This window comes from Oryza brachyantha, chromosome 1 (assembly GCF_000231095.2).
Source record: "Oryza brachyantha chromosome 1, ObraRS2, whole genome shotgun sequence".
NCBI classification, from domain to species: domain Eukaryota; kingdom Viridiplantae; phylum Streptophyta; class Magnoliopsida; order Poales; family Poaceae; genus Oryza; species Oryza brachyantha.
This window is the reverse complement of record NC_023163.2, coordinates 30,687,963-30,808,108: the sequence shown is the minus strand read 5'-3', so window position 1 is coordinate 30,808,108 and position 120,146 is coordinate 30,687,963. Positions and strand designations below refer to the sequence as shown.

The 120,146-nt window shown below is 41.6% G+C and overlaps 18 protein-coding genes and 1 long non-coding RNA gene across 27 annotated transcripts; 11 read left to right on the top strand and 8 right to left on the bottom strand.

The window, feature by feature from the left end:
* Window positions 1–3,079: 3,079 nt before the first annotated feature.
* On the top strand, window positions 3,080–4,680 carry LOC102700665 (keratin, type I cytoskeletal 9-like). 2 transcript variants are annotated; one of them, XM_006645160.1, is made up of 2 exons: window positions 3,080–3,110; window positions 3,705–4,680. In XM_006645160.1, exon 2 carries the CDS (start codon window positions 3,707–3,709, stop codon window positions 4,337–4,339), a length of 633 nt encoding a protein of 210 aa, XP_006645223.1. In that variant the 5' UTR covers window positions 3,080–3,110; window positions 3,705–3,706; the 3' UTR covers window positions 4,340–4,680. The 2 variants fall into 2 exon arrangements, with proteins under 2 accessions (XP_006645223.1, XP_006645222.1); XM_006645159.1 differs by having other exon boundaries at window positions 3,086–3,110; window positions 3,677–4,680.
* A 1,702-nt stretch (window positions 4,681–6,382) lies between these two features.
* Window positions 6,383–7,932, top strand: LOC102707090 (glycine-rich cell wall structural protein 2-like). Its single transcript, XM_006646543.2, has 2 exons — window positions 6,383–6,542; window positions 6,654–7,932. Exon 2 carries the CDS (start codon window positions 6,712–6,714, stop codon window positions 7,552–7,554), a length of 843 nt encoding a protein of 280 aa, XP_006646606.2. The 5' UTR covers window positions 6,383–6,542; window positions 6,654–6,711; the 3' UTR covers window positions 7,555–7,932.
* Window positions 7,933–11,874: 3,942 nt separating this feature from the next.
* On the top strand, window positions 11,875–13,710 carry LOC102706811 (cold and drought-regulated protein CORA-like). 2 transcript variants are annotated; one of them, XM_040527304.1, is made up of 2 exons: window positions 11,875–12,028; window positions 12,274–13,710. In XM_040527304.1, the coding sequence occupies exon 2, from the start codon at window positions 12,339–12,341 to the stop codon at window positions 13,212–13,214; it is 876 nt and encodes a 291-aa protein (XP_040383238.1). In that variant the 5' UTR covers window positions 11,875–12,028; window positions 12,274–12,338; the 3' UTR covers window positions 13,215–13,710. The 2 variants fall into 2 exon arrangements, with proteins under 2 accessions (XP_040383238.1, XP_040383242.1); XM_040527308.1 differs by having other exon boundaries at window positions 12,016–12,068.
* A 2,886-nt stretch (window positions 13,711–16,596) lies between these two features.
* On the top strand, window positions 16,597–18,990 carry LOC102706531 (peptidyl-prolyl cis-trans isomerase FKBP15-1-like). The gene is made up of 6 exons (XM_006646541.2): window positions 16,597–16,714; window positions 16,846–16,895; window positions 17,528–17,590; window positions 18,130–18,220; window positions 18,380–18,484; window positions 18,670–18,990. Exons 1-6 carry the CDS (start codon window positions 16,642–16,644, stop codon window positions 18,750–18,752), a joined length of 465 nt encoding a protein of 154 aa, XP_006646604.1. The 5' UTR covers window positions 16,597–16,641; the 3' UTR covers window positions 18,753–18,990.
* A 20,433-nt stretch (window positions 18,991–39,423) lies between these two features.
* Window positions 39,424–42,570, top strand: LOC102700386 (transcription factor bHLH77). Of its 2 annotated transcripts, none has more exons than XM_015832566.2 (8): window positions 39,424–40,704; window positions 40,785–41,006; window positions 41,110–41,175; window positions 41,282–41,350; window positions 41,476–41,550; window positions 41,656–41,880; window positions 41,962–42,059; window positions 42,142–42,570. In XM_015832566.2, the coding sequence occupies exons 1-8, from the start codon at window positions 40,048–40,050 to the stop codon at window positions 42,182–42,184; spliced, it is 1,455 nt and encodes a 484-aa protein (XP_015688052.1). In that variant the 5' UTR covers window positions 39,424–40,047; the 3' UTR covers window positions 42,185–42,570. The 2 variants fall into 2 exon arrangements, with proteins under 2 accessions (XP_015688052.1, XP_006645221.1); XM_006645158.3 differs by having other exon boundaries at window positions 39,441–40,704; window positions 41,962–42,055.
* Window positions 42,571–49,133: 6,563 nt separating this feature from the next.
* LOC102706253 (probable UDP-N-acetylglucosamine--peptide N-acetylglucosaminyltransferase SEC) lies at window positions 49,134–58,532 on the top strand. Of its 2 annotated transcripts, XM_006646540.3 has the most exons (29): window positions 49,135–49,328; window positions 49,473–49,618; window positions 49,746–49,844; window positions 49,936–49,986; window positions 50,289–50,405; window positions 50,513–50,569; window positions 51,120–51,239; window positions 51,528–51,590; window positions 51,699–51,777; window positions 52,331–52,440; window positions 52,522–52,575; window positions 52,664–52,731; window positions 52,804–52,906; window positions 53,042–53,244; window positions 53,339–53,435; window positions 54,320–54,391; window positions 54,480–54,556; window positions 54,663–54,779; window positions 54,855–54,939; window positions 55,010–55,177; window positions 55,606–55,716; window positions 55,803–55,889; window positions 56,311–56,438; window positions 56,546–56,628; window positions 56,697–56,802; window positions 56,893–57,039; window positions 57,122–57,242; window positions 57,317–57,469; window positions 57,536–58,532. In XM_006646540.3, the coding sequence occupies exons 1-28, from the start codon at window positions 49,175–49,177 to the stop codon at window positions 57,428–57,430; spliced, it is 2,937 nt and encodes a 978-aa protein (XP_006646603.1). In that variant the 5' UTR covers window positions 49,135–49,174; the 3' UTR covers window positions 57,431–57,469; window positions 57,536–58,532. The 2 variants fall into 2 exon arrangements, with proteins under 2 accessions (XP_040381179.1, XP_006646603.1); XM_040525245.1 differs by lacking the exon at window positions 57,536–58,532 and having other exon boundaries at window positions 49,134–49,328; window positions 57,317–57,529.
* Window positions 58,533–58,996: 464 nt separating this feature from the next.
* LOC102700101 (cysteine proteinase inhibitor 5-like) lies at window positions 58,997–59,496 on the bottom strand. The gene has a single exon (XM_006645157.3). The coding sequence runs from the start codon at window positions 59,443–59,445 to the stop codon at window positions 59,014–59,016; it is 432 nt and encodes a 143-aa protein (XP_006645220.1). The 5' UTR covers window positions 59,446–59,496; the 3' UTR covers window positions 58,997–59,013.
* A 1,079-nt stretch (window positions 59,497–60,575) lies between these two features.
* On the bottom strand, window positions 60,576–61,420 carry LOC102705976 (cysteine proteinase inhibitor 4-like). Its single transcript, XM_006646539.3, has one exon. It carries the CDS (start codon window positions 61,346–61,348, stop codon window positions 60,908–60,910), a length of 441 nt encoding a protein of 146 aa, XP_006646602.1. The 5' UTR covers window positions 61,349–61,420; the 3' UTR covers window positions 60,576–60,907.
* Window positions 61,421–66,076: 4,656 nt separating this feature from the next.
* Window positions 66,077–78,979, bottom strand: LOC107304885. 3 transcript variants are annotated; one of them, XR_005810983.1, is made up of 6 exons: window positions 78,809–78,979; window positions 78,608–78,740; window positions 78,421–78,521; window positions 77,913–78,059; window positions 76,501–76,577; window positions 66,077–66,488 (listed from the first exon to the last, which is right to left on the bottom strand). It is a non-coding gene; the product is annotated as an uncharacterized LOC107304885 (long non-coding RNA). The 3 variants fall into 3 exon arrangements; XR_001550958.2 differs by lacking the exon at window positions 66,077–66,488 and having other exon boundaries at window positions 76,236–76,577; XR_001550999.2 differs by lacking the exon at window positions 66,077–66,488 and having other exon boundaries at window positions 76,236–76,577; window positions 78,612–78,740.
* LOC121053273 lies at window positions 71,841–73,598 on the top strand. Its single transcript, XM_040519959.1, has one exon. The coding sequence runs from the start codon at window positions 72,107–72,109 to the stop codon at window positions 72,980–72,982; it is 876 nt and encodes a 291-aa protein (XP_040375893.1). The 5' UTR covers window positions 71,841–72,106; the 3' UTR covers window positions 72,983–73,598.
* A 497-nt stretch (window positions 78,980–79,476) lies between the features above and the next one.
* LOC102699637 (protein YLS7-like) lies at window positions 79,477–83,722 on the bottom strand. 2 transcript variants are annotated; one of them, XM_015832695.2, is made up of 4 exons: window positions 83,491–83,722; window positions 82,748–83,240; window positions 82,318–82,595; window positions 79,477–80,858 (listed from the first exon to the last, which is right to left on the bottom strand). In XM_015832695.2, exons 2-4 carry the CDS (start codon window positions 83,190–83,192, stop codon window positions 80,061–80,063), a joined length of 1,521 nt encoding a protein of 506 aa, XP_015688181.1. In that variant the 5' UTR covers window positions 83,193–83,240; window positions 83,491–83,722; the 3' UTR covers window positions 79,477–80,060. The 2 variants fall into 2 exon arrangements, with proteins under 2 accessions (XP_015688181.1, XP_006645219.1); XM_006645156.3 differs by having other exon boundaries at window positions 82,748–83,722.
* A 571-nt stretch (window positions 83,723–84,293) lies between these two features.
* LOC102699356 (signal peptide peptidase-like 3) lies at window positions 84,294–88,223 on the bottom strand. The gene is made up of 14 exons (XM_006645155.3): window positions 87,941–88,223; window positions 87,691–87,849; window positions 87,456–87,567; window positions 87,253–87,372; window positions 86,590–86,714; window positions 86,258–86,440; window positions 86,145–86,179; window positions 85,893–86,049; window positions 85,743–85,796; window positions 85,556–85,648; window positions 85,319–85,458; window positions 84,864–84,934; window positions 84,707–84,787; window positions 84,294–84,625 (listed from the first exon to the last, which is right to left on the bottom strand). The coding sequence occupies exons 1-14, from the start codon at window positions 88,112–88,114 to the stop codon at window positions 84,561–84,563; spliced, it is 1,569 nt and encodes a 522-aa protein (XP_006645218.1). The 5' UTR covers window positions 88,115–88,223; the 3' UTR covers window positions 84,294–84,560.
* Window positions 88,224–88,822: 599 nt separating this feature from the next.
* Window positions 88,823–95,895, top strand: LOC102722910 (pentatricopeptide repeat-containing protein At3g29230-like). Of its 2 annotated transcripts, XM_015838372.2 has the most exons (5): window positions 88,823–90,953; window positions 91,515–91,653; window positions 93,891–94,074; window positions 94,715–94,789; window positions 95,836–95,895. In XM_015838372.2, exon 1 carries the CDS (start codon window positions 88,823–88,825, stop codon window positions 90,578–90,580), a length of 1,758 nt encoding a protein of 585 aa, XP_015693858.1. In that variant the 3' UTR covers window positions 90,581–90,953; window positions 91,515–91,653; window positions 93,891–94,074; window positions 94,715–94,789; window positions 95,836–95,895. The 2 variants fall into 2 exon arrangements, with proteins under 2 accessions (XP_015693858.1, XP_006645217.1); XM_006645154.3 differs by lacking the exons at window positions 93,891–94,074; window positions 94,715–94,789; window positions 95,836–95,895 and having other exon boundaries at window positions 91,515–92,071.
* On the bottom strand, window positions 94,112–95,431 carry LOC102722627 (EPIDERMAL PATTERNING FACTOR-like protein 9). Its single transcript, XM_006645153.2, has 3 exons — window positions 95,246–95,431; window positions 95,015–95,088; window positions 94,112–94,589 (listed from the first exon to the last, which is right to left on the bottom strand). The coding sequence occupies exons 1-3, from the start codon at window positions 95,358–95,360 to the stop codon at window positions 94,407–94,409; spliced, it is 372 nt and encodes a 123-aa protein (XP_006645216.1). The 5' UTR covers window positions 95,361–95,431; the 3' UTR covers window positions 94,112–94,406.
* Window positions 95,896–98,875: 2,980 nt separating the features above from the next.
* On the bottom strand, window positions 98,876–99,558 carry LOC102722346 (putative lipid-transfer protein DIR1). Its single transcript, XM_006645152.3, has one exon. The coding sequence runs from the start codon at window positions 99,516–99,518 to the stop codon at window positions 99,204–99,206; it is 315 nt and encodes a 104-aa protein (XP_006645215.1). The 5' UTR covers window positions 99,519–99,558; the 3' UTR covers window positions 98,876–99,203.
* A 6,760-nt stretch (window positions 99,559–106,318) lies between these two features.
* On the top strand, window positions 106,319–107,990 carry LOC102722065. Its single transcript, XM_006645151.3, has 4 exons — window positions 106,319–106,487; window positions 106,909–107,091; window positions 107,245–107,412; window positions 107,764–107,990. The coding sequence occupies exons 1-4, from the start codon at window positions 106,482–106,484 to the stop codon at window positions 107,818–107,820; spliced, it is 414 nt and encodes a 137-aa protein (XP_006645214.1). The 5' UTR covers window positions 106,319–106,481; the 3' UTR covers window positions 107,821–107,990.
* Window positions 107,991–111,229: 3,239 nt separating this feature from the next.
* Window positions 111,230–112,044, top strand: LOC121053313. The gene is made up of 2 exons (XM_040520107.1): window positions 111,230–111,670; window positions 111,787–112,044. Exons 1-2 carry the CDS (start codon window positions 111,250–111,252, stop codon window positions 111,840–111,842), a joined length of 477 nt encoding a protein of 158 aa, XP_040376041.1. The 5' UTR covers window positions 111,230–111,249; the 3' UTR covers window positions 111,843–112,044.
* Window positions 112,045–115,981: 3,937 nt separating this feature from the next.
* LOC121053237 lies at window positions 115,982–116,908 on the top strand. The gene has a single exon (XM_040519808.1). The coding sequence runs from the start codon at window positions 115,982–115,984 to the stop codon at window positions 116,732–116,734; it is 753 nt and encodes a 250-aa protein (XP_040375742.1). The 3' UTR covers window positions 116,735–116,908.
* A 1,098-nt stretch (window positions 116,909–118,006) lies between these two features.
* LOC102705691 (pentatricopeptide repeat-containing protein At1g05600-like) lies at window positions 118,007–119,618 on the bottom strand. The gene has a single exon (XM_006646538.3). The coding sequence runs from the start codon at window positions 119,616–119,618 to the stop codon at window positions 118,095–118,097; it is 1,524 nt and encodes a 507-aa protein (XP_006646601.2). The 3' UTR covers window positions 118,007–118,094.
* Between the last annotated feature and the right edge of the window lie 528 nt (window positions 119,619–120,146).

The following is a 120,146-nucleotide window of genomic DNA, read 5'->3' as shown; positions in this document are numbered from 1 at the left end:
AAATCTTTGTGAAACTAAAATATCTTATAATACGTAACAGAAGAAGTAAATCACAGGGTTAGCCGCGTGAATGAATATATCACAAAGCATATGGATGGCTGATGTCTAACGAAAGGACTTGAATCCCGGGTGGCGTCAGCCTTTGCGCACGCGTGCAAAGCTCTACGTATAATATACGCACAAATGCAACGCATGGTTTAACACCTTGCCTGCAGCCCAAGAATACAATACTACAGAATGCATACGTACACACGCCATCGTCTACTACTACACTATATAAAATATCACGTTTTCCAGTAGTTATTATCCATGGTTTTCTTGGCAAGTCAAGGTCAATGGCATGGCAGTACGTGCTTGTCCCATTCTGGAGAATGGGTGACTGCCTCAACACTACTGTGCACCCCATTGGGCTAGCCAAAGTTTCCATGATACCAACATCATCTACTCACACATCCAATCGAAATCATCAAGGTCCCATATGCCAACTTGGACTAATAATCTAAAAGGTGACGCAGCTCGGTGGAAAAGAACAGCAAAAGTAAATAAAAGTTGAGGTTTTGAAAGCAACATGCCAAGATCACACTGAGAAAATGTGTGTGCAACTTGCTGCAAAAACCTTTTGGTTTCTTCAGAGAATTGTTGCAACTGCAGGTGGTATATGTGTGATGCTCTCTTCACGTTTAATTAAGTACTGCAACTGTGCAAACTAATCGTTCTTCACTGGTCAATGTCGCTGCTGGTGTACTCATCGTTATCCCCGTTTACCTGCTCGCCATTTTGTAATTCAAATCTCATTATCATGGAAATTTTAGTTATTCAAATCTGATCTGGTAAGATAAGCATGCATTCTTGTAGAGGAATCGCTGTTTATTTTAGAGAGAGGAGAAGATCCTGCAGTTTGGTACGCCAGTCTTGTCTCCTCATTGGGTTCATATCTTATATATTTTTGCATGTTGGTGTAAAATTCTCAAATGAATTTCCTAATTGCAGGTCTAAATCTGTTTGAATCCCCTCTGAATATAGTACGTGGAAGGCCATGAATCACGAATGACAATCTTAGGTAGCTGATCAGTCGAACTTTCTAAAAATAAAAAAAAACTAAGTAATCGTACAGTTTAGAAGCTTTTTAACTTACATCGTAGAGAACAATATATAATCGTACTAACAACTAGTTAGGTTTTAAATGGCTATGGTTCGCTTAACTTATCATGACGATACTCTAATTTTGACCAGATTTTAACAAATAAGGTAGAGAGCAAATTTAGTTTTTACATTTATATAGATATAGGGTAAGAAGAGAAGAACTTAGCTTGTACATATGCCTATTGAGATATACTTCTCTGTATATTAATATATACCACCATTGACTTTTTGGCAAACGTTTGATGATAAATCGTCTTATTTATATAAATATGCAAAATTTTAAGTTATAATTAATGTATATTTAGTAATAAATTTTACCAGAACAAAATAAATGATAATTATTTCCCACCGACGTATTGATAGCTAGATACCGCAGCCATCTTTGTTAGTTGATGTAATTTTCCTGCCTTTGCATACGGTAGTGTAGGTGCAAGTGTGTGTTCAATAGTCAAGTTTTGGCATGCATGTAGCAATAATCTAGCAAGCAGGTAAATTTCAGCTACTTTCTGAATAAAAATTGGTTCAAGTCAAGGGGTCAATCGAGGATCGATATGATCGACTTGGTTTGACGTGTGAACCAAGTTAGCTAGATATATAGATAAACTAGGTTTTGCTACTAACTTCACTCTGAAGATCGAATGGGTTAATTAACACCAAATAGTTTCTCTTCCTGTCAACATTTTATTATCATCAACACCCCCATTCGATCCAACTCTTCCTGCCTGCTGTACGTCGATACAAAATATGAAATCATTTATATTTACCACATATATAGTTAATTCAGATCAGTACATGCAAGTGCATGTTAATTAAAGCTACCAGGCCCGGTTAGGTACTTAATTAGCTAGAGATCGACACACCGGTCGGTCGATCTGATCTAGTGACGATCTGTGAAAATGTCTCCCTAGCTACATACTAATCCAGATCAGACTGATGTGGCATGGATTAATTTTATTCTGATCGATGGCTCTGCCAGTGACACTGCAATCTGCATATAGCTTACTCTGCAGCGAAATTTTGGCGTACGTACGTACACATGCACGGTTCAAGTCACTGCGTGTGTGGAAATTAAAGTCACAGCTCTCACTATTCTCACAATTGAGCTCTCTGCACTGTATGCAATTAAGTAAATACAGTGACTAGTTAGGGATTGGTTGCTTCAGTTCATGCGTCGTCGTCCGATCCTCTTGGCTCCTTGCAATTAAGCACACGTATATCCCTAGAAGTCAGCCTAGCGTACGTATGCAAGATCGTAACATTTTCTAGTATACAGTAAACAAAAAATAATTGGTAAATAAAACTTTTATATACGTTGTGATTGTTTAGCATATATTTGCAAACGGAAAATGATCCGTGAATAAAATTTTTATATACGTATCCTTATTTTTTAAAACCAAGGCTGAAAAATAAATTTCGGTGGGAAAAAACCAAAACTAACTCTAAATTTAATGTTAAAAATTTAAATTTTGACTTATAAGCATAACCATAAACGAAAATATGGGGTGTTTAGCTTGATGGATCGGACTGTTCCTTCATAATTTCTGATGAAAAGGTCTCGCTTAGTTAGGAGTACATCCGTGAGATTAATTATCACGTAAGATCGAGGGTTATTTTTCTGGTGAGAAATTTAGTTTGAATGCATGGGAGAACACACCGGCCATGAATCTATATATCATTACTTCATTATTAGTGTGGAATGTTAAATGGGCAGATAAAAAGATCAATCATTCATTGGCAGATATTTAATTAATAAAAGGGATATCTTTAGTTAACACACATTAATATTTAATTTGACGCTTGCTGTTTAGCTAAGACGACAAGTGTCTTGTTTTCTTATTGCAAAACCGGAGACCCAAAGCTAGTGTGGTTGACTTGAGCTGGTACGAGCTAGCTCTATAAAGAACGCCCCTTGGCTTACTGGAGAGGGTACCGGATCCAAGTGTAACGTTATCCTCCACAAATCAAAGGTATCTTATCCATGATCCTCCTTTTAACTTGTTTTATGTTTCCTTTTTTCACTTTTTACTGTTCTAGCGGATCATGTTTAGTTCATCCGTACGTGCATGAACTACCAGCCCTTAAAACTGTACGTAGTTAGATGATGCCTAGATCAATCAGAACGTTCAACTAATTAATCATCGTTAAAACGCACATTAAAGATCATCTATAAATGTGTCCTTTTCATCTGAATTCTTAAGTATACACATATGTATTTGTTAGTTCATTCTCTTCCGTTTGCAAATCTGCAAGTTCTGCACCCTCAGCTACCAACAAATATAACTAATTGTGCATGCATGAATATATGCAATAGATTCATCGATCTTGCACATAATTAAACACGTAGAGAGATCATAATTCATAATTATAAAACAAGCATGCATGTACTAATCTCTGATTTTTCACATGTAAATAGATGTATGATAATCGGATTTTTCACATAAAAATGTAATAATGAGGAGTTTAAATTTCAGTTCTTGATTCCTGCTAATATATTGAACGTGTAAGTCTTGTGCGCATTCTGAGAAAATTTCAGTTCTCGATCGATCGCTCAAAATCGACAGGCATGTCGTCTTCGTGGGGCTGGAACAGTGGCCGATCATTCAGCGGCAGCAGCTACTCGAACCCTTCCGCTGACACGTACGGGTCCGGAGGACAGCAGCAGCAGTATGACGCCGCCGCCGGCAAGACGTCGGTGAAGCGTCAGACGCCTGCGCCGCCGTCGCGCCTGAAGAAAACCAGCAGCAAGAACGACGACGGCCTCGCCGTCGTCGGCTACGCAGCATCGGGCGGCGGCGGCGGCGGCTACGGCACCACCGCCAACCAAAACGGCACCAAGTACGGTGCTGCCGGCTACGGCGGCTACACCAACGGAGGCGGCTACACCAACGCCGGTAGCGTCACCCTCTACGGCGTCGGCACGCCCTACTATGGCAACATCAACGGCGGCGCTGCCGGCGGAGGATACACCGGAGGTCGTCCAGGAGCGGCCGTGCCGGCAGGCTACTGGGCTCCGCAGGACGGCGGGCGGTCGCCCGGCGGCCTGTACATCAGCACTAAAGAGGTCCACGTCCACGGAGTGCCACACGGGACGTACGACGGAGAGCAGAGGCGGCGCAGCGGTGGTTTCTTCCGCCCGGCGTTCGAGGCCGTCGGCCATTTCTTCGACAAAAGGTTCGGCTTCCACAGCAGCGACTAATTAATCCACGACGACGACGAGCTACCACGCGTGTAACGTACAAAACCTGTACTATACTACGTACGTACGCACACACGTACCTATGATTGTATGCGCACGACCGTATTTACGTGCGTATACCTAATTCCTGTTCGTCTCTAATAAGCTACTATTTGTATGCGTCGAGTACGGCCGTTGTGTGTATATTTGGATGTTTATTTTATTTTATTTTCTTATTTTCTTTTTTTTCCCAGCAGCAGTGCCGGTTTGTTTTTTAACTGATCTCTGTATGTATTCTCATGCAGTGTGCTGTCTAATGTGATGCATAAATATATATGTACACGCGCGTGTGCGATGTTGGATGTGTTTGTGTATGTGCGATTGCATCGTCTGATAATTAATTAACCAATCTTTCAATTTAAATATGCAGTTGAATTTAGGATTAGATTGGGGGGGGGGGGGGGAGGGCTGTTGGACTATATGTAAGTGAATTGTTCATCTTTATTCATCTTCTTCAACTTTTACGTTGAACTAGTTGATGTATACAACTCATCGCTGCAGAGATCACTCTTGAGTAAAAATTGTTGCCCTGTCTTTTTCACCGGCTTGCCATGTTAAGACTTACAGTCCACCTTGCTATACGTCGTGCTCTTTTTGGTAGATTATTCTCAGCTTTTCTCTCAGCTTTTGCGCGTATTTTTCTCCAATTATTAAGTGGTGTATTTTTTTAAAAAAATATAGAGAGATGTTTATTATCTTATCTTTCTAAAGTAATTTTTTAAATTTTATATTAGTTAATTCTCTCATTTATTCTATTAAACAGCTATGAAAATCAGACAATTTTTCATCTTTCATCAACAAAAGAACCCAACCTTTAAAAAATTTATATAAATATGGCTATTAATGTGTTAAATTAACCAGAAACTACTACTAATTAATACTAATTAATACTAAACTGATTATATCCTTATCTTGACGGGACGTCTTCTTATTTATTGCATGTTTTTTAAAAAAACACTAATGATAGATTAATATAATGTGATATGTCACTATGAAAATATGTAGTAATTGAAATATATATATGATTTAGAGGAGTCATAACAAAAAAAAAACAAAAGAAAATTTGACTGGCTAGTATGTGTATATTAATTAACAATTATAGTTTTCTGTTGTTACAACTTATAGAAGTCATATATATATATAAACTTTCATATTATAGAATGATGCATCGCGTATAAAGTATATCATGCCAGATTGTTCAAATATTTTTGGCAATTATTTAGAATACATGCAAGAGAAAGTAAAATATCCTCTCTACATAGCTGCAGTTTTTTTTTCAGCAACTTTACTTCAAGTTTGCTAAAGACAGACAGATATCGGTTTCTGCTACTTTCCAGGTTTCCAGCCCAAACAATACTAGCTAAACGTCACCTTTTTTTATGTCCTGTTGAAAAACGACCTCATGTGTAACATTTTTTTTTAACGCAGCTGAGATTAATCATTTACTAGATTGACGCAAATGTACGTGCGTGTAAATTAAAGTGCATATATATGTCGCTGTACTGCCTTCCGTCTAGTAGTTCCTGATAGGATGTGTGGTTAAGTACCTGCATAGTACTCTATCTTAATTTAATTTATCGAAAGATGTGTGGTTCAAATTCAATTTCTGGCTAGTGTGTTCAGTCAAACTAGTTAAACTCTTGTATGCATGCATGGTACTACGGTAGTAACGTCTGCATAAATTTCACGGAAGTTTACTGCAACAAAAGTCTAGTACTACTTCTAAGTTGCAACTCTCATTATAATTAATTCATTGCGAAAATTCGTTGCACTGACCACCTAATGTGTACGCATTGCAATTAAGTGTATAGGGATTGGTTGATTTAGCTGAAGTGTTTGCATACGCAAGTTTACACGCGAGATGTGACGTCACATACTCCAAGTGGACTTGTAATTTTAATTATTTAGTAACCCTAGATTTGGATGATAATCAGGGCGCAGCCGCCCTTAGGTCTCACATTTTATGCATCGTAATGCTGCTGGTGGGAAGTTTAGGTGATGATTATAAAAAAAGGTGCATTTTTTATATTGAAGTTGACGAGACTTCTACTTAATTAGGAGCATTCTTATCCATGTTGTCCTTGCCCGGCTTCTATAAGACGGTTTTTAGAGGTGTCTTCTGCTAGTATCCGATTATCTGGATTGTCATCTGTTCTACTGTCAGGTATGCAATTAAGCATGCATGAGTTCTTCAGATATACTGCATCATACATAAATCTTGCTGCTCATCAGTAGATCATTGATTAATTTATTAATTAGTAATTACATGCTATAGCTCGATCAGTAGCTGGATCATAATTAAGTTGGAGAGATCATCAAGAGATCGAGAGGCGATGTCGTTATTTTGGGGGAAGAATAAGTCCAGCTCCAGCGGCAGAAGCAGCAGCAGCAACAACTACTACGCACGCTCTGACAGCTCTTCGCACGCCGCCGGAGGAGGAGGAGACGACCAGTACGGGCGCTCGCCATGGACGTTGCAAGCCGAGGAGTACCCGAGGTACACCAGCGACGACGACAATAAACGCAGCGACGACGACCGCAGCAGCGACGACGACGACGGCGACAGAGACAGGAACAGGAGGAAAAACAAGAAGAAGAGCAGCTCCAAGTACAGGAACGACGACGACGAGGGAGGCCGGAGCCGGATCTACGGCAACAGCAGCTACGACAACGGTAACGGCGGCGGCTACAGCAACGGCGGCTACAGCAACAGCGCCCCCAGCAGCTACTACGGCAACAGCACAGGAGGAGCAGGTTCGGGCTCCTACGGCGGCGGCGGCTACGGCAGCTCCTCCTACGGCAACGGCGGCGGCTACGGCGGCTCCTCCTACGGCAACGGTGGGGGCTACGGCGGCTCTTCCTACGGCAACGGCGGGGGCTACGGCGGCAACGGCGGCCCCATCGTAGCCGGAGGCGGCGGCGGGGCCCCTCCGTATGGATCTTCCGGTGGCAACTGGGGTGCGCCGCAGCGGCAGCAGGAGGGCTCAGGGTCGGCGCCAACGTACATCAACATCTACATGCCACCCCCCGGGTCGTCGTCGCAGAACGAGGGCTACGGCGGCGAGAGGAGGAGAGATGGCGGCGCCGGCAACGGCGGCGGCGGCGGAGGCAACGGGCTCTTCGCCCCTACGTTCCAAGCCGTCGGCGGCTACATGGACCGTCGGTTCGGATTCTGAGCTTGATCGATGCTTCGTCTTCTAACTGATCGTCTTCGTGTGCATCTCGATCGACTCCATCGATCGGTCTATGCTACGGATCGGCTGCATGCACGCACGCATCGTCATCCATGTGTCTGCACGTACGTTCACAAATCTACAAGCGTTCGTCAGTTCAGTTTAATCAAAAGAAATAATTAATCACGGGAAGGTCCCGGATTAATCTGGTAATGGATTATAAGTTCATTATTCTGTAGTTTTGCTATATATATATTTCATTGCTGACCGGGCGGCCGGCCAAGAAGTACGTAGTAGTACTTGTACTAGATTGAGATTATGTTTTCGTGTTGTAATCTATGTGCTGTGAACATATATATAATATATGGTGGTTATGTGCAATTGAATTGCAAGCTGTATAACAATATTCCCTCTGATTAAAAATATTTATCATTTAGAATAAGAGATTTGATCGAACTTCTAACGTTCCAACAAACAATTATATGTTATAGTAAATTCATAAAATCTAATATCTTTGTAATATTAGAATAATACTTTTCGAGTAGATTCTATGTGTATTATGTGTATAATATTTAAACTAATCATTAAGAAATTATTGATTGTTGAAATTTAAAAGTTTATCTAAGTCTTATCGATCATAGATGATGAATATTTTTTACCGGAGGAAGTATATGCAATATGATTAGTACGTATCAGATTTAAGTGGTATGATACTAATCAGATTTAAGTTGATGTAATTTGAGTTAGTACTTTACTGACAGCAGGTTCTAGTTTGTCAAAGATATATCGTTTGCTGCATTCCTGCAGGCTCTTGCAGAAAACAGTAAAAAATGCTAAATATTTCCATTTTATGTTCTCTGTCAAAAAATGAACGTGCATCTATGTAACAAGTTCAATGTGGCTAAGAAATGACCGTGCATCTGAGGTTCTGGGTTCGACTTCTCATTGAAGCGAATTTTACATGACTCTAATGGCTTTGTGCTTTCAGTGGGAGACGACGTGCTCGTCGACATCGAGACGCCCGTGGCGACTTCGTGGTTCTCTAGATTCTACCGGCTGGTTTTCGGAGATGCTCATAGGGGGTTTGCGTGCGTGCGTTCTTAGGAGAAAGTGTGCGTGCATTATGAACGTTTGCGTCGTACTGTGTTCTCATTAAAAAAAGAAATGACCGGGCATCTGAATTAAATTGTAAATTAATGTCGCTGTGCGTGCCTGTCGTCCGGTATATACATGTATGTAATTGCTAACTGGGGGGAGATGTATCTAGCTAGCTAGCGACCTATATACGTCATCTTTCTGAAAATGTGGTTCATTCAATTATGGCTAATATTCAGTCAAACTAAGTTAGAATATTAAATATATATCTCAAACTAAATACATGATAACGTCGGTACACGAAACTTCTTGTGGAAGTTATCGGTCCTCTGAGGAATTGTCTGAATCTAAATTCTGTAAGGTTGCTCTCTTTCGTTCTAGTTCTTTAATTTCTGATCGTGAATTCGGTGCAGTACTGAACACCTTGACGTACACATGTAATTAAGTGTGCAGATGCTCAGATTATATTATGGCGAAATGACTTATTTATAAACAAAAAATAGTTTATGAGTAAAATTTTCATATGCATGTCTATAGCGATTCAGAAGCAAATTACTTAAAATAAACTATGATGAAAAAAATCACAAAATTAATTTCAGAGTTAGTTTTAAATTTTAGATTTTGTCTTATAAATAATTTGATTGGTGAAAATTGGTATTAACAGTAGTTAAAGACGAGCGTTATTGGATCAGACTAGAAGTGGACTTGTTCAAAGCCGATTGGTGGAAAAAGACAATCGAATAGCGGAAAAATGACAAGCGATAGGATCTGCAAGAGGATCGACTGCATGAGCCCGTGTGATATAGATAGATAATACTAATTGATAAGGTATAATGAGTATGTATCCATGATTCTAATTAGGAACTAGGTCCTATTATGAATCCTACCCAAGTCCGGTTGTATAAATAAGTGCGCCTCTGATCCCGTAAACCAGACTTCAATTAACACAACTTCGGCGCATCATCAAGCAAGCTATCAGAGTAGTGTTGTATCGATTCAGTTCAATCTCATATAATGTAAGTTATCAGCTTCGTCATCCCATCGGCTAGGACTTTCTTGATTAGGTTTGATATTCTAATTGGTTTATAATCAATGGTTTTATCTGGTATTATGTTTATCTATATTTATATGCATGTTTAGATCAGTTTTAGTTTACCAATCATGGATCATGCATTCTATCAGCTTGATTTTTAATCTATAAATACTTCAAGTTTAATGCTTTTTCTCGATTTGGTCCGATCAATTATGTTTACTATCAATTGGTAGATTAGATCAATTTGTGCGTGTGTATGTTCTATTTTATTGGAGCTTTAGCCAATATTTTACCTATGCGATCTATCAGCTAATAAGTGTTTAAACTTATATAATTGCTAGTGCAAACTGTGTTTTGTTGATTTTAATCCTATACTATCTCGGTTCGGTCCACTCTATCAAGATTGCCCTCAACAAAGTCAAACTTTACTGGAAACTATATTTAGTTTAGAGACATGAGCCGATGGTCAACCTATCCCATCAATTATCGATTAAACACATATAATCCTTAGCTTGAATTAATTTTCACTAGTTCAAATCTTGTACTATCTCGGTTCAATCCAATTCTCTCTCTAAGATTGTGGTTAGTGATCATCGTCTTGACAATTATTATGTGTCGTTTAAAGCTCCAAATGAGGAATGACTATTATGCTCTAATTATCTAAACAACTGAATCGGCTTATGATTAGGCAATACATCAATATGTTAAATCTGCTCTCATGGGTCTCGATCTTCAACTGTCTCAGTTAAATCTGATCTTTTATGCATGATTGTTTCCAACAATAGTGTGATTTGCAAAGAGTTATATTTTATTCTAGCCGGTGATGATTTCTTTACATTATTTCATCATAGATAAATTCCTACGTGGCTGATTCTTGCAATCGCTAGGTCCTAAATTATCCATATGCTAGATGGTTGATCGACTACTTTTGGTTTAACATTGTTTCTTACTTTATCTGTTGTATGGTCAAACTGACTGACACGACTATTTTCAATTGATCCTACAACTTAGGACATGTACTAAAGTCAAGAAAAATTCCCAGGCCTCCACGTGTCATAGCACATTAATTAAATTGACTGATTTAGTGTCAACATAGTTGCATAAGCAAAATAATGGGAGCCTATTATTTGTTGTACGCTCCAAAAATACTTAGACAAAATATTATTATTATTATTATTTCAAAATACTTAACTTATCCCTATAATCAAGTAATAATCTGTCCGCTCGCGAAAATATGTCTCAAACAGGGCAGGTCGGTACATACAGGAGAAATCAATGAAGTCACCACAGACGTCTCATTGTCGATTGGTACTTCCCTTAGTATCGAAAGCACAAATCCGTTAGAATACTAGAATATTCGCTCCAACAAGGAGTCGAACTCAGGATCTCAAGTGCTACTAGGGCCTTTGTAATCACTATGCTACAAGTCCTTTCGCGTGTTGTTAAAAAGGTTGGGAATTAATCTCCCATGCACAAAAAAATGTAGTGATTTATTAACACATGTTTAATTAAGTACTATTATCTTCATTTCACTGTATAAGTCCTTTTAGCATTGGCTAGATATATAGTGCAAATGAATCTAGGCACATATATATACACACTATACATTGATACATAAATCTAGGCATAGCCAATAAGGCCACGTTCGGCGTGGGTAGGTAAGTTAACTTATGCCCTGGCACGGAAAACGTAGTAATAGATTAGTACATGATTAATTAATTATTAATTATTAAAAAAATATAAAATAGATTAATATGATTTTTTAAAACAACTTTCCTATAGAAATTTTTTACAAAAAATACACCATTTAGCAGTTTGGGAACGTGCGCGCGGAAAACGAGGGAGGCTTGGTTAACTTATGGGGGGTGGCCGAATGGGGCCTAAGTCTTACAATATAAAATAAAGCGGTAGCTAAAAATGAAAAATAAGTCAATATAATGTTTAAAATAACCTTTTTGTAGAATTTTTTTTTATAAAAACAATACACTGTTTAATAGTTTGGAAAACTTATGCGTTAAAACGAGTGAGAAAAGTTGCAAAGAGAGAGCATGGAACACACTTACTCTACGTGTACTCCTAGTTTAATTATTTGAAGCCCTGGATTTGAATGAAAATCTATGCACAACTAGCCATAGATCCTATATATATTATTCGTAGCTGTGGTTGGAAGGTTGTATGATGATTTAAACAGTGTATATTGTATATGTTTTTAAAAGGAATATTTTCCTTGAAAAAAAGTGTAGTTTGGAAGAACACGGAAGACTTCTGGCGTTGACGTCTCTGGCTTCTGATATATAAGAAGTTGGGGAACATATACTTGGCCCGATGTAGAGGCATGTTAATTGGCAGGTATCTGGCCTTGGCTATTATCTATTCCACTGTCGATCTGGTATGCGTTTATGCATGCTAATCATGATCAGTTCTTTAATTTTCTCATCGCGTTTTCACTCTTTAATTACCGTTCGAGATAGTTGATGTATATACTGCAGCTCATATCTGCTCATGATCATCATATATCGTTAGATGCTAGCTCGTCTCATCAAGTGTTCTTATGGAAAATATAATTCCGGTTGAATTGCCTGTATATCATTCAGGGATATAGAAGAATCGAGCCCTCGATCTTGAGTAATTAAGTTGGGGATATCAAGAGATCGAGACGATGTCGTCGCCGTGGGACAAGTATGGCGGCCACAGCGGCAGCGGCCAGCACTATGCCGGCTCTGACGGCAACTCTCCATATGGCGTCGGATCAGGAGCCGGCCGCGGCCCGTACGAAGCAGCCGGCGGCAACAGGCGCTCGTCGTCGCCGTCGAGCGGCGACAAGAAGGAAAAGAAGGAGTACCAGAGCTACACCAGCCACAACAATGGCAGCGACGACGACAAGGACAAGGACCGGAACAAGCACAAGGGAAGCAGCAGCAGCAACAACAAGGGTAGCAGCCAGAAGCACAAGGACGACGAGAAAGATCACCGGAACAACTACAGCAAGGACGGCGCCTATGCCGGCGGCGGCAACCCCAGGAACTACGACCGCTACGGCAGCGGCACGGGAGGAGGCTACGGCACCGGCGCGGGAACAGGCTACGGCACCGGCGCGGGAGGAGGCTACGGCAGCAGCACGGCAGGAGCTGGTTCCTACTACGGCGGCGGCGGGTACGGCCGTTCTTCCTACGGCAACGTCGACGGCGGCGGCGGCAGCAGCAGCATCATCATATCTGGAGCCACCCCTATTCCCTACAACAGCGGAAGCTGGCCGGTTCCGCCGCAGCAGGAGGGCTCCGGGACGACGCCGGTGTACATCCGTGCAGAAGAGGTAAAGGTCATCTACAACACGCCCCCCGGCACCGGTTCGGCGCCGTACTCGTCCTCGTCGCAGTTCGAGAGAGAAGGCGACGGCAGGAGAGGCGGGGGCGGCGGCGGCAGCACTGGATCGAGATCGGTAAGCGGCGGCGGCGGCGGCAGCGGGTTCTTTGGCCCGGCGTTCCACGCCGTCGGCGGCTACATCGACCGCAAGTTCGGTCTAGACAGAGACTGACACGCCGGCCGGCGGCCACCACGGCGCGCGCGGCGCCCTCCGTACGTACGCATGCATCTTCGTGCTCCCTGTTTCGCCTCGTCATCTCGTCTCGTCCGTGTGTGCATCGAATCCATCTCTTCGAGCTAGCCTCATGAATTCATGCACAATAATAATCTACACAAGCGTACGTGTTAATTCGTCGATCAGTTCATGCAGTTCTTGAGAAGTAATCGAGCATAGTGTTCATGGTTGTATACATACATAATACGTACAATGTACAGTATAGTGTTGTGTAACGTCCTGTATTTTTCATGGATGGCCGGCCTAGAAGTACACAGCTAGCTGGTAGCTGGAGTGTGATGTTGAAAACTTGTACTGCCTGTAGATTGTGTGTGTGTTGTATACTGTGTGCTGTGTGCGTGATGCGGTGTGCTAGCTAGCTAGTTAATTACTCAATCTGTGTGCTACTACGAACTACTGTATAACTATATGTTTTTATATATGGTTTGTTACCTGTGTGGTTGAGCTTTAAGGTACTACAATAATATATGCAAAACTGGTGACATACTGTAGTAAGAGATGCTCTCTCCAGTTTTCAATAGATGACAGTAGGTAACATTTCATTATTTATATTAATTAATTATTTTACAGATATAAAAAAAAGTCATACTTCATGTATATCTAGTAAAAGAGAAAATTGAAATAAAGTGTCTCAAATATCACTCTTAGTTTAAAATTTTCCCTAGAAGTTGATATGTTACAAATAGCTCACAGTTGTAATTCATTTTGGTTTGAAATTGGCCCTTATTATGGATGGATATGTTCATACATAATTTGAGACAATTTTCAACAGCAACTCAACTAAAGACGCAGAAGCTGATGCAGAACAGGTTCGGTTAGTAGGTTGTTCTTGATAAGCTTGCTACAAGTAAGCTAGGGAACTCCTACTCTACCTCTATTAGTCCGGTGAAGATGATCTTTATCTTGGTGTCATAGTTGAATACTATGTCCACAAGTTAAGTAAGCTGTGAGTGCTCAACAACGTGGATTGAGCTCGATCGTCTAAACATCACCATGAGAGCAGCTTCCCTCATACGATCAGTGGCGGATCTAGCAAACTATGCTACAAGGGTCTAAACAAAGTGTATAGAGTTTTAGCCCCCCTTTTTATTCATACTCCACAAAAAAATTAAAGGGGGCTACAGGGGGCTTCCATAGGCCTAATGGAGGTATTGGGGGCTCAAGCCCCCACCGCCCTCATGTTGGATTCGTCACTGCACACACGACAACCACACCCAACTCCTGCAATGGTAAGAGTGACATCTACTTGCTAAAATCGACTGATGTAGCAGGCTTTGTAATCATGTTGACCATGAGATACACTAGGTCATATGGAACGAATGGAAAAAAACATAAGAATGGTGATAAGGAGCAATCTCAAACTAATAAATCAATCGCATTAAATAATAATAATATATTTGTTTAATATAATAAATGATGAAAACATATATCTAAAAGTCAACTAAACCTCTCGTCTATTATATAGAAGAGAGAGTTTTAGGTGGTGTTTAGTTGCCAAAATTTTTTGGTAAAAACATCACATCGAACGTTTGACCGGATATCGGAAGGGGTTTTCGGACACGAATAAAAAAACGAATTTCACCGCTAGCCTAGAAACCACGAGATGAATCTTTTGAGCCTAATTAATCCGTCATTAGCACATATTGGTTACTGTAGTACTTATGGCTAATCATGGACTAATTAGGCTCAAAAGATTCGTCTCAAGATTTCTTTCATAACTGTGCAATTAGTTTTTTGGTTCATCTATGTTTAATGCTTTATTTAGGTGTCAAAAAATTCGATGTGATGTTTTTGGAAAAAAATTTGAAAACTAAACAAGGCCTTATTGTTATTGTTAATGATGACCGCTGCTTTTATTAATTAATTGACGCCAAGTCCACGGTAAGATTGATATCTGTTGGGAAAAACTTGGATGGCACGTAAGTGCACACTCAGCTTTCGCCACTTCGATCGATATCGCGTGGGTTCCTTAATTATCCTCAACTTGATGAGTTAAACTTTAACAAAAACCCCATTAATTAATGGATTAAGGTGACGATATACTAACAAACAGTCAATGCCAACTTATGGTTTCGCGTCAAAAAAATTCAAGAAAATGTGTACGTATGCGTACGTGGACAGGACAGAAGCTACATCACTCGACAGGCTAACGGGTGTTGACTGGCACCCACGCCCGTAGACCTGCAGTTGATGATATATACCATCAAACTAAACAAATTTATCCATCGATCTACACTGCTGCTACATTTGGTCTATAATTCTATATATCCATCATCAACTTAATAATTTCCAAATGCTGCATTGACCCCAATATTGTGTGATGCATTGTAGCAGTGGATTGGCCGGCATTACGATATATTATGATTAATTTGTGAGCATGCAGTCACGGCTGATGGCTTCCAGGGGCCATAGAATTAAACTAACTGATGAACACTCTTTCGAATCCAGAGAAATTAACCAGACCAGTGGCGACCTCTGACTTTATTTCTGAGTTCTCAATTACATATGACAAATGGGCATTAATAAAATTGCACATCATTTCTGGCAAAAATTAAGAGTAAATTTCACAAAATTCCAAATTTAGAGGTACGTGTAACCGCTCGAAACCATGCGTATAGCGATTTGTTTCCTGAAACCCCATGTTTTATGACTAATAAATGTTTTAAGAAACCACACATTTAAGCTTATATTATCTATTTGGGTAATATATGTATGCATAATAGTTTTATAAAATATTGTGTGCTATTTCTATGTATATATACACAATGGCCGCATTTTCAACATGTGTTAATTATTGATAGTATAACTTTTTTATGTATAATCTGTTAATCTGTCGTAGTAGTGAGGATTGTGATAAGTTTTAATCATACATTGAGAGAGTAAGAACGAAGATAAATTAGGTTAGAAAGATTTGCATTTTGGGCTTACTTATATGTGAATATATAGTAAAAATATCATATATCATAATGAAAATAAGTTTTTTTTATATAAACATGGGACTACTTGAAACATTTTGTCCCAAAATATGTGGTTTCGTGAAACAAATTACAATACCCACGGTTTTGCCTTAAATATGCCCCAAAACTTAGGGTTTTGTAAAATTTACTTGAAAATTAAAGGAGTAAGTCGTCGTTCTATGCCGTGCCCAAAATTCTCAAAAAAGTGAAAGCTTTACGGCCCAATCTAAAAATGTATTCCAAGCCCAGAAACAACTGCGGTGACCTGAACATTGGGCCTAGCCCAAACTGAAGATGGCCCCCTGCAGTTCGAGGCCCACGCGAGCCGTTTCGTGTGCAATTGCAATGCAAAATACGGCGAGCCGCACGTCAACTCGGCACTTCTCAGCGAGAGCAGCGGAGACGCGATGGGGAAACGCCGGCAGCAGCGGCTCCTCCGCCTCGCCGTCGCCGTCGTCGCGGCGGCCCTCGTCCTCTCCGGTATCGCCGGAAATCCCGTCCCCTTACCCAACCCTTCTCGTAGCTTAGCTGACTCGTGAAGATTTTGTCTTTTTTATGTATAATATGATCTGTTCTCCTTGATATGTGAACTTGCTCGATTTGGCTTTCAGCTTCGGCCAAGAAGTCCGGCGATGTCACGGAGCTTCAGATCGGTGTGAAGGTAACCGATTTCTCCCGTCAGTTCTTGCGCTTCTTGTTTAAAGTCTAGCTGATCTGATGCTGCTGGGCTCGTCGATTCGATGCATGATATACCGATCTGTTCGAACGAGCTCGCTGGTTGGAATTTGATAGTGCTGGTGAGCTTGGACGATACGGTAGGATAGACTGCTGTATGGATCTAGATGCGTGCTTACTTCTTAGACTCTTTTCTATTCCACGGTAGGATGAGAGAGCTGTGGAATGGGCTTAGTTTAATTTAATTTCTGAACCCGTCATTTACAATTTTGAATTTTCTTATGCTCACCTGATCCAGCGGTGTACTAAATGGACCGGCTCAAAGCAGATAGTTATGTTGTGGAACAATGCTTCAAGCAGAATGTACCAACTCGTTGTGGACATAATAGTTCTGTGTGAATTAATGAATCTTCAGTCACAAATGAAAGTGTTTGCCGGGGGTGTTGATATCGGTTGATATGCATATACCCATATTTTGATTTCGGCTCTCAGTTCCAACCAGGAAGTACTCAGATGAGAAGGCAATCATATGTTAGGATCATGCTTGTGGTACATTCTGAAGTTTAGCATTTCATTGCATTGCATAACATATGTTCTCTTTGGCTATTCTCTTTTCAGTACAAGCCAGAGTCATGCACCCTGCAAGCTCACAAAGGCGACAAAATCAAAGTGCATTATCGTGTAAGTATTCCATATCTTCGGTAATAATATCAAAAGTGAAAGGTTTTACTCAAGTAATGCTTAGGCCCTTTAGAACTTCCGATTTTGGCAAGAATTCTACATGAAAGTATGAAACATTTCAAGTCTCACAGGTATCATAGTAACCTCCAACATTTCAAACATAACCTGATCAAGTTGTTGAAACTCAAAGAGAGTGTATTTGAAGCTAGTTGCATTAACTTGGATGTTAGGGACTAGAACTGAATTGTGTTTTGCTCTATTGCACTGTATTGCATATAATGAAAGGCATCACCCATTGTTCTACTGATCAGTACGCTCATGTTTACCGTAATCAGGTTAAATAGCTATGCAGATAAAGTGATAAACTGCATCACTGAACGACCAGTGTAGATTCTGTCTTTTATTGTGTGTTTTACCTGGTCTGCCTATCATGACTGTTAAAATAGCTCATTGACAACTGCTAAAGGAAAAGGCTCTGATAATTTCCAGCATCAGTTTATTTCCACGCTTGTGTCATTGAGTGAAATGGAATGCTGCAGGGAGCACTCACTGATGGATCAGTGTTTGATTCTAGCTATGACAGAGGTGACCCCTTTGAATTCACTCTTGGAAACGGCCAAGTGATAAAAGGTTATTCCTTTCCTGGAATACTAAACTTCTCTATTATTTTCCATGGTCCATACTGAGGTAGCTTGAATGAACAAGGATATCAAAAATAGGAAATGGATTGTACCATTCATATCAGTAACCTTCGCATATCCACCAACCTACATTGTTGTTTTTATCTAGGTTGGGACCAAGGGTTACTAGGTATGTGCGTCGGTGAAAAGAGGAAGCTAAAGATACCTGCAAAGATGGGTTATGGGGAGAGAGGCTCCCCACCGAAGATTCCAGGTATGGTCTGAATATTTGTTTGTTTGCTTGGTGGTTCCTTGTGAAATAACCATCCATGTGTAGATTCTCAACTTTGGCATGGCTATTTTACCATGTTTGAAACCCAGATTTTACATTGCCGACAGGGCATGTAATATTTTTCCCGCATTTACCTATGATACTAACTTGCGGTTCGTAACCAATAGGTGGAGCGACCCTAATCTTTGACACGGAGCTTATTGCTGTCAATGGAAAGACATCAGGTGATCCTAGCAACAGCGAGCTTTGATGTCGTCGCTAATGCTTCACACACCGAAGAGTAGCGCCGTGTAGCACCTTCGCAGACAGCGATTTTTTCACAAGTTCACAGTCAAAAATTTGTTTCCATCATGTTACTTCTAAGTTCAAAGTTACAAAGTAGTGCTGGAACTAAGTGAATCCTCGAGTCTTGAGATGGTCTAAAACCTGAAAGATGGTCTTGGACTGTTAACACACATCATCAGAGCTTGTTTTCTCTTGAACTGAAACCTGACCAGTGGTCACCAGTTTGACCCTCTCGTACTGTTGCAGCAGCCATGTCGACAGACACGCCATGAACGAGTCTGACCTGACGGCGTGTGCTAGCTGCTGCTACGCTGCCAAAAGAGCATCAACACGGCGCGGCGCTGTGCACACACGAGGCGCCCGTCCGTCCCAGAATCAAGCCCGCGACAGAGCACGAGGGCGCCGGACGTGCATGCATGCGTTCCGAATCCTTTGCGATTTGTCATCGATGAACACCACCACCCCGGTGGACAGGGCCACAGAGCTGCACAGTCTCGAGCTGCCATGCCACTGCTCGCGCGTGTTCCGCCATGGATTTTTCTCACCTCGGCAGCATCAGCAGCAGCATCAGGAGGCACAGTGAGAGACGCCCTGTCTGGCTGGCTAGCTGCCTGCCTGGGTAGCAAGCAGCGATGGCTGACCAGACTGTGCGTCCGCGACCCTGACGTCTCGAGCAGCAGAGAGAATTTCGGTGCAGATTATTTGACCATGGACGTTGCATCCACGGTCTCTCCCTCCTCCCCGGCGCCGGCGGCGACGACGGCGGCCACGCGCTGCTGTGCGTGTGTGCGCGCGCGCGCGCGTACGTACGTACGTACGTGTTGGGAGTGGCACGCGCGCGGGGCGGCAGCGCGCCTCGTCACTTCACCGGGGCGCGCGGGGCGCGCCGTGCCGTTGCCGATCTGCCGCTCGGCGACCCGCGCGCGCCGTGGCGTGGCGTGGGGCAGCGGTCGCGCGTTGTACGGCGAGCTGTCAAATCATGCTTTTTTACTAATGAGAAATAATTTACGAATAGAACTACGAATATAACTTTTATGTATATGTTTACGTCGATCTAAAAGTCAAAGTTACAATGAAAAAATATCAAAATTAATTTTAAATTTAAGATTAAAAATTTAAATTTTGGGTTATAAGTATAAACAAAAGGCAATATGGTGTGAAGTTTTCGCACGCACGCGTCGCACGGTGGATAGCTCATGACGGGACTCGTGTTGGGACTTGTGGTCATGGGAGGAGAATCCTGCAGTACTGGAGGAATCAATCCGGACTCTTTCAGAGATGCTTCAAACACCGGCAGCAGCAAGTGAACGAACCGACCGACCCTAGCTAGATTCCTACTGCTTCCGTCTTAAAATGATTTTATTTTCAAGCTTATCTTATTGTCCTAGAAAAAGAATTGTTCCTTTAGCAATTACTCCGTCTTAAATGTATTAAAATTTAGAAAAGCATGAGATAAATGTATTGAGATTTGATAATTTAAAAGATATTATAGTCATTGTGATTTTCTATTTATTCGTATAAGGTAAGTTAAATTATGTCTTTTTGAGATACAGAACAGAAAGAAATTTTCCTTTCAATCCTTGATGTGTGATGAGGACGTGCATCTGCTCATTGTAACATGATGTTTAGTAGTACTAGGCTACTAGTAAAGTTCTTACTAGCAAGTGTAGATGACCTGGCGTCCTGGTCCCTATTTGAAACAATTTCTAGAAGCCGGAGCTTTCTCCAAACTCTGCACTTGTCCAAAATAGGGTAGATTGTCACCCAAATTTTAATAATTACTCCATTTCTTTCTTAAGTGGTGAAGATAGAACCCAGGGAAAAAAAACTAATGGTCAGAAGCTGCCTTTTTATCAGCTACTATGCTTAAAAGCTCCTTCAAAATGGAGGGGTTTTAAACGGATTCCTACAAAAAAATCTTACGCTGTGAAGGGAGGAGCCCTTAGAATATTCACAAAACAAGGCATAGTAAGTACTCCCCTCAATCAAAAAGACTTTAGTTTTAGCCTATTTCGCACTAACCATACAAAGACATACAAACTTCAATGCTACTATTTATATTTCAAACTTCAATGCTACTATTTCCCACTTGTTTAATTCTCAAAGTATATTTTTCATACTTTACTAACACACTAATATAATGATTACTCAAAAAACAAAACTTTACATGACAAACAAGGAAGAAAAAGAAAAATAGTCTTTCTTGTGTAGAGGGAGTATCATGCATGAATGGCATGCATGATGTAGCAGCAGGCCTGTACCCGAATCTGCACTGAATGTCTGAACCTGAATCTCCCAGAATTCCACTTGCAACATTTACTCCTCATGCGGCTTTTACTACTACTCGTAGCATCAGGCATCACAGGAGTACCACCACTACACTCGACCGTATGTGTGCGTGTGCGTGTGCGTGTGCGTGTGCGTGAGTGTTTGGCTGCTCAGGGTAGACTGTACCATACCTTTGCATTGCTCACAGTGTCACTGGTTGATGCTACTACTCATCTGCTGCTGATCAGTTCACTGCCTCTCTGAAACTAATCTCTGCCTGACTGCCTCTGCTCGTAGAGTTTTAGGACGCTTTTGAATCACAGAAATGCAAAAATAAAAGAATAGAAAAAATATAGAATCTTAATAGAAATGTAAGTGGAAAAGAGAGGATTGCGAAACACAGGAAAAATATAGAAATGACTGTTTGATTGGACCACAGAAAAAACACAAGAATTTGAGGAACACATAGGATTCAAAATTCCTCCAAAACTTGTATGAAAAGTAACATTTCATAGGAATTTTATAAGATTTCATATGGTTCATTCCTTTGATTCTAAGGGTTTTGTAGAAAAATTCCTATAGAAATAAAATCCTCTAAAATTTTTATGAATTTCCAATGAATCAACCGGGCCTCTGAATGTGGCTGTGAAATTGATCAATGGTGATACGGGGGCAGTGCAGGTGCATGATTGACTGGTTGCGAGTTGGCGATCGATCGATGGATGGATGCATGCACCCGGCATCAGCCAGCAGCGACGAGGAGGACCTACTACTCTGCTATACTGAGCTCAGCCTGTACGCCTGTACAACGCCATTGCCTCCTGCGGTGAAACAATTCCCAATGATATCTCTGTCCGACTACTCTGAAAACCACTTGTCTATCGACCCTGGTCAGATGCAGTACATTGTACTGTGAGACTCCTCCCTTAATACTATTTAACCTCATGCGCCTACCTCTTCTCACTGTCACAGCATCTCTCTGTCTCTTGCATTTGCAGTTACTGTAATACTAGCATATTTTTAAATAAACTTTGAATGCTTAATTAAAGTTGTTATACGTGGGAATGAGGAGTAAATCACTGTTCTATAAAAACTAAACATATAAGCTCCTAGATTTACTCATCCGTTCTAAATATAACAACTTTTAGCATTCAAAGTTTATTTAAAAATATGCTATTATTTATATTCTTTTTTTAATTTATATTCTTTTTTCAATCAATCACAAAACATTCCCCCACTAAATTCTCCAATACTTCATCTTCTCAGTCACAACATTTCTTTATTTAATTTAATCAACTTTTTAATCACCTGTGTCCAACACTGTAACTATATTAAATGAAAACTTTCTACTGCTACTGCTAGTCCTCGGTTATTCAATGATTGGAGCCCATGTTACCGAGGAGTTTGAGACTGACAGAAAAGTGAGGACAGACACCGGTAAAAAGCAGCTTTCTTTTCTCCACATCATCACCAGTGGAGCACCAGTGCCTGCACGGCTGGATACTTACTCCTACACTAACTACTACACTAAAGCTGCCCTGCTAAAATAACACTTGACATAACGTATTACTGTTTGATACACTATTGCACTAACGTTAAGCAGCCTGTGATGAGTTGTAAACACAAAGCCGGCCGAAAAGACAGCGTCTGATTCAGCACCGGGTTCTTTTCCACCCAATGCTTCGTTTTCTTTCTTTCTGCATTGTGGATGAGTGTTTTTCCAACAAGAACACAAAATTTCTGTCCTAAATGGGTCTAAGAAGAGTTTTGTGTGGTCAAGTTCTAACATAGAGCTAGAGATATTCAGATAGTTCGAGTTATATCACAGTACATATCTTTTAGCTTTCGAATATGTGGAACTTCTTTGTTTCATTTTGACGGTTCTTCTTGTTTTATCCTTGCGTAATAACAGGGTTATAACCTCTTCTATTATTTATTATTTAGATCTTGTTTGAGTGATAGCTGCAACTTCAAACATAATCTTCTTAAATAGTGCTCATTTTCTTATAATCTAGAGTCGTAAAATCTAGAAAATAAACTACAATTCAAAAGTCGAAAAAACCAGTTTTCCAAATTCCTATAAGCTAATTTCTCATTAGGCATTTAGTAGAATCTTAAGCTCTTAGAATAGAGCCTTAGCATGATTTATCCTGTCTTAAAGGGAGAACTGTTTTGATCTCGACAATTAAAAACCAAGATATTTTCTGTTGGTTAATCTCTTGTGACGATATGGTCTGGCCGGTGGGGCCAGACTGGAGCGTCCAATGAAGGTACAAGATGCAATCGAGCTGCAGAGGTGGTGAGGAGGGTGGTGGTGGTGGTTAGATCTTGACCGGACGCTAATTAAGCGTGATTATCTTTTGGGGGTTAGTCGTACTCCCTGTCTCCAAGGATGGATGGCACAATCCCACATGGCAGAGATGAAACCAGGCTTGCCATTGGTCACTCGCCGATTTGTTGTGTTGTTATGCTGATGAGACAGCCTCCCTTTTGTTTAATCACGCTCCCCGAGGCAATCATTAACAGGGGATTAGTACGTACACTACCCAGCAGCAGCAACGGAGCAAGGCTAATAATATAGCCAATAAGCTGGTTATAAAATTTTTTATAGTCTTTTTTTAGCCCACTCATATAGTAATTAGCCCTTAATCATTAATACATGACCCACACGTCACTCTCATAGAGTTTCTTGGTTCTTATGCCCGAGCTGGCTATAAGCTTACAGTCCGCTTACACTCTCTCATCCTCTCTCTCCTTCACATAAGTATTTAGTTAGCTTATAACCTGCTATTATACTTGCTCTCAGTAGTAGCAGCAGATGCCGTGCACCATTTATTTGGCAGTCAGAAATTGTCTTGCCCATTTCCTTTTTTACGATGGATTCCGTACATGACCTAGGTTGTTGTTACTGATGGGCTATGTGGTTTAATTAGTGTTTGCTGTAAGTTCTTTTTGAGTATTCAGGTCAGCCGTCCTCAAGGTATGTCTCTGAACTTTCGCAGCATTGACAGACAGTAAAAGTTGTAATGGCTGTATAATCTGGGTAAATCCTAGGATTGGTGGCAAAACAGGAAATTAGTTGTCCTCTCCATCTTAAAATATAGCAACGTTTATATCAAATTTCGTCTGAAAATATACAATGCAACGTTTATATTCAAATTTGTTCTTGCTATCTTCTTGAGTTTCTTTTTAACTTTGTTTGTTCATTAGCCCGCAATTAGTGCTGATGTTGCTGACAAAAGACAAGCACCTGGTGTCAATAATGAGTTGCATGCATCACAACTCATAAATATAAGTAAAGCTTCTAATGGATCAGTGCCAGTATAAACAAAGAGCGGGGAATGGTTTGTAGCAAGAAAGTATCCATTTTATTCACAGCAAGACACAAAGGAAAAATAAATTGTTCTCCAGATCTAGGATTCAAACAGAGCTGCAAGCATTGTTTGGTAAGGCATTTTAATATCGCTGTCAAAGGCGTATTGCAGAAAGATGCTGTGAGACAGGTGTTTGAACAAGAGCAACATCTTAATACAAAATTTGGGTACTTTTGGCTTCTAAAGTATGCAGAGGATTAGAAAATGGCATTTGCATACCTGGCATGTTGGTGTCCCTTTTGCAGATTAAGTGTAATATATGTATTGTTTATAGGGGCAAAAAAGATTAGGCTCTGCGATTTCGATCCGTCCACAACACACCATCGAGTGGAAGCAAACTCAACTAATTATTTTTAGGACTCTTGAAAGGTTAGTAGTATTATTTAGTCTGTTCAAGGACAATACAAAACTTTAGAATGTACTATATAGAAGTTTAACCAGAGCAATTTAAGGATTTTATACTGGCAATCTCCTCTGTGATGAGCAAGATTAACCAATGAGTTATCAGTTGTCTGTCCCTGCTCAACTTATCATGTCTCAATGAAAAAAAATGGATGGAGCATAGATAAAAAAATATTTGTCAATGAAATCAGTGTATGTCACTGCTCAGCTGATCCTGCCTTAGCATTATTTTTCATTTGTTCAAGGACAATAAAAAAACTTCAGAAGGTACTACATAGAAATTTAACCAGAGCAATTTAAGGATTTTAAACTGACAATTAATCCCCTATGTGATGAGCATGAGCATAGATTAACCAATGAGCTATCAGTTGCCTGTGAATTCTCAATTGATCATGCCTCAACTGAAGAAGTGGATAGAGCACAGATAAATATTTTCCAATGAAATCAGCATATATGATCTTGAAATATACATGAGATTTTCTTTTTTTCCTACATGTTGATAAAAGACAAATTCACCTCTAGTACTAGTCAACCAAAAAGGATTAGTATTTTTCTTTCCAAGATACTCTACTCAAGAAAAAAAAATCACATCAGACAGTGTAGCTCGATTGATATTTGAGATGATGTGATTTATGACAATTCTAGGAATTCAGATGGTGCAGAGTCGATTCAGCCTGCAACTACTATGCAGAATGCCCCCATACATTGGGGACAGAATTCCAGCACCTATAAATTCCATCTCCACATTTCACATTACCTGATCGACTGATCGAGGGACAAAAACTAAGCCCTTTTATTCAAAGGAAATTTAATGCAATTTTAGAGTATTTTATTTCTATAGGAATTTTTGAAACAAATTTCTTTGAATCAAAGGAATAAACCTTATGAAATTCCTACGAAATGCCTCTTCCTATGTAAGTTTTGGAGAAAATATAACAAGAAGTAGAACCTCATGGAAAAAAATCACATGAGTGTTTATCTCTCCTCAAATTCCTGTGTTTTTCCTGTGGTCCAAAAATTCATGTGTTTTTCTTGTTGTCTAATCAAACGGCCATTCCTACTTTTTTTTCCTGTGTTTTATATTTCTCTGTTTTACACTTGTATTCCTATCAGAATTATATATTTTTTTCTATTATTCTATTTTTTCATTCCTGTGATTCAAAGGGGCTAATACTGTACGTCTAGATCCAACATCGAAGCCTGTTCATCCTAGATTGTCTAACACTAAAGAATTTCAAAACAGCAGTTTGGCAGTCGCTTCATCATCATTGTAGAAAATAAATATGTATGCATCGGATACCATGTCATCATCAGCAACCTAGGACGGCCAAAATTATCCGGAGGAAAATTACAGACGTCCGACGGTCAGTGACCTCCATGTCCTGATTATTCAGAAGTTCAGACAAATTCAGAGGCTTGGTGCCCTACAAGCAATCATTATTTGTCAGACCAAAGATGAAATTATGCTTCTTTCACTCTCCAAATCAGGATTCATGTGAGAGTTGTGAAGAACTTGTTCTTTTTCTTCCTTTTGGAGATGGAGATGGAGATGGCCTCTTAATATAGAATCACTAGTAGATGTAATGCATCTCTACAGTTCAGAAAGATATGATAGTTAAATAGAAAGCTCCAACATTGCATCCAAGCAAACTGTAGTATATGCCAAATTGCCAATGAAGCATGCATGGAAAAGTTTGATAGCCACCAAGGACAAATGATCTTCTTAATTTGGACCCCACATGACACTGCACAGGCACAGAGAGGCAGGCAGGCAGCAGTGAGAAAATGAATATATATTTCTTCTGAACTGGGGCTCAATTAGTTCTTAATTTAATCCCATGCACTGGGTTAATTAACAAAAAGATCAGGCTTTACACACTGTCATGTTGCTCTTGTGATCTCTCTGAAGTGAAGTACGACACGTTGTGCAAATCATAATATTAAGAGATTTACTCCGGTCTAACAAAAAATATCTTGAGGTACCGGTACCTTGAGGTACCAAATCATTTTCTAACATTGGATCTAGCTGAATAGAATGTGCACTGTTAGATTTAACGATCAAAAATAATTTGGTACCACGAGATACCGGTAACTCGAGTTACTTTTTGTTAGACTGGAGCAAATCTCTAATACTAAGTAAGAACATCGTTGAAGGCTTGAAGCCATCATCTGAGTGACAGTGCTCCATTAAATTGGTCATGGATGGCATCATTAATTCTCTCCACTGCAAACTGCAAGCAACTATGGCCTCATTTTGGTCATTATAACTGCGACTGATAGCAGATTAGAATGGCGCCGAACGTGTCAATTGCCAAGTGGGCTATGATAGCTCATGTTCAGTTGCTCCTAGTAGGATCATCGAAGAAGTTAACACTGACAGTGGAAGTCAAATCCAAACTTGAGTAGAGTTGTGCTTATTGCAGAGCCTCCGAAGTTCATCATCCCATGTAACGTACACTGATCATTGGATTGTCTCCCCTTGAAATGAGAGTCGATCATCATCTGACAATGACCAAATTCAAGAACCAATTTAATAGTATGAACTCCTTGGATTCCAAGGAGTGATGTGTGCCAATGACGATGACATTTTTGGCTTGGAAAGGACCAGAAAGTAGCGTAAAGCCAATTGCTAACACAATATATATCCTTATTATCGCATCATATATAACTAATATAATAGTTAATTCATACATTAGACATCAATATGGTCAGACTGACACCCCATCTTATATATTCTCTCAGGGTTTTATGGCAGAGAGGGAACTGCTTAAAGCGAGGACCCCTCGATTCAAATTCAATCATTCACAACCGCCTAAATTTGATTCAAAGCACTAAAAAAATAAATGAGCGATACCCTTTATTTCTTTTTAACTCTGCCCCTGCTTTATGGGGTAGGTTGGCTATAGATCTATAATATCTTCTTCTTCCTTTTCTATCTCTAACTCAGTACAAATATGATGTGAGAACGTCTTTAACCCACTTGTCTAACTTTATTGTATCTTCTCTTGAGGAGACGTGGAATAGGTAAAGAAAATCTGTGTTTTTTCCACCACGGTTACCACGACTATCATGATAATCATAATTATCATGACGAAAAACCGTCCAAAACTATAAAAAAGAATACGATCATGCAATGCAAGCTCAGGATAATCTCGAGAGCAATTTTATGGTACTTGAGTAGGTACTTAGTGGTACAAAAATTTTAGTGCAAATTTTGATACCTCCTAGTACCAAAAGGTATCAAAATTTTATACTGATATTTTGGTACCTATCGGTGACTTTCGGTAAAATTGCTCTACTCCTGAATACGATAAGTGAGGTGGGGCTAGCCAAGGCCATCGCTGCCATGCAATGCAAGCTCACACTAAGCAGGTGACGTCGCCGATGCACGCATGCATGTACGCGGAGAGATGAGGATCCGGCCATGGCGGTGGCGGTGGCGCCCCTGGTTTTCGCCCCAATTGTATAGGAATAAACAACTTATAATAAGTGAGTGTGACAACTGCTAGTCGTAACGATGATGGCCACCTGTTTGCAAGTTGTCTATTGGAGTGCAGCTATCGTACGCATTCGTCGCCACAACTCTGATGAGTTAGCCGCCAAGATCACATAATAATGATGATGATGATGATGATCGATAGCCCCAGGCCACCACGCAGCCAGCAGCAGCACTGGTTTTCTTTCGTTTTTTCCTTTGTGTTTCTCGTGGGTGTTGGATCATCTTCTACCCCCCACATTTTTTTGGTCCTCATCTTTCTGCTCTTCCAACTGGGCATGCATGCATCCTTTTCTGAGAATGTTTGGCAGACGCTCCGCCAAGTTGCATGTAAGGTACTACACACTTGCACCCTTGAATGCCCTCTACATTATGAACCTATTTGCCGGAAGTTTAATTTCTAGATGCTCTTAATTTGGAGTACAGGGTTGTGAGAACATGGGAACAAAGTAAAGGTAAAAATAGAATGCCATGTTCATTGAATTTCAAACTTATATAGCTTTGGTTAGGACAGAACCTCGTAAAATTCCATAAAAGTTCAAAAATAATTTATAGAAATCGATCCTTTGTTCCAAATAACTTCTTAGGATTTTTATGTGGTAGGATAAAAATCCTCTTAAATCCAATAAAATTTTCGGTGCATTGCCATGATAGAGGTATTTCAATAGAAGTTTGCAGAAATTGAACCAAAGGTGGGTGAATATACTACTGTTTAACATGATATGGTGACTGATATATGGGCCATGGTTATCAGGCCCACATGTTAGCCACCACGTTGCACGAAACTTACATCAAAGGAGCTATGTCCGTGTGTATCATACTATATAATTACGATGTTTCAAAGAAGTACTTGCTGCTATAATGTTTGGTCAGTTACATAGCTAAATGTTACCACCTCTATATTTGGATGTATTAAGTACTATAACCGTATAACCGTACAACTGTTTTATAGTATTCTCTGTTCAAAACTATAAAACGTACGTAACACTAACACAAAGATTGAAAATGGATTAAAATCATTTTCTCGTTAGATTGTCTCGGTACATATATACGTTTATGTAATGTGGTTGAACGTTATAATGGTGAAAATTTTTAAACAAATCATATTTAAAGAAGCATATTTACATGTCCGTCTTATACTTAGGATAAAGAAAATAAAATAGTTACCCCATTTTATTTTAGAATGGAGAAAATGTAAATAGTTTTTATCGGGAGCATGTTCAGATTTACAGTTGCAAATGTTTATATTACTGGAGGGACATCGTATATGTTTATTCGCGAGAAAGTGTGGTAGTAACAGGCACCGACGGCAGCAGTATAAAATCTTGCTTAGGTTTCTGGTGCATCACATTTTCGAGACAAAGTTTTTCGTAAGCTGGAGTGACAAGACCGGGAGTGGTTGGTGGAGTCAATCAATTTGGCTGGCTCAGATTGATACGGTCCAACCTGCTTTTCAGATTGCTGGGTGAATTTGGAACCAAAAAAAAACACTGTACTGCCTCCATTGCATTGCATACATGCAAACATTGCAAATGCAATATTGCAACCCAATGCCAAAGTCTCCTGTGCCTGAGGCTGAGGCCTTGTTTAGTTCAAAAATTTTTTTCTAAAAATATCACATTAAATCTTTAAACACCTAAATAAAGCATTAAACATAGATAAATTAAAAAACTAATTGCACAGTTACGGAAGAAATCTTGAGACAAATCTTTTGAGCCTAATTAGAAAATTATTAGACATAAGTGCTATAGTAACCAACATGTGCTAATGATGGATTAATTAGGCTCAAAAAATTCGTCTCGCAGTTTCCAGGCTAGCCGTGAAATTTGTTTTTTCATTCGTGTCCAAAAACCCCTTCTGATATCCGATAAAACATTTGACGTGACACTTCTCCTAAAAATTTTCTCAATGAGAATCTATGGTATCCTGAACCCCCTCACTGTGTCTACTGTTGGTGTCAATAGCAGGTGGGCCCATGCTAACATGTCCTACTGCCTACTCCCTACTGTACTCCCTCCGTCCAAAACAGATATAATGTTTTACTCTTTGATTTATTTAAAAAAATTATAATTAATAATTTTATTTTTATTAGATGATAAAATATAAATAATATTTTACATGTGACCAATTTTTTTAAAATTTCTTAAAAATTTTTCAAATAAGTTGAATGGTCAAACTCTCGACACCAGAACCGAAAAGTTGGTTTTTTTTTTTTTACTAAGGGAGTACTAGTCCTGGTACAAAAAGTTACTGCTGCTGTTTACTAGCTGTGTCTGACTGTACATGTAGGCGTAGCCATGTCATGTAGTACTCCCACAGAAATACGGACACGGAGGAGTAACAACATTGTACTTAACTTGATTTCAGAGCAAAAGACAGGATGATTGGGTTAGGTACGAAAGACGAAAGATTTAATGTTTTTTTGTCGTGGATAATTTACTAATGTAAATATAAATTGTATTATTAAAAATATTTTAAAAACTATTTAGGAAGATAAAATGATGATCTTATATATATTTTTGTAAAAATAAATCATTTAGTAATTTAGAAAATATACAAGGGAAAACAAGGGAAAAAACTGTGAATAGCGAGAACACACCCATGGCGCGGATGCAGTTTTTTAGCATACGGGTGGATGTCACCCGTTGCTTGCATGTCATCTAAATAGTCAATATAAATATAAAAAAATTTGACAAGATACATAAATATGATTTATATCACCCCACAAACATGCATGTTTAAATTCAACTTCTACAAGTTGTAGCAAAAATAACAAAAATAATTATAAATATGCGTATACTTGGTTTCAGTTTTTTTTTATTTTTTTGCTACAACTTGTAGAAGTTGAATTTAAACTTGCATATTTGTGGAGTGATATAACTCATATTAATCTATCTTGTCAATTTTTTTTATATTTTTTGATGACTATTTACATGACATGCAAACACATGCTAAAAATTGTTTCCTCCCGTGGCGCTTGACATAGGACGAGAAAATCAATCCGCAAATTTCAGGCCTCCAGCTAGGGTTATAGCTCTACCCCTAGCTGCCAAAACCAGGACCAAGGGATTCCAGTAGATTGTTTTGTAGAGTTTGAAGTAATTCATGTATTTTAAAATATAATTATTTCTAGAGCTTGGGGATTAAAAAAAAAGTAGGTGGCAATGATTAGAGAAATGTTGTGTTCGTTTGAAATAAAGATATGTGAGAAAATTAAGTGGAGAATATTGTAATCGGTTGAAAATGATGAGATAAACGGAGAAATAGCTTTATTTTAAGATAAATAGTGAGTGTTAGAAATAATTTTATTTTAGGATGGACGAATCATTTGATTATCAAATGATTACATCTTACCATGCGATTCCGAGTAGCGGTAAATAAAATTGTCAAATGGATAGGGTAAATAGCACTACTACTAAAAATATTTATATATATGGACAATCCTGAACTTAAAAACTCTTATATCTGTGGACGGTGTGAGTGCATGACATATTAAGTGTAATTTATGAACTCTACACCTGTCCTGGCTAGGAGAGAACTATAGAACGAACCAATGAACCTGTTGTTCAGACTTCAGAGTTTCAGATACATTTTGCAGTAGCGTCAGGTACTCCATGAAGAGCGCCGCAACTCCGGTTATATTTATATACTCTACATATGCAACCAAACTGATGGTTTGATCAATCTTATAGCCCTAGCAAATAATATTATCTGTGGCATGATCACAAGCCTATAATTTTTGTTCTCCTTAATTCGTTCGTTGGTGCAAAATGCATCACTGAAGGAGATTAGAAACAAAATTTTAAGAGCACAGGAGTAAGGAGCTGGCATCACCATCGCAGGCAGGCACACAGCTGGGTTGCAACAAAGTTAATTCAGGGAGGCAAAATGTGAGGGAAACCAGCCTTGGGCCAGCCAAGGATGGAGACCAAAGCCAAGTTTTCAGGAAAGAAAGATGGCATCAAAAGCTATCTTAACTCCAGCTTACAGAAGAAGAATTAAAATAAATATCTCTGATTGATTAAACTATTAGCAATCACTCCATGGAGAAGCTAGCATGGGGTCAGCAGGTCAGATCTCAACAAGTATAACTAACACTTAAACTAATCACACAAGATTAACAGTGACACTACTACTGTCTGCTACTGGCAGTAGCTGGCATCAACTCCAAGAAAACTATCTGCATAAGAAAAACAAGGCCGTTTTAATTCCTCATGCAGGAGCAGTTTTGCCGTCTCTCTCCACTCTCGACGGCAAGTATAATATGCCGGCTAAATACTAACATAGAGAAGAGGTAGATGGAGAGAAAGGAGAAGTATGCTGTAAGCTTATAGCTGACTCAGGCAGAATAATAAAAAAAACTTTGTGAGAGAGATAAGTAAATCACGTATTAATGATGAAGAGCTAACTACTATATAGATGAGCTAAGAGAAGTCTATAAAGAGTCTTACAATCGGTTTGCTGGCTATATTATTAGTCTTGCTCGGATGACTTGCTGCTTGTTGCTTGTAGCTCACTCTAATGAGCAAGCTGAGAGCATCCACCAGTCAGCTGCAGCTGATCTCAACCATTTCATTTTTCTGCTGGCCTTTCCGGGTTCCAATGATTGCCGAGGAGATGGTAACTACCTCCTGCTGCCTTGAGCTCTTTGCTTGCAATCAAAGGAGCGGCTACACTATGAGTAGCAGCAGCAGCAGCAGTACATCCATGCAATTGCAGCCATGCTATGTCCAATGCAGAGGGCCTGGTTGGCCCTCTCCTCTGCAAGCCTCTGATGAGGTGAGGAGAGGAGATGGAGGAGGAGTGCTGCTAGCAGCTGGTCCCAACACAATCCTGTATGTCGCTTAAAACGTGTGCTTCCACCTTACTTCAGCTGTAGATCATCCTTGGGGTGGAAACAACTTATATGATCATAGACACACATATGTGTGTATGTTCACCTTCATGTTGTTGTTAGGTAGGCAGAGATTAAACACAATCCCTTCAGATTATTATGGGGTTTTAAGACATTCTTAATTGGCCGTGTTCAGGTACCACTGTCCAAATAGAAAAAAGGTCCGATATCCATCAAACGCTAGTGAAATCTAAAATTTTGCGATGACGGTGGATGGAAAAATGTGAATGTAATTCATTTTCGTGAAAAAAATAAAAAATGCAATGAGCACATATGTTAGGCTTTATTAGAGCAACCAGAGTTTCCTTTGAAGGACAGGATACTCAGCATTTTGGCTTATGCAAGCTTTGTGTGCCGGCTTTGGACATATCAATGGAACTTTACAGAGGTGTGTTTATGGTCCTCAACCTTATGCTATATATGACTTTTACAAAGCACACACCATACAATGGTACAAAGGAATTTTTGTATGTGGTCTCATCTCCACCCTAATCAAATGTTAAACGATAAAAAGCCATGAATGACAGAAGAGAGAGAGTAAAAAGGTTTTAGTACTAGTAGCTTAGTTAACTAATGAAGAGTCATGAATGAGAGAGAGAGTAAAAAAGTTTTGGTACTAGTAGTAGCTTATTAGTTAGTTAATGAATAATTATTTGGAGCTTAGGAAGGGGCCAGGAGAGACTGGCCTGTTCACTGGTTGCAGTCCTTCCATCTACAGGGAGATGTTTGGTGTGTCCTCTGAATGTATGATTTTCTTTTGTGATACTACAGTGCCAGTACTAATATACTTTTTTTTTGTGTTTGCCTCACCAACAAGCATGTGACCATCAGCACCGATCCCGAGGACTCTGATTAGAATAAGCTGCACGTCTGTAGAGAAATATTTAGGTGCCCAACTGTTTGGTGTGCTTGCACTTTTGCAGTAATCAGCCGGTGATTACTAGAGCTTCTTCAGGCCTTCAGGCATTGTGCTCTCTTTGTGGCAGTTGCAAAAAATTCTTAACCCCATTTGAGATTATTTACACATAGTCAAGCTCAATTTGGAGGTTAAAAAAACTGTCATGGACAAATTGGAAGAATAACAAACTGACACGACCTAAGCGTGCTAACCTACAAGGCAATAACTTGGTGAAAGAAGAACAATACTTTACAAATCGAAAGATGGGATTAAGCCTGGCAAGATCCTAGTTACAATGGTTTTTTAAAGAATAATTACAGTGGTCTTGTTAGAGACTACTAGGGATGCTATATTAGGTTTCCAAGATACAAAAATACTACAAATAAAATTTACTTCACGATTTCTATTAATACCTCTGAATGACAACAGAAAAGTTCAAAAAAATGATATAAAAGACTCATTTATAACATGTGCATAATTTTTTTTAAAAAACTAAACAAATATTTTTCAAATATCAAGAGCCAACAGCTGGCTAAGAAAATTCATGATCCAAGCTAGCCAACAGGGCTCATCAAGAGAGAACTCGTGCAAGTCGGCCATTGACCATCTAGCAGCTCTTTTTTCCCCAAAAATTTTCAAAAAAAAAAATTGTACGGTTCAGAAAGGAAGTTTGACAATTATAAAAACCGTGTGCCATGAAACAGTTCATGCCCTACTAGCACTAAACTAAAACTAAAAAAGAAATTAATTTTGGAGGGTCATCACTGGTAGGAGTACTCTGGTAGGTGTGGCCACAGCGTTGCTCCCCACCTTTCCCTCCCAACTAATCCACGCACGCCGTCTGCTGCACCCGGGAAAAAAAATATTGCTGCACGTCCACGGTTTCGCTCCACCCATTGCTTCATTGGTTGAGGCGGTGGAGTTATTCCTAGATTATTTCTTTCTCAAAACATAATGCAAACACAATAGTTATACTATCTATTATTAATTGAATAATTAGTCGTAAATATGAATACTCTATGGACGTGTTTTATCAGAAAAAATTACTAACCAGATAAGCTATATCCAAGTTGTGTTTTTAATGATTATTTTGGCAGCAGCTGCAGAGAAATCCGGTTCATTATTTCTGGTTAAATTGCCACGCCGCCATAAAAGAAAATTGTGTCCATTGCCACGATGCGTGTCGCGTTTCAGAATTCTAGGAGCTTGGAGAGAATGAGTCAAAGCCTCCTGTCGCGTCACTTGTTATCCTGGTCTCAATTTGAGCGCCCAAGACTGAATTTTCGTTACTTGCAGATTTTAAACTAGCTGAAAAATTCTGAATTGCTACCCCAAGCAGACAGGTAAAAACTGACGCACTGTCCCAATTTGAAATACAAGAATTTCATGACCAGCTTGCACAGAAAATAGAGTACACAGGTCTTTACGTAGAGCATTTTTCGAGGAGCTATCATTAAGTATTACTGTTTTCTATTATATAAAATTAGATACCAGAAGGTATCAAACTTTACATTAAAAATAGTGGTAGCTTACGGTACCTTCTTAAGTATGGAAAAATGCTCTTTACGTAGTGGTGACATGTTATATCAAAAGCTATAGTTTTTTTCTCTACCGGAAAACTCTCCTGTTTGGCACGATATTATTTTAGAGAAAATAATTGCTCAAGAATGTGTTGAAATAAGATAGTCTATGTAACATGCAGTAATGATATTTTGATGATTATTTAATAAACTTGGTGTTTGCATTGCATCATCTATTTTATGTTGCTTCTGCAAAACATTTGTGACATCGAGGACCGCCTGCAAGGAAAGACAACACTAATTACTTTGAGATATGGTCTCCTACGAAAACCTTCCTATCAGCAGACTTCAGCAGTAAAAAGGCCCCCACTTTTTAACCACAGGAAAGGGTGGGTAGATGTAAAGATGTAAGTAGGGTTAATTTATTAAAGCAAAGGAGGAGGGGGAAAAAACCTACAATGAGTGTTCCAGAAGCAAGCATGAATGACTTGGCCTTTTTCCTTCTTGGATGACTTGTCCATAAAGATTTTATCATTTTAAGGTAAAGGGGATCAGCTTACCTTGCCAACCCTGTGATTCTAAAGTGTTTTCACATCCTCTTGTAAACAGAAACAGAAAATGATACGCGCTCTCTCTCTCTCCCTACACTTTTGCAACATCAGAGAAGTGGGTGATTGTTTTTTTTTTGAAAAAAGACAATGGTATATTTAAAAAAGTTTATGAATAAAAATTTTATATGCGCATTCTTAGAGATATGAAAATCAAAGCTAAAAAATAAATTACGGTAAAAAATCCTCTATAATTAACTATAAAAATTTAAGTATAAGTAGAAGCGAAAAGATAATGGGCTAAATTTACACATCTATTGCCACTGTTTGTCTTGTATACTGAAAGAGGCAGCTCTACTGTTTTGTACATATAGTCCTCTTTGGCAAACTGTCTGGACAAATCTGGGCTAATGACCCCGTTCCACGAAAAATGGAGATTGATGATGATTATTCTTTGATTACACTCGCGTTATTCTCGAGGTAGATGTTGTTTGGCAGGTGAAAGAAAGAAATCTCAGTCCAGTAGTACTACCGCCTGCCTGAGCTCTGAAGCCTGAAGTTGTTCTTTACCAAAGAACAGATTACAGATACAGTATATTATTACCGTCACTAGGATACTCGAATTCCTCATAACAGTGTAATTAAATGTAATTAATCTGCTCGATTCTCATCAAGAGAGTTTACTATCACCCATAATTATAAATTTAAATTTAATTTTTTAACTTTATATTTAGAGTTAATTTAGAAATTTTTTATCGTGGTTTATTTTTCTAGCATTTGCTTTAAATTACTAATAACACATATATAAGAGTTTTATTCATAAATTATTTCTCTTTTGCAAACATGTCGTTTGAATATTTAAAAAAAGAAAAGAAAATTTGACCCATATGAATTTTGTTTTGTACTAGTTCAGGTCTAATAAATTGTGTTCTACGGCAGCTGCTGCTGCAGCAGCAACTGGTAAGCCTGCTGCCCTGCCATGGCTGCCGTGCGGTTTGAATGCGCTCACTAGCGTACGTATACAGTAGTACAGTATAGTACGTATTTATATGTTACAAAGAGCAGATGAGTTGAACAAATCTCGCAGGCCAATCATAATGCACTTGCCCTTTCTGTCCGCATTCCGTGCCATTTGCATGCTTTTGTTTATGCAACTATGTCGGCCTGAGTCTAGCTGAAGTAGAATCCACTTCATGTTTTGTTCCGAGCTCAAATTAAAACTACCATAGGATTTTCCATGTAATTTTACACGGACTAGTTAAATCAGATTTAATATATAACTTTTAGCTCGTGTTTTTATATATACAATATAATTTGTTACGAAAATGTTAAAGGGTAAAGTGGGATTTTCTTTCTCTGATTAATGTGTTAATTTTCAAGCCTTTAGAGCTAACAACTTTTTGAGTTATAGTTTTAGGCAAAATTTGTTTTTGAGTTAACTCAAAAACTCACTAACAGAACAGTGAAGGAATATGTTCACTGAAGAAGAGGTCCACAAGAAGTAAAGGTAAATTCAGGAATACATTTTCACCTTCAGGCTAAGGCACAAACATCATCGAACAGAAGGGGCTGAAAACCCCAATCAGCCTCGAACATTTCTCGCAGCACAAAAACAAATCATACCGGTTTCCATCCAATGGGCTGTTGTTGTTTCCCCCAAATTTAAAAATCAAACAAGAGTTTAAAAATGATTTAGTGTTTTGGCAATGGAGTAGGATCCAACCCAAACTACCAAGCATCCTTTGTCCCCATCCCCATCCCCAATTTAATGATTGGTTGATCTCTCAATTTCATGAGCAAAACAACAACACCCCTGCTTAGGGACCATCGCCCTTCACCTCCTTATCACTTAAAAAACACTCCCGGATCAGAAAACAAAACAAAAAGAATTGTGTCTACTTCTTAATTATGAAAATGATTTACATTCCTGTTTTTCCTATAAACTAGGACAGAGCCAACAAATGCTAAAAAAATAAAAAAGATATGTAAATGGTGGGGAAAACCCCCTCCTATTATGGGCTAGCTTATGTAGAGATATAAGGGGGATGGTTTGTCATATTTATAAACGAAAAATATTTTTAAAAAAACTTTATTATATATATATATATACATGTGTGTGTCTGTGTTCTCTTATCAATCTAAAAGTCACGATTGAAAAATAAATTACGATGAAAATTTTTTAAAATTAACTCTAAATTTAAAGTTAAAATTAAAATTTTGGGTTAAGCTTAAGCACAAGAGAAACAGTATAGTATTAAACAATCCTAACAGTGCCACATCAATTGATCACTTAGGAATTAGGGTTTTTAAAGACATACCTTAGGAATTGAGTTGGTCCCTATAAAAATCATGTAACTTTCCGTGTTTCAAAGAGACCCATACAGTGGAATTATAAAACTTACTACTCCTGACTAAGAGTTCAGCGTGACTGTGTATAGTAACCCGACATAAAATGGCTTGTTTGGTTTGCTGCCATGTCAAAATATTGGTAATACCAAATCATGAGCAAGTTTATGTTGATGTTAATATTTTGGTAACATACGTGAGTCACAAAATATTGGACACATACCAAACAATGTCCAAATACTATTCAAAGTGTCCATGTTTTGTTAGGGTAAATTTTGGCTTCAAAACAAACATGCCCTAACATCCAATATATATTATTTTCCTCTTCTTTTGGGTTTGAAGCACAAAATAAAGGCAGCAGCAAGGCAACAATCACCCCTTTCCCCGGATAAGCCTTATGTGATGTGTATCACTGACATATAATTCTGCTAGTTTGAACACCTATATCAGCTATCCAAAATAAAAAAGCAAATAAAAGCATGTTCAATGCTGGAGTATAGGTCGACTCTTCTCTGATCATATAGGTAACCAAACCTTAGATTATAAAACCATGTACAACGATAGAGTTGGATATGGTCTCTTAATCAATAATATACATATCCTTATTTTTTAAATTTATACGCATGTAACAAAACTCACTTTAATAAATACTATGGTCGACGTTAAGTCATTGTCATGCATTACAACATTTTTTTCTTTTAGTTTTTTATATCATCGCATTTGAGCAGGATGTTGGAGATATTTAGATACTAAACAACTTGTGTACATGTCCTATGTGCATCTCCAAGAAAATGATTAAATGACTCTCTACATTAAATTTAAATTATAACAATAAATTGTGACCATACTCTCGAAAATGCTCTAAAGTTAACCTGTTTACCCTTTCCATTTCCTCACTTCCTCTCTTTCACCCTGCTCTCACCTCCTCTTGGCTGTGGAAGTAAACTCGGCACCACTACCACCACCACCACCACCACTCCTCCATCCATCTCCAGCTCTTCTCTCTCTAGCTTCTTCCTTCTTTCATGGCAGGAAAGGCTGGGGTGATGATGCCCATGAGGCCATCCATTTTGACCCATGCCATCCTGGACCTATATACATACTCGTAGGCACACACTTGCAATCTCTACTTGCTGCTGCCGCTGCTGCTGTGAGGTCTCTTCCTCTTCCTCTTCCTCTTCTTCTCCCTCCTCTCATCTCACTGCTTTTGCCTGCAAAGCTTTTGCTTTGTTTTAGGTGCTTCTTTTCCACTCCTTTACTGTTCCCCCACTTTTGCTTGCTTTGTCACGCACACGAAAAGCTCCTGCCTTTACCTTCCCGGACCTTATCTCCGGGGAGCCCCCCCTCGTAGTGGGATTTGGTGGCAGCTTCGCTACTCGCCTCTCGCGTTTCTTTGCTCGATTGGGGGGCTTCCTGCGCGTTCTTGGCTCGGAATTCCGGCTTCTTGGTGGACAATTGCGGGGTTGCGAGGTGCGGGGGAGCACAGATCTTTGAGGAATTTTCACGGGGGGGAGATGAACTGCGGGCCTCCCGACCAGCTGCCGCCGGCGACGGCGCCGTCGTGCTTCCTCAACCTCAACTGGGACCAGTCCATGGACGCGGCCGGCGGGCACCTCGACCCGGCGCTCAGCTCCATGGTCTCCTCCCCGGCGGCGTCCAACTCGACGGCCGCGCCCGACGGCCTCGCTCTCCACGGGATCTCGCCGCAGACGCACTACGGCGGCACGCCCCTCAGCTCGCCTCCCAAGCTCAACCTGTCCATGATGGGGCAGTTCCACCACTACCCGCCACAGGTGGGCGGCGCCGGAGCCGGAGCCGGCGGCCTGCCAATCCTGGAGAACTTGATGCCCATGGGCCCCCTGGACCAGTTCCTCGCCGACCCGGGCTTCGCGGAGCGTGCCGCGAGGCTCTCCGGCTTTGACGCCCGCGGCGGTGGCGGAGGCTACGGCGGCGCCGGCCCTGCGCAATTCGGCCTCCCCGACGCCGGCCCGGCAGGCGCATCGAAAGATATGGAGCTCGGGAACACCCGCGACGAGTCGTCGGTGTCTGATCCGGCGCCCGGCGGCGCCGAGATTCCACCAAAGGGGGCTTCCGACGGCAATGCACGGAAGCGAAAGGCCTCCGGGAAGGGCAAAGGCAAGGACAGCCCCATGTCCACCTCCGCCGCGAAGGTACGCGCCGGAATTCCGCTCGCCATGGCGCTCCGCACCATTCTTGGACGGAAGATTTCATCTCTAGGGCGTTTCTGCAGGAGGATTCCGGCGGGAAGCGGTGCAAGTCGACGGAGGAGAGCAATGCCGCCGCCGAGGAGAATTCCGGCAAGGGGAAGGCCGCGCAGAGCAACAGCGAGAATGGCGGCGGCAAGAAGCAAGGGAAGGACAGCTCGTCGAAGCCCCCCGAGCCGCCCAAGGACTACATCCATGTCCGCGCCCGGCGCGGTGAGGCGACGGACAGTCACAGCCTCGCCGAGAGGGTACACGCACAATTCTTTCAGCCCTAAGCTTCCATTGCTCCTCTGATCATCTCTCCTGTGCATTAACGTGTAGTTTGTTCTATCTCTTGTTTGATCAATTCAGGTGAGAAGAGAAAAGATCAGCCAGAGGATGAAGCTGCTGCAGGATCTTGTGCCGGGTTGTAACAAGGTAACTTACGAAAATCACTCATCATTTGCACCATCAACCACTTCTTGTTTACTTGAGTCGCTTGGTGTGCTCAGATTGGAAACTGAGAAAATGTTACCTCTTTCAGGTGGTTGGCAAAGCTGTCATGCTCGATGAAATCATAAACTATGTTCAGTCGTTGCAACGGCAAGTTGAGGTATTTGTCCAGTGCCAAATTCACAGATGCAGAACGATTGTGAAACTGCTGCCTTTGCCGTTTTAGAGCACAGCAAACGCCGACGTGCGCCGTCTGAACCATTGCCTTTCACATCCATTTTGCAGTTTCTGTCCATGAAGTTGGCCACCGTGAATCCCCAGCTAGACTTCAACAATTTGCCTAACCTCCTTCCTAAAGATGTGAGGGCAAGCTTATATGATCTCACTACTACATTTGTTTCCTCCCTTATTACGGCAATCGGACAGTTCAACTTACGTCGTGTTTCCGATTTTCTCCCTGATCAGATGCACCAGTCATGCAGCCCATTGCAGAGCTCGCATTTTCCATTAGAGACCTCAGGTGCCCCGCTGCCCTACATTAACCAGCCTCAGCAAGGGAACCCTCTCGGTTGTGGCCTGACGAATGGCATGGACAACCAGGGTTCTATGCACCCATTGGACCCGGCATTTTGCCGGACGATGGGTTCACATCATCCTTTCCTCAATGGGGTTAGCGATGCTGCCTCTCAGGTGAAAATGCACCCCTATGCGTTGATCTGACAAAATATTTGAGTGAATCCATACTTAATATGAGGAATGTATGCTTTACAGGTTGGGGCTTTCTGGCAAGATGATCTGCAAAGTGTTGTTCAGATGGATATGGGGCAAAGCCAGGAGATCGCCACCTCCTCCAATAGCTACAATGGTAGGCAAGTTTCTGCTTCCTGTTACCCGATGCCGTAATTACCGTCGGCTTAACTGAATTCTGATGTGGAAACTACTATGGATCAGGATCGTTGCAAACAGTCCACATGAAAATGGAGCTTTGACATAACCGAATAAAAGTTCGATCCAAAGCTCTGACGCCCATTGTACATAAAGAGAAGTCAGCTTGCCGCGGCAGCACTCTGAGATTCAACCTAACAATGTTGGGCCCTAGCAGTGTTTTAGCCTTCTAATTCCCATCTTGGTGTAATGATTCTTTGAACAAAATGAAACGCACCATGTACGGTAGTCGGGTGTAGTATATATACGTATGCTACAGGATCGTACATAGGTCGGTGCAGTATATGCTTCGGTCAGACCCTTACCCTCTCAAGCAGAGAGGGACGACGTGTAATATCATTATTTGTATTCTCATTATATTTGTAGCTGATATATATCATAAGATCCTTCTTCCTGTCCTTGGATCACCTTAAGCTGAAGTTCCCCCCTTTTTTTTCTGTCCCCTGAAGAATGGTGAATTTCTTGATTGTGCGTTGTGATCATGCTGATTGCTGAACTTGAATTTTTTCACGCTGAAGTTCACTGTATGCAAAGTCTAGTTTAGTGCTTGAGGGGTCAGAATTCAGAAACAAAGTTAAATTTTGGAATCTGTTTATCCCAGAAGAGGGTTCATGTAAAAGGACATGGACAGAAGGAACAATCAAGTAGTGAGCTGGGGGCTGGATTTGTGGCTGCTTTTGAGCTGTATGATAAGTACCCAGAGATGGAGACAGCAGTAGGGCAAGGCTGATGAGGAGGCCTTCCAATTCGTCCCAAATTATCAGATTGATTTTATGCAGAGATGCTAGCTAGGCGTACATCAGACAAGCGGTGTAACGGCATTCACTGCGATGCTATGCTGCTCCTGTTCATCTATAGCTACGTCAGAGAAAAAAAAAAGGGAAAAAAAATTCTGGATGTCACTCTCTCTGCTTTCTCTGAACAAGCCTTTTATTGTTAAGAATTCGAGCTCCCAATCTACTTCAGCGAGGTCCAAATCATCCAGGCTGTGATCACGCTCCAAAACGGAATCAGCGGAGGGAGTTGTTCTGGTCACTCGTTTTCTTGAATTGGACCAAACAATTCTGTAGTAGCAGTTGTTTATCTTTATAGCTTAGGTAGCTCCAAATCATGACTAATTGGGTCACAACATCTTAGAGCAGTGTTCACTGGTCCCAGCTCCAAATCCATGCACTTGGATTACTCAGTTCCAAACCATAATTACTCAAGTACCAGTACAGATCAAAATTCAAGATTACCTGACAACATTCATTTCCTGCTGATTTTTCAGCACAATAAAGTAGTATGGCAATGTCATAAGGTACAAGAAAGAGACTGCTCTGCAACAATTGAGAAGGTCCCAGGGGGAAAAAGTAGCAAGGGTGAAACTAGAACAGTACAGTGAGGTAGTGCTTTGTACATGGAGGGACAGTGCAATTCTCAGGCAGGATCGTGGTTGTCATGAAGAGCAGGCACTGCATCTTGCAAACAAGATCATGCCTCCGCCATGAGCAAACACCACCGGATTTTATAATTTTCTTGACATGGTGAGATGCATGATATGGTCAGATTTGGTGCAGCGTGTACTGTTAATGAGTGGCCATTATCTTATTGACATTGTCCTGTTTCATCTTCCAGGGATGGGAACTGGAGTGAGATGTAATTTTTCCTTTTATTATTATTATTATTATCATCATCATCACAGCTTTGGAGCAAACACCAGTGTTTTTCACATTCAGAGAAAAGGTTGGTCGTCACAAAGGGAGATGTGATGCAATGACAGCCACACCAAGAAGTCAAAGCCTTAGCTAGATCTAGCTGCACACATCACGCCTGGAATTACTGGAAATTTTCAGTTGTCCCCAAATATTTATTGATCTTTTTCTTTAGAACATTGAATTCTGAACTAACTGCAGATTTCTTAGCACTAGCACTGTAGTATCATTCTTGCAGCATCCATTCATACAGGCGATCATGTGTCTATGCTTGCTGACAACTTTTTCACTTTGGATGGTCAATAGTTAAGCTATCAAAATGTTTGTTCAGCTTTGCAGAAAACATTCAATCTTGAATCTCTGTTGCTTGCATACATGGAAATGATCATGGGGCCTCTTTAGAGGAGCTTCTTCCAGCTGCAGCTTTCCTCAGAAGCTATCTTCTGCGAGTTGCCTAAACAGTTCACAGTTTCTGAGAGTCTGTAGTTACATATTCTAGAAAATGAACTAAGAATCTAGAAGCTGGAGAAGCTTGGTTTAAGAGCTTTTTCAGATTATCAAAAGCTGGCTACCAAGCGTCTGCTTCTCAAAATCTAAAACTTTACAGGCCCTTGAGCTGCAACAATCAACAGCAATATGCATCTGACATGCACCACATCCATGTCAACCGGGAGATGAGATGTTACTGCAATTAAGCACAGCAGCAGCAGCAGCATAGAGCAACTGATCTCGCACGAAATTAACGAGGGTGGAGAGTTCAGACCTAGATATGAGGCTATGCCCACATCCACCATAATAGTGCTGGTAGGGCACCCATGCATGGTGGCCTGCCCTGCCCTGCCCTGCCGTCCCACCCGTAACAACTGGAGAGTAGGAAAGGCGTACGTACGCACGCACGCAGGTCTCCAGCACAATTAAGTTGCTTTGTACCTGAAACAACACGATTAGTAAGTAGTAAGTGGTACTAGTACTCCCACATGAGATGAGATGAGATGAGAGCAGGTTGATGAGTTCAGGGCGTCGGGTTTAGGGCGCTGCAGTGGCCGTGCGACCCCCCTCTGGGTACACGGTCTGCCCACTAGCGCCACGCGCGGGCGAGAGAGAGGCAACTGGCTCGTAGTTGGCGTGATGTAGATCCCTCTCCTAATCACGCACCACCGATCATTCGTCGCCGCCGCCGTCGCCTCCTCGGCCGGCCTCGGGAGTTCGTCCGGTGCGTTTTCGCCGGCCCGAAACACAAGCCAGCAGAGAGACGGGGAGGCGACCGGTTCGCTCGCTCGCCCGCGTCGCGTCGCGTCGCGCGCGCGCGGGGGCTGTTGGTTGAGCAGTCGCGCGCGGGGGCGCATCGCCATCGGGCAGGAGCACGGGCGGGCGGGGAGGGGGGGACGCCACGTAGTACGTGAGGTAGGGGTGGGTCGTCGTGTGGGCGCGCGCCCGCGCACGCAACGAACGGCATTATTGCGCTCACCACCTCGCTCTCGTCGCCCGCCCGCCCCAACCGGCACCAGCCAAGCCAAGCCGCGCGCGCCGCGTCGCGCCCCGTGTGCCGCGCGCGCAACACGATCTCGCGAGTAGTATTGTACTCCAGTTTGTAGGCAGGCCCGGGATGCCCGCTGGTTCTGGGGGCGTGACGACGGCGTCGAGAATAATAATGCCGTTCAACGTGCGGCTCTTACGACGGCGGCTCGTAAGAGCCACCGACGCGGCTGCCCCGCTCCTCTCGGAGGGGGATCACCGGGCTCGCGCGCGGCGTGATGCTGATGCCCGTGCGTGACACTGCGCGGTTGCGGTGCGACGCGATGCTAGGTGAGGTACGGGTGTCGGGAGGGAGGTGTGGCGCTAACCGCGACGGTGCACGTTGCACGGTGAGGTCAGGGGGACACATAGGGACGTGGAGTCCTAATTCCGTTCTAGGCAATTTTTTGGATTGAGGAGTGATCTTTGCCAAAAGACATATTATCACATAAAAAAATTATAAGAAAATTTTACATACATATTTTTAACTATCTAAAAGATAAACTAAAAAATAAACTGCGATAAAAAATTTCTAAAATCTAATGTAAATTTAAATTAAATTATAGCTTATAAATATAAGCAAAAGAAAAAGATACGTGTATGAATCTTTCCGTAAACATAGATGGATGTACGATCGGGCCGGTGAGGCTTAACCCCCACTACTCCATGAAAACCATGAGAGTTATCGCTGAACTCCTATAAATTTTATTTCAAAGATAGACGGAAACAAAGGCTAAAACTATATATTATTTGCGAGGTCCATCACTAACACCAAAATATAAATACTAACTTGTCAAAATAATTATTTTTATTTAAATTCTTTATATTTTATCTGACCATCTGTATCAATTCTTATTTGTTTCTAAACATAAACATATTAGTATATTACCTCTATTTCTAAATATTTAACGCAGTTAACTTTTTTTTTTTTTATACATGTTTTAGCTGTTGGATACTCTAAGACAGTAAGATGTATCGTATCGATCGGGGTGGAAGATTCGATGCGATGGACGGTGGCGAGGCGATGATGATGCTGATTTTGATTTGAAACGTCGTTACCCTGCGCAGCGTCCCTCGTCATGTGTGCTGTGGGCCGTGAGGAGAGCAGTGCAGTGCCGTCCTTTCGCGCGGTGGACGTACCGTGTACGTGTGCCTGCGTTTCCGTGGTGGTGATCGGTGTGACGGAAAGTGAAACCATCCGCAGCGGCTTCTCTTCGGTGATGGACCTCTCCTGCGTTGTTATGCACACTATTTTTTTTTTTTCATTTCCTAACTCACCTAGGCTTCCATGGTTTTAACGAAACAACTTATTTTACAAATGTTAATTTATAAACAAAATTATATATATACGTCTATAGACTTTTAAAAGTAAAAATTATAAAATAAGCTATGATAAAGAAACATAGTTAACTTTCAAATTAAATAGCTGTATAAATGAAACGGTGAGAGTCTTTGACTAAGGAGTTGATAAATAGACATATTTTATATGATAACATTTTCTTTTGTTATTCTTAATGAGTCAAGAAAATGGGTAGGCAGTACTATATTCGAGAACGGACGAATCAATGACTTGTACTTTGCATAAAAATAAGATCTGAAAAGTACTAAAACGATAACTTTTCCATACTAGAAAACAAACAAAAACATAGAAAAGCGATCAGAAACCAAAGAACAGCTTCACGGATCATGCACCGTGTGCAATCAACCGCTTCTCAGTTCTCAGACATGAAGTACGGAGTACTTTCTCATGCAAGGACTCCCGGATTCAGGTCGGTCGGTCACTCAGGGCAACCAAAGTTTGTGACCTTCTCCTTGTCTATGTTATACACTGACTGGTACACCATTTTATAAGAATAGAAAAACAGGGAATAAAAGAAATATAGGATTCTGGCAGAAATATAAATGTAAAATAAAAAACTGCAAAACACAGAAAAAACGTAGGAATGACCGTTTGGTTGGACCGCGAGAAAAAAACAAGAACTTTAGGAGAGATAAAGAGTCAAATGATTTTTTTTCAGTCAAATGATTTTTTTTCCATGAGGTTCAACCTCTTGTTAAATTTTCTTCAAGACTTGTATAGGAAGAGAAATTCCATAGGAATTTTATAAGATTTCATAGAGTTCATTCCTTTTATTCAAAGGGCTTTGTATGAAAATTTTCTATAAAAATAAAATTCTCTAAAATTTCTATAAAATTCCTTTGATTCAAAGATAGGCCTGATGGGCCAACAATTGCTTCCTCGGGAAACACCGAGAATCCCCGAGCCCAGCCCAACCACACGCGGCTAAATCACTACCCCGTCTAACACCCAATCCGACGGTGGTGTGGGCCCCAACCTATGTCGGGGCGTGGGACCCACGGCCCACCCACCGATTTCCCGAACCCAGCGGCGGCCCACGATGACCGCGTCCGTCCCCCGCAGGCTTTCCCAATTCCCACGAACGCGCCGCGTCTGAAAGATTAAAAAAAAAAAGTGAAAGCGCACTAGAGTAGAGATGGTAACCGAATGTGTATTTACACAATTACGATATAAAATTGACTGAATATATTATCTATAAGTATTTAATAAGATAAATACATTGAATACTCAATGTGTACGTACGTATAAGAATGTTTCTACGATCCATACCCGTTTGCCCATAAATATTAAATATCATAAATCTAAATACACATCTTAATCAAATATTAAATTAGTCTAACCCAATTAAGCAAAACAAGCTATTTACGATTATGTCTCAACACATCCATAAGTTTTCCACCATCCGCATCTCTTATGACGGCTGTGCGGTTGTAGCCACGCTTATTGTTATGGCTCCATGTGTCTTGCACGTGTTGACAGACCACACGGACATATGGCAACCATATGACCGCGTTATATTGGTGACCCAACTGATGAGTTTTGTCCAAGCGGATACGAATTTAGGAAATTTTGTACCCTTGACAGGTACGAGTATGGCCCTATTTAGTTTTTAAAAATTTTTCACCCAAAAACATCACATCGAATCTTTGGACACCTAAATAAAATATTAAACATAGATGAAGTGAAAAACTAATTGCATAACTATGTGAAAAATCATGAGACGAATCTTTTAAGCTTACCTAGTCGATGATTTGCCATAAGTGCTACAATAAATTAATTAGATTCAAAAGATTTGTCTCGCGGTTTCTAGACGAGACGTGAAATTAGTTTTTTAATTTGTGTCTGAAAACATCTTCCGACATCCGATCACGCGTCTAATTTGACATCCAAAAATTTTTATTTCCCCAACTAAACACCCCTATTTTGATGGTAGTGAGATGGTGTTTGGATCCAAGGACTTTTTTTAAGTCCCTTGTCACATTGGCTGTTTGGACGTTAATTAAGAGTATTGAATATAGACTAATAACAAAATTAATTGCATAAATAAAGACTATTTCATTAGACAATTTTTTTAAGCCTAATTAAGCCATGATTAACAAATGTTTACTGTAGCATCACATTCGCTAATCATAGACTAACTAGGCTCAATAGATTCGTCTCGCGAAATAGTCCAGAGTATAAGGTGAGTTTTATTAATAGTCTATATTTAATACTTCTAATTAATGTCTAAACAATCTACGTGAAAGGGATTAAAAGTGCCGTAGTATCCGAATAGGGTCCGAATTTACCCCGATGGGATTTAGCTAATTGCCATCCATAGAGTCCAAGTGTCCTCCACCCCACGGTCCCCACCCCACCCCAACCCCTTCCCCGACTCGTACGCGAAAGCTCGACGCCGCGCGGCGCCGGCGCGTGGGTTAGGTTTTTTTTTTCTCCTTCGATCCTGAGAAGCTTCCCGCCGCCTCCGGCGATGCTCTCGGCGCGCCGTGGAGGCGGTGGAGGTGGCGCCGCCGCCGCAGCCGGGGAAGATCACGGCGCGGTGCACTGCCACCCTCCGCTCACTCCGCGCCAGAGCCAGCAGCTGCGCGCGGTGGTCGAATCGCTGCGGCTCGACCCACTCGAAGGTTCGCGTCTCTCCTCCCGCGGCTGATGCGTAATTCGACTCGGTTGAGATTTGTCTCTCGGCTTTCGCTGGTCTGCGTGGTTCGATTGGGTTGTGGGATTTTGGTGGTGGGGTTGTTGATGCGTTGCGTTTCTGGTGGGTTCAGTTGACGAGGGGGCGCGACTTGAGATCGCGCGGGAGAGGTACAGAGCAGGGGATTACAGAGCGGCTCTGGAGCATTGCAACGCCGTGTACAGGGCGAACCCGAGGCTCCTGGAGAATCTACGGCTGCTCGCCGCCGTCTATTACCAGGTTTCCCTCTGAATTTTGGGTGTTGTGGTTACCCGATGTTGGCGTGGTTGTTCCACTGATTTATTTTGGGTTTCCGATGTGCGGTGCGTTGTGGTTATTGTACTCATTTGATTTGGATTTGGTTTAGCTCCGAGAGTTTGACATGTGTATCGCGAAGAATGAGGAGGCTGTTGCAATCCAGCCGAATTTCCCAGAGTGCTTCAACAGCATTGCCAATGCATGGAGTGTGAGGACATTTTCATTTTGGAAAAGTATAAGCCATAATTGGTGGGCAATTGCATTGGTTGACATGTTTTCAACTTTATTATCTGGTGCAGGAGAAAGGCAATGTTGACCTTGCCATTCAGTTTTACCTGCACGCAATACAGGTAAATTTACTATCTGAGCTCTCTGCTTTCATAATTTAAAATATTGAATTGAAATTCTTCCATGCTTTCCCGTTAAAACTTTGCGTGATAATGAGAGCTGTTTCCTGTTATTCGCGTAGTTGCTTTATAAGAAAGCTAATTTGATTACTTAAAGAGAGCTCGTAGTCTATCAAATAGCTTAGGTGCATCCTTATTTATTAAGGCAACGTAGTGCACTAACACTAATGAGGAGCATACGCATAGTTCAGTCTTAATGCAGTCAGCTTTTAAATCTTGCGAGCTAATAAATTCTACTTTTGTAGGTCCGGCCCACATTTGCTGATGCTTGGACAAACCTAGCTAATGCTTATACTCGAAAGGGAAATCTCAGTCAGGCAACTGAGTGCTTCCATCAAGCTCTTGCTCTAAATCCTCATCTGGTAACCAACAGTTTCATTTTGTGCATTGTGATAAAATCACATCTTCTCAATTAATTGCAGCATTGCAGAACTTTTAATTGATTATGTTGCAACCTTTGCAACTATAGGCCGATGCATACTGTAACCTTGGTGATGTATTGAAGGCACAGGGGTTGTACAAAGAAGTAAGTAGCAAAAAAAAAAAAAGGCAGATCAAACTGTTTATGTCCATAGTATTGTTTGTTAATCTTTCATTTTTTATAAGCACTTATATCAAATTTGCTTTGTAACAATTTTTTTGGCTACCCATCATTCTTCATTGCCAACTTAGCATGTTTTGAATGCATAATGCACTGTATTTTATACCAACTTAGCATGTTTTGGATGCATAATACACTTTATTTTTTACCCACAGATATCTAAGGTCGCCTGACATTTCTTGCTAAACGACAACTTATTCGATATTTCCTAGCATCTTGACAAGTAGCTGGTTAAATGACATAATATTTATAGCAAGGCGTCGTGATTTTCGCTGAGAACAATTCTGTTGAACTGACAGGATAGGGCCTGAATGCCTAATTATGGCGGGTGATCCTTCAAATTCAGTTCAAAATAAAAATCCAAGATGTTGGCCTATTATATTGCATTGAATGAATTAATAGTTGTAAGATGACCGATGATCATGGACACTTTTTTTTTCATTTGGAATATTGATATGATTTGCATTTTATTCAGGCATACAGTCGCTACCTGGATGCTCTAAACATAAAGCCTACTTTTGCAAATGCATGGAATAATATTGCTGGACTTCTCACACAATGGGGTGACTTCAATAAAGCAGCTACCTACTACAAGGTGTGCGATATGCATTGATGACATTTGTTAGTGCTGTAGATGCTTTGATGTATGCATAGCTTTTCATTAGAGCCTTGACAACGCTGTTTTGTCACGATCAGAATTCATTATATCAAAGAATTTCAAAGTGAATCAATTGTATCAGGGATTCAAGCATGCATATTCTTTTGTGGCATATTTTAGCTTTACCTAGTTCTCTTGAGTATAGTTGCTGCTTTTTTGTGTGTATTTAGGAGATTGATAAGTGCAGCCATATTCTAACTTTTAAAAGATTTTGTAAAACATTAGGAAGCAATCAAATGCAATCCAGCATTTTACGATGCACACATGAACTTGGGAAATCTTTACAAGGTATTTTTCACTAAATCACAAATTCTGGTTTCATTTTGGAAATATCCTCTCTCTTTTTTTTTTTGAGGCAATGGAGATATCCTTCTGACGACAAACAGCACTTTTAAGGTTATCGGAATGCGTCAGGATGCAATTGTATGCTACCAGAATGCAACTAGGGCAAGACCAGAAAATGCAGTAGCTTATGGTGAGTGTAGATGTATGTTGTAATTGGAGTATGGCAAATATGACTGAACCCACACTTCCTGTTGGGAAGCTGATTCCTATGATAGCTATTGCCTATTAACTACATTTACTTGATATATTGCCATAATTTATTGTTTCTTAGCATTTTGACACAGTATTTTGAATAATTTATTATTTTTGAGGTATTATTCTTAAGGGTTTGCACTTAGTATTTCTAGGTAATCTTTGCTCAAATGAAAGGTACACTTGTAAACAATAATATATTTTTTATACATCCTGATCAGTTATTAAAAAAAAGAGGTTTTAGTGAACTCCACTTCTTTTGATGTAAGTTGTAAATGGATATACAGTGTTTGGAATATCATATCAAGTGCAGTAGAATCAACAGTTGGATACTTGTTTCTTTCTTCTTTTTAAAAAAATGTTGGCAACTGTCTTCCTATAATTTCTTGGAAATAAGTAGTTAAGTACAACACAACATAGGACATGTATAAGTAATTGCTAACTGACCCTGAATCATGGTTGTGTTATGGATTTTTTTTTTAAATTTTCAGGCAATCTTGGGAATGCCTACCATGAACAAGGCCAACTGGATCTTGCTATTCTAAATTATAGACAAGCCATCCATTGCAATTCATCTTATGTTGAAGCATACAATAATCTGGTTGGGTTTTTCATTCTTGTATGCTTCTAAATCTCTGTTCCTTTCGGTATAATATCTTACATGCTGTGTTTCCACTGGTAGGGAAATGCTTTAAAAGATGCTGGAAGGAGTGAAGAAGCAATTGATTGCTACCAGGTTACCATCGAACTAAATTTTGTCATCAATAGTTTTATTTTTGTTGTTAAATTTATGTTGATGTAAGTCATGCTTTTGCTTGCTGCAGACATGCCTTGCTCTTCAGCCGTCTCACCCTCAGGCTTTGACAAACCTTGGGAATGTATATATGGAGAGGCAAGTATTTTTATGATGTGAGTTTTTCCTTTTCTGGGATTGTTCAGGAGTTTTATTTGGGAGTACTTGCAGGAACATGACGGACATAGCGGCTTCATTTTACATGGCAACACTGACTGTTACAACTGGATTGTCTGCACCTTACAACAATTTAGCTATGATTTACAAACAGCAGGTACTTGTGATGTCAAATATTCCTGATTTTGGCCAATATATGTTCCGTACATTTTCTTATATTGGTTTTTTTATTTTTTATGAACCATACCTTTTACCAACACAATGACTATTTCCTTACTCATTACATGTAAAGGGAAACTGTAATCACGCTATTACATGTTTCAATGAAGTACTCCGCATTGATCCAATGGCTGCTGACTGTCTTGTCAATAGAGGCAACACATTTAAAGAAGCAGGCAGGGTCACTGAAGCCATCCAAGACTATTTCCATGCTATCACAATTAGACCTACTATGGCAGAAGCTCATGCAAATTTGGCAGCTGCTTACAAAGACACGTACATTTTCTACCACATTTATTTCTGGTGGTGTGAATCTAGGACATCTGAGCATTGCTGGTGCTACATGTGTAACATGTTTCTATTATTTTAGGGGCTTACTAGAGGCAGCAATTATCAGTTACAAGCAGGCCGTACAATTACGCCAAGATTTTCCAGAAGCTACTTGCAATCTCCTGCACACTCTACAGGTATGAAAAACCTTCTTTCCTTTATTGTGTGCAGCATCTGCAGTTTTTGATGATTCCTGTAGCGGTGAACTACGGAGATAAATGTCATACAGAAAAAAAGAAAGTAACTCTTCAGTTTGTGTACCCTCTGTTTAATATTGTAAGATGTTTTGACTTATTTTAAAATCACAATTTGTTAAGTCTGATCAAGTTTATGGAAAAATATAGCAACATTTCCAACACAAAACAAATATTTTTGATAATATATTCAATGTTAGATTTAATGAAACTAATTTGGTGCTGTAGATGTTGCTACATTGTTTCTATAAACTTGATCAAACTGAAAGAATTTTGAATTAGAAAAAGTTAAAATGTCTTACAAAATGAAACGGACGGAGTAGCAAGCAGATTACAATGTTTAAGGTCATGTGACAAACAATGCGTAAATATACTATACAATTCAAAATAAAATACCAAAAAGGCTACCATCATCTAAAAGCTGTATACATGATCAAATGAGATCAATTAACTTACCTACATATGCATATGCTCAAAGCATGCAAATTTTTGAAAAAAAATCATGCAACAACTACTATCTATGAATATGCAACCACAAAAGATCCTCTAGAGTTGTGTGGGTGCTTGTGGGGGTAGAACACACCATCATCCTGAACTCCTAATTTCTTTTATAAGAGCAAAGATGTTTGCTCATTAAAACATTGTGCTGAGGTGTATATGCTATTTTGTTAAATATAACTGAATGTGCAGTTATCTGATAACCGCACCGGGGTATGCGTAGTTTTTCAAAATTTTCTCTAGTTACTTTTAAAAACTTAAATGCTTATTCACATGAAATATGAGTTTTTTTGTGAAGATTAACAGTCTTCCCATTCGCCTTTGTGCAGTGTGTATGTGATTGGGATGATAGAATGGGGAAATTCGTGGAGGTGGAGGGAATCATCAGACAGCAAATAAAGGCACGAGCCTTTCTTTCAAATATTGTTTACCTGATTTATCTGATTACCTATCTTGATATGTATTGCTGTTATTTTGGTGTTGTTCCAGATGTCCTTTCTCCCAAGTGTACAACCATTCCATGCTATAGCATATCCAATTGATTCAACTCTTGCACTGGAAATCAGGTGAGGCTTTTCTTGGTGACTTATACTGACCATTGTAATGTTTATTAGGTTTATTTGATCACAATCATGCTATGCATACACCATATGTTATTTTTTCCCGTTTCAGTCGAGCATATGCAGCTCATTACTCTTTGGTTGCATCACGTTTTGGGCTTCCTACATTCACACACTCCCCTCCTGTTCCAACCAGCAATGATGGCAGAACTTCAAGACTTAGAATAGGGTATGATATCTACTTTGCTATATACTGTGCTTGTTTGTTGATTCCGGGTAAATCAAAGTTGCAACTTGGTCTTAGGTATGTGAGTAGTGATTTTGGCAATCATCCTCTGTCTCATCTGATGGGCTCTGTATTTGGAATGCACAATCAAGACACTATCGAGGTTAGCTTATACATCTGAAGAGTATATATTTTGCTGAAGAGGGAATGGTTATTTATAAATATGGTTGCAGGTTTTCTGTTATGCCCTGAGCCAAGATGATGGTACAGAATGGAGGCAGCGTATTAGATCTGAAGCTGAGCACTTCATTGACGTTTCATCAATGTCATCTGATATGATTGCTAAAGTTATCAATGAGGATAAGATACAGATTCTTATTAATCTTAATGGCTATACTAAGGTATAAAACTACTAAAGCTTCTGATCACAATCCCATTAATTTTCTGGAAATCATGGCACTTTTTCAAACCCCCTCATCTTCTTTTTCTTTTTCTTTCATTCAATTTTACTCAGTATTTTACAACAACTGATGTAGCAATATCCTTCATGTTTATTTGGGGGTTGTAAAGTCCATAGGTGTTATCCCAGTGTAGTTAATTGATCCTACTTCAGTTCTTTAATGGAATTTTATCACCTTTACGGAAGTTAAATTATAAAGGATTGAGAATTGCAAGATGTTCATCAATGTAGTTGTTATCTTGATGTGCCACTATTTTACTGTAAAATTTTCTTTATGCGTGCTAAGTGTGTGTAATAAATTTGAATGCAGCTGTGTTGTTTTTCAAATCATGTGTTTTTGTCCATACAGTAAATTGCTTCTTGTTTCAGGGTGCACGGAATGAAATTTTTGCTTTGCGACCTGCCCCAATCCAGGTTTCTTACATGGGATTTCCTGGAACCACTGGCGCAGATTATATTGATTATATGGTTACTGATGAGGTGAAGTATTGAAGTTTTCACCCATGTATTATTTCAACAAACTGTTCCTCTGCCTTTAATTGATTGACCATTCGTTGTTGTTTCAGTTTGTCTCTCCACTGAATTTTTCACATATATACTCAGAAAAGCTCGTCCATCTTCCCCACTGTTACTTTGTGAATGACTATAAGCAGGTATGTTAAAAAATTGGTACCACTGATATTTCTGAAAAGTATACAGTTTTTCAACATTAGGCCCAGCTCTGTTTTTGGAGCCAAATATGAAGGAACAGTCTCCTTTTCAACCCTCAGTTTATTAGTCTTATCATCCTATGATTATCACTGACATGTAAGGCCTTTGGGCCGACCTATTAGCGACGTTGATGTTTTTATGTGTGTGCATTAATATGGATATAACTTGCTCATTTGATAAATTTAGTTTAAAAATAACCACAGATAAAAACATAAAGTTGTAGGACTGAGTCATTCCCCCCATGTAAGGACCTTTTGTATGCGATATCCATGTGAAATCCCAATATTCTAAAGAGACCCTAAGATTGAATAAGATTGTTCTTCTATGAGTTTATAATCAACTTTAAATTGATTTGCAAAATAGAAAAATCGAGATGTTCTTGATCCTCTATGCCCACACAAGCGAGCTGACTATGGTTTGCCGGAAGACAAATTCATCTTTGCATGCTTCAATCAACTCTACAAGATGGACCCAGACATTTTCAACACCTGGTAAATTCATCCTAATATCACTATTATTATGCAGTTCATTATGGTCATAACTAAGCTACCATGCATATTTATTTGATGTATTAATCTTTTTCTGTATGTCAATCCAGGTGTAATATTCTGAAGCGTGTACCAAACAGTGCATTGTGGCTATTGAGATTTCCAGCAGCCGGAGAGATGAGATTGCGTGCATGTAACATCTTATATCCCTATTCTGTCTTTATATATCTCTCCCCACTTCTAACTTTATAGCTTTGGCAGATGCAATCTCAAAGGGAGTAAGGGCAGATCAAATCATATTTACAGATGTTGCTGCAAAAAATGAGCATATCAGACGCAGTGCCTTAGCAGATCTATTTCTTGACACGTAACCTTTCTTGCCATCGAGATTATTGCTCTTGACAGTTTTCCTTTTCATCTGCAATGCTCTTACTTTCTCAAATTATTGAACGATCAGCCCATTGTGCAATGGCCACACTACTGGTACAGACATATTATGGGCTGGTCTCCCAATGATCACTCTTCCACTACAGAAAATGGCAACTAGGGTTGCAGGCTCACTGTGTCTAGCTACTGGAATTGGGGAAGAGATGGTAGTCAATAGGTTAGCCTTCTAAGCCAAGCGGTGTATATTTTTCCTTATGGTTTGATAAACTCTTCTTTTAACCACCTTTGCTGCTATCCAGCTTGGAAGAATATGAAGAAAAGGCAGTCTCTCTAGCAGAAAATCCATGGAAACTCGAAGCTCTTAGAAACAAGCTCAAGGCTGTTAGGATGACCTGTCCTTTGTTTGATACAGCTCGATGGGTAACCTTCAGTCTTGAACTCCATATCCATATCTTTTCAGGGTTAGCTTTTCACTTTGTAAACAAAAATGGCAGGTAAAGAATCTGGAGAGGGCATATTTACATATGTGGAACCTGCATTGCTCTGGTAGGAATCCTCGGCATTTTAAGGTGCTAGAAGACGATGCCCAATTTCCAATTGAGAGATAAGAACAAGCAGGCCATGTAATCGTGTAAATATTACATGAGGTAAGTATATTGAGATAAGTTAATTGGAAGGATCTTTACCACAGCTAACATGAGTTCACCCTGCAGATAGGTAACATAGCCTTTTCACCTTCTTAACGCACAAACCGAGAAAAAGTTGTCCGCGTCCAAATCTTGCGGGAGAAACTATACTTATAGGACTTTTTATACAATACTGTTGTGTCAGGTGCAGTCTCCTAGTGGTTATTTTTTCTTCCAGTAGTTGTCATCCTTCTGAGTTTTCCGGAGTATCTTATCATAGTGAACATTAGTAAACCAGAGAGTCGATTTTTTCCTTAGCAATGTTAGGAGTGGATCGTTGGACATTTCTTGAATTGATCGACAGTCAAATTAGGCATGAAAAAAATACATTATTTTATTTCTGTAACATGTATACGCGATCAGGTTGTTGCAACAAGGCCTGTAATCGTGAAAAAGATAAGTGGACCTGACAATGGGTGCCAGTTCAGAGCGTGGAATTGTTGGTTTGTTGATTTCCTCTTTACATGTACTAATTACTTCTGGAGATATATGCAGATTTCATGCGCAAGCTGGAGCACTGTCTTGGCGCATCTTTCTGTGGGAATTGCTGTGACTGAGCTCTGGATGGTGTCCCGTGGCTCTCTGCTGCATCTTCTATTGAAACTTGATTTCTCGTAGGCCTAACTGTTTTTGCAGGCTATCGATCTCTTCTATGAAATTGTTGGTCTCGCCAGTTTCAATCTTCAGTGCCCGCCCTCTCTACGGTGTTCATCATTCACGGATAAGTTGAATGGCACGGGTAAGAGATTTTGGTATGACACATGGAAACGTGGAACAATGCAGTCATTCAGCTCCTGCCAGTGATGATTTCACTACCGGAAGTGCCCATGCAGGCATGCAGCCAAGCTTAAGGTAAATGTGATATTGTGTGCATGGTGCTCTCGGATCAGCATACGCCTACGCATCCGCACGTAAGCCAGGTAAATAACCATCAAATCTCGTCGTTACCGGCGGCAACAGAACCATAATCGCAGTTTGAAAGGGAAGATGACGCGTATCCGATGGTAAGGCCAAAATAGCAACTAAAGAACGGTCCAGATTCCTCGCCACTATCTTCCTAAGGGACACATGGTCGCTTAGCTCATGCACATCCCTGTGACTCGAGGTTACCATCGGTTTAATTGGCTTAATAAGCATTTGCATACTGGGGCCTTTACTAACCAACGAGAGTTTGGGACGGGATCCAGGTTGCACAATATAGCCACCAAAGTCCAGAACAACCTGGCTTGATAGGATTTATGGAGGTTTACAAGTAAATAAATGGGAATTTACCGAGAAGCAAAGGCTGTCCTTAACCACTTCTTACATACTAGGTTGGATCGCAGCATCCTGCACTAAGCAGTAAGCGACGCCAAGCATTAATTTAGATGCAGCATGGTAAATATTTTACTCAGGGGGCATGCACACTAAACGACATATCAGCAGCTCACACCTAATTAGACAATAGATCACCGCATGATGACGCATGCCCACCACCGTTCATCTCCGTCAGCTGATTCAGCTCATCAGTATCCTGGCTGCTCCGCTGCCGGCGCGAACGAGAGCATCTCGCGGGATGGCACCCAGGCCTTGACGACAACGACGGCGTCGAACACCTTCTCCTCGTCGTCGTCGCCCTCGCGCAGCCCGTTCCGGGCAGCGATGCGGAGGTAGTACTTGATCCCGGCGACCACCTGCGTCTGCGCCGCCACGACCCTGGAGAAGACCAGCCGGTGGCCGCGGGCCGTCGGCGAGCCTCGCCGGTTGTGCTCCACGACGCAGAAGAGCCCGAGCTCCTGCACCTCCCTGTTCCCCTCCACGTCCTCCACGGCCGTCGTCCCGCCGACCTTCCTCCCGCGGCCGGCCGCCGGCCACTGCTCGTCGTCGGCACCGGCGGCGGCGAGGCGCGCCGACGAGAGGAGGACCGCCACCGCGACGGCGTACAGCTTGGACGCCATTGTGTTTGCTTGCTGGCTAACTTAACTAGATTTTTGCCTGCGACTTTTTAATTTGCAGTTTGCACAGATGCGCTCCGAGAACCCGGAGAGATGTATATAGCTAGGGTGGTGTGTGCATTGCAGGTGTCCAACACGTACACAACAACGCTCGTTTGCATGTGTGCATGCACGAGGCTGGCATGCGGCGCCTCGGTGCCGCTGCCGCATCACGTGGAGTCGTGGACGGACCACTGAAGCTGAGCTGATCAGCCCAAGCAAAGCACACGGCTTTGTCCGGCGTTGCGTGACGAGCTAGCTAGGCCGGGCGAAGCTAACGTTTGTGGACGAAACAAAAAAGGCAGGAGTTTGTTCGATCTTTTTTTTGTATGCGATGCTGTATGGATATGCAAAGTAGCAAACGGTTGATCATGCCGTGCGGTGTGGTGGGGGTTCTCGAGCGAATAACGACGAACCATCGCACTGCAAACGGAAGGAAAAGTGAGGGGGACAAATAGCAAAGGTGATGGTTTTACGGCACTGTTTCGGCAAAACTCTCATAATAGTGAGATTCTGCTTGGGGTGGTATTACGTGCTTTGCACAGCAGCAGCAGATGGACAACGGACCTCGATTCTAAACTGACGCCCATTATCTATTTCATGTCACGTAAATATTTATAATTTTTTTAAAAGATTTACAGAGATAGATTAATATGATATATGTGAAAGTTAAATATGGCTTCTACAATTTGTAAAAAATAATAAATTTAAACTCCAAATAGTATACGTATATTTATAGTCATATTTATTATTTTTTAATAATTTGTAGGAGTTAGTGTTTATGGAGTTGTATATTTATTATTAATTTATCTTTATATATTTTTTAAAATTTTTTGATAAGTATTTATAGGACATGCAATAGGAAAGTGGATATTTACTTAAGAGTTCAGAATCGATTGGACAAATGGACAAGGCCCTAGTTCTCAGTCAAGAAGCAAATGCGAAATGCCCGTTTGTTAATCATCACAACATTCAACAGTGGCGAGTGGTAGAGTGGGTAGCAAATAAAAGCCAAGAAGAACAAGCAGGGGCAGATTGAGAAGAAAGCATTAGTCGGGTTGAAAAAAAAACTATTCTTTTATATAAACCTATGACAAAAAAAATTAGTGGAGCTTAAAAATATCTCTATAATACTAGTATCGGTAATAGGAACTAGAGACCTTCTAGCCCCATGATATAACCGCCACCGAGAACAAGTAAAAAAAAACAACAATATATTACTTTATCGCCACACTCTCCCATTCTCTACACAAAAAGCCTTGGGGACAGACATCTACCGCCGCAACACTTTGATACTCTCTACGGATCAGCACTATACGTGCAGTGCACCACCATCTGCACCTCACCTGAACGCGAGTTCACTTTTATTCTTACACGTACGTACTTAGGCCTGATGGACTGCCGCGCACGAGACCGTCGAGACGTGCTACGACGAGTCCGCGGCCGGGGCGAACGTGAGCAGCGTGCGTGACTCGAGCCAGGGCTTGACGACCACGACGGCGTCGTACACGCGAGCATGGTGATCGCCGCCGCCGTTCTGGTCGGCCGCGGCCGCGCCCTCCTCGGCGGCGGCGACGCGGAGGTAGTACATGAGCCCGGACACGACCTGGCGCTGCGCCGCGACCACCCTGCTGAACTCCAGCCGGACGTCGCCGCAGCAGTCCCGGCGGCGGTTGTGCTCCTCGACGGAGAAGCGCCCCAGCTCCTGCACCTCCCTGTCCCCCTCCACGTCCATCACCTCCGTCCTTCCCCCCACCTTCCTCCCCGCCGCGCCGCCCCGCAGCTCCCGTGTGCCGCCGCCGGACGCCGACGCCACCGCGACCATGACGAGCAGCAGCAGCAGCACAGTGGCACGAGGAGCCGCCATTAACCTGCAAACGATGTGCACCACTCCGACGTGTGTCTGTGATGATGTTAATTCTTCTAGTACTTCTTGTCTGCGTTGTGACACTGATGGATGCCGGGATTTATATGGGGGATTGGAACGGAAAAGGAGTTGCGGCGGCGGCGGCGAGGTGCGGCGTGCAGTGGAGCGAGGCGGGTGCGCGTACCGAGGGAGGGAGGGAGTGGGGGATGCATATATGGATAGGGAGGAGGTGCATGGCGTGAGGACACGTCGAGGGGGGGAGGCGGGCGCGGGCGGGGTGCCGCGTAGACGGGGCGCGTGAAGTGGGGGGGGGGGGGGGGGGGGGGGGGGGGGGGTGGGTGTGGCCGCCTCGTGGGCGTACGTTGCAGGATGGCAGCATACAGGTGACGTGAGGGCTCTGGGCAGCGAGCTAAACTGCGTGCTTGTCGCGGCGCTATAGCTAGCTAGGCAGTGTTGGGTTCAATGGCACCCAGCTCAGTTGGATATCTCCTTTTGCATTGGTACTAATATAACTCGGTGGATTTTCGTGGCTAATATTTAACGGTTTATCTTATTTAATGTTATTTTAGAAAATACTCACACATAAATATTAATTATAAAACTTTTTTAAAAAGACGAATAATTAAACATTAAAGATAAATATTGTAAAATGCACTCTTTGTGGACGGGATTACTTCCCCTTCCAAAAATAAATTTATTTTATTCTTTATGTTATTAAAAATATGATTAACATTTATTATTATAAAATGATAAAATATAAATAGTAATTTATACATGATATTTTTTTAAATTTTTTAATAAATTTTAAAATAAGATAGATGATCTAGCGCTCGACATAAAAAAAATAAAGTTTTTTTTAACGTAGTACTATACCTATTTCTTATAATAAGCATATATCTATCACTTAAACGATTCTATAAAAGTGTATTTGTGGAGTGTTAGTTTTTTTTATCAATCATCTCACATATAAATATCTAAACATTTTACTCTTATCTACCTCTTACTTCGTTACCATCTACTTATTTAATAATGAATACTACTTACGTCCCGAAATAAGATTATTTTTCAGTTTTTTATATAATGTTTTAACTATTCATCTTATTTAAATTTTTTTTGAATAATATTTTTATTCTTACTAGATGATAAAACATGAATAATACTTTATGGGTGAATAATTTTTCTAAGTTTTTGTATAATTTTTTTCAAATAAGACGAACGGTTAAACGTTAGACACAGAAAAATAAAAAATAAAGTTAGTATGGGACGGAAGTAGTATATTTAACTAATTTAACATATTAAAAATATATTTATACTGGCACAGAGGGTACTGTTATAACCTGTGTGGCTGCGTCGCCTGGCCTGATGTCTATGTGCTGAGAGGATAAGTATGTATGGGTGATGTTACGTACAGCACACCATAACGACCGTAGAGAGCATAGCACCAAACGGCGGTACGGCACGCGTGTTGCCTGCCGGTGGTAGCTTTCCTTATCTTGGTGACGAATGTGTAGTTGCTTCTCTGACTCCGAGATGACTCTCACCACGCTTATTTGTAAAGATTAAAGTATATTATCGGTATCTCAATAATATATAATATATAGGTAAGCTCGAATTTTATAAAATTATAATAACATGGTTATAATTTTTGTAAAAAGCACACCACGCTATAACCCTAGGCGACAATGATCCTTTGGGCCAACCTGAACCGGCCGCGGCCCATTCGTTTGTTCGACGGGAGGCCGCGGCCCTCTCCGCATTCGCATTCGATGCCCCTCCCCCACCCGGAACTCGCTCCTCCGTCCTCTCCGGTCCCGGCCCGGCCCATCCATCCGCTTCGCGCGAACCACAACACTTCCAACTTCCAGCTGCAACTGCTGTTGTATTTTCTCCGTCGTCTACTTTTAATTGCTCGCTTGCTTCCCTCTTGCAGAAAATCATGTATGGTTCCTCTCTACCCTCTTTTTACCGAACGAGCACTTCTGCTGCCGTCCAAATGTGAAAACATACTTCCTCCATGCGTAAATGTTTTAACGTTGGCTAATTATACCTAAGGTTAATTAGTGAAATCTTTCGGAGTAAACATGATAGGCTGACTAGTTTTAACCCCCACTAGCCCAACAGACAAATGCTCACTAAACAAAACGCATAATTGCACGGGAGCATAACAAAGCAAGCCATATTGACCTGCTATATAATAATCAATTATCTTTGGAGGATCGATCACCTGAATATATAATGAATCACGATGAAGAGACCAGGAAGTGGCAAATATCTCTCTCAACTTTCCTCACCGAATAAAAATATTGTCAAGGTTCATCCTCCATCTCCAAGTCAATATACTACTAATAAACACTAGACAAATGCCCACACCACGTTATCCAGATAATGTTTCACTTTACACCTGTGGCTCTACGATCGATTGATCACTACTGTATAGAGTGCATATCTGAACATATCAGAAAAGGACCAAACAAGTCTCTGAGCAGATGTATCAAAAATTCAAAATGTGATCTTCTCCCTGATCGTCTGTGTCCCCACTTCAACACTCAAATCCTTACTTTAGGGTGTATTATTGATGAGCCTGATTTTAGCTTTATTTGGCCACACCTAATTAGAGGAGTGACAGGTATGTATAATGGTCATTGGGCCGGAATTAAGAAGGATAGCAATTAGAACGTACAAGTAAAAAAATAACCTGTCAATTAATTTGTGGCTAGGAAAAATTGCTTATGTACTATACTGAATCTCGTTTGATATGCACATGATATGATAGTACAAAGAATCAAAGGTTGCTGCCTGCACTGTCCATGGCGCCACATACATGATAATGCCTGAAGCTTTCGTCAGTATCGCGCATATCGGTTCAAAGAAAAGAAAAACATAGCTACATACTGTACATGCTATGTGGTTGTGTACCAAGCATAAACACAATGAAAATGAATGCTCCCTCCGTTTATTTTTTAAATATATTCAATAGGATTTTTTTAAGGTAACTTGAATGATTGAATGATTGTGAGTCGTCTATTAATTTTGATACAACAGATCTGATTTTGTTATAGTAAACCAGTAGGAGGTGTAGTAAAAATTGTATAAGAATAAATTTGAAACTAAAATATATAACTCATCAATAAAATTATGTGACATATACCATTTTAAAATAGATAAATTAATATATATATCTTAATAAAGTTTAGAATAAAATATTTAATATACTTATAAAAATATATGGTTAGATATAAATTTTACTATACTAGTAAAATGTACTGCTCATCTAACAATGCGCTTTCTTTATGAATAAAATGGTACCAACTGCCCGTGCTATTTGTGTTTAACATCCTATCATTTATAGAAAAAATAAGGACGTGACATAATCACAATTAATTTCGTAAGTAGAGTAATTTGACGGGTTAATGGACTCGATCAGCAGGGAGAGAAAATCGTGATAATTCCGGTTGGATTGGACGTCAAAGTCCGGTGTCAATTCTGCAGGCTCCATATGTCAAGTCGATATATCCTGTCTCTGGATAAGGCCACCGCATCATTGCGTTGTCACTCGCAGCATCGCACGGTCACGTCAGATGTTTGCACGTACTACGTGGAATTCGTGGGCTTTTCGCGGCCGCGCGGGGCAAGCGGGAACTGTTCTCACTCGCTCGTCAGTTTATCTATATTTTTAATTATCGTCGATTTCTTGTGTAATCTCTAGTTTTGTATTACCCCTCGTTTAGATTATAAGGAGCATATTTTGGTCTTCCCTAAATTTCCATATATAAAACATATATGTTAATTTATATAGATAAATTTTAAAATAAATTTTATAATATTTTGTAACATAAAACAGATGAAGTAATTTGTATCTAGCGTTACGTGTATTTCTAACAATTAGGGCAATAGGGCCTCATTGTTTGGTTTGGCGTATCTCCAAATAAAAAATAATTTATAAATAAAAATTTTATATATGTATTTTTAACAATCTAAAAGTAAATAATAGAAAATAAATTTTAATGATAAAAATCTAAAATTAACTGTAAATTTAAAATTTTGACTTATGCGCATAAGGAAAAGATAAAACTTAGACGATGGTGTAGAGCAGGAAAATAGTTTAGTTGGCAGTGCAGAGATACGGATAACGTGACAGCGTGTCGGTAAAACACGGTCAAATCTCATTGATTTGGCGGTAATTATTTAGTATGGAGCATGAAATGGCCGCTAAAGATATTTTTCCCCCTCTTTCCGAACAAGAAAACCCGATGACTTCTCTGGTTTGTTTCGACGATTTACAAGTAAATGTTAAAACTGACGTCATGACTCATGAGTGTGCGTTGTTTCTTTTTTTTTTCATATGAACCAGTCAATAGGAATTAATAGGTGTAGCAAAACGATATTGTAGGACATGCCATTTTCTGTGTACTGTTGGCACAAGAAGGACGACCACACCATCCGTGCACCACGTTGCCCCGTTATTTATTTAGATAATGCATTTTATTAACAGAAAGACTGAAGAACGGCGTTCCGTTTAGACGAGATTGTTAAATGACTTTGTGTGATGCATCGACGCCGGACTGCTATATACCCGTTTATTAATTATCCCATCCAACGGGATATTGTGTTTTAGCCGTGCTCTTTTATTAAATCCGGCCTCTACGCCTGGTTAGGATGCACACAGTCAAGACCACGTTGCCCTCGTTGATGTGCCATTGCTGCTCATTTTTCTGGTTCTCCCTCACCGTATATCGTCACCCACTTCTTTGCTTGGCCGTTGGCAACATCATCAGCTAATGTTGTCTTGTTTCTTACTTTGGACTCCACCCACGCCATCCATTCACACAACTACAAACGCTACTTGTAATGATCATCAAAATATGCTTGAACTTGATCCAAATTGCAGTCCAGGTGCAAAAATCGCCACGAACCAATGCTCGTTGCGTAATGGCTAGTCATGCTCATGCAGCAACCACCAAAAAATTAAAATAAACAGGACCCGTGGTTCGATGATGGTAACTGGCAGGCGATCGGCTGCAAAAGTAGGTTCATTGCATCGAGACGCATTTCCGCCACCAAGTCGACGGCACGTACTTGGACGCTTTGAGAGCATACAGCCCCTTCCACGGTTCCACCGCCTTGGAAGCACTACAACTACCTGTTAATATAAAAATTTCTGATTTAGATTAAGGTTAAAAATAATGTTCTTTAATTAATGGAAAATGCACGTGGGTGAAAAAATAGACGGAGTAAAATCGAAATAATTTTAAAAGAGAAATGCGTTGAGCAAATAAATAATTTTAAGAGAACATCTAAATATAAATATAGAGTTTCTCTCCTGATATAGATGTGATCTAAAAAAAGGATATGATAGATGTTCTGTTAGAGCATCCCAACAGCTCATCTATCTCTCCTTCATCCTAAAAATAGAGGATGAATATTATAAATTGAGTTCCAACAGAACGGTCAGCACATCATCTATTTTTAAATGTCATCTATATTAGGAGAGAGAAACTTCATATTTGAATGATATCTCTCCATCCTCCAAAAAGATATAGAGGATGTCATGTATAGATGATCTGGTGGAGTACAAATAGATATGCAGGATGAAACTGTTTTAGACGATCATCCAAATGAAGATATAGATGACTAAATTTAGATGTGTTATTGGAGATTCTCTTACCTTTCATACTCTATTTTTAGAATAGAGGATGAGATATAATAGCTGTTATTTTAGAATAGAATAACGGATGAAGTAGTAGAGTACTAGACTGTTAATGCAAACACCAACCGTAGCACATTGATCATGTGCGAGTCACCACGCAGCAAGTGTGGCTAAAAAAAAAGGGGAAGGATGGGAGTTCTGGGCGAGCGGAATGGGCGCGACGAGCCGACGACGCGACCACGGGAGATGCCCTCCACTCCTTCGGTCCCTCCCTCTTGGGCCTGGCCGCGTGGGCGTCCGCGAAATGGCGCCGTTTGTAGCAAAACCACAGGCGTGCGCCGGGACACGGACGCTCCGCGACCCAAACCGGAGGCGCCGCACGTACCTACCTACCCCACCCCCACCTCCCTGCGCGCGTTGCTGTGCGACAGCGTGACACGGCGGGTGAGCGATCGAGCGAAACGGTGGGCCGATGCGGGGGTCGGCGCCGTCGCCGAAAAGGCGGTCGCGAGGGAGGACAGCATAGACAAAAACCAGGGCAGCGCGCGGGCGCGCGACGGCAACCAGCGGAAACCAACCTTGATAACGCTGGCCCCACGTACGCCCACGCCCACACCCCCGCGCCGCTCGCCGCTCTCCCCGTCTCGCGCTGGGTACGGGTGTCCGGGGCCCGGGGGGTTTCTCGTGATCTCGTGTCGCGCCCGTGCGCGTGTGTACGTGCCGCCGCCACAACCGATCCACCGCGAACGTCTCGGCGCGGCGGGGCGCGGCCACCAGCATACACTACACTCTCCCCGCCTCCCCGGCGCACACCACTCCGGAAGATTATTTATTTCTAACTAACTTTTATAATGTTAGTTACTTATATTACTTAATAATTAGATCTCAAACATTTGTCAGATCCCGTCAATTTTTTTCTAGATCCGTCGTGCTGCTATGGGCCCTTATGCGGACTGGTCGGGTGGTTGTTGATTATGGTACCACTACCTTCGGGAATGTGTTTTAGGGATAGCAACGAGACTACCTGTTTAAATAGAAAATTTAAGGATTATGTTTAAAATAGGTTGGAACTAAATTTTATATAGTTTTGAGCTAATTTTTTTAAGAATCAATAGGGTTTTAAAGAAAGCCAAAGAGTCTTGTCTCGTTACCACTCTTCTACTTCCACCACGGTCTTGTTCTTTATGTTCAGAGTTTTCTATGTTTCAATTTGAAGTTGATTTTCATCTACGCTCGACTAGCATTTGCAATTTGCAACTCCTCTACTGTGGGAAACATAAGTGAATCAAATATGGGCTCTCATGGTGGAAGTCATTCATGTGAGTAGCTCTAGCATGCCACCTAGAAAAACTAACACTCTTCCCTCAATGCAAATGGCCTCAATACAAGCGGCAAGTGCAAAACCTTTATCTCTTTTACTTTTCCTTCCCAAGGCAACAACGTGCCCACGACGTCTTCCCTTCCCATCGAGCCAGAGTGGCGGTGGAGCGAGCGAGTGACGGCAGATCGAGGCGCGACGATGGCTCGAGCGACCGACGGGTGGAGCTCAAGGCGTGGCAATGGTGGATCGAGGCCCGATGACGGCTGATCGATTAGGCACGACGACGGTTCGAGCGGCCAACAGGCAGAGCTCGAGGTGCGGCGGTGGCAGGTGGAGCTCGAAGCGGGCAATCGGCACAAAGCCACTCGCCATTGGAGGCACACCCGCCCAAAGTGCGGTGCCGGTTGTTTTTCCTTCCTTCCCCTAACGAAGATGTCCATTCCTCTACTGGACACAGGCACACAGATGGTCTGAATAGAGACTAGCAGTTTTGAGCCATCTAGGATGCATCCCGAGCTAATAACCTTGAGCCAGTTGACATGTCACCCCACCCCACCGTGAAGACCCTAGGAACATGTATAACTTAAACTGATTTGCCTCCCACCCAGCCCAAGGGGTCATGTGCACGGCGGATTTGGCATAGGGGCGGCGGGGGCTCAAGCTCCGCTACCCCGGTTTAAGCTATTAGAGCCCCACGAAACCCCACTAAAATTTATGACAAAGATTAATAAAAAAGATGATATAAAATTTTATCTAACTTATTCAGATCCATCTAATATCGCTGGCTAGATCCGTCACTGGTCATATGAGTATGTATTTTTACCAGGAGAATATTTTCTATTTTCTAATAAAACCCAACTTGTAACAGGCATTGGACATTGGAGTTGATTCTCGTTGTACACGAAGGATGTACAGTGCAACCCGGGACGTTTAACCTAAACCTGTCATCCCCAGCCCGATTAATGATAAGTTCAGTGTCGGGTCAGGACCAGAGCCAGGACAAAGTAAAATCTCATCAAAGAATGTCACGCTGTCAACAGTGTAGATACTCCTGGAAAATAGTAGTGTGCAACTAAGGCCCTGTTTAATTCAAAAACTTTTCCCAAAAACATCACATCAAATCTTTGGAATCTAAATAAAGTATTAAATATATATGAATATTAAAACTAATTACACAGTTATAGGAAAAATCGTGAGACGAATCTTTTGAGTCTAATTAGAACGATTAGTCATAAATGCTACAGTAAACAATATGTGCTAATGACGAATTAATTAGACTCAAAAGATTCGTCTCACGGTTTCTAGACGAAATCTAAAATTTATTTTGTAATTAGACTGTGTTTAATACTTCAAATATGTGTTTAAAAACTTGATATGATTTTTTTTACAAAAAATTTTGCAAACTAAACCATGCCTAACCCGGTGGGGCACTGGGTAGGCCAGATCGCGCCGGGACCGAGAGGGGAGCAGAGAGTCGAGATAGAGATAAGGGGATCACGCACACGAAGAAGCGATATTGATGGGATGGTGGAGTGCAAGATCCCCGTCTCGTGCGCTGGTCCGTCTCACCGCGAACGGCGCGGCGACCCCGCGGCCGCGCCAAGAGCCAAACCCACGCTGATGACCTGGCCCAATCGACGTCGTCGGAGCCAGGCCGGCGGGGCCCGCGTGACAGTGCGGATAGGATTAAGCCCAGCGATGCCACGGCATATCCTATTCCTCGCCACGCAAGCACGCACGCACGCACGCACGCACGCACGCCCGCCGCCGGGCAACAAGCGATACATCACTTCACGTGTTTTACCTTACCGCTGTAGGTTTACTTTGGTGATCCTATCTTTTGAATTATCTTTTGGCTTTTCTTTATAATCTCAAATTTAAAATTAATTTTAATGTTTTTAGTTTAGTTTTATATTTTAGACCGCTATAAATATGTATATAAAAATCTTTTTCACGGATTGTTTCTTTTTATAAATATATAGTTCGACATTTTCGAACCCAAAAGATGACCCATGACTGTCGCTGGTAACCGTGAAAGAATCGGTAGCGACAGCTGCCTTCATAAAAAATAACTTTATTTTTATTTCGCCACACGCTCAAAAGCAGAAAGGTGTAATACGCTCTATTTTATAATATTAATATAGTTATATCATAAACTTCTATACAATAATTACTTAGAAATTAATTTATTTTACCATAAGATAGAATGAACAAAAATAGTATTGTTTTGAGATGGATGTAGTACATCCTAGAGAGACTTGTCAGATTTCAATGCGCCTATATACCACTTTCTCATATTCCAATGTGTTTATCTCTTGCATTTTTAAATTTCAATGTATCTATTCTCTTTTTCAAAAACTCCAATTAACGATTGATGGTAAGACTAAGTCTTTATGGGACAAATGAAGTGCTAAAAAGTTTAAAGTGTTTTCTGACTAGGGATGTATAAATTATACAAAGTTTAATTACTTTTAAGTTTATATAAATTTGCTAGAGCTATGATGTGATTATTTTTATCATGTCCGATGAAAAGCACCGTGCTAATCGGCAGTAAGGTGAACCAGCTCCCGTGTCAAATGGTTTTCAATTTCGTAAAGTTTGCGGTTTTTTTTTACAGGTGAAAGCGTCACGTTCAAAACGGGGCTTAGGGTTAATTAAAAGTATGGCAATTTGGCTGCATAATATACAATCGCGTTGCGTTTCGGATCGGATGATAAACCTACGTTTCCACGCCATTTCCCTCCACTCCTCGAACCTTTCGTGGTCAAATGCTGTAGTAGAAACCAGCATGACAGTAACAATACGCTGACTTCTCTTGTGAGTAGTACCAAGAATGTACTGTAAGATCACTACTCTGCTGCATTATTGAAGGTTGGAGATAGATTAAAATATGCAAAATGACACGTCCATTGCTTCGGAAACTACTCGAGTTAAAGCACGTGTTAAACCTGCTGTTAACAACACCTAAAGCAGCTGGCCAGTCATTAGTACTGTACACCTATCACCTCTGACAGTAGAAAAAATGCACTGTAACAAAACGTCAAGCCTGTTGGTATGGAACTATGGATTGATGGATGGGGCAGCAAACATTGTAACATGCGTGGCCTCCTCGTTGACCATATACAAAAATTACGTCAGATAGCGTATTATGAAAAAGGATAATTTATATTAAAACTTTTATATTACCTAGCAACTTAAATGTTAATGTTAGAAAAAATATGCCAAAAAACATTTTAAACAATTTTTAAGTTAAATTCCAAATTTAAATTTTGGCATATTTGTTCTACCCACCAACAACCTCATTTTTTTTTCACTTTTAATTGTGCTTATAAATTAAACTTTATATTTTAACCTTAAATCTGAAGTTAATTTTGGATTTTCCATTATAATTTATTCTTTAGCATTTTATTTTCGGTCGCTAAAATCACATATATAAAAATTTTATTCTATAAATTATATATCTTGGGTAAAAGCCAAACAACGAGTAACCAAGTCATCAACCAACCAACACACTGTACGAAACAATCCACTGTGCACCACCAAATTTAGTGCTAGCAAAATCGGGCCAATTTTTCTGTTGGCAATGTGCTATCAGGAAGGCATATCGCATATTCCATGGTTTAACTTGCTCAAATTCGTTGCTCCTAACCTAAGTACCCCCACTAATCCAAGGGAATAAACCCTTCCCATCTCGCCTCGTTGCCAACCACCCTATAAAAACCAGGTCGGCCGCCTTCCTCCTCCCCTCGCCGCGAGCGAATTCCCACCTCAACCCACGCGCTCCGGCGAAATGGCCGTCTACATCCGCCTGGACGACGCCGTCCGCGCGCGGCTCCGCGGGGACGGCGGGTCGGCGAGCAGCGGCAGCGAGCATGAGGCCTCCGCGTGCCTGTCCGGGCTCGTGCAGGCGTTTCTTGAGACGGAGGGCGCCGCGGCGGGAGAGGAGGGCGCTGGGGCGGCGGGGAATGGAGGGGAAGGGTACGATTCCGATGATGGTGATGGCCCCGGACGTGCCGCGGCGGCGGCGGAGTCTGTGAGGGAGCTGCTTGACCCGCCGGCGGAGGAGGACCCGTTTCGGATCAGGCTTGCTGCGGCGGCGGCGGCCGCTGTGGAGGCGGAGGCGGCGCTGAGGAAGTACGGGGCGGCGTTCCGGCGCGCCGTGGCGCGGCGGCTGCGGGCCGCCGGGTACGACGCCGGCGTGTGCAAGTCGCGGTGGGAGGCTTCTGGTGGGATCACGGCCGGGACGTACGAGTACGTCGACGTGGTCGCGCCGGCGGCGAGGGGGCAGAAGAGCAGGTACATTGTGGACGCGGACTTCCGGGCGGGGCTGGAGGTGGCGCGCGCGACGGCGGAGTACGCGGTCGTCGTGGCCGCCGTGCCGGCGTCGGTGGTGGTCGCGCGGGAGGAGGCCGTCGGGCGCGCCGTGCGCGTGGCGGCCGACGCGGCGCGGCGGTCGCTCCGGTCGCACGGCCTGCACGTCCCGCCGTGGCGCAAGACGCGGTACATGCTCGCCAAGTGGCTCGGCCCCTACAAGAGGTCGACGGCCACCTCGCCGTCGGCCGCCGGAGCAATGCCGATGCCCAACGCCGCCGGGATGGACGTTAAGTGCCGCGCCGTCGGGTTCTCTCCGACGACGCCGACCGCGCCGGCGGCGAGGATCAAGTAGACTCCGCGGCGTTCCTCCGCCGCCTGAGACCATCAAAGCCAATTAATTTAACAACGTTGTGTGTAGATGTACAGATTAATTAGAGCGAGAGTTCCTTTCAACTTTGAGTTGCTCTCGAATTTGTTTTGTAGAGATATTTTTGGTCCAGATTAATTATGAGTTGCAAATTGTTCTTGCAAACTAGTAGTATCACTACTACAAAAAGGAGATGATAAATTATTGTGTAGCATACTTGAACTTGATCTTTAGTTGGGGAAAAGATTTAAATATGAAGATCTTGGAGGAAAAGAAAGCAAGAAACGGTGTATGCGGCGGGTGGGCGTAGTTGAATTAGCGTGGATAGAATGGTGCCACTGGTGTTTATGCTTTACTAATGGCGCTTGTCGGCGACGAGATTTAATAATGCAATCACCCTAATCTTCCTCCTCTCGTTACTATGAGCTGTGTACGTTATTTTTCTCTTCAAGATTCAGCAACGATATGCACGCAAACTTGCTATATTACTCTAAAACTCCCCTCTATTTTTTTAAAAAAGAATGAATTTGGAACAAACAAAGGAGGCTATATTTCTTTTGTTGATGAAAGATGAAAAGATTATTTAATTCTCTATGGCTATTTAAATACTATAAACACTAATATTAACTACTATAAATTAAAAATCTACGCTATAAAATATGTTCAAAAACTTTTATATAAAAATATGTCATTTAACCGTTCGAAGAGAAGACGATGGTTTCATAAACTGAAGAAGATACACCAGAGCGATCAAATGAGAAAATGATTGTCGGTAGTCCAGGACCATCAGATTACGGATAATAAAGTACTGAAATAATAGCGTCGGGCTCACTTGCGAGGAGGCCTGTCACTCGAGCAGCGGTGGGCCCACCCAGTCATGGACCTGAGCCACGTGGCTGCGCGGCCCCTTGGTGAAACCACCAGGCGCCACGGCTAGCGGATGGGAAAGGACGTTGTAGGCCACGTGGCCTCGTGTTTGTTTTATGTAAGATAAAATATCATATGTTTTATAATAATATTTATAAACAATAAATTAATATAACAATTTAAAATTTTATTTTAGAAAAATAAGATGATAAATATTTCGTTGGAAGTTTCACAGAAAACTTTGTGGTTCGAAAAACCATGCTCAGAAAACAGAGATAATCTGGAAATAATTTATAAAAACGAACGCAGCCCACGTATTACAGCTATCTCTACTCTCGGGAACTAGGTCAGTTGTATTTATATAATATGCATAAAAAGAGTGGCACATTAGCGATTAAAAAAATATTGGTGAAATTTTTACTGAAATATTCTTGTCGCTCTAAAAGATATGATAAAAAAAAATCTCAAAATCAACCTTAAATGAATTCTAAAATTCAAATGTTAACAAATATTCATATGAAGTTGCCAGAGATGATGAGGTAAATCCATGTATCAGCAATAAAGTCACATGATATTATGTCAAAGGATCTGCCCATTTAGTACTAACTACTCCCTAAAATAACTGTTACCTTCGATCCAAAAGTATTTCTTTAGCATGGACTAAAAATATGTTACAATGTTCTCTTTTAATCATTGATTAGTTTCTCTTCTTGGTAACCATCTGATTGGGTATATAATCATTAGAATGATTGAAATAGAGAAGTCTTTATATTATAGTATAAAATTTGAACCAAAAAACGTTTATAACATTCACAAACTTATCTAGTACCGATGTATGTATTCTATACTTTCGCAAATCCAATACAATAATTACTTAAGATACAAATATATTTTAGGACAAACAAGGGGGAGACAAAGATTAGGAACGGAGAGAGTGCTACGATGCATGCTGCTTGCTTATGATTTGGCTACAAATGTTGTCCATTCGCCTTTGAGAGAAAAAAAAAGAAAATACATATAAATTTTAGAGGATCTGTATCATATGAGAACTACTCCGGTAGAGCCCTTTGAACAGATTTTGAACTTACAATTAATTTCTACCAATTGTTTTAATTTCCTATGAACTAGACTATCCTGGAGCAATTTTGTTCAAATCATAATACAAACACGGGCACGGGTAAATGCGAGCAATTATATCAAATCTACTATTTGAATAGGAGGGAACAAGTTCCACCACAAAAAGCCTAACCAGTTGACCTATGCCCACTTCACTATCCTAAAGCAATTTTGGAGGAAAAATAAACGTGGGATCACACCTCATGTTTTCTCGTTCCTAGATATGAAAATCCATGCGTTTTTCTCATGTACCTATCTAATAACAGTTTTAAAACTTCCTCGCGTTTTAAGATCGCGTAGAATCCAATAAATACGATATTTCTATTTCTGCATTTTTTTTCTAATTCTATCCTACGTCGTAGAAGATACCTAAATTTGGTGTTGTTTCAACTTTCAAGCCACAATCGAGAGAGATTTATTTTCTTATATATAAAAGTAGAGAGATCTGATACGAACCGGCCACATGGTATACCGTATACTGCGGTTACATGCTGGGCACAGCTCGTCGAGTTGTACAACCATCGAGATCTCTCTCTACCTCTCTTCTCTAAACACAAAATTAGCGAGATCTGTTTGATCAAGTGCAAAACAAATGTAAGACACAAAGGCACGTGTACAACGATAAAAAAAGGGTGATGCGGCCAGCTTGATGTGACAAGATGGTGAAAGCTAATGTTCAAACGAAATATTTATAAATAAATAATATTTATAAAAAAATTTATATAATATTATTGGTAATCTAAAACCTAAAGTTAAAAAATAAACTATGATAAAAGACCTAAACTTTAACGTTAAAAAAATTAAATTTTAACTTATAAACGTAAGCAAAACGGAAAGTTGGGCTGGGAGATAAGAAGATACTATTAGTAGTACCATGGTCAAATGGAAAATCTCAGTGCTCAGAAATGAGAAAAACAAGAAGAGCCTATTGGGGGACTTGATCAATGAATATTGTTTATTTACTACTAGTGGATTTGTTGGATTAGGATCAATTTTTTTCAACTCAGTGTTAATCCGTGTTGAAGTACTCGTTTTCTTACTTTAATTTATCCCTTGATCTCACCGGCAGATCTCATTTACATGTAGCACACTACTTGATTTGATACAATTGTTTGAAGCAGTCCGTATTATAAACCCATGGGCTTGCACCAAGAATACATATTGCTGTAATATAATTAACTATTTCTAAAGCATTGTGCTATTTCTGAAGCACGTGTGCCTATTTGCTTGTTCGACAGATCATGTATCTATTTGCTTGTGTTGACCTTTTTTTTTTTCAGCTTACGTTTCAATTCGTTGTCAGAATGGACAATGCCAAGGTACTGACATATATTGATCTAATACCAAGAAGTGGTCCAACATCAAAAAAGTATGGAGATTACTGAGGGAGATTAGATCCTAGATAATTAACACGCTGTTCACATGGTCACCGAAAGGAGGAGCAAGAAGCATCCGGTGATTGGTTCCATGGCACAAACTAAGTCTAAATAAAGAGAACAGAAATGATAGGTGTTTCATACCTTTTTATATACCAATGTCTGGACCAGTGATCTTTAGGACAAATCTTCGAGAAGCAGATAATATGGAGCCAAAGGCACTGCGGCATATTCCAAGCATAGATGATTAGAACAAAAGCTCAGATGAGTACTGACATATAACAATATTATCTCCCTCGATGAGCAATTGACGTTACTGAGTAGGGAAGGGTCACAGGAGCACAGTTTAAGCTCTTTAAGTCTTGATGGGAATATAATTTGGCCGGAGCCTACTCTTTTTATTCCTTTTGTTTTCCCAGCGATCAAATCAAACAGGCTAATCTGAAACTTTATTCTTAGACCAGTGAGAGTGCAACCAGATTGCTTCACTTTCAAAAAGGTAACTCATGAGGAACTTGATTAACATTCTCTACTTTACACTTCCTTGAACAACTGAACCTATCATCTTTAATCAGTTAATTACTCTGTGAAAGACTAGAGTACTGCATTAATGTTTTGCTAAAACCTCCAGTTGAGTAATAAGTCATAGCGTTTGATGCTAACTACTACAGGCAACCTGACTTATAGGCAAGGTTCTTTCCATCAGACTTGCTTTTGGAGCATCGTTTCACTTTTCGTACAGAACCTTCAGTTTTCTCCATTGTTTGTAGAGTCCAAGATGCACCAACCTTTTGTTAGCAAACTTCTGGTAATTACTATAGATAGTTTCTATAACTAAGAACATACACCTACAATGCATGATCCAAGTTGAAATGGAAACTAGTAAAGTAAAGGACGTACTGTTCCTGAATCCCCATTCAATACAAACTAGATAACTCAAGAGCAGGGCAAGAGAATGCATGGGGATTGAACCCCCGACACCAGTTGAATTTGTTAAACACCTGCTAACCAAGCAGACTACAGAATTTTTATGGTATGATGAACACATACTTTCTAAAAACAAGGGTGTTCGTCTGAATACCCACAACCCCCCTAGGCTCGCCCATTCCCCCGCAAGTATTCAAACTTCTAGAGTTCTAAAATGCTTTCATCAAGAAAAGCTATTCCTTCCTGCATACTATTGCACATGACATAATGAGCCAGTGGTTTCAAATTCTAAGCTGCTGTCACAATTCAAATATCAAAAGCTTAAGTTTGCTAATCAACAATGATAATTCAGTAAGAGAAAAGGAACTGCAGAAGCATTTAGTTCCATCTACCATAACAGAAACTAAAAGGATTGCACACACACACACACACACATATATATATATATAATCCTATGGACCTTACATATACATCTGGGAGGATATTATGAATGTGTCACTAACAACAAATCTTCAAAGTATCCCCAGTGAGACATGAAATAAATAACACACGCAGACACATACACATAGACATACACAAAAGTACCATTCTAGAATAGAAGCAAATGAAGAAGTCAAAGAAAGTCTCACCTTCTGCTATGGATAGACATAGCTGGATGAACCAATCTGATGGAAGCAACAGCGCATGTAGATGTATCCTTGTAACTTTAAAGGGCAGCACCCTACACAAACACATCTACTCCTTCCATCCCAAAATAACTTTATTATTTGTCCATCCTGCACATATCAATACAAAAGAAAAATAACTAAAATACCTTTCATTTTATCAAATTCTAGTGCAATTGTCCCCCACTTCATCTAGTTTCGATGCATTTGTTCTCTACTTTAACAAACTTCAACGCAATGGCTGCTAAAAATAAATTTATTTTGGAACAAGCAAGAGGGTCGCAAAGATGATCTTATTTTGGGACAAACAAAGCACTCTACTAAAACAATTCTATACAAAGCTTTGTAATGCCTATAGCAAAAAGAAATATAGGTTAAAAATTATTTGCCAGCTTGAAGAGGAAAATAGCTGTGGAAACGTGACTTTCTACATGCACTTACCATGAAGTAGAATAATTTGACACATATTTACCTATTTGTTCTAACTAACATGCAACCATGTCTAGCTTCATGAGTTTGAATACCCCGAAAGGCCGTGATGCCATCAAAAGCCAATCTACTCGGCTAAAACGGCTGCAGTAAAATTGCACTCATTAGTATACTTTTTGGTTACGGTAACCTGAGAGGATTAACTCATAAACGAAGGACTTAACACATACATACTCATCCGCGAGGGAAGTGGAGCTGAATGGCAGAGGGGCGGGCGGTGGCTGTGTCCGAGGAGAGGCAAGGAGTTAGCCCGAGGGCACCTCCTGGCGCCAGGGGCGGCGGCGCCGGCGATTCTAACATGAACTGTTCATAGTGGTGTCAAGGGAGTGGAGCATAGGGGGGGCTCGGACTCGAGCTCGAGGTTCTCGTACCTGGCGAAGACGTAGGGCAGGTCACCGATCTGCAGTTCTGCACGGGTTCCCAGTCGAGGAGGAGAGGGGAGGGGAGGGGCGGCGACGCGGTGCCCGGCCGCCGGAATGCGGGGAGCCGGCGCCGCCGCGCCCGTCGCGGTCTCATCTCCGTGGGCCTATAAGTTTGTTAAATTGGGCCATATTTTGCAAGGCTTTTGATCGTAGAAACATATTCTGTCAAAAAAGAATACTACTAGAACGCCTTTGCAGAGACACAAACACTAGCGTGCAGATTGATTAGCACTACAGAGTATCCGTACTCTGTTTTATATTATAAAACTTTTTAGTCTTATTTAAATTCATTAATCGATAAATAATATAGTTTATATATATATATATATATGTGTGTCAAGATTCATTAGTGTCTATATAAATATAGACAATGCTAGAAAGTTTTACATTATAAAACAAAGGGAGTATAAAGTAATATTCCCCTTCCATTACGAATTATAAACTATAAGATGTTTTAGGGAGAAATTTAAATTATCTTATAAAAAAAGATAGGAGTTTCATATGTTTTACGTAAAACTTGGTATACAAGTCTCAAGGTATTTTTTTAAAGTACCATAAAACAGGAAGGTATTTTCTAAGAGCCATAAAACAGGAAATTAGTTTCGTTAAACCCATCATTTAATACATTTATAATACATCTGTTTTGTGTTACAACTTATACTGTCATTACATTTTTCTATAAAGTTTGTTAAACTTGAAACGGTTCGCATTATGACAAAACATCTTGTGGTACGGAACAGAGAGCAAGAAACGAATCATATTCAGTTTCAAGTAGTCCCAACAATGAATAGTAAACAAGAAGTACCCTATCACATGTTATAAACCAATATCAGTATCTAGCAGACAGGCTCTCAAGGGAGGACTAAACACTAGTAGCTTACAACACGTGTTATCCAAGTTTCAGAAAAATCGTCAAGGGATCATATGTCCAAGAATGTGTCAGACAAAAAAACATGGTGAGTCACTATCATCCATCCTTCTTGAGGGATATTAGTCCCAAACCTAATCCCATCACACAAGCTGTCAACTCTTTCGTACCCTAACCCGACTGTTGACAACATGCCTATAATTTTTTGTCCAACCAAATCTATAGTCCTTCCTATTTGTGGGAAAAAAACATGATAAGGATATACACCAATGTTGAGTATCTTAGCTTTGGGAGTAATATCACATGTTTGGAAGTAGCCAATGATTGTTTCCTTCAGCTTCTCGCTACCTCGAATTCTCTTCGTATGGTCTCTAGCAACATCTCATTCCATGTATCTACAGGTCCTGGCATGCACCAATGTAGGCAATCCTGAGGTGGAGGCCTTCCATCTGGCCCTCTTTGGGTCTTCTTGTTTGGATCAGTACTTCTATATGGACCAGGATGCCCATCAGACCTCAAGGCAAAGGGCTCAGTGATGTCCATCAATTTCAATCTGGAACCTTGTTGCCCAGAATTCTGCACTGCCTTTGTGAAGCCTGAGACCTGTTTGCCGTACATAGCATCTGTGAATCCATTCCTCACCACCTCATCCAAGGGCTTAACCTTTCCAGTGCATGATCCACCAGTATTCCAGGCCCCACCTTCATAATGATCTGGTGAATATGTGCGCACAATAGCTATACCTGTGAAATTTGGATTAGCAGCCACCGCAGTTAGGGATGTCTCAACTGAGATACCAAAAGCATCAACATTATTAATCCGCATTTTTCCAGCATTACGAGGCCACCAGAGCTGCCCTCCAACAACATTGCCGTTCAGGATATAAGCAGACCGCTTGGCAAACCAGTGCCCAGAGGAGAGGACAAGCACGTCAAAACTTGGGAGAAATTCCATGAAGGTCTCATCTGGGATATCCAGAAAAACCTTATCAATACCCTTTGGAGCAAATCCCACAGCTTCAGTTGACCTGTGCACTAACCAAGACGACCAGATGCGGACAATAATTGTTGAGGTTGATCTAAAAATCCACTTGCTCATCCTGCGGCTACCACGGTTTACTGGGGCTTCTACCTGTCAAGATAAAGGTATAAGAACAGATCACGCCTCTTGATGGCATAGCCTACAAAATCATTCAACATAGGAGAAGTGATGGGTTGATCCTTGTGAAACATTTCTTCTAGTGTAAGGAGTTCAGATGTGTTCCATTATACAAAGAAAAAGTTTCATTGGGATAGTTTGCTACTCCCTCCAGTTTGATAATTCATGTTGTTTTGGACAATGACAGTCTCCAAAATATATATGACTAATTTTCTAGTAAAGTATATACCAAAAGTAAATAAATGATTACTTTTTAAAGTACTTTTTAAGATTTATGCATGCATGTTGTCCTACAGTCCCATCTTTTGGCTGTTCAGAACCATAAGCTAAACCGTTTATTAATGATTAAAAAATAATTTATGGGTAAAATTTTTATATACGTATTCTCACCAATCTAAAAGCAAAGACTGAAAAATAAACTATGATGAAAAAAAATCATAAAATCAATTCCAAATTTAAGTTTAAAAATTTAAATTTTGGCTTACAAGCATAAGTGAAAAGATGAAGCCCCAATGTCTTCAAACTAAAAATTTAACCTCAACCTTGTCCAAAATGATAGGAATTATGGAACCAAAGGAAGTGCATGATAAAGATAAGTAATAAAAAATTGTCAAACTTCCAGTTCAATCTTTATAAGCCTTCCTGTGCGAGACCACAAGGCACATTAATTCACAAAGCACATGCCTCAAAGGCTCACAAAATTCTAACACAATACAGTTTATTATCTATAAAAGACTACATACGGATTAATTATCACTGTTCACAAGAACAATTGGCACAGCAGAGTTGTAAAATGACCCTTTGCAATACAAGAAATGATGAAAACAGACCAGTTTTGGTATGTATTTCAGGACATTGATTTGCATTCTTCTGCTCGTTAGCAGCTGTTCTGCTGCTTTGGTAGGCATTTTCTATAGGCTAATGTTGTGGTTTTATCCCAGATTAGTCCACATTGAGATAACAAAGACTAGTTAAAATCCAAATTCTAAAACAGGTTTCTTCTAGGAACCTTACGATTCATACGATGTCAGATATGCAATATGGCAGCATTGGTTTCTCTGGTTGACAGCAGATGCCATAATAATCCAATAGCAGACAAACAGATGTGCTACAATATAAACAGAATACACCAATTTATGGGCAAACCATGTAGAACAAATGAGTTTGACCCCTCCATTTATTTCAAATGCATCACAAAACTATATAAAACAATGGCCATGGTTCATCAACAAGTTCATATCAAACCTAAGTACCTAACTCGGATTAAATCATGCAAAATAAGGCCTATAATTTTTAATTAAACAATCAATTTCCAGGGAAAAATATCCAGGTCAATACAACTTGTCATAAACAGTAATATGCAACCTGTCATCAGCTTAACTAATTATATAGCCAACAGAAAATCATGAAAAGTACCAGTGGAGTATATCACCTGCCACAGAATGCAAAGGAGGGACTCCATCTGATTTCTGGCAACTGAATCCCCAACAAAAGCAATTGTTTTGCCTCTCATCAACTCCAGGAACTTTCTTCCATCAAAGCGTGGTAGGATGCACTGTTCTGGTTTCCATCTAAAATTCTCGTAGTCCTTGTCAGGTCGACCATTGCCTTGACAATTCTGCATCTGCGTGATGATTGGGCAAGAGTTGTTTGTGTATAGTGGCCCCGAAGAATCAAAAACCCATCGTCCATGGTATAGATCACAGCTACCTGCACAATTACACCATGCCAGTTTCTTATTCCAGGCATTCAATTATCATGAATAATCTAATAAGCCATTACACTACAATAGCAAACAACATCTCAATCATGTTATTTGATGCTGTCCAGAAAACAAACAGGGAAGTTTACTGACACCTCACCTTCATTACTTTTTTGAGGATTGTCAGATGAATCCGATGAGACTGCGAGATTTCCCTCATCGGGCACTGACGTGGTATCATCAGTAGCAGCTGGATCTGCCACTTTGGTATTGATTTCACCCGTTTCGCTCGAATTCACGGTGCCACTCTGAACATCGTGCTCCACCAGCACTTCCTGACCACCCTGCGACGCATCCTCCGCTAGCGGGACAGCCACGGCAGTATCATTCTTGTTCCCATCAGTAAGCTCGGGTGACAGCTTCGTCGAGCCATTGGCTTTGACAAAGAGGTATTCGTGTAGCGATGCCGCAGGGAGCGACGAGCCCACCGATAGCGATATCACTCCAAGGGTTAGCACCAGCGCCAACACCGACAAGACGACGGTGGAGAGCCACCGCCGGATTCCGCCCGCACCAGCCGGGGCCTTCTTCCCCGGCGGACTCATGGCGGCGCCAAGATCCAAACGCCACTGCCACTACGCATCAAAGAAAATCTACAAAAAAAAGCTATCAAACAGGACGAATTAATCGGGATAGATTGAAGAATTGAACTAGAATTCCCTCCCCAAAATAGGAAGACCAAATCTCCCTAGACAATCCAAGATTACAATACGAGTTCATCCCAGCGGAAGAAACGCATCCAAGTATTGATGGATCGCTACCATACGTGTGGAGCTAAGCAACTGTATATACATGAAGACAGCAAAGAGGCAGTGCTCAGTAGCGCTAGCATGGTGTCAGAACCTTTTCTCTCTTCCGGCCGTCGCGCGGCGGGACGACTCCGGCGGCGAGATGCCGGAGACGATTCGCGGGGCGTCTGCGCGGAGGATGGCTGGACGGATGCGCGACGGAGGTGGGGAAGGCGGCGCGGCGGCTGGATGGAGGAGCGACGGGTCGAGGTTGCCGCAGCGCCTGGACGGAGCGCGTAGAGCGGCGCTGGCCTCCCGTGCGTCTCGACGGAGGAGGAAGAAAAACGCGCTCGCCTAGATCGAACGGAAAAAGAAAAAAAAAAGTCAAAGGGCAAAGCAGTAAAAAAAATAGATAACGCGCGTATTCTATTCTATTCTATTATACCCAAAAAAATACGACGGGTCAAATTAATTTTAACTATGTAATATTTTCATTAAATAAAAAATATAAAAAGTATGATTTAAAGAACTTGATTAGAAATGACATAGCATTATTTAGTTATTTAGTTAATTAATTTTGTAGTAGTTGAGAATGTACTTAAAAATTAATTTTACACTAAAATTTTGTACTTCTATACCTACTCTATAAAATTGCTCTATACATGATGACACCCATATAGTAGCTTTTTATGCTCGAGTTCATACGCCACATCGTGCAACTACTGTAATGCAGATAGCCTACAAACCATTGGGACAGGTACAGAGCTCTTCTGCTTTTGTAAAGTTCAACTGCCGCCATTGAAACTATAGTGAGGAAGAATGATACAACGGAGTAGTGTAGATACCTGAGCAAGAGCAACATCTGAAGTTCCGCATCAGACTTTAATTTTATATTACACACAGTTAAGAGCACATCAAGAACAAAGATTATGTAAATATTGCACACATTTACATCACAAGCTGTGACATTCACAGCGAGAGTATACTGCTTGACACTAGTAATCACCGTTCATGGTGAGCCTGAGTATACACTGAAAGAAAAATATAATCTAACACAGGGTTTCTGAAGATGGTTTGGCATGATATAATACCAACAATAACCTGGTATTCAGAGTTTGAGATCAATAATCGCTTCTCTAACTACAATGCTGCAAGCCCTGCAGCCAAGTATCAACATTTCATTTGCTATACTTTGGCATTCCAGAGCTGACTTAGCTCACCTCTCCTCGCTCCCAGTAGGACAATAACTCCTGCATAAATTTTAGATCAGAAACATGTTTAAGAGCTCAAGATTTTGTACTGAAATTTCAACAGAGGAATCATTCTGATACCTAGTGTTGAAGGGACTAGGTAGAGGAGAGCTGGCTGGCCACTCTTCATAAGGTACAGGCCAACATATGTGCATGACAAGCCTACATTGAGATGACAATGATGATGTCAATGGTTCTGTTCCACTGTGATTTTAAAAATGGATGCAATATCACATACCGAAGGCGTAACCGATCATTAGGCAGAGGAAATAACCGTCAGTCAAGTCCTTGCCATGTGATTTGTCATACCTGCAACTCAATAACAGTTGGTAAATTTTTAGGAGAATGATCAGTTGCATTACTAGTATTCAATAGGTTTTCTGACAGAGTAAAATACATGGTCGGTCCTTAAACTTGTGCCATGGTACTACTTAGGTCCATAAACTTAGAAAATACATGTTTAGATCTATGAACTCGTTTTAATGTCTAAAATCATAGACCTGGATGGTACATTAAAATGAGTTCATGGACCTGGATGCTATATAAAAACAAGTTTATGGACCTAGATGGTACATCAAAATAAGTTCATGGATCTAACCGTGTATTTTCTAAGTATTATAGATCTAAGTGGTATTATGCTTTACTCTTTCTGATATGTACTGAACACACTGAGTTTCAGAGAACAAAATGAACCTGAAACTGAAAGCAACAAGCAGTCCTGGGAAAAGAATGTCGCCAAATCCAATCATGTCATAGCCATTCCATGTATCAAACTCCTTTGGCATCTTCAGAACCATGGGAAGGCTCGGTCCATCATCGCTACCACGGGCAACCTGTATGCCATACCAATTGGATAAGATACTGGAACACTGGTTTTTCGCTGATTTATATCTGCATTTAATCTTTTTTTTTCTCAGGACTCAAACTTACTGTGATCATGACACTTTTCTTGAATATAAGGGGTGATATGAACACCCAAAATATGTCATACATAAATGCGCTGACAAGAAGCGCTGATGCAACCTGAAAATTATATAAACTACATCAGCCATGTACAAAGATGATTACAGTTTCTATACTTAGTAAACCAAAGCATCGATGTTCTTGATTATCTCACTTTAATATTTGGCATATGAACAACTTGCAATACAAGAATCATCATGCAAATGCCCTGAAAAATGAAAAAGCATACTCCATTAGCAGACAAGACAGAGATCAATATCGCAAATTCGCAATGATCTTGGAGCACACAGCAAACCATGCATACCATAAGGTCTTGACCAACCCAAGCAAACGGTGAATTCTGGTGTAGAGTCCAGACGACAACGAAGATTAGTGCTAGTGGCAAGATGACAAGTGTAATCACTGTTACGTTCCCTAATAAAGGAAGATTTACTTTTGCCTCGCGGCACCGTTCGCAAACTCTGCACATCAACTCAGCACCCGTTAGACCAGCAATCAAGTGCCATCAGAAATCAATGGTAAAATGATGCAGAATATTTTGTTTCGGTGATCACACCTTACAATAAGAGTCGAGGCAACATAATGCAATCCCTGAAGATGAAGCAGAGCAATATAAGTTCACTGATTAACTGAACCAAATTATGTCAGATTGGGTATATAGGCATGCACCTGAAGACCACTTAGGCAGAACAAACCAACCAGTATCCATGCAGACCATGCGGATTTGAAGAAGAACAGGAACATCAGGACAAGCGACGCGGTGACGATGAACACAATCGCGGTTTTAGTCTTCAGCTCCACGATTTCAGATTCAGAATCTTCTTCTCCGCCCAATGAAGGAGCATTCTTATCCTAAGACAGAAAAATGTAGCATTTGTAAAGTCGGCCGTTTGTTTCAATGAAAATGCGCGTGACATGATCACACTGCATCTTATCGATTTGGTTTAGAAAAATCAAAGTTTCTGAACATAAGAACATCTGTGTGGAACTGATGCATGAACCTCGTCGCCGACCACGACGAAGCTCCAGACTGACGCACAGGCCGTGGTGCCGACGGCCATCAGCCAGAGGAGAGGTATAGCTCCATCGAAAGTCGGTTTCTCCGGCGCGTACATCAGCAATTCCACTGCAAATTTAACCAAACGATTGACACAAACTAAACATCAGAATCACACGGTTCAGAAAAAAAAAGCAGTAGCAAGAAATGAATTCATTCATCTTCTCGACAGTTTCAGAACAGAAACAGAGAAAATAAATTCAGCATCTCGCGGAAGCAGTTTTTTAGCACACGGGTGCATGTATACCCGTTGCTTGCATGCCATCTAAATAGTTATAAAAAATTATGAAAATATTTGAAAAGATAGTTTAACATGAGTTATATCACTCTACCAATATGCAAGTTTAAATTCAACTTATATGAGTTGTAGCAAAAATAACAAAAATAATTATGAATATGCGTATACTTAGTTTCAGTTTTGTTTGTTTTTTTCTACAACTTATAAAAGTTGAATTTAAACTTGCATGTTCATGGAGTGATATAAATCATATTAATCTATCTTGTTAAATTTTTTTATATTTTTTATGACTATTTAGATGACATGCAAGTACACGAGTATAGATATACCCATGTGCTAAAAACTAAAAACTGTTTCCCAACATCTCACCCTTTGCTCCACCCTCCATTCCCGAGAGGATCTTGCGGCCGGCAGACTGCGACACCATCACGACCGGGATGGCGATGTCAGGGGCCGTGTCGTTCTGGGTGCACACCATCTTCTGCAAATCTGCAAAAAGATCCCAATGCATACATAGCATAATGGAAATGCAGATGATGAAATATGCAGCGCTGTTGCTCACAAACACCGACCGTTCTCGTCGTTGATGAGGAGCAGCGCCGCCGCGCCGCCGGACTCCGCCGTGCTCGCCTTCTCCAGGAACGTGCACTCCCCGCGCTCCGCCACGGCGATGGAGTTAGCCAGCTGGAGTGTGCAAAATCGCAGCAGAAATTGTCAGTCTTGTGAGGGATGGAGTTAGCCAGCTTGAAGCATGTACATGCACTATTGATTCAGGTGATCAAAAAGGGGAGCAATGGCTGCATGTGCCTGTGAGGACGATTTGGCGCAGCTGGTCTTCGGGGTGGGAACCACGGCCTTCCGCTTCTCGCCGTCGGAGCCGGTGACCGGCAGCGTCTTGCCGAACCTGGCGGTGATCCCGGTCATGCTGTTCATCTCGGCGCCGTCCACCCAGTACGTCACTTTCACCTGCACGCCCACGAGCACGATGAACGCGTACGTACGATGGCACGACGAGATCGATGCTAGCTTGCGCATCTGTCTGTACATGTGTGTATACCTTTTGGAAGGGGTTGTCGCAGCCGGGGAACTTGGGCGAGGTGCCGTCCTCGAACTCGGAGTCCTGGCCGGCGGCGGCCGGGGCCCGGGACGCGAGCAGGAGGAGGAGGACGGAGACGAGGAGGGCGAGGCCGCGCTCCCGGCGAGGGGAGGAGGCAGCTGCAGCGATCGCCATGCCGCCTAGCAGCTTAGCTGCTTTGCCGCGCGCGCGCGCGAGCGATCGAGGAGCGAGAGGGGGGCGTCGGCCGTCGTCTCGACCGTCGTGCGCACGCACGTCGTCGTCTTCCCCCCACGAGGAGGCTCTGCATGCATCGCCTCCTTCGGCGCGCTCGCTCGGGTGGTTCTCGATTCTTCCGACCCCTATGTTCCCGCGCCCCGTCAACTCTAAATCGAACCATTTTCCTCCTCTTTCAACGTTAATTACCCTTTTTTTTCAAACTGGGCCTTAATTACCCTTTTTGTTCTGTCCAATTAATCATTTCGACACGGCCCATCTGGAAAATGCCCCAGTCCTATACATACAAGGAATTTTTTGAATTTTAAATTTTATTTATTAAATAATTTAAAATTTTAATTTATATTTTAAAAATTCACAACTAATTTCCTACCGCGAATGGAATGCTAATGTGGTAAATGGCTACCCAGCTGACAACTAAGGATCAGCACATTTTATATTTATCTCCTTTCTGCCCTTTGTAAAATGGACTGATCCGCTGTGGTCGGCTGTCCCTTCCGGGTGGCTGTTTATCACGTCAGCATTCCGCCTTTTCTTAATACAAAATTAAATTTATAAATTATTTAATAAATAAATAAAATTCTACGTACGAGCAGTTTGGTACTAGACCGTTTCCTCGTCGATTTCAAATTAGACCTGCTGCCTGCGATGTCTCGCCCTCCTCCTCACGTCCTCGCCGCGCTCCTCTCCCGCCTCCGCGCCTGCGGCTCCGCCGCCCACGCGCTCCAGTGCCACGCCCTCCTCCTCACCTCCGGCCACCTCGCCGCCTCCCCGGCCCGCCTCTCCAACCTCCTCCTCCTCGCCCTCGCTTCCGTCTCCGCCTCCGCCCACGCCGACGCCGTCTTCTCCCACCTCGCGGAGGAAGCTTCCCGCCACGCGTTCCCCTGGAACACCCTCATCCGCCTCCACTCCCCCGCGAGCAGCCCCCGGAGGGCGCTCCTCTACTTCTCGCGCATGCGCCGAGCCGGCGTGGCGCCCGACGCGTACACCTTCCCCGCCGTGCTCAAGGCGTGCGGCTGCTCGCCCGGCTGTAGGGTGGGGGTGTTGGTGCACGGCGAGGCGGTGAGGAGGGGGTTGGACGCCGGCCTGTTCACGAGGAACGCGCTGATTAGCTTCTACTGTAGGATCGGGGACTGCCGTTCCGGGAGGAAGGTTTTCGACGGCGGCGTGCGGGACCTCGTGTCTTGGAACTCTATGGTGGCGGGGTACGTTCTGTGCGGGGAGGCGGATCTGGCGCAGGATATGTTTGAAAAAATGCCGCAGAGGGATGCGTTCTCCTGGGCCACCATGATCGATGGGTATGGAAAGCTGGCAGGTGGTGTAGATCGTGCACGTGAGCTGTTTGACCAAATGCCTCATAGGGATTTGGTGTGCTGGAACTCCATGATTGATGGTTATGCCAGGCATGGGAGGATGGATGAAGCGAGGGTGCTGTTTGAGAAGATGCCTGAGCGGAATGTAATCTCATGGAGTGTTGTCATTGATGGCTATGTCAGATTCGGGGAGCCGAAGGAAGCATTGGAATTGTTCCAGAAGATGTTAAGATGTGGCATCAGGCCTGATAGGATCGCTGCAGTTGGGGCTGCTGCGGCTTGTGCACAGTTGGGCGCTCTAGAGCAAGGTAGGTGGCTGCACTCATACTTGGAGAAGAAGAAGGTGTTGTTTGATGTTGTGGTGCAAACAGCTTTGATAGATATGTACATGAAATGTGGGCGTTTGGATCTCGCCAAGTTGATCTTTGAAAGCATGCCTGAGAAGAGTGTGGTCACTTGGAATGTGATGATTGTTGGACTTGGAACTCATGGTTACGGAGTTGATGCTATTAAGCTTTTTCACCAAATGGAGAGTGAAAGGGCACCAATGGATGATCTTACTGTACTTGCCGTCTTGACTTCTTGCACACATGCTGGGTTAGTCTCAGAGGGTTTAGGGATATTTTACAGAATGGGGAAGGACTTAGAACTGGACCCTAAGGTCGAGCACTATGGTGCATTGATTGATCTACTTGGCCGTGCTGGACGATTGGATCAGGCTAGGAACACAATAGAGACAATGCCGATGGAACCAACTCCTGAGTTATGGGGGTCTCTTCTTGCTTCCTGCCGAAGCCATAGGTGTGTGGAGCTGGCTGAGGTATCAGTTGAGCGTCTGGCTAATCTTGGAGCAGATGACTCTGGAGTCTATGTTCTTCTGTCCAATATCTATGCTGATGAAGGAATGTGGGATGATGTTTTCAGAATTAGAAAATTGATGGCTTCTGAGGGTATGAAAAAGAACATTGGACGAAGTGCGATTGAGGTGGATGGACAAATTCATGAGTTTGTGAACGGAGGTAGTTTACATCCCCACAAGGAGGAAATTTACTTGGCGCTGTGGAATTTATCTAACATAGCGGCATCTACTTGATCGCTGTGTCATTTATGGAATGTGCCAAATACTTTGTTGTTATGTCTCTTGATTGATTCGGCATTCTGTACGTGCGACAATATAATGCTGGAGGAAGATTTTGAAACCTCATTATATCCCAGTCTGTTAAGCTTTCGTTCTGAAGCTGTATAATGGACATTTGCAGTTGTGCGCTACCTGATAAGTCAAACTGAAGAGGTATTCAAGTACTACCATGTTGCCTTTTTGTGGCTCCGTAGTCCAGTTAGTCCTCCTGGTTGCTGCTCAGCTTCCTTGGTTTCAGGAAAAGGAAGTTCTGCTTTGGAGATTTGGAACTCTGACTTTATTTGCTAAAGGAATTTGCAGACAGCTACAAGGTTGAAAACTGTACCAGGTAGTTAAGCACCCTCATAGAAGCAGACTATATCAATAAGGCCACCTTTCTTCTGATTGGCTGTGCAGTGCAGCCGCAGCCAGCACTGCTGAGTGCGGCCTAAGTTTTCCAGCCCAAGCAAGTCTTAATTATTATTTTTTCCTTTCATTTTGCTTGATTTACTTGCAGGCTGATTTAAAGTTCCCAAACACATAATTCTTGGGCATCCATGGAGTGATCCATTGTATCTTTTTCCCTTACTAGTATATCGCCCATGTGTTGCAACGGAATTTTATTAAAAAATATCATCATTAGCATGTTAATAAGTAGAGTTAATAAAAGTAGTTTGATATATAGATCTTAATTATTTTTTTAAAAAAAATGAGAGGGGGTTGGTGGTGGGGTAGGTGGTAGATTCACCGCCACCCACCACCACTACTACTCATCTTTATAATAGTATAGATACTTGCACGTGGTAAATAAGTAAATAACATTTTATTTTTCAGGTTTGATGTGCTAGAAACGTATGTTTGATCCGTTGTGTGGGTCTTTCTGATTATGGGATTTTCAAAATGATTTCAGGCTGAACCACAATTTCAATCCTAATTAAGAAGCTTCTGAAGTCTGAACCTCTGCAGCGTTGATCTTTTTACTTTGTTGGAATGAAGAGAAATGAATCTCAGACTGAAGACTGAAGTTGTCGAATAATATGCACTACGCTGTCAGTTACTTTTTCTCACCTTTCTACACTCCATCTAATTATTGTTGATGATAATGGAATTTAGCTGCATGCAAATATAGTAGGAACTGACGTTGAGACATCAGAAAACATCTTACATGACATTGAACTTGTGCCAATCCTATTATTTCCTTCCAGCTCTCTTCTACTCCATGCCACCCCATCAAATATTTGTTCGCAATATCTGATTGGCATCACTGCCATACTATGAATAATTGGATTAGTATGATCATAGGAAAGATTCCTAATGACTGAAAAGTGGCAACACAACAAATGAGGGGTTTCGTGATATTAAAATAACTGGTCTTGTTTTTTGGTGTGCTGTATGCCCCTGATCCAGAGCATGTGCTAATTTAGATTATGTTTTATTGGCATTAACAATGATGAACACCGTGGAGATACGGAGGTCCCACAGCCTGCAAGGCCATGATGCTTGGTACTGTGGTCATGTCAAACCTTGGTGCATGACCCGTGTGTCATCCTACTGGGACCAATCTGCCATCTTCTGTCATGCAAAACAAAACAGCTCGAGATGGATCCTCCTGCCTGCTTCCATGTGAATGCCTGAGATGGATCCTCCTGCTTGATTCCATGTGAATGCCTTCTTCCTTGCACACAAGACTATCTCACAAGAAGCAACTATGATCTATTCTTGTTTTCTTAAGAAACATGGTGACCTCATTTTACCACGCGGTCGGACCTAGAACAAAAAAAAGGGGTGCCACTCACTTGCTTTCAAGTGTTTTGCATCAAGTTTAGGCTGCTGCGGGTGCCTGAATTTGAATTGAGGGAGGTGCATTTATGGTGAAAATAGATGAAATATTGATAAAAAAAATTCTAAACCAGGTTCCTGCGCACCCCCCTCCTCTAATGTAGCTTCGCCGTCCACGGTGCCTCCAAAGAGCAGCACTAGAGTGGTAGAGCCACAGACCACCACATGGCTATTTTTCATTCCTTGTAGGCTTGTACCATTTGCATCTTCTCTCTTATGTCACTCTCAGAATACCACTCTATTAATCTTTACCTTTCATTCTCATTATGAGATCCACATGCTGGTCCTGAAGCCACTTGAAGCTACAATGGGAATATGTGTTATTGTGTTGAAGTTATTATTGTCACATGTAATTGGTCAGAAAGTGTGATTTACTTGCTTCCAGAGTTTGTCTCCTTTGCTGCAATGGTGACCATGTATAAACCTGAGTTCCGAGGCCTTGTACACACCATCTGTCACACTACACGAGCTGGCCATGTTTAAAATAATTGCTCAGGCTATTTCCTACTTCATGTATCTTCTTACCAACTGGAATAAAAGAATCAGTAGATTTATTCCACTCAAAAGGTTCTTTTGGTTTCTTCATAAGTTAGGAACTAGGAAATCATGGTAACAAATCTTTTAATCTGTCAGCCATCCTATATCTTTCTTTAGACACATGCTCACCTAGTTCCTTCAGTAACTGAATAATGTTCAAGCAGACAGCAAGACACCATAAAACACCATATCCTCATTGCATTTGTTATGCATATAATATATATTAGATCATACAAGACGTAAAACAGCCATCCTAGGTTGCCTGTCTGTCAAATCACCATAGTTCTTCCAGAAATTGAGTCACCTGCTCATCTCACACTAGTTACAGTCACAGCTTGAGAGACATGTCACGTACTCGCGCACAAGCAGACATTCTATATCAGGTGAGTAGTGGCTTATAAAGACTAGTAATTTATGTGACTTGAGTTAAAAAAAGGCTGAAGAGAGCTCTTCGTGCAAAAGGAAAGTACTGCCTGAATGTGACTACATTTGTCAGTTTCCTCTGATAAGCATGAGTTACTCTTGTCCTTACCCCTTCAGTAAAATAACTTTAGCTAATAAATGTTTCCTACAAAGACAAATCCTCTACAAATCTTATGTTGAGTAAATACAAGGCACTTCTGCAGGCTCTTTGTTTGCAAAATAAATGCTCTTTTTGGACTGAAATGGTTTCAATTGATTTTTTTTGCGGGGCTACTGTTGATTATTTTACTTGGTAACATAAATTCAAGGTGTGCATGTGATGGTTTGACTCTTGACATTTTTCTCAAAAATATCTGCTTGATTGAATTTGGAAAGCGATGCCTACTTCAGTGAAGGAATGTGGTCTGCACAAAGTTCTTTTGCTTGCCCTCACTCTTTGTTTTCTTTCTTCTGTGATTTGTCTAGATGAATTTACTGCTCATTGTAGGGATGGTTGTTACTATGGAAAGATGAATGGCACAAGCCCATAAGAACTGAAGAAACGCAGAATGAATATTCTTGGAAATTTCAGATGCAATAGAAGAACATTTACATGCCTTAAAAGGCTAGCTCAGTTTTAGGTCAACAGTACCAGATGATCCAGCTGAGAGCTCCAATGCAACTATATCGAGGTATGTTCATAGAATAAAAACAGTGGTGCAATAGGTTAGCATGGAATTGTTTACCTGGACAATAGCACACACAAGCTGTTAATGCCAAACTTCGGGTTTCAAAATTTCTGACATTTACTTCCAAAATTACTAGTCCACAGCCTGAACATCTTTCAATACAAAATGCCCTCCGATCCTCTACTAGCTAAGCCTCTTGTTAAAACAAAAGGGGAAAAAAATGAAGCCTTTTTAGCATAGAAAGAGTAAAAAGGAAAATTACGAGTAGAATGGATGCAAACTACTGCTCTCCACTAAGATATATCATAACAGAAGCTCCTCTTAGTTATTAATAATCACCTGTGGCATACACATTTGTAATGGTAGGCACTGTTCATGGGGTCATTTGCATCCACAGGGACTTGCTCGGCAGTACACTTGAATCGACACCCCCTGCACTCGTTGTATGTGCATATTGGAGCAGTCGAACCAATCAACATTCTCCTTGCATGTTTGTGTAGTCTCTCCTTGTTTAGGACCTAATGTTATACATGTGAAGATCATCTTAACCATAGTATCTTTCAGATATTTACATACTTTCTGGTTTAAATTTGGCCTTCATATTTGTTTGGTCTTTTTCTGAAGTGCTTTATTACTACTGTAGGAGAAAAGATGGGAGACAAGTGGCTACCAATCATTTTTCCCTTCCTACCAAAAGATGCCACGCAGCACACAGTTGGTAATGCAACCATTTCCTCCTACTGAAAATTCCATAAAACAACTATATAATATGCCCCAAGGAAGTTGACACTTCCGGAAAACTTACATCCTTATTATATATAAAGAACAGAAAAACATAAAACTCAAGTTTTCAAAAACAAAAAAAGAAACATAAAACGTGCTTGAGGAGCAGAAAAATATAAAACTCTATGACATACTTGGCAAAGCAAGATGGCATACGTACCTTGATGCTCTCCTGGAAATGTATACGTTCTTCAGGCAATGCTTGGTGAGGATATTGTTCTCCATAATTTGTACCTTCACATTATATTAAATTGAAACAAGTAAGTATATAGGTTTATCATGTCAAGCTAAGCCACAGTTGACTGATGCAAAGGAGAACAGAAGAGAAGAAAACAAGATATCAATCCTATGCAAGAGAAGCTACACACTCAATATTTATACAAAGGGGTACCTGGGATGCTGCCATCGTATCCTTGGTTGCAAAGAGCATGACTGATGAGCAGGAAACACAAGAGGAAGAAGAGGGGCAAGGAGCTTGTGGTAGATGTGGGGCAAGCATTGGCCATAACACTTCTTCAAACAAATGGATAGAGAATGGGAGGATGGTGGTGTGCCTGGCTTAGAGAAGCAACACAAGGGAGCAAATGCTGGAGACTATAAATCAGAAGCTGGTGCAATGGGCTCTTGTATGTGTGCCTGCCCTCTCCTGTGGCTCTGCTCATGACAGGCATATATGCATATGAGCATATCCCTGTGCCATACCATGCAGACAGTGTATAGGGAGAGGGAGCAGTGGGGACTGCGGAGACCACCAGATGGCTCAACTCCCTCGTATGCACGCGCACACGCCACACGGGATAACATCACAGCAGTGGTGTCTGAAACTTGAATTATTTCCATTGCACTACCTTGTCTGTTATACATGTGCTCTTCTGCATCGTATTTTATGTAATTATATGTGCTCTATCTCGAACGTGAGAAGTCAAATATCATGCTTTATTTGCCATTTAATTCTCCCTCTTTGTTCCTTTTGTTCTACAGAACCAGGGGACAATTACTAGTAGCAATCATGGAACATTTGAACGGTGGATACAGTCATAGCGAATCTAAGCGGCAGTGAACTTGTATTCAGTAGAAGATGTGTCAAGGAATTACTGGTGCTTGCCTTGGCATGGCGATGGCGATGAAAGGCGAAGAGCCTGAATGGAAGCCAGTGGAAGAACAGGCACATCTCTGGCCGTGATAAAGGTGTGCGCAGTTTTTGAGTGGCAGAGAATGGGCGAGAAAGCAAGGGGTACGGAGATGCTTGGTTCTTGCGTTTCTGGGTTTCTGCGGCCTGCTTACCTCTTGTTTGTTCATCCCTGGCACTTTACCACCTGTTACACCACGGCATGGGCTGCACCTGGATTCTGGGACAACATCCAGAGGATCAGAGCCGTACCATGAACAGTTTGGATTTCTTGCAGAAAGCAATTGATGGAAGCTGTGATCTGCGGCGCATCAGTCTAGCTATTTCTTTTTTCTAAAGATGTTGGTCGTGGTGGATATGGGCGATGCTTAGCTCTTGTTGCTTTCAGTATCAGAGCAATCGCCACGAGGAGATGCTGGTGGTAGTCACGAGACGGCAACTGGATCTAAACTTGGTCAAATCCACAATATTGGTTTGCAAGTATAGCAGACTGCAAGCTTCTGGTTTATCCAGGTCAGGGCATGTTGGCGTGCCACGAAGTATTCAGTGCGTAAAAAATCTTACTTCCAGTGAGAAGTTACTGAATTTTATGCCCGCGTTCACGCGTTGTAGCCTGTAGGACTTGTATTCTTCCCCCATTTTTGTCTGATTCTGCATGTCTCAGAGCGCTAAAATGCTGCATAAGCACAGGCTACGCGCATAGGACATTGATCTGTGATTACGTTTTTGCACAGCTTTTTTCCTGAGCTGATCCACGCTTGCTGGAATGAGTCAGATTATTGGCGTGGTTCACCCAATTGAGTATCTTCAGTTCTTCACAGCCCTGCAGGTACGTGTACCTTCTACTAGTACCTAAGTGGTATCGTTTTCCAACCGTCCAAGTATAGTTTCTGCATGAGTGGTATCGTTTTGATTTTAGCCATATATAAAATTTGGGTTTTGTAGTTTCTTTCAGCAATGTGTTGCAGGGGCATTTAACATTTTATCACTCTTATGAATGTTCATAACAGATTTGTTATTGGACTTTTATGTCATAGACTCATGAGAGGTCACATGTCATAGACAGCTAGTGGCAAATCCGTTTTGACCACTCGTAAGAGTGGCAAAAAGTTAAATTTTCCATGGGTTGTAGACTTATAGTTGACACTGAGCAGTTAAAATGATTAAGACCCTGTTTAATCCCCAAAAACTTCAAAATCATCCCATCGAATTTTTGACATCTAAATGAAGCATTAAATATATATAAACATTAAAACTAATTATACAGTTATAGAGGAAATAGTGAGATGAATCTTTTGAGTCTAATTAGGACGTGATTAGCCATAAGTGCTACAGGTAACCACAATGTGCTAACGACGGATTAATTAGACTCAAAATATTCATCTCGCGGTTTTCAGGCAGAATCTGAAATTTGTTTTGTAATTAGACTACGTTTAATACTTCAAATGTGTATTTAAAGTTTTGATGTGATGTTTTTGTAATTTTTTTTTGCAAACTAAAGAATGCCTAATATGGAAAATTCCTGACTGACCGAGAGTCATTCATAAGTGAGTGACATAGTTTCCAACCATTTTTATCCCTATAAGGATATCAGAGCACACAATGAGATACTGCGTTCCAGTATTTAAATTTTCACCAACTATACATGATGTGATTTTTTAGAAAAAAGTAACACTATAAGAGCATCTCCAACAAATGCCTAAAAATTAGTCCCAATAATTTTAGATTGGGGTCATCCCAAAAGAATTTAGCCCCAAAACATGTCCCAACTCCAAAAAAATCATTCTTTTTTTTTCTGTAACTTGAATAGCGTGGTGTAACCGTGTAACAGCATGAAGTTGTTGGAGCTCCAAGGGATTGCATGATGTTATGGGCCAAACCCGTAGAGCACTCCAAGGGATTGCATGATGTTTAGTTCGTTACTTCTATGTTATTTCTATGTCTCAACTTGAATTTACAATCAAGTGCATGAAGTACATAGTCATAGACCCTTGGGCTTGTGAGAGTACAATATGTAAAGAACCTCAAGGCGACTAGAGTAGGGCAGCAAAGATGCCATCCATCCCCAGCAGGCAGCAGTAGATCTTATGTGATACTCTCTTCGAATCGAGCCATTTTGGCACTGTCCATTGACTATGGGCCCTATCAATGGACAACACATGCATTGTGGGCCTAATCAAAGTGTTATAATGACCCACTGTCAAGTGATGTAGTACATCGTTATGGAGATCCCCTTAATCTGGAGGACATTCGTTCAATCCATGAGTTATTTCTCAACAGTCAACAGGTCCATGTTGGGAGATTAGAGACATCTTTCCTTCCCCTCATGTTCATGTGTTGGGCCAATTAATAGGATTGGGATTTGGGAACGTGACCTACACACAAAAGGCTGCGTGTTTTACTTGTCTCCAGCAAATAAAAAGGGTATTTTTATAGTCATTTAATATTTTTTTATGTTCTAGTCTAAAATTTGATTGATAATATATATCTCAAGGTATCAAAATTTTAATGTATAATTTGATACAAAGTGGTACTTTAGGTACCGTAAAACTTCTCAATAAAAATGGTTGTAACAAAAGTCTCTATTTTGGAGGCATGGAGTTTCTGAGATTATAAGATATCGAGAACTTAATGCATTTTGGTAAAGTTCGAAAGAAAATTCCATGCAAATTTATATTGAGACCACGTTTTGGGAAATTCCTAGGAATTTTATTTTCTTCTGTTGCTACTACTAAATGTCATGAAGATATTATATACGGAAACAAGAATTTTGATAAATTCATTCAAAAACGGATAAATTTGAGTTTTTTTCCCCCGGCTCAAATACCCAATTAATCTCGCCATTTGTATAATCGTAGTGATTCCTTGTTGAATTTCAGATAGACATGCTAGGAATATTATTAGATCAAAACAAGCAGAACAATATTATTATTACAACATGATTAAGGTACACACACAGGCACACAACAACGGCGTACAAAAATCACAAGGTGATACATGCATAACAAGAGACCCAGACACGACGACACGTCGACACTTGACATAACACAGCCTCTGACGACAATCACATATTACCCCCCCCCCCCTAATTAATTAACCAACCATAACTATTATGCATGCATGCATGCATGCAACATACTAGAGTACGTACGCGACGTTACAGATATATCGCGCTTAATTATAATTAATTTGGTCGCATCGCTCTAGCTCGGATGGATCTCTACTTGCAGGAGGTGGAGGCGCCGGCGACGCCGCACTTGGACGGGATCAGCGTGGCGCGGTCGGCGTCGATGTTGCCGTAGGAGCGGAGCATGGCCTTGCGGCGGCAGAGGCAGCGGAAGTCGGCCCCGGCCACCGCGTCGCAGCACGCCCGCGACGGCGCGCCCTCCGTGCTGCCCACCGTGCAGTACGACCGGCACGCGTCCACGGCCGACTGGTCGACGCCGCACATGGACAGCCCCGCCGCCCCCGCCGCCAACACGAGCAGCGCCACCAGCACCACGGCGCCGCTCGCCTTCCTCCCGCCGCCGGCCATCGTTGTCGTCGATCTGATCAGCTACTAGCTAGCTAGTGTACGTACGTTGTCGTGGTAGCTAGTTGGCTATACGGTCGCGGCTTATATAGCGTGGGGATGGATTAGCCGGCGCGCGCGGGCGCAGCCCGTGACGTGCATGCATGTGCTCGCGCGCGCGCGCGCTTTGTCTCTATTAGCTATGCGTGCATGCGTGGTCACGGCTTCACGTACGGGCTCACGGGCTGGTTCAGTGAGTATATACAGAAGCTTAATTAATTGGATCAAAATCACGTCGGCACGTACACGACACCGTAGATTCCGGGGCCATATATGCACACGGCCGGTGCACAAGTACATCTGTACATGCATTTTAATGTATATACGTACGTATGTCTGCTACTGCAGGTACGTACTACGGTGCATGCAGTACTCTGAGTCTGCCTGTGAATTTAATATGTAAATTAGTTGGACGTATCTAGGAGCAGCTTGCTGCCATCTCGTGTGCATCAAGTGGCTGTTATTTACCCAAGTGGTCGACCAGCTGGGTGCATGGTGGTGGGTGCTTCAGACTTTCGATCAGAGCAAGGACGGCGTGCTGTTAGCACAAGTTAATTCATGGTCGGCGCGAATGGGACGTACGTGTGGTACCCAGCATGTCAGGTCCTCTCTCCATTTTATATTATATTTTTTAATTTATCTAGATTGAATGTTTTTCTATATGTATCTAATTTATTAGTATACATATAAATTTAGGTAAAACCAGAAAATCTTGTAATATAAAACAGAGAAAATTCTACCCAATACATCCAATACATATGTATGCAGTGGTAGAAGAAATTAGGGCCGTTCAACCGTGGTTCAATCCTAAGAAGGTTACGTCCCATCCTTTTACTTATAAGCCAGTTGATTTTGGAGTTTTATTATGAAATTTTATTTTTTAGTCTTGTTTTTAGATCACTAAGAATATGTGTATAGAATTTGTATTCTCAAATTGTTTTTGGTGTAAATATATTGCTTGGTATTTTACATAAAACACTCAAATAATCACCTTGCCTTTGCATCGAAGAAGAAACAGCAACAACAATCCGGTTCAAGAAAGACTGGTCATAGACTGTTCGGTTTGACCTGTTTCACGGGTTACGCAGGGGTTTGCCCTGTGCCCGGCCGGCCTCTTAATTTCTCCATCTACAGGGATGCAAGCTTGGGTGGATGTTTCCGAACTTGATCGCGATTTGATATTCTAGGTGAAGACGCAGCTGACGACGAGTTATCGATCGAGAGTGGCGCACACAGCGGCAAGAGAACCCAACCCGGATTGTTCTTGTGGTTTTGGTTGGGCTGGCTTGATAGGCTGAACGGTGTTTAGCCCCAACATGAACAACCCTAGCGGAAATTGCTAAAAGGTTAGTCATGTTAGACTTGTACAACAACGACAATTACTCCCTCCGGTTTGATTATTAAAATTCATGTCGTTTTGAGAAAGGCAGGGTTTTTAAAACCAATCTTTAACTATATTTTTTATTAAACTAGTAAAATACTTTTGCATTGCAGTAGGGTCATATAATTTATGTTGGACTATAAGATGAAAAGAACGTATTTTTAATGAAACCACTTGATTTTTTTCTGGTTTTAAAAACGGTGGTTTTTACATGACATAAGGTGGGAAGAACGATGACTCTGCTTTTAAGTAGTCGAATATATATTTTATCAAAATATCTTTTAAGACTCATCTATGCATGTTTCCTTAGTATCTTCGAACTAAAAATTTTAAAAGTAATTAATAATTAAAGTTTTAAAACTTTGGGCATATTCTTGTCCATAAGATGACAATAACTATGGAACTGGAGAGAATAGTAATTAATTAATTAAATCCTATATTTTTTAGAGAAGGGATTAATAGGAGAGAAATGTCAACACTCGCTACAAAAGGCAATAAGCAATGCAGGGTACCAGCACTAAAAAATCAAAACACGGAGCTAAATTCGACATATTGAATAATTGGTAGAGCTCACTAATATACATGACCCTATCTAATAGAGCTTAAGATTATAAGCAACAACTGAAGAATATGGAATAGCTATACTTTTAAACTTCTAGTTTATTTTCTATATTGTACAATTATAAATTCTTATAATCTAAGTGTACTATTTGGAGAGGTTATGATATTTGAAGGTTTAATACCATAGTATATGGTGAAAGCCCATTATACCTCAATCCCTCTAGCCCATACCTTTTGGCCCAACCAATATGTTAATTGTTTTTAGTCTATAAGTCAAAATTTCTGTCTTTTTTTATCGCTAAATTCTTATATTTCTATTTATAAGTCAAAATTTAAATCTTAACTTTAAATTTAGAGTTGAATTAAGGGTTTTTAATAGTAGTTTATTTTTCAGTCTTTTTTGATGGCTAAGAACACGTATGTATTTTTTTTCATAAATTATTGTTTATTTATAAATATGTCGTTTGATTTTTTTTTACTTTTAATATACTAAAAGATAATCCTGATTATATAAACTGCAAGTCGCATGCCATGTGCGTGCTGGGCATGAATGGCGCCCGTGCCGGCGAGAAAGCCGACGGTGGCAACGGCGCTGGGGGCCTCGCGTGGAATTGGGCGGGGAGTTGGCCGCCGTTTTGCGCCAAGTGGGGGTTCTTTAGCCGGAGACGACGGCAAGAAATGTATGCGCGGTCGGCGAATGGGACATGGATTGGGGCCGAGCGATGTAAATGTAACCTATATATCTGCATTCCTGTGACAGTTTGTTGGCCTGACTTGCTAGAGTGCTCTGGTAGATGTGATTTTTCACTTTTGTTTATACTTATAAGTCAAAATTTAAAGTTTTAATCATAAATTTAAAGTTGATTTTGAGGTTTTTTTACTGAATTTTATTTTTTAGCCTTGTATTTAGACTGCTAAAAATACATATATAAAATTTTTATTCATAAATTATTTTATTTGTAAATATGTTGTTTGAATTTCTCTCACCAAATTATTGCTCACATTGTTTCACGTTTTGAAAGAAAAACCCAAACAACTTATTTGTAAATAAAAATACTTTACTTTTACATTTTTTATATATGTTTTCATAAGGATTCAAAAACCAAGCACGTGAAATAAACCATTATAAAAAAGTATAAAATCTACTCTAAAGTTGAGATTTAAAATTAAAATTTTAGCTTATAACCAACTGTAACCACAAAACAGTGGGAGCCTATATATTTCTCTTTTTGTTTGAGCGGGAGAATATGCACTAAAATCCTATTTTTGGCTGCGATACTGATCTCTCCATTACAGTGTCCATATAATCGTGTATCTGCATGGCGCATGCATGATGAATATCTATCAAACTCATGATTACTAAGGCTGTAAGGCAGACTGATCACTGATGAATGTTTGGCTTGCAAGTTGCAAGCGATGCTCACTGCTAGCCACAGTACTCAGTACTGTGCTGGAGTACCGTAGCTAGGATCAATTTGTGCCTCTGATTCTTTATGCAGTTATGTTACTGTTCGATAACCTGATCTCTCTGCCCTGCATCGTGGCCTCTACAAAGTGCAGATTAACCATTAGTTACAGGCTTACAGCTCCAGCTTTTGTTCAAACTTCAGAACCGAGAAAAACCAAAAACAAAAGCATGCGCAGGGATGCATCAGAGCAGTGGTCCCGGTGTCCCATGTGTATGCTCAGCTCTGCCATGGAATGGATACAACAAGAAAGTCAAATTGACCATTTCTATTACCTACACAAAGTAGGGTAGAATGAGAACCATCAGAATTCAGAAGATTAATTACTGTTAGCTACAGCTGCCTGCACCAGCTAGCTAGGCCACTGTCACTGTACCTAAGATTAGGAGGGCTACCTCTCAGAAAGAAAGAAAGCAAGAAAAAGATTAGTAGGGGCACATCAAAAGCCTAAACAGAGAGGCAGTAAACTTTTAATCAAAAGGAGGAGAAGACGTGTTAAAATTTGGAGAAAGATAAAGTGTTAAAAAAAAAGGGAGAGGAAGATAGCTTGTGGGCCGTGAAGTACAAAATTTTTGCCAGGTTCCTAAGCACCTATCTTTGTCAAAGTAGATTCCAAAAGGTTCTTAGCTGGCCCAACAAAAAGGCCCATGGAGGCATCCACATGTACATGGCCCGGACCATTGCTCCGTGTAACTTTAGATAGACAACTTTACATTAGTCTGTCTAAGAAAATATACTTTAGATTAGATTAGCAGTAAACTTAACCTTTCCTTTGCTTTACCGAGACTACCCTACCCAGAACTAATTCCTTTTGTGCGTGTGTGAGACAGAGAGAGAGTGAGTGAGAAGAATTAAATTTGTAGCTTGTTGTGCAGTATATATCATATCCCACCTTGATGAAACGTAGGTTCATGATACACGAACAATCGAGTGATTTGCAGGTAATACCAACTTGGCTAAAATAAAGTTGCTTTAACTGATTGTTGTAGTAATACATGCTGCCAAAGGGATGATTCATTGTGATCATGCATAATCATGAATCCCCTCCTATAATGATGTGTCTTTATATGTCATTGAGATTACAGCGGTTTCCTTATATCACTTGAAATTGGCTTTTCTGTTTCAGACCATTGTTTTAAATTTATCTACCATATTATGTCACTGCAGTCAATGGACCATTAGTTGACCATTAAAGTCATCAGAAAAAAGACGTGTTTTCACTTAAGGGAAAAAACTCAAATGTGACTGTCCAAATTTTATGTTATTTTAGGTGGTATCAACAACTCTATCAGTAACAAATTATTCTATATATATGCTATATTTTATACCGTTGCTATATGTTGTTGTATAGCATAATATATTACTGATAGAGCCGTTGACATAATATATGAGAAATAAAATTTTGACAATCACATATATTTTTTCTTAAAGGTTTTTGTGCCATTTTTCGATTGATGCAGGGAACCGATTAATTTCCAATAACATATAAAGAATTTTCTCCACCAAGAACATATGTATTGTACCAAAATACCTACGAAGTACCAGCACCATCATGTAAGTTTAGCACACCGTACCATCATAGTAGCACCATGGTGAACTGGCGAGAAGTGTGGCACACCGAATGACTTCCAAAAGGGCCATGGCACATCATCATACACAAAGAGTACAAGACCTCACTTACTGACTCGATCGTACGTGTACTCAACGACGATTATGCACACACACACACGCGTACGAGCTGACGAACTCGTAACTTGTTTCCGTAATCACAGGACTTTCTCTTCTTTTCCAGTCGAAATCACAGGTAAGAAAGTACTACTAGCACGCCAGATTACGCAAGGTTTTCGTCGTCACGGCCGGCCGTAACCAAGCCCGGGCCTCGCCGTAACCGGCGAGCTGGGCGGCCGGTGAAAAAAAAAAAACTGAAAAAGCGGGCAAAGCGTGCAGGGGAGGCCGGGAGGGCGAAGCGAACGAATGATTGTGATTTTGGCCATGGTTGCAAAGAAAAGCGGCCACCTTTCGCTGCTTTTCCGCCAAAACATGCGTGTCCTCGAGTCGCAGCCGCGGCAGGCGCTGCCGGCCGGGACGACCACCACGCACCCCCCCGCCCGGTCAGTGACAAAAGCACCGGACACGCACACTCATTGTTCACCACCACCATCATATGGCCCCAGGACTTGCCCCCAAAAGCCACCACCTTTGCTGCCACTCCCTCTCATCAGAGCTTGACAGACGGCCAGACAGAGAGATGTTAACGGAGTGGTGCTCTTTTTTAAATCGGTTTCATAAAAATGCTCTTTTTAAATGAAATTAGGGGATTGATCCGGCACAGTTTCAGGTGGAGGTTGATAGTTCACGTAGAGTCATGTTTAATTAAAAAAGACTCTAAAATTTAATTTTATTTATATAGATGGAAACATATTTAGATTCTATATACAACTGTTACCTAAACGATAATTGTATTTTATATAGAACTACACCGAATAATTTATACCATTTTAATCTAGATCCACCCATATCTAACGGTTAATATATTTTTTATTTTTCTTAGATTAATGTGGTAATTTTTAGCCTCCGAAAAAACACGATGTCTTCTTCTAAAAATGTTTCTACAATATAGAGAAATAGAATGACCCAAACGGAAAATGATGGATGATCTACATTTTTAATATGGAAAATAATTAAATATTTCCCCTCTGTTTCATATCGTAATATTTTCTAGTTTTATTTAGATTCAAACATTGATCTACGTATATAGTTTGTATATGTGTCTATGTTCATTAGCATTTGTATGAATTTACAGAAGACTATAAAGATTTTATATTATGAAACAGAGAGTATATGTTATAGACTTTATAAACAATTTAAAATAATTGGTCTAAGCACTGTTAATGTAGAAAGTTCTTAGAGACAAAGATCTATTTTTAGAAGCGAGACGTGAACAATTCATGGCGATAATCCAGTTGTTAAGCTTGCAAGAAATCGTATTTTAAAGAAATGCGGTGTAAATAATCTATTAGAATAAGCTGAAAATAAGAAGATAGCGCGAGTGAGCAGGATAGAAAGAACAGCATTATGACTGCACTGAGGACACTAAACTCGGAAAGCAAGGGGGGTAGGATAGGGGGTGCGTGGAGCGGAGAGGAGAGAGTGCATGAGGAGTGTGGAGCAGCAGTAGCAGCACTCAATTGCCTCGGTTCAGCAACAGCTGAACACACACTGCCTCGCTTGGCTGCTGCTTTGGGCGCTCGCTTTCTTGTGGGCTTTCTGCAAAGTTTCGGTACTTGTGTGCCCCCACATTCTCTCTTTACCCTCAAGCTTTTCCGCGTGGCTGGCTATGTATACATCCTTCCTTCCACCCAGCTCCTTGCTCATCTGCCGAGTGTTACTGCCCACTACAGCTTTGACTGGCCGTTGCTGCTGCTCATCTGTCTCCTCCAATAGTTGGGAGCCATCGTCTTCGTCTTGCTCGTCTCGTCTCGTCTTCTCGCAATCTCTGCTTCTGTGACTGCGAAAAATATGGAGGTGAGCCATCAGCCATGGCGATATGCATTGCATATTCGTTGCATTTCTCCACTTCAGTAACCTCTGTCCTCTTCTTTCTTTTACCATAATGTATTGCGTGTTTCAGTTCTTGTAGCCAAACTTGACCTGTGTGTTCTATCCTAGCTTTTCATCCCTTTGCCATGTGCACACTATGTAGTGCCTGTACTGCTCTTAATAGTAGAGGTAGAGACTTTCTAGCGAGAAAAGAACAGATGATGTTCTGCATCTTCATACTGTTCTGATCACCTGAAAGTTTTCCTTATCCAATGAGGTTGACTCAAAGATTCAGATGCTCATGCTCCCTTGTCAATGTCCCTGCTTGCTGCATATCTTTTCACACCAAACATGTAGAGTGACTTGCTCGTAGAGATAACAGTAAGATTGCTCCATTTTCTGACAGGCGCTAGATGACTGCAAGTGGCGCCAAATCCCGGCATTTGGCGACTGGAACCTGTGGGAGGAGATGCCAGTCACCCAATACTTCGAGCCAGCCACCTTCTTCTTCACAGCACAATCAGAGAAAGATGAGGAGGACCTCTTCAAGGTGCCTCAGTTCCCTACCAAGCCCTACAACTACAAGAAGGTCTGACAAAAACAAAACACATGGTTATCAGATCAGATTAGTTCAGTTTAGCTGTCATAGTGTCATGATGCACACTGAGTTCAGATTAATTTGCCATAGTGATGTGCTGCAAAGACAGACAAATAGACTGATGGTTTCTTGACCGAAATGCAGTGCGTTGTTCGAGTGAAAGGGGAGAAAGAAAATGCAAATGCAGTACGTGTGAGGAAGGGAGGAAGGAAGCAGCAGTATCTGAATGAGCAACAGAAGTGGAAGCCAAAGGCAGCAGTGGATGAGGACCTGTACAAGATCTCCCCAAAGCTAATCTGCAGGGTGAAGAAGGCAAGTATTAGTACACTGTAATTGTGTTTTGTTCCAAAATCAGTGCATCTTTGCTGGGCCCTTGTGTGACCAAGTAGCTTTTACTTTAGCTACCTTCTACTACTATCATGTGATTGACACAAACCTTTTTTGAGATAAGCCGAGCTTTTGCAATAAGCTTTTCTTATCCAAATATGCTAATGGCTCCACTTGTGCAATGACCTTTTGTTCAAAAAGTTTAAGTACTATTTGTTGCACTCTTGGAGCTTTATTCAGATTAAAGCTAGACTGTAAATTCAGAGAGATCAAGTTGAACTTGACTGCGATTCTTCCATCTTAAATTAATGGTAATATCTTTTCTTTGTGTTGCAGAAGAAGTTGCTCAGGAATTTGCTGGGAGGGTGCCTTGGCGTGAACTGCATCGCTTGAAGAAAAAATCAGTCTCAATAAAATTTCTCCAAAGGGTTTGGGTGTTAGAAAGAGATGTCTGTACATTGTTGTGTGCTAATATGGAAGTAATGGACACTGATTACTGCTTGCAAAAGATGACAATAATAGTTACGCCTTCCATTATACACCTCACTTTGCATATCTCGTTATAAATCTCTACTGAATCTTATCAAGAAAGCAAAATTAAGAGGCATCAGAACAGATCGAACAGGATATATACTAGGAAGGGAAAGACCTCACACTACTCGTGCAACTTGCAACGAGGCGCAGTTCTCCATGGACGGCCTCCTCCAGTGCTCCGATGCCACCCAGAATTCGTCCAGCCTCAGCATTACCTCCGCGATCTGGCGGACGGCTTCGACTTCCGATCCAGCTTCGATGGTCCGTTGGAGCTACTACCATTCATTGGAACGATACTGTAGCAAGTCATGCGTTAGATGCCCCATGTCGTAACACGGTGAGGTGAGCCCGGCAATTTTGGATTTTGGATGGCTGCCCGACTCAACCGATGTTGAAAAGTTCCGGCATTTTCATAGCTCTGCTTAAAACAACCTACCCAGGCCGCGTTCTGCAGTAAGCCTAGTAACCCAGATTTCTCTATTTTTTCGTAAGTTTTTTAAACTGTTAAACGATGTGTTTTTTTACGAAAATAAAAAAGTTATTTTAAAATATCATATTAATCTATTTTTAATTTTTTACAACTAATAATTAATTAATTATGTATTAATTTATTACTGTGCTTTCCGCGTCAGGTAACTTATCTCAAAAGTATCCAAACGAAAGCGGCCCCAGTATTAAGAGCAATATTGTTAGCACGGAAATGACCCGGCATCAGTGTAGGTTTGATTGGATCATTCAGCACTTTTAGTAGTCTGGAGAAGATCCTGCAATTTTTGTAGCTCTGCTCGGTTAACATATATGTAATCCTAGCTAAGTCGATACTCCCTCCGTTTGATGTTTAGCGCTTTTGCGGTAAATGTTTGACTATTTTTTTATTTAAAACATTATAAAAATATCATTTATTTTGCTTGTGGTTTACTTTATTATTCAAAGAACTTTAAGCACGACTTATTATTTTTTATATTTATACTAAATTTTTAAATAAAACAAATGATCAAACGTTACAATAAAAAAAGACAAATATCTTATGCTATAAAATGGAGGTAGTAACTGGTAATTTTGTACCTAGATATTGTCTAGGCTGTTGGTTGATTTATCGGTTAGCCGATATTTAGGAAAGGATATAACCACCGTAATCCTATCCGTAATCCATCTCTAACTCTGAAATTCGTAACCCTTATGGGCCGTAACTGCGATCGGTGGTTACGGGTCAGAATCGGATTAGGAAAAACCCCCGAGGCCCACCAGTGCTATATAAAAGAAGAGGAGCTCACGGGGACGCTCGTGTCGCTTATTCTCTAAACCAGAAATTCGAAATCAAGCTCTCCCGATCAGAGAAGCGCTGGAAGGGTTTCGTGCGGCGATTCCAGGGCAGTGCCGTTGGAGACCCGAAGGTCGGAGATTCAAATCAGATCACCGGTGACCTAATCTTGCCGGAGACGAAGGAAAGAAGACGGAATTGAAGAATAGAAAAGAAGGGAATCAGATGGCTTCACCTGCAGGTTATTTAGTTTTCCGCATTTGAATTAATCGGTGATCATGTGCTGATTAGGATTTAAATTCGTAATCTATTGTTTATGATTGAATTGAATTATCTAACATTGTGGTATCAGAGCCATCCTAATCGGATTTGATCCCATCACTCTGATTGATTATGAATCAATTGATTGTTTTTCGGTCTGTTAATTAATCTAATCGGTGAAGGATTCGAGTTAGCTGCATACACTGTTGTTGATTCGAATTCCAAACCGAGAAATCAAAACCTCAAACCCTAGATCAAATTACAGTCAACCAATCTATTCGATCCGGCTTCGGATTGAAGAAAGCTCACCGGAGCAATGCCGGTCGTCGCCGTCGGGTGGGCTTCGCCCATCCGTGCGTGCGCCGGTGCCGCCGCTATTTGCGCCGGGGATCGGCCGCCATCCACCGCCGCCGAGCGGGCTTCGACCCGTGCGTGGCACGCGCGCGTGCGTGGTTGCCGCGCGCCGGCGCAAGGGCGCCGCCGCCTCCGCTCTCCTCCTCTGGTCACGCCGGCTCCACCGTGCGTGCGCCGTCACCGTCGTCGGGTCTCCACGCTGACGGGAACGGCCGGCTTGGGCTCCGCCGCCTTCGGGCGAGCTCGCCCCCCCAGCCGACGGGCGACGGGCGTGCGCCCTCCCCGCCGGACCGCCGCCGCCATCCAGCGCCGGGCGCTCGCCGCCCGCCGCCAGAGAAAGAGGAGAAAGAGAGGAGTCCGAAGAGAGAAAAGTCGAGCTAGGTTTAGGGTTTGGAACCGCCGGCTTCTTTTGCCCATGTTGCGCTGAATCTCAGCCGTCCGATCCGATCGGACGGCTGAGATCAATCCTGGGCCGCCGCCGCTGTTTGGGCAGACTGGGCCACTTGGGCCGATGTCCCCGCGCGCGCGCTGCCTAACGGGCCGACCTCTTGTAGGCCGGCCCGGTAATTGCTTGGGCCGAAAATTTAATTTAATTTAAATTATTTTTTTTAATTTCAGAAATCAATTTATACCCTGTTTGGGCTGTTTAAAAAAATGATAAAATATATTTTATTGCTTAGAAAATTATTTCTAGTCAAATGGAACCAACGGGAAGTTTGCTAGAAAGAATTTATGATGTGAAGTTATTTATTGACCAACGTTATTTATGATTTCACGTCAATTTAAATTTAATTATTTCTTCCTTGATTATTTCTGCCCAACGGTGATATAATTAAGGATTTATTTTATTTTTCTAAGTCTTTTCTGTCCAACGGTGATTAGATTTGGAGAAGTATTATATACATATTATTTTATTTTGATCAAATGTTTTATAGTATAAATTGTCATCTGCAGCTTTGTCACAGCTCAAAAGGATTGAGCCACTTGATGGGGCTAATTATGCTGAATGGAAAAACAACATGCTCCTGAATTTGGGGCTGTTGGAAAATGATCTCGCACTTAGAGAGGATCCACCCGTGGAGCCAAAATTAGCTGACTTCATGGATGAAAATGATGAGGAATACACTAATCTCAAGTGGGCTTACGATGAAAAGTGGCCCGCTTGGGAGAAATCAAACAGAGTGTCCCTAATGTACATCAAGAGCAACATCTCTCCTTCTATTATAGGGGGGATTGCTGACTCTGACAATGTTAAGACGTACCTGGCAAACATTAAATCGAACTACAAGGCGTGTACCAAAACCTATGCCAGTACTCTTATCATGAAAATGGGCTCTTCTGTCTATGATGGAAAGAAAGGCATCCGACAACGCATCATGAAAATGTCACACATGGCTCATCAACTAAAAACGATGGACATGGAAATTTCGGAAGCCTATCTTGTCCATTTCATCCTGAACTCACTAAACTCTGATTATGATCCGTTCAAAATTCACTACAATACTCAAAGAGAAAAGTGGACCATTTCAGAGCTTATCTCCCACGCAGTGGAAGAGGAAGAGCGTCAAAAGGCCAAAAGGCAGAAACACATTGACCATCTTAACCTCGTCAACTCTAAGGGCAAGAGGAAGTTCCATCAAGGAGAAGCCTCTGGATCAAAGAAAAAGGGCAAGCCACCTCATCCTCCGAAACAAGGAGGGAGTAAGGCTGCGCAATCAACTGCTCAACCTTCAGCTGGGCCAAAATTCAAGAATCCTCACTGCACTTTCTGTGACAGTGATGGACATTGGCACAAAGACTGCCCCCGCTTCAAGGAGTGGTTGGCCCGTAAAGGTATAAATGAAATTAATGAAATTTCCAACGTTAATGAATCCCTATATATTGAGTTTTCCCGGAATTCTTGGTGGGTTGACTCAGGTGCCACCGTGCATGTTACTAATTCATTACAGGGATTGAATGGCGTCCAGACGCTAAGAAAAGGGGAGCACATCCTAAGAGTAGCTGATGGAGCAGAGATTGAAGTGGAGGCTGTTGGAGACCTCGCACTCAAGCTTCCCAGTGGCTACAATTTAATACTTAATAATGTCTTAGTTGCTCCTTCCGTTAAAAGAAATCTTATTTCAGTCAGAGTCCTAGCAGAATCAGGATATGACTGTTATTTTTCCAAGAGAACTTGTTACATTAAGCATCTAAATAAAGTAATTGGTCTTGCCTTCGTGCGAGACAAACTCTACTTGCTCTCTTTGGATCATACTGTGATGAATGTCATAAATGCCTGCAATGATAAAAATGAGACTTCATCGAAATTGTGGCACTGTCGCTTAGGCCACATTTCTAGGGGGAGAATCGAACGTCTCATTAAAGAAGAATTATTACTCCCCTTAGATTTTTCTGACGCTGATCATTGCATAGATTGCGTTAAAGGAAAATTTGCTAAATCAATTAAGAAAGGAGCCACTAGGAGCACGAGTCCACTAGAAATAATTCACACTGATATTTGTGGACCATTCCCAGTGACATCTGTAGATGGTTTTGATTCATTCATTACATTTACGGATGATTACTCCCGTTATGGATATATTTACCCCATAAGCGATCGTTCTGAATCTCTCGAAAAATTCAAAATATTCAAAGCAGAAGTTGAAAACCAGCACAACGCAAAAATTAAAATAGTGAGATCAGACCGTGGTGGTGAGTACTATGGGAAACATGCTCCATTTGGGCAAAGTCCTGGTCCATTTGCTCAATATCTTTAGATTCATGGGATTATTGCACAATATTCCATGCCTGGGGAGCCTCAACAAAATGGAGTGGCAGAAAGACGCAACCGCACACTCATGGAGATGGTGCGGAGCATGCTTAGTCACTCCAACTTATCAAATAAATTATGGATTGAGGCATTAAAAACGGCTGCACACATACTAAACGGAGTTCCAAGCAAGTCCGTGCCGAAAACTCCGTATGAACTGTGGACCGGAAGAAAACCGACATTAAATTATTTGAAAGTATGGGGCTGCCGTGCAGAAGCGAAATTATTCAACCCCCAATTGAAGAAACTAGACCCCAAGACTGTGAGCTGTCATTTTATCGGTTACCCGTCACATTCTAAGGGATATCGATTTTACTGTCCAGACCGTGTCACTAAATTTGTAGAAACCAGACACGCTGTCTTCTTGGAAAATTATGAAATGGGGAGCTCACAGGAAAGGGAAATTAATCTCGAGGAAATTCGGGTGAGTGTTTCTTCTCCTCTGGAAATCCAAGAGAATAATGTCCCTATTTTTCATAATGTACCACAAACTGTAGTTCCCACAGTTGGCACTACGGCTACTGCTGAGGAAAATATTGAAACCCATGAAAATAATGAGCCTCAACAATTCCTGTGATACATAATGAAGAAGAGATTCCGCAACCTGATCCTGAACCGTCTGTGGTCAATAATGAAAATCAAGAATTAAGACGATCACAACGGAACAGGAGATCTGCCATCCCTGATTATTATGAAATTTACATGGGTGAAGATATTGGGAAGGTAGACGACCCCACCTTATTTAAAGAAGCCATAAGCAGTAAAAATTCATCAAAGTGGGTTCGAGCCATGGAAGATGAACTCAAATCAATGAGCCAAAATAAAGTGTGGGATCTAGTAGAAATTCCTAAAGGAGTAAAAACAGTAGGCTGCAAATGGGTCTACAAAACTAAATTGGACTCCAAAGGAAATATCGAACGATTCAAAGCAAGGCTTGTGGCAAAGGGTTTTTCGCAGAGAGAAGGAATTGATTACAATGAAACATTCTCTCCTGTCTCTAAGAAAGACTCATTCAGAATTGTCATGGCGCTAGTGGCACATTATGATTTAGAACTCCATCAAATGGATGTGAAAACAACATTTCTAAATGGCGACTTAAATGAAAATGTTTACATGGCTCAACCGGAAGGTTTTGTTGTGGAAGGAAAGAGCCATATGGGATGCAAGCTTAAGAAATCCATCTATGGACTTAAACAGGCGTCAAGGCAATGGAACCTTAAGTTCGATGAAATTATCAAGAAATTTGGATTTAAGGAAAATAAGGTGGACAACTGCATTTATACCAAAATTGAAGGTGGGAAATTCATTATACTAGTACTCTATGTAGATGACATTTTATTAGCAAGCAGTGACAAGAATCTGCTGCGAGAAACCAAGGAATTTTTGTCATCGAAATTTGATATGAAAGATCTCGGTGATGCATCATACGTTTTGGGTATTGAGATTCACCGAGACAGGTCCAAAGGGGTGCTAGGTTTATCACAGAAATCATATATTTCCAGAGTATTGGAAAGATATAATATGAGCAAATGCTCGACATCACCTGCTCCAATTATGAAAGGGGACAAGTTTGGTTCATTTCAAAGTCCGAGAAATGAATTGGAAGAAAAAGAAATGACTAAGGTACCATATGCTTCAGCTGTCGAAGCTTGATGTATGCTCAAGTTTATACGCGACCAGACTTGGCGTTTGTAACCGGGATGCTTGGCAGATATCTGTCTAAACCAGGTATGGACCACTGGAAGGCAGTAAAGAAAGTATTGCGTTATTTGCAAGGAACTAAACATTACATGCTCACATACAGAAAATCTGATAAGCTTGAAGTTATAGGCTATTCGGATGCTGACTTCGCAGGGTGTTTAGATACCAAGAAATCTACTTCTGGGTATATATTCACTCTTGCGGGGGGAGCCATTTCATGGAAAAGTACTAAACAAACACTGACTGCATCGTCGACAATGCAGGCAGAATTTGTGGCATGTTATCATGCAACGGGGCAGGCTGTATGGCTTAAAAATTTTATCCCGGGATTACAAGTGGTTGATAGCATTGAAAGACCACTGACGATATACTGCGACAATGAGGCCGTAGTGTTCTATACGAGTAACAACAAGTCAAGTGAAGCTGCCAAACACATTGACATTAAATACCATGTTGTGAAAGATAGAGTACAGGATCAAACAATCAAAATTGAATACATAAACACTAAATCAATGCTTGCGGATCCGTTAACTAAAGGCTTACCTCCCAACTTGTTCAAAGAACATGTGGCCAACATGGGATTGTGTAATGACCTTGAATAAAGATCCTGGAAACCGGGGCAATTAAGTTCAATCAACACCCGCTTAATTAATCAAGGGTTTATTCGTATGATATTGTGAACTATAAGTCTTGTCGTCTCAATGATGCGAAATGTTGTTGAGACACATTGCTTTAGGGAGCTGTATTGTATGATGGACTCGTAATTAACCTCTAAATCAAGGGGAGAATGTTGGTTGATTTATCGGTTAGCCGATATTTAGGAAAGGATATAACCACCGTAATCGTATCCGTAATCCATCTCTAACTCTGAAATTCGTAACCCTTATGGGCCGTAACTGCGATCGGTGGTTACGGGTCAGAATCGGATTAGGAAAAGCCCCCGAGGCCCACCAGTGCTATATAAAAGAAGAGGAGCCCATGGGGACGCTCGTGTCGCTTATTCTCTAAACCAGAAATTCGAAATCAAGCTCTCCCGATCAGAGAAGCGCTGGAAGGGTTTCGTGCGGCGATTCCAGGGCAGTGCCGTTGGAGACCCGAAGGTCGGAGATTCAAATCAGATCACCGGCGACCTAATCTTGCCGGAGACGAAGGAAAGAAGACGGAATTGAAGAATAGAAAAGAAGGGAATCAGATGGCTTCACCTGCAGGTTATTTAGTTTTCCGCATTTGAATTAATCGGTGATCATGTGCTGATTAGGATTTAAATTCGTAATCTATTGTTTATGATTGAATTGAATTATCTAACACAGGCATTTTTTTTTTGTTACATCTGCCTTGACATTATCGGAGCGCAGGAACGAGTGAACGACGCCACGGCGGAGTCCTGCGGCTGGGGCAATGTGGCACGCGCTTCCGGGCCTTCTCACGAAAAAGTGAAGTCCGATTCGACTTCGAGCCCAACACGAGTCCGAGTCGGTCCCGTCCGCTACTTGGGCCAGCTATACAAGTCTCGCGAGAGGCGAGAGCGGATGCGTCTTCTTCGATCTCCTCGTCGAGTGGCTCGAGCCGTCGAGCGTCTGCAAGTGTTTCAACTCGAAGGGCACGGCGAGATGAATCAGACGACGACAGCAACGATGGCGCATGGCGGGAGCCCCGATGAGAAGCGCAGCGCGAGCTTAGAAGCGCTGAATGCGAAGGCAAAAGTCCTCGCAACGCGGCACGATGTCCACGTCGCCATGGTCTACCCGGGCGACAATGGCGAGCAGCAGTACTGGCCGTCGCGGGAGTTGGTGCAGAAGATCTACTTTCGGTACCGCAAGCTGCCGGAGAAGGATCGGAAGGAGTACCCCAGGTCCGTGACCCAGAACCAAGCCGACTTGGCCAGGGAGCTTCTCCGATCCATCGACGACTCCCTGGCGGCCGTGAGCGACAGGATACGGGAGCTGCAGCCGCCTCAGGACGTCGACGAGGTCGAACAACAACTGATCCTGCTCGAGCAACCGGACAGCTTCATGGTGGAATCTCAGGACCACGGCAGCGGCGGCTCGGACGCTCAGGATATGGACCGCGAAAACGCCATGCCCGTGGAGGAGGAGAGCGCCGTGCCGGGCGAGGACGTCGTCATGAGAGACCAGGTGGAGCAGACGCAGCCGCCGCTGCACGACGCCGCGGCCCCGCCGCCGGTGAGCGCGGACGGCGTCGTCCCGCACGACGGCGACGACGGGATCGAGTACGTCAACCTGGGCGCGTTCACGGTCACGCGCGACGCCTTCGAGGCCGTCTGGCGCGAAGAAGGGAGGCCTGTTCCTCCCAGCAACCCCGAGTCGATGAACCGGTGGGCGTTCTTCGATGATGAGCGTCCGGTCGTGTACCTGTCCAAGTGGTGAGTCGCCGGCGGCCCCTGCGCCGTGAGATGGCTCGGTAGTTTCCGGCGGCAGCTAGCTTCGCCGTGTAGTACTCCGGCCACCGCCGCGCCACCACCATTGCGTTTCACGCATTGCAAACGTAGCATCCAGGGAATCTATTGATGATGACTGTTGTTACTAAAGTGTAAATGATTGATGGATAATTGAATATCATCGAGCAATGATCGGTGTTTTTTTTCAGTTTTTTTTTTCTGTATTTGCCTATTCGGTTGTGGTTAATCTCCTTTGTAGCGGCTGAATATTTCTTGTGTTAAAAACGGGTGTGGTTTTTTCGACTCGATCGGTTCGTCCTATTTTAGAGAGACCGATTTTCAATTTCAGGACGTGATTAAAACGGCTCACCCGGTCCGCTTGTTTTTAGAGATCGACGCATTTCACGCTAATCGAAAAGCATGGCTCTTTGGACGTCACGCATAATCACAACTTTGTAAATCTAGTATGTTAACAATCGAAAAGTATATATAGCTCATTCGGTTTCGAAGAAATTTTGAACTAATCAGATTGAATTTATAAAAATACTGTATTTTTTTGCATTAAAGGTACCAGCTTAGAGAGTCGTACCAAGACCATTTTTTCACCTGCTCACTGACTCATGCCCTTGTGTATGACTTAGGTTGTATGAGAAATTGACAGTTTTTTACTCAATCAGATCAGAAACAAAGCTTACCAAAAAAAAAAAGAAATAAACGTGCGATTTGCATAGGTAAAAGAATCAAGTGAGCTAGGCAACTGATGATCATGGTTGTTCATGATAAGTTTGGCACAAGTGAGCTAGGCAACTCCTACTCTGAAAGGAGTAGGTTGACGAAAATGATTTCTATCTTACTCCTCTGTTTAACATCTAATTAAATCAAACGATGGGCTGAACGCTCATATGGAGTGATAACAGCCCTGTAAATTTTTTCCCACATGGCAGACATTAATATCAAAGTATATAGAATCATTCAATAACGTTACTACGTGTGGCAACTAATTACTTACAAAAATTCCTTCTGGAAATGCAGAAATAACAAGACAAAATATCCTTTTGGAACCGCAGAAATAACGAGACGACATGGCTGCGTTCGGCTTCCCATAAGTTAACTTATCTTCCTCGTTTTCTGTACGAACGCTTACCGAACTGCTAAACGGTGTACTTTTTGAAAAAAATTCTATAGGAAAGTTGTTTAAAAAACCAAATTAATCTATTTTATATTTTTTAATAATTAATAACTAATTAATTATGTACTAATCTAATACTATGTTTTTCGTGCCATGGTAGGTTAAGGTCTTCAGTCGAACGCGGCCATAGTTACATACAGAAAAGGAAAACTCCGTATACTCAAACCAGTGGTTTTGGCGTGGTTAAAGAATGTATTTGGCTGAATCTCTCTTCTTGCTTAGCGGCAGTTGTAAGTGCTCCTCCTAAAGCTGTTGAAACCAAAGAAGACCAAACATGGACATCAGGTGTTTCGCCATGCTCGATCATCTCCTCTAGCCATAACAGTGCATCATATGTTCTGCCAACAGAACATAAACCCTCAATAACATTGTTGAATTCACTTCTGTCTGGCCGATGATGACCCTTGACCATCCTCTCCATAACCTGTGCTGCATCCACAAACTTGCTTTCTGAACACAAACCATTGACCAAGATTGAGAAAGTCTCCTTCCGAGCAACACAGCCAAGCTGTTTATCCATCCTTCCAAGGTATCTGAGTGCCCTCGTTGATTGCATCATGTTGCAAAGACCCCTCATTAGCGAGTGATATGTTGCGACCGTCGGAACAAGATCGTTCTTGGGCAACTCCTCCTCCAGCACCTTCACAGCCTCATCTAACCTGCCTTCCCTGCATAAAGAAGCGATCTTTGCCTCATACATGCATAATGTTGGCTTGAACCCCTTCTTGCCCATCTCCTCAAACAAATTCTCTGCCTCATTCAATCTTCCCTCGTCATAGAGGTCAATAAACATAACTTCAAAGCTTGCAACAGTACGTCCGCCTCGAATAACCAATGTCTTATTGATGACTTCCTGTGCATCCTCGAGGCTAAGGCCAGCAAGCATAGGAACACGGAGAGATCGCCGACTACCTGAAGATCTCAACCCCTTCCTGAGTACTTTATCCAGCACTAGCTCTGCCTGCTCACCTCGTCCAGCTGCACAGAGTGCCACCAGCAACGCCCGGTACACCACCACATCTGCGTCGCATCCCCTCTGCGACACGCGCCACAGCATGGAGTAGAGAACGTGAGTTGCTTCATCGAGCATGCCAGCATCGCAGAGCGCAGGCAAGACCGCACGGTAGGCGTCCTTCTCTGGTGTGAGGCACTGGTTGGACATTTCATCAAGCACCTGCAGAGCGAGGTCGGGTCGCCGCACCCGGCACAGCCCCGTGATCAGGGAAGTGAGGTCCTCGGATGCTACAGAGACTTCCGGGCGCCCGGCGAAGTCCGAAAAGATACGGGAAGCTTCGAGAAGCGAACCGTCGGAGAGGAGGTGGCGGAGGAGGGCGGAGAAGGACTGCGACCAAGACGGGGCGGGGGAGGACGGGAGGGAGGAGCGGAAGATGGATACGGCGGAAGCGGGAGGGAGGTGGGGGATGGATGCGGCGAGAAGGGAGTCGGCGGAGGGGGAGGACGGGAGGATGCGGCGGAGGAGGGAGGGGAGGAGCGCAGAGCCGGAGGCCGCGGCGAGGAGCGAGGAGTGGACGGCGTCGTTGTGGCGGTAGGAGGAGGGCGGGTAGCGGCGTGGCGCGCTGCCGTAGATCCGAACGGCCTCGTGCGGGTCCTTCTGCCGGCGGATGGCGCCGGCGAGGTGCGCCGGAGTCAGCACCCGCGGCCACCGCACCGGCGTCGCGCCCATCGCCGCTCCAGCTACTGGGCACGCGATGGTTACAACGCTCTAGTAGTATCTTGCTACTTGGGCCAGCCCAATATCGTAGCTGACTCGACGTGCTCGGCCCGTGACAACGTGGTAGGCCTATTTGTAATATGGGCCTCAACTCCGAAAAGGCCTGAAGCAATTAGCCATCTGGTACTCTCCAGGAATTTTTTGAATTTTTAATTTTATTTATTAAATATTTTATAAATTTAATTTTGTATTTCAAAAATTCACATAACTAACCTCCTGCCACCTCTAGAAGGGCGTAATGCCGACGTGGCAAACAGCCACCCGGCTTGGAGGGACGGCCGTCAACGGCACGCCGGGCAATTTAGCATTTAGCCCCTTTCCGCCCTTCCCGAGACGGCATGGCAATTTTGCATTTATCCCCTTGTCGCCCTTACAGAGGGCGGAAAGGGCCTAAATGTAAAAAGACCCGACGTGCCATTGTCGGTCACCCCTCTCGGCCGGGTGGTCGTTTGCCACGTCAGCATTCCGCTCTTCTAGAGA

Bases quoted from the DNA above. Each gene is read 5' to 3' on its own strand.
- LOC102700665 (XM_006645160.1), top strand. From the start codon at position 3,707: ATGTCGTCTTCGTGGGGCTGGAACAGTGGCCGATCATTCAGCGGCAGC.
- LOC102707090 (XM_006646543.2), top strand. From the start codon at position 6,712: ATGTCGTTATTTTGGGGGAAGAATAAGTCCAGCTCCAGCGGCAGAAGC.
- LOC102706811 (XM_040527304.1), top strand. From the start codon at position 12,339: ATGTCGTCGCCGTGGGACAAGTATGGCGGCCACAGCGGCAGCGGCCAG.
- LOC102706531 (XM_006646541.2), top strand. From the start codon at position 16,642: ATGGGGAAACGCCGGCAGCAGCGGCTCCTCCGCCTCGCCGTCGCCGTC. The intron at 17,591-18,129 runs GTAAGTATTCCA...GGAATGCTGCAG, and splicing joins AAATCAAAGTGCATTATCGT to GGAGCACTCACTGATGGATC. The intron at 18,221-18,379 runs GTTATTCCTTTC...GTTTTTATCTAG, and splicing joins AAACGGCCAAGTGATAAAAG to GTTGGGACCAAGGGTTACTA.
- LOC102700386 (XM_015832566.2), top strand. From the start codon at position 40,048: ATGAACTGCGGGCCTCCCGACCAGCTGCCGCCGGCGACGGCGCCGTCG. The intron at 41,007-41,109 runs GTACACGCACAA...TGATCAATTCAG, and splicing joins GTCACAGCCTCGCCGAGAGG to GTGAGAAGAGAAAAGATCAG. The intron at 42,060-42,141 runs GCAAGTTTCTGC...ACTATGGATCAG, and splicing joins TCCAATAGCTACAATGGTAG to GATCGTTGCAAACAGTCCAC.
- LOC102706253 (XM_006646540.3), top strand. From the start codon at position 49,175: ATGCTCTCGGCGCGCCGTGGAGGCGGTGGAGGTGGCGCCGCCGCCGCA. The intron at 52,907-53,041 runs GTACTTGTGATG...TTACATGTAAAG, and splicing joins CTATGATTTACAAACAGCAG to GGAAACTGTAATCACGCTAT. The intron at 55,717-55,802 runs GTGAAGTATTGA...TTGTTGTTTCAG, and splicing joins ATTATATGGTTACTGATGAG to TTTGTCTCTCCACTGAATTT.
- LOC102700101 (XM_006645157.3), bottom strand. From the start codon at position 59,445: ATGGCGTCCAAGCTGTACGCCGTCGCGGTGGCGGTCCTCCTCTCGTCG.
- LOC102705976 (XM_006646539.3), bottom strand. From the start codon at position 61,348: ATGGCGGCTCCTCGTGCCACTGTGCTGCTGCTGCTGCTCGTCATGGTC.
- LOC121053273 (XM_040519959.1), top strand. From the start codon at position 72,107: ATGGCCGTCTACATCCGCCTGGACGACGCCGTCCGCGCGCGGCTCCGC.
- LOC102699637 (XM_006645156.3), bottom strand. From the start codon at position 83,192: ATGAGTCCGCCGGGGAAGAAGGCCCCGGCTGGTGCGGGCGGAATCCGG. The intron at 82,596-82,747 runs GTGAGGTGTCAG...GTAATTGTGCAG, and splicing joins TCCTCAAAAAAGTAATGAAG to GTAGCTGTGATCTATACCAT. The intron at 80,859-82,317 runs GTGATATACTCC...TTATCTTGACAG, and splicing joins TCCTTTGCATTCTGTGGCAG to GTAGAAGCCCCAGTAAACCG.
- LOC102699356 (XM_006645155.3), bottom strand. From the start codon at position 88,114: ATGGCGATCGCTGCAGCTGCCTCCTCCCCTCGCCGGGAGCGCGGCCTC. The intron at 87,850-87,940 runs GTATACACACAT...GTGGGCGTGCAG, and splicing joins GCGACAACCCCTTCCAAAAG to GTGAAAGTGACGTACTGGGT. The intron at 86,715-87,252 runs GTGAGATGTTGG...TTAAATTTGCAG, and splicing joins AATGGAGGGTGGAGCAAAGG to TGGAATTGCTGATGTACGCG.
- LOC102722910 (XM_015838372.2), top strand. From the start codon at position 88,823: ATGTCTCGCCCTCCTCCTCACGTCCTCGCCGCGCTCCTCTCCCGCCTC.
- LOC102722627 (XM_006645153.2), bottom strand. From the start codon at position 95,360: ATGGCCAATGCTTGCCCCACATCTACCACAAGCTCCTTGCCCCTCTTC. The intron at 95,089-95,245 runs GTACCCCTTTGT...TATAATGTGAAG, and splicing joins ATACGATGGCAGCATCCCAG to GTACAAATTATGGAGAACAA. The intron at 94,590-95,014 runs GTACGTATGCCA...GTATAACATTAG, and splicing joins ATTTCCAGGAGAGCATCAAG to GTCCTAAACAAGGAGAGACT.
- LOC102722346 (XM_006645152.3), bottom strand. From the start codon at position 99,518: ATGGCCGGCGGCGGGAGGAAGGCGAGCGGCGCCGTGGTGCTGGTGGCG.
- LOC102722065 (XM_006645151.3), top strand. The intron at 107,092-107,244 runs GTCTGACAAAAA...ACCGAAATGCAG, and splicing joins AGCCCTACAACTACAAGAAG to TGCGTTGTTCGAGTGAAAGG. The intron at 107,413-107,763 runs GCAAGTATTAGT...TTTGTGTTGCAG, and splicing joins TAATCTGCAGGGTGAAGAAG to AAGAAGTTGCTCAGGAATTT.
- LOC121053313 (XM_040520107.1), top strand. From the start codon at position 111,250: ATGGACATGGAAATTTCGGAAGCCTATCTTGTCCATTTCATCCTGAAC. The intron at 111,671-111,786 runs GTATAAATGAAA...AATTCATTACAG, and splicing joins GGAGTGGTTGGCCCGTAAAG to GGATTGAATGGCGTCCAGAC.
- LOC121053237 (XM_040519808.1), top strand. From the start codon at position 115,982: ATGGCGCATGGCGGGAGCCCCGATGAGAAGCGCAGCGCGAGCTTAGAA.
- LOC102705691 (XM_006646538.3), bottom strand. From the start codon at position 119,618: ATGGGCGCGACGCCGGTGCGGTGGCCGCGGGTGCTGACTCCGGCGCAC.